Source organism: Thamnophis elegans, chromosome 7 (assembly GCF_009769535.1).
Source record: "Thamnophis elegans isolate rThaEle1 chromosome 7, rThaEle1.pri, whole genome shotgun sequence".
Taxonomy (NCBI): Eukaryota; Metazoa; Chordata; class Lepidosauria; order Squamata; family Colubridae; genus Thamnophis; species Thamnophis elegans.
The window spans coordinates 38,453,333-38,597,511 of NC_045547.1; the positions used below are offsets into that span (position 1 = coordinate 38,453,333).

The 144,179-nt window shown below is 37.2% G+C and overlaps 2 protein-coding genes across 2 annotated transcripts; one reads left to right on the forward strand and one right to left on the reverse strand.

Annotated features, from left to right (window-relative positions):
• The first annotated feature begins 51,225 nt into the window (after nt 1-51,225).
• On the forward strand, nt 51,226-117,036 carry EEA1 (early endosome antigen 1). The gene is made up of 29 exons (XM_032220646.1): nt 51,226-51,508; nt 56,903-56,995; nt 67,534-67,661; nt 68,111-68,165; nt 68,268-68,333; nt 69,381-69,420; nt 70,509-70,622; nt 70,716-70,837; nt 72,575-72,730; nt 77,847-77,963; nt 78,962-79,300; nt 80,795-80,944; nt 81,580-81,699; nt 82,590-82,793; nt 86,486-86,686; nt 88,795-88,908; nt 89,619-89,774; nt 97,202-97,341; nt 97,873-98,203; nt 98,638-98,739; nt 99,442-99,636; nt 100,287-100,469; nt 102,379-102,564; nt 105,639-105,770; nt 106,766-106,951; nt 107,730-107,968; nt 109,344-109,464; nt 109,768-109,866; nt 115,326-117,036. Exons 1-29 carry the CDS (start codon nt 51,485-51,487, stop codon nt 115,446-115,448), a joined length of 4,236 nt encoding a protein of 1,411 aa, XP_032076537.1. The 5' UTR covers nt 51,226-51,484; the 3' UTR covers nt 115,449-117,036.
• Nucleotides 117,037-123,028: 5,992 nt separating this feature from the next.
• PLEKHG7 (pleckstrin homology and RhoGEF domain containing G7) lies at nt 123,029-138,906 on the reverse strand. Its single transcript, XM_032220761.1, has 12 exons — nt 138,868-138,906; nt 138,462-138,611; nt 134,573-134,668; nt 132,981-133,076; nt 131,902-132,015; nt 130,851-131,022; nt 129,927-130,042; nt 129,151-129,244; nt 128,116-128,195; nt 126,116-126,266; nt 124,261-124,358; nt 123,029-123,136 (listed from the first exon to the last, which is right to left on the reverse strand). The coding sequence occupies exons 1-12, from the start codon at nt 138,904-138,906 to the stop codon at nt 123,029-123,031; spliced, it is 1,314 nt and encodes a 437-aa protein (XP_032076652.1).
• Between the last annotated feature and the right edge of the window lie 5,273 nt (nt 138,907-144,179).

Here is a 144,179-nt window from a genome sequence, read left to right on the forward strand (position 1 = left end):
CAGCTGATAACGGATCAGAGCCTGTGGCTTAGTGGTTAAAACATCTGCCTAATATGCAATACAGCCCAGGTTCGAATCCCAGTAAGGGTATGGCTAGCTGATGAGAGCTAAATAGCTTGAAATAGATCTATACTAGCCTCCCTTTATTTATTTATCAGCACAAATACTACACAAATGTAACAAGGGCAACAGTAAATATTGGGCTTTCTGTCTGGATGGTCTCTTGTGACGAGCCGATGGACAGAGAATGGAAGCAGTAGCTTCCTCCCATAATTGGGGCATACCAGGGGTTTGTGACATACATACATACATACATACACACACACACACACACACACACACACACTCTCTCTCTCTCTCTCTCTCTCTCTCTCTCTCTCTCTCTCTCACACACACACACACACATATACATGCTGGTCTTATTGTATTTGGGTCTTTTCCCGTGTATGATTGAGATTGTCTTGGCAACGTTTCGGCGAGGTCTCACTCGCCATCCTTAAACACCAGCCTGAGGATGGCAAGTGAGACCTCAGTAAAACATTGCCAAGACAATCTCAATCTTACATGGGAAAAGACCCAAATACAACAAGACCAGCATACCTACACCCGTGAAAATCTACAGAAACACACACACAGACACACACACAGACACACACACACACTTATGCCCATGTATCAATTGTTACAGGGATCCAATCAGTTGTAAAGAAATGTGAAGTTTTTATATTGGGAGAGTTGGAAAGGAAGTTTAGAAAATATTACCTGGAGGCTGGAGGGCATGAAAGCCCATACAAGTTATGTCTCACCTATGGAAAGTAAAAGAAAACCTTCCTCTAGTGGTAGGATCTTTTTATTGGGTTGCAAAATGTGGTGCTTTCTGAAATAGAAAAGTCAAAGCCAACTGTGTAGATAAACTGGCTCTAAACATACTGCTTTTATTCTTCTCCTTCCCACATGTTGCTCAATGTCCAGGCAGAATGAATTTTAGAATACAGTGAACTTGCTTATTGTAGCTGTAAGCTGTAGAACAGTGGTCTCCAACCTTGGCAACTTGATATATGAGTCTAAGTGCTCTTCCTTGGGGAGGGAGGAATGGAAATGAGAAGGAAGCTGTAATGGCGCAGTGCCTAGAATACAGCATTGCAGGCTGACTCTGCCCACTGCCAGGAGTTTGATCCTGACTGGCTCAAGGTTGACTCAGCCTTCCGTCCTTCCAAGGTGGGTAAAATGAGGACCCAGATTGTTGGGAGGGGGAAGAGGCTGACTCTGTGAACCCCTTAGAGACTGATTGAAAGACCTAGGAAGAGCTATATAAGGGCTCCAATTGACTTGCCACCTGTCTCATTGTGGGGAGGAGGGCTACTCTAGACCGGGACTTCTGGGACTGGGGTCTCCTGGGAAAGCCAGGCCCAGCCCTAAGGAGAACAACAACAGTTGGAAGGGACTGTGGAGGTCTTCTAGTCCACCCCCTGCTCAAGCAGGAGACTGTAGGGCAGGAGGTCTCCAACCTTGGAGACTTTATGGACCCCCAACTCCCAGGAGACCCCAGTCTCGGCAGCGTTTGAAGACTTCTGGACTTTGGGAGTTGAAATCCATAAAGCTTAAAAGATTTGTTGGAGACCTCTTTGTGCTGTAGGGTGAATCTTGGGAGGCGTTTTCAGAAAGCACAAGGAGAAATATCTGAAGAGAAGATGCAACAATCACAAAAACAGGGAAAAAGGAAAAGAAGAAGTTAGGGGACAAAAGGGGGGGGGAAGAATTAAAAGTGGGATTTTTGAGAGCCCAAGAGAAAAATGGCCAGAGGAAGAAGAAAGGGGAAAAAAGTAAAGAGAATAGTAGTAAGAGTGTTGTGGTTATGTAACTAATTAAGGAATAAAGAAATGGTGATATATTGTTAAATGTAGAAGAAGGTTCCACCACAAAACCGTGGTAGATTAAAGCGCGCTCGACGAAAGCGCGTACGTGACGTCATCACAGCGCGACGAAAACAGCACGCTGTGAGCGGTAAACTTAAAATTAACGCGTAAATCTAAACCTAACCCCCCCAAACCTAACCCTAAACCTAACCCTAAGCCTAACCCTTAACCTAACCCTAACCCTAACCCTAAACCTAACCCTTAACCTAACGCTAAACCTAACGCTAACCCTTAACCTAACCCTAAACCTAACCCTAACGCTTAAGGTAACCCTAAACCTAACCCTAACCCTTAACCTAACCCTAACCCTAACCCTAAACCTAACCCTTACCTTTATGTGAATCGACTTGCTTTAATTTTATTTTTATTTTAATTTAATTTATTTTTAATTTTATTTGTTGCGCTGCTGATGACGTCAGGTACGTGCTTTAATCGGGCGCGCTTTAGTGAACCGCGGTTTTGACGGGTCATGGTAGAAGAAAACTGAAATGCTCTCTGAGGTTTAAATGGCATTAGAGGATATACACAGTTTGTACCAAATATACCAATGGAGAAAATAAGAAATGGAGATTTTGGTGTAACTTTGAAGAGGCAACGGAAGATATTGTTTATGTAGTAAGAAAAAATGAAAAATAATGGAGGAGAATAACTTGCCTTGAAAGTGAAAACTGTACTTGAGAGACCGCCTGCGTACTTGAGGGACCGCCTGCTGCCAATTACCTCCACTAGACCGATTAGATCCCACAGATTAGGCCTCCTCCGAATTCCATCCGCCGGTCAGTGTCGACTGGTGACTACCTGGAGGAGAGCCTTCTCTGTGGCTGCTCCGACCCTCTGGAACGAGCTCCCCGTGGAGATTCGAACCCTCACCACCCTCCAGGCCTTCCGCATAGCCCTTAAAACCTGGCTGTTCCGACAGGCCTGGGGCTAAAGAGCTGTTGCCCCCGTCTCGAATGGTATGACTGTCGTGTTTTAAATTATGCATTGTTATGTGTCGTTTTTAATCTTTGTCTGTATCCCCCTTCCCTGGTTTGAGTTGTGAGCCGCCCTGAGTCCCCATCGGGGGAAAAGGGCAGCATATAAATATAATAAACAATAAACAAACAAATATAATAAACAAACTTTAAGACCTGTGGACTTCAATTCCCAGAGTTCCTCAGCCAGATTTGCTGGCTGAGGAACTCTGGGAGTTGAAGTCCACAGGTCTTAAAGTTGCCAAGGTTGGAGACCACTGCTGTAGAGGACTGCCAAGGGTGTTCTGTTTCTCTATTTCTGAGGTCTGTCTTTTAATAGATCCGCTCTGTGAATTGATCTGACTCTACTGCTCTGCCTGTTGAGTGTTGGGTAGGTAATTCATCTCCTGAATGTCTGGTTTAATTTCATCATTTGAGCATTTCTTTCAAGTGGGTCAGAATAAGTGCCAAATCAAACTATTTAAACACATTATTAAAAAGTCGCAGCCCTTACTGGATAAGGACATTGCACTTTCCCAAGTCCTAGGTGGCAGGCTCATACAGGCATACAGACAGCCACCCCAGCAGATTCTCATAGGCTGTAACAAACAATGAACAATGATGCCAACATGGGACCAAATCCTGCACCAGCCCAGATGTTTATTTTGTTTCCATATCTACAGTAATAGCACCATCACAGGCTCCAACAAGTGCACATACAAGGCTAGAGGTGGCTTCACATGCTTTTCCTCCAAAGGGACGGACGGACGGATGGACGGACACACACGAAAGACAAATGGGCCATTAATAGACACAAATTTGACATCAGGATTTAAAACAAGGACAAAGTAATATCAGAGCACTACAACTTCTCAGGACACATTCTGGCAGGTGTTAAAGTCTAATGTTAATCTTGGTTTTAATCTCTGCTCATCTGGATGTTGTTTGCTGGTAAGGAGGTGTTGTAGTCTTTTTGTTGCTATTACTGCTCTCTTACTTACCAGTAGGTTTTGCAAGCAGCTCTTTTTAATGAAATTAAAGGAAGAAGTTTGCAAATGAAATCACTATAGGCACAATGAGGTGGTTAGCTTCTAAACATTACTATTTCTGTTTCTAAAAGTTCCCCAAGCATCTGCTTTGACTGCTTATTTTGGATTACTGCAACACACTCTAGAGGGACATGCCCTTGAGAAGAATTTGAAATCTTCACCTGGTTCAAAATGTGGCATTGGCAGTCATAGGTGCCTATTGTTTAGCACATGTAGCACCTCTGCTCTGTAAAATGCATTGTCTATTGGTATGCTTCTGGGTACAATTCAAGGTACTGGTGTTAATTTAAAAACCATTCATGGATTGAGGCTGGGTTACTTACAAGACCATCTTGTCTTGTCAGATCTGGCAGGCAAGATATGTTCTGGGTCCTATGGAAAAGCAAGTGCCAACTGGCAGGACTCAGGAAGAGAGCCTTTTCTGTCATGGAATCTGCCTTCTGGAACTTTATTTCCCTAGAGATCAGACTCACTCCGGCCTGCTGGGTTTTTGCAAGATCTTAAAGATGGAATTGTGTTGAGCCTGGAGTCCTGTTAGTGAGCACATTTCTTTGCTGTTCTGATTGATGACTATTAGTGTTGTTACTTGGCTGCTATTTTTATGTTGTTTGTAATTTGTTGATATTTTATCTTTAATTGTTAGTCACCCAGACTTATGAATATGAGAGGGGCAGCCATAAGAATTTAATAAACACAATAAAATAAGAATGAGCAGCAAAATACCAAGCGCAACATATGAGGGGAGACCCAGCATACTATTCTACAGAATCATTTTCTCTATCCAGTTCTATCTTAATGTTCAAAGCAGAGAGAAGACAATTTATGGAAACCTTTTTTCACATGGGAAATGCCAGTATATGAAGGTAATTCTTTTTTTCTTTTACACTAATCATGTGTGGGTATTTTACAAGGGATATAATTTTTTTCTGTTTATATAAGTAGGTTTACCCAAGCAACAGATTTAGATTATTTTAGCAGATTCCTATGAGAGCCATAACCGATTCTAAATGAATTGATAATTACAGTACTTGAAGAAGTCACCCTAACTGAACATCTCCTGGAGTAGTAATTTTCCATGTCCATTATGTTTTGCATTTCGATGAAGTCAACAAAGCAAGTTGCTAGTTTAAGAAATATCTAATTTACTTTGTTAATGAGTAAGGGAACAGCTGGAAAAATAATTATGTATTGTAAAAACAGACTTGTTTGGAGTTTAATATAGAGCATAACTTCTTCTCAATGTTAACAAAATACTCATTTTATGTAACACTGTAATTAAACTTCTTCCCAAAGGAAAACAAAGACAACATACATTTTTAGTTGAGGACACAAATCATTCTGAATACATGTTTTTATTGAAAGATGTCCATAGCTATATTTAGAAGGGGAAAAAAGGTCATGCATTCAAATATTAAGAAACTTTTACTGAAACAGATCTAATCAGTAGTATGTCAGGAAAGACTTATGCAAGCATATATAACCTTTCTGATATTTATTTGAATTTTCCTTATCTGGTTCTCCTATTGACTGAAAAGGGTGAAAAGAATGGATTTAATTATAACTACAGGAGTTGTTCTCTCAGGCATGAAAGTGTGGAGATAGAAGTATGATATTGGAATTCATCAAAATGGCTTAGCCAACTATCTAATCCTCATCCGTTGTTACTGTAGGTAGTACGAGTCCCCTAGGCAGCTGTTACTTATGGCATTTATAAGAACTCTTGGGAGTTTACAAAATTCAAACCAGTCAAACAATTTAAATCAAAAATAACTCTCCCGATATAATTCCTCCATGTCCAATTCCAAAAATCATCAATACCTAAATTTGTGGAAAAAGTTGTTTTAACTGTATTTTTGAATATCACCAGGGAAGATGACATCTAGATATCCAAAGGTTCAAACTGTTCCTTAGGGCAGGCATAGAAATGGAGAAACACCAAGATTTTCCTCCCTTCCCTAATTTCACATGTGGGACTTTTTAACATCTTAGCTTATAATGAATGTATCTTATGAGTTAATTCTATCTGGAGGTAAATATCCTACAAATATTCAAATGTCAAACCATAAATGGCTTTACAGATTAAAATCAATGTATTGATTTAAACTCAGAAGCCCATTCAATTACCACAAAACCAGAGTTATGTAATTCTGGTGGCTGTTATCTGCTGGTAGTTGGATGCAGAATTCTGCATTAACAGCAGCTTTCAGCAATCATAGGTGATACATCAGTAGCACCGTAAGTTCCAGAGACAATAAGGTTGGATAACCAGAACCTCAGGAAAGGAGGCAAATGGTGCATCAGCTGAAGATGTGTACAAGCCTCCCTAGCTATGGCCTTCACCTGCAGTATGTCTGTAGTAATGATTATGAGACTAGGAGGACCCCAAGACATGTGGTTTCTATCCCAAGCTCAGTTATGACTGAAGGAATCCAAATAATCGATTTCCTGTAGGTCACCGGGTATCCTAATCCTTAATACTATTATTTTAACCAGAACTAGATGGAAAAGTAGCAGGATTTTTGCTTTGCTGATATGGCATCAGAAATAATAAAGTTTTGTAATAACTGACATTTTGCCATTAATATTTGATTAGGAACATTTATCCATTTAACTTAGATAGGACTCACCTACCAATGCAGCTTGTAGAATTTTTCTGCTTTTTTCCAAGCCACTTACATGTCAGATATGTAATAAGATTTTTCAGACATTGAGACTTAAATGGTGAGATCCAAACCATTTTGCAGTTTGTGCTTTATTTTTGAATGTGCTTCTTGCCTTTGGGATAAATAGTAGTAGCCTAGGTGATTTTGTGTAGCTGCTTACAAGTTAACAGGGGCATCAGATAAGTATTGAAGGTCAAAATATAGAAACTTGTTAGGTTCCAGCCCAGACTGCTGAAAACAACTTTGCTGCACCGAGACTCAAATTCAACTCGAGTTGATCACATTTGAAATTTGTAGGAAATGAATGCAGGACTCTTCAGGGGTGTTTTCATTAATTCTTGTGCCCTGAAGTAAACAGGATATTGCAGAAACCTTTTGGGGAAAAAAGACCGGGTGGGGCAGACCTGGCTGAAACGTTGAGGCTTGCTACTATGAAGGGCATCTTGTATTAAACATCTGGCAGGGATTTCTGCCTGAGGTTGAAGATACTTTGGTAGAACAGAGTATAATTGAATATTGTATGTAATTTCCTCAAACTTAATTGGGATTGCATTACTTGGCACCTGTGTAGCCTAAAGAACACTACTTCTGGGCATGTTCAGCAGCATGTATTTATTTATTTGAACCATTTTTATCTACTCTTAGGGCAAAAAAACCCCATGATGACCTCACTTAAATCAATAACAAACAAGACTGTACCTGTTTTGGGGCTTAAACACAAAGTACACAACATATCTTTGATACTAAAGGAAAAACAAGTTAGAAGGAAAAAAATAGGAACAAACTTTCAAAATATAAGGGATAATGATAACAGTCAAAGGAAGGGACAGCCAGATGGAACACTCTCATTGGGTACAGCTAACATCAATTATATAGTATCAATATAATCTAGATTTATTCAGATATTTCTGCCCATATTTTTGATCCTTCCTGGTGTCACCTCTCAGCCACCATCATTAAAATATTCTCACCATCATTACAAGTGGGTGTGGGGAATGTTTACCATCTGTATTTATATATTTAGTTTGAAGTCACGAAGCAGCTTGTGATAGCTTACTGACTAGCTTTGAATTCTGGGTGTTGAAGTCCACACATCTTAAAGTTGCTAAAGTGGAGCAGACTGGCCTACACTCTATTATTTCTGCCACCATTGATCTAATGCTTTTAGGTGTATTAGATTGCTTCCCGCCCACCTCAAACTACCATACAATGTGACTTAGTGGCTGAAAATTATGCTGTAGTTTAACAGTTTTGCAGAGTGTCCAATTTGTGAAAACTGTACTACAGTAAATATTTTAGTATTTAAGATTCCACAATACTGTTTACTATTGTTTTTCTGCAATTAAAACCATACGAATTTTCAAAAATATTATTTTAAAATTGTTTTGTATTGTTTTCTATCATTTGTCTATGAAGGTTCTCAGTTATCCAGGTCATGGTTGTCCCAAAAGATGTTTCCCTGCCCAAAAAACAACTGGACTTTCTTGATTTTTCTTGAAGAGGTTAAACTTCTCATCCAAAAAGTTTCTTCAATTCGAACTAAGTGGTGTGGAATGGAAAGGATTTAGACTTTTTGCAATCAGCCAATCATTAATACCCTGATACAAGCAGGCTGCAAAGAGTATAAAACCTTTGTATTCCCCACCAGTTAGTTCCAACTGAAGAAGCTTCTTGGAATTAAAAGTGAAATATCTTCAAGAAAAAGATCACGAAAGTCCAGTTGTGATTGAAAACAGCATCTTTTGGGACATGCAGCTGCATCATTGTAAATGGGTTAGGGACAGTTTGGATTATTACAGCGCTTAATGCTATCAGTTTGTATTGTTGTCACCACTTTCTTTTTTTCTTCATATTCAGAGCTATAGGGCAAAAGAAAGAAAGTGCCTTTCTTTTCTGTATTTTGTGGAGCAAAAGAGCAACTCAAGCCAAATATTTGATAGTCAATCTGGAATTCTTCCAAAATGTGGTCTTTCCTAAGCTATAAATATGCAAACTTGCCAACTATCCCTTATTATTTTCTTTTTTGTTCTTCTTGTCTTGGTCTTCTCAGGACATTGTTCAGTTTGTCCTTCCTTAAAAATTCAGGACTCAGAACTGGGTGCAGCATTTGAGATGTGGATTGACCAACATAGACTAGACTGTCAAACTGGTGCCTTTCCCCCCTTCGCTAAATCGGGCATGGATGTGGGCAGCGTGTGACGCATCTGGCTGTGGGCTGCAAATTTGACAGCCCTGGACCAGAGGGAAAATAGCTTTTCATGTTTGGGCATTTGATATCTATTGATGCATCTGGGGTGCATTTTTTTGGGGCAAATATTGGCTCCTATTTAACCTGAGATCCAGATCCTTTTCCATTTACTGCTGCTTAATATGGTATGTCTCATCCTGTATTCATGCTTTTGAGTCTCTTCTACTCTAAGGTGGGGAATTGCATTTATCTCTGTTGAAATTGATCTCACTTGATACAGTATGAAAACTGTATTTTCTAACTGGTCATGCAAGTCATTGTTTTTTTAAAAAAGCTCACAGCTCAGAGCCTAGAATTAAGCCAGGTGGTATACCATTCAATTCTTCTTGCTTGATGCATAACCATTGAGGTATGCATTTATGTACAATTTCAGCCTGCCATATCAGTCTAAAATAGGAAACTGAAGCCAATGCTTTGCTACCTTTTTTAACCAAGATAGGAGACTTTATTAAATATTTTTCTGAAGTCAGATTATATTATACCTATTCCATTCTCATGATCCAACCAAAATTTTGTGAGAATCATTGTGTTGATGCTTTTGACATATTTTTTTAAAAATAGTGGCAGCTGATTATTTATTGTGATGTTATTATATTGTATTTTTACTGTTGCTAGCATCCAAAGTATGTTGAGATGAGCATGCCTTATAAATTTAAACATACATATAAATACGTTAGCCAAACAGGAGATCAAGTTTGTTTGATATGACTTATTCTTGATAAATTAATATTTGCTCCTGCCAATTAGCCTTAAGTTAATAGTTATAAAGGAAGTAGAAGGGATTAGTCTATAAATCAACTGATTTCTGATCTAATAGGAATTTCTAGAAGTGACTTTATTATAAGTGCCAATTGCATTAATAACACTTGGATTTAAGCCGGTGATAGAAGGGGGAAGAAATCACATTATTTCATTTTGGCTTACCCTTTAAATCAGTTAAGGATTTAGAAAAATTGCCAAAAGTAATTATCTCTTTACCAAAAGAGATATTTGTCAAGCCAGCCTCTTAGACAGCCGGATATTACAGTATTGTGAAATATCAGCAAATTGTTTTATAAATTGTTATTGCACATTGTTGTATTATCAGACATGAAGAAATAAGTGTGTTGGTTTCTTATGTGTCCAGAATAATTTACTTTGATTTGTGCAATTTGATTTGTGCTAAATGAAAGAGTGGAAATAGAGAATTAGTGAAAAATAGACACCTTTTTGGTTGTTAATAACTTCTCAGGCTATATTGTTTGAGCATGTAAGATACCAAATGACACAAACTTTTCTTCTTGGACAAGTGGCATGTGGCAACAGGCAGATGAGTTAGAAAGCAGATACTGAGTGTGATGAATAAGATGAAATTGGGGAAACATCCACTTCAGTAAGCTTAACAAACAAAACATGAGGAATATTCCACATGTAAGTTGTTATCCAACCCAGTTTAGATATCAACTGTTAGCTTCACAACTGCTTCAGTCTAAATACCAAATGAACAGGTGTGGGAATCTGATGACATGAGTTGCTGCAAACTTCTGCTTGTTTTTCTGGCTTTTTAAATGTTGGTTGTTTGAAACAGAATATAAAGTGAACACAAGGACATAGTCTGGATTATGTTGAGGAATTTTGTTATGCAGCAGCTTTCTGAACTGAAGGGAAAATATTATTGAAAATGTGATGCAATTGTGATAGTAATTCTAAAAAAGGAGGCATATTGAAATAAACTGAAATGTAATTTCCATCTGGATGGTGGGTAGATTGGGGAAGCCTTCTTATGCCTTAACATCTGCTAGATCTAAAGAGATGAGAAACAATGATCACAGTCTAAAAACAATCATAAACACTTGCTAATATCTATCTTAGATGAAGCAGATAAAACCTATTGTTAAAGACATGAGATGGGCTGGCAGTTCTGCAGCCATGTAGCTTATGCTTCTGCAAGCTGGTGTCATACAATCATCCAGCTTAAGTGCAGTTAGACAGTATATAAATTGAGTGACATCAGGTAGACTCCTCCTCCTTAGGTATGCCTTAAAATATCAATTTCCTAAGAGCAAAAGTTGAAGAGAAATTACTCTTCCTGTAGCTTCCAAGTTGATGTAAAGTAGGGTGTCAAACTCCTGGCCCACAGGCCAAATGCGTCATGTGCTGGCCACGTCTACATCCATTTTAGCAAAGGGGGGAAAAAGTCCCAATACATCATGTGAGTTGATGACGACGTGAGTTTGACACGCCTGATGTAGAGAGTCAATATGTAACATAGGATACTGGACTAGCTGTGTGATTGGCATGTTCCAATTATTTGATTCTTACATTCCTAATGTATTCCCTCCATCTTGCAGGTATAGTGGGATTGGTCATTTAAGAAGAGAGAAAAATCTAATGGTGAAATGCTCAATTGTGATTGTGATTTGGGAGAAAGCAAGATGAACAACAAATTAATTGAAAGAAGCTGTGGTTGACAGGATAGCATCACACTTGCCAATAAAGTTGCTAAGAGTCAGACATGACAACAACAACCTAGTGATGAGAAAGAGAACTGGGACACCCAATGGCATGCAGTCAAATTTTTTCTTCTGCTCCTGTATAAAATTCCTTTCACTGGAGAAATACAAAATCCTCCAGAATCATTGACATACAATGTATTATATTTACATCAGAGGTGGGTTCCTCCTGGTATGGTATGGTACGCCAGAAGAGGTAGTGAAAATCTGGCGTACCGGACTGGACCCGTAGTGGCCTGGCCAGGCCTCCGTACTGGTGAAAGAAAGAAACAGCTGAGGAAGGAAGAGGAGCAGAGGTCTCGGCTGTTGGAAGAAGCACCCGTGCTTTGTTCTCCTTGAGAGCTGCTTTGCTTGTCATCACCATGGGGGGAAATCAGGGTGAGAGAGTGAGGAGAAAGCCGAGCTTCTGCTAGGGATGGCTTTCTCCTCCTTCTCTACTCCTGATTTCTTCCTGGCTGTGCTCGATGGGGAAGGAGGCAGGGATGATGGCCGGTGCTTGCTTCCCTTACTGCACGCCACCACCACCCCTGCAGCCTGGGCCCTGCCTGCCCTGCTTAGCTGGGCAGCTGTCCAGGAAAGTGGCAAGGGGGTGAGCGGCAGTGAGCGGTAAGGGAAGTGAGCACTGGCCAGCATCCCTGCCTCCTTCCTCCGAGAGCCACGGCAGCAGGGGAAACCGAGGCTTCTTTGCCAGCTTCCCAGCTGATACAGCCCCCCTTACACATGCGCCTCACGCCGCAGCAAGCTTGGTGTGTGTGTGTGTGTGTGTGTGTGTGTGTGTATGTGTGTGTGACATGCGTACCTTCTGTGGCATGCCCAACACCTTCGGACACCCACCAGGTCATCCTCCAAGCGGCAGAGAAATCAGGCTTTGGCAAAAGGAAAAAAAGCTGCTCTGTTAAAAAGGCGGGAACCATGGCCAGGAGATAACAGGATGACTAACTATATTCATTTAAACCCCAGAGTGGGAAGAGGCTGAATTTGGGGCTCTGTGAGTTGGTTTGAAGGAGACAGATGGCTGTGATCATAGGATTTGTTGGCATTGGTTTTAGTTCATAGAATATATCTACAAATATAACTAGAAGGTGTGTGTGTGTGTGTGTGTGTGTGAGAGAGAGAAAGAGAGAGAGAGAGAGAGAGAGAGAAGGGGTAGAAAAGATTTTATAGATTTTATAGATTTTAATAGCATTTATAGGCCGCCCTTTTCCCTGAGGGGACTCAGGGCGGCTTACAATAATAAAGGAAGGGGAGTGAAGACAAAACATAAAAAGAAATGTGCAATAACTGAAAAATACTAAAAACACAACATTCTCTCAGCATTCGGGAGGGGCGGAAGAGTTTATCCCCAGGCCTGACGGGCTAGCCAGATCTTGAGGGCTGTACGGAAGGCCTGGACTGTGGTCAGGGTACGAATCTCCACGGGGAGATTGTTCCATAGCGTCGTAGCAGCAACTGAGAAGGCTCTCCTCCGGGTAGTCGCCAGTCGGCACTGACTGGCGGATGGAATACGGAGGAGGCCCGCTCTATGCGATCTGATGGGAAAAGAGAAAGAAGGAAAGAGAAAGAAAGAAAGAAAGAAAGAGAAAAAGTGGAAGAGACACAAGAAAGAAAGAAAGAAAGAAAGAAAGAAAGAAAGAAAGAAAAAAAAGAAAAAAAGAAAGAGAACCTATGACCACAATTGAGTGGTTGCTAAGCAAGAGCATTGTTAAGTGAGTTTCACCACAGTTTATGTTAGTCACACACACCTAGTCACATGACCGCCAAGCCATGCCCACAAAATAGGCCACACCCACAGAATAGGTAGTAAAACATTTTGAAACCCACTCCTGGTTTGCATGTATTACTGAATCAAAATATAAATAAAAGGAAGATAAATCCATACTTTTCTAAATTAATTGTGGGGGAATGAAGGAAAGGATACTATTTTCACTCAAAAATGGATGATTTCCTATTCACACATTAAAGATTCCATCTTTCTACTGTATTTGTAGTCTTCTACTTCACTTGCTGGGAAGGAGAATTTACTTATTCAGTACAGACAGTCCTCAACTTATAACCACAATTGAGCCCCTAATATCTAGTTATTAAGCAAGACATTTGTTAAGTGAGTTTTGCCTCATGTTACAAACTTTCTTGCCACAGTTGTTAAGTGAATCACTTCAGCTGATAAGTTAGTAACCTGGTTGTTAAGTGAATCTGGCTTCTCCATTGACTTTACCTGTCAAAAGATTGCAAAAGGAGATCACATGACCCCAGGACACTGCAAAGGTAATAATACGAACCATTTGTTAAGCGTCTGAATTTTGATCATATGATCATGCTGCAAAGATCTAACCAAGCAGTCATAAATCATATTTTTCAGTGCTGTAACTTTGAACAGTCACTAAATGAACTGTTGTAAGTTGAGGATGACCTTATTACTAAGATTGTAGAACAAACCCTGGTATCAGCGGAACGTATAAAGTTTCATAAGTTTCACTGAGGGAGCAAAGCTTGTTTAATTACCCTGTTTCCCCGAAAATAAGACCTCCCCGGATAATAAGCCCAATTGGGCTTTTGAACGCCTGCGCTAAAATAAGCCCTCCCCCAAAAATAAGCCTTACTCGAAAATATTGCAACACAGCAGCAGCCATGAGATGATCACACTTGCCGCTTCCTGCACCTCAAAAATAATATGACCTCCCCGAAAATAAGGCCAAGCGCTTATTTTGGGGGGGTCAAAAGAAAATAAGACCCTGTCTTATTTTCGGGGAAACACGATAGTTCAAGCTGAAATCCTTGAGATGTCAATGGGCTTAATTTTGCTTGGATCCTTTCTTGCGATTTCTCTTTCCTTTAGCTAAAATTCTTCGCTATTTGCTAAAAATAATGCTATGCCTCTCATGAAATAATCTAGTTAAAGCTTTCATGTCCATTTTATTTGAAATTGAATTCATCTAACCCATGTATGATAAATTTTACTTTTATTCTGGCTGATTAAACTGATTAAGCATTCTAGCTGGAATGAAATTGCGCTGACTACTGAAATGTTCCAAAATGGAAACATCAACTGTTTTGAAACAAGCAAACAGCACAGCCCGTTCAGTGCTTCACCAGCCCAACTGATGGGAATGGAGTTGTACACGCTTGCAAATGCCTAGCCGTATTATATGTCATATTGCAAGTACAAACAGAGAAGAGGGCTGGGAGAGTAACATTTCTGTTTTGTAAATATGAAGCTGGAAAGGAATGCTTTGTATCTTGCCAGCTCCAGTCTGAAAACTGAGGAAGGAAAGCTGGCCATGAAACAATATTTCATCCTTCCTGAAGCTACTGTGCCCTTTATATGCTGTCCTATATGTTCTCCTTCAAAGGGTACAAACCTATTTTGGTCTTTAGCACTGTAAATTGCATTCCTATTTGTGAGGTATAGTATACTTAATAAAATTAATAACCTCTCTAGCCAGATTTCCACTGGTTAAGAATTAAGGAATGACATTCATACAACTGGAGCTTTTCATGTTTGCTCTATTGATTCTAATTGTTCTGACCCAGGCTTCCCAAGGGCATGAAACAAACTCTTTGTCCCGGTAAAAAACCCTTTTCTTAATTTACAGTGAATTCTGCTCATTCACAGCAGGCAAAGTCTTTCAGAGGAGGATTTATGGTCACATACCTTATCTGGCTTGGAAAGCTGACAGGCCGATATCTGCAGAACTTGGCAAGGAGTCTCGGAACCAATTAGAGAAGTAATTGTCTCCTGCAAACTCCACTCCCCTTTCAGTCATCTTTTATTTCCTCTTGGAGGGGCCATTCATCATCTGGCCTTACTCCCAACTTGACCCCTGCTCTTTAGTTGTTTCCTTCATCTGGCAACTCTGCTCATGCGCATACTGGGAACAGGCTCCAGCTCTTCACCTGCCTCACTCCTGTCTGACTCTGACAACAGCTGATAACTGACATACGGCTCTGCCCCCCTCTCTGCCTCCGACACAGAGCCCTCATCAGAGCCTTCTCAGACTCCAGGATTGGCCCATGTTCCTCCCCAACCTCCTCACTGTCCGAATCTGATGCCAGCTCTGCTGGCAGCTGGCGGGCCAGAACACTAATATATATGCATAAAGAGGCCCGTGAATGTCAAACTAACAAAATACAGTATCTGCCCATGGTAAACACCTAGAATTTAGATATTTATAAATAGACACCTGTTGATATTATTATCAGCCTGTAGGGGGTATGTGAAATCCTACAATAATACCTGCCATTTGGAAAACATCCCTGATAAAGAACTTTACCCAGTGGCTGAATGAAATGGCTTCCTTCTTCATCTAAGAAAGTCCCTTGCCTGACTGCATTTTGGATTCATGTAAGAAGGGCAAGGGTAGTTCATTTTATTATGCTGAAGGCTAGAATATTCCTTGGGACAAAAGCATGTAAAACCTGGGCAACAACCAAATTGCTATTGAACATTGATGAGGAGAGGGGAGGTGGCAGGGGACAGAGGGGCAGAACTTAATGGCACAGGAGTAGACAAGAGTCCTGAACCGAAGTGAAGTTAGGGACATTTCTGGATAACCTGCCTTTTAGTTTCATAGCTTTCCATATGCAGTACAAAATGCATGTGAGACTTTCTGTCTTCCCTGTCTTAAAAGCTTTCTTGTATATAGCAATACACACAAAGCGCACAGGCATGAAATTTGCCGCTGTTAATCAGCAATAGGTAGCTTTGTATTTTAGTCAAGAACTCTGTTTTAGAGAGTGAGCAAATGCCTAGGATGAAACTTCTCTGTAGAAACAATAGTCCGATATTGAAATTCTGTCCAATTGCAAAGGACCCAGGATCATCTCACATCAACACCAGGACTGCTCCATAGTCAGCACCACATAGTCTTATCCTGATATTTTCACCTTGGATTAGGGTGAAGCTGTAACAGGAAATAAAGTGATTTTCAACAAAATTGTTTTATTCCAAAAGATAATGATGAGCTGTTTAATGTAAAAGCAACTTTCATTACTCATTTCATTCTTTGTTCTCTTAGAGACTGTTTGTGTATCCCTCCAGACAAAGGACTCCTAATGCTATTACTGGAATCCATTGTGCAGTTAATCTGTCTTTTCCTTATTAACTCTATGGAAGGAAGGCAAAGTAGTGATGACTGACCTCTCTGGAAAGACAAATTGTGTAAGAAATTGGGAGAAACGATAGAAGGGCAAGATTTTGTGAAACATTCAAGTGAATCATTCTCTGGATACATATATTTATTGAATTTATTTGCTGCCCAGCCTTTCTCATAACAAAACAACTCTGGGCGGCTTACAGCATTAAAACATTAAAATCCTAACAAATGAATATCTCTAAAGCAATAAAATGGAAACCCCAATCAATCATATATCCCATTGCGTTATTGCTTCAAATGTAGTTTGTAAAAAACAAAACAAAAACATAGCAATCTAACTGTTATACTATAAACCACACCTTGTAATCCACAATGGCCAAGTTCAAATCTTTGAATAAATGACATAGTAGCTTAATGCAGTATGTGAGCCCAGTCACCACTTTTAAACCTGATGGGTGGCATAGTTAAGAGCTTAGGAGCCAAAAATGAATCTACCATTTGGAAGAAAATGCAAATCCATTTTTAATTAAAATTATATGTGAATTTTAATATTTTTCATATGTGCCTAATTTGAAATGGATTCTACTGCAGTTTCCAGAAAATAAAGGCCAAGCTCATAAATACTTATAAATCTGTTTATGCATTGGGGCATTATAAGATTAAACCAAAGTTTACTTCAACTGGTTTAAAAAGAAGTATGAAGTTGAAGAGTGATGTGACAATTGTGTATTTTCTAATACTGAATAATGGTAGGAGAATGTATCATAATACAAGTGCCAGTGAGTTTTGTACTATACATATCCTTTTGTCAAGTTCAGTGGCAAGACTTCAACAGAATGTCCTGGAAACCATGGCTTGGTTTGATTAGACTGTGACTTGAAACTTGATTTAAGGTTCTTAGCCACACAACATGATATGTATAGATAATGATTTATTATACTTTTTGCTATGTTCTTATGAGCTTTTAAGCTAGGCGATTGTTGCCTATTGGCATATCTAACATCTCTGCATGGAGAAATTTTGTTTCTAAACTTATCTCAAAGACTTTTTGCATATTAGGTTACAACATCTCTTCTAAAGAATTATCAGTTTTTGTTTGGGCACCTAACATTAAAAATGGAAGAGAAAAGTGTCCTCTCTATAATAATGCTTTCCTTTTTATACAAAGTCAGTGGCATAACATGTGATCTTAGTGGTATCTCCTAAATGCAATAATATCCTCCAGTACTTGAAGAACCTGTGTATTGCATTGACATTTTCCTGTAGTTCAGCTATACTAGATCATGTTTTAGTGTGGTGGAATGTTGGGACCTGATTCTCCATGTCTAAATGATCATTTGCCTGGTGGTAGAAGATTAGGTAGGTGACAACATTCTTCACATTGTAATACCTGTCTTGAAGAGGTCATTGTTGCCTTCACTAGTCAGTTAAGGAATTTGGTCAACACGAACCCAGATTTTCCAGAACTAAGTCTAATGACCTGCTCATGTAGAAAAAGGATTTTCCTTTGTTAATTTTGATATATTCTGATTCTTTGGGGCCTAATGCTGACTAACTGGGTTACTGAAGCCACTGGAATTAATAATAGACATTACTGTATATGACAAACACAGGCATTTATAATGGAATAAAAGGCCACATAGCTTTCCCTTTAAGAACACTATCAGTCTTAAAAGTTGTCAGTGATGATAGTAGATGCCAGGATAAAAGAGACCAGAATGCCAACATCTGCACATGTTTAAAAATGATCAGTTTATACCAACACTTTAGTAAGATAAAGTATGGTGGTCACTGAATATCACTTTTAACAATTCTGTGACTGTTGCTGGAACTGCTTTCTGAATAACAATAAGATGTAAATGGGATTGTCATATTAAGTATGTAGGTCCGTTGAATGGCTTAATAGACTAATCTAAAGGAGTTAAATGGGTGGTGACTAGTATTTTATCTTGCTCATGGTTGACTACACTTCCTTCCCTTCCCTTTAATTGTCCGTATCTTCTCTAGGATTAACACAAGAGACAGATTGGGAAGTTGTGAAATGACAGATCACTGAATGTAAATGTACCAATTTCAAATGGCTGACTACACCCTGCAGCTTAATTAACCCTGCTGTAAATTCTATAAATACCTTTCAACATAAAGCCAGTGGAATCTTTTGTGAGGTTAAAAATCTGTAAATGATCAACTTACTCTTTCAAGATTATCTGGAGGTTAAGTTCTTTAACACCACCTTGGTTGAGATGTAGAGAAAACTGTTAGGACTGTAGCAGGATTTTGCCGGAAAATACTAGTATGGGGCAGTTCTTGCAGAGGAAGAAAGCATTTGACTGATGCAAGTTAGAAGTTAAAAATTTACCGGGCAGCATCCATAGCTTTGCAACATTCAAAATATAGCTCTCTTGTTGTAATAAACTATCTGAAAAACTTCACACTAGGCAAGGTTTCCATGAAACCATATCATGTCATTGTTTGGTTCTGCCAATTTGATTGGGATCTGCAGATATTCCACCCCCACCCCACAATTCCTAATGGATTTTTATGGCAAGAAAAAATGCAAGAAACATCAGAAACTGTATCAGAAAATACAGCCTGGTCATAATACACCAGAAATCTCTTGTGGAAGGCAAAGTCTTATTGCTCATGCTTCACTTGCTATAAAGCAAATTAGATTCAATTACAAACTTGTCTAGGATGGTTTGAAAAAATCCTGTTTGAAAACCTGGACAATTGCTGCCAATTAGTATTGTCATCCTTGGCTTTAGGCTGGCCGGGCATATTAACACTCAATATTGCACCAAACCATTATGTAGCTGGTTTGATTTGTCTGAGTATCTGTTGTGGTGTGTAAACCATAACTTATGGTATAATATTAGATTGAGTCATGACTATATCCACTCAAAATGAATGAATAAATAAAAAAAGTTTATAAATAAAATAAAAGTGTCTTGTGTGTCTGTGTATGTCTATATATAATTTATATATCATATCTCTAGTTCCCTCTCTCTCTCTCTCTCTCTCTCTCTCTCTCTCTCTCTCTCTCCCTATACCTATACCTCTGTCTGTCTGTCTGTCTGTTTGTCTGTCTATATATCTATCTATCTAACTATCTAACTATCTAATCTATAGTATCTAGAGATAGAGAAGATGCTGTAAAATCTATTTGGGAGGAGAGCAGATATTAATTGGGTGGAATGCATATTTAATTTCTAAATGCCTCTGTAGATTTGTACATTGTACAAAGAGATATTGGGCTTAATATTTTGGGCTAAATTAGAGAGAAGAGAGCCACTTCCTCTCTGAATGTTTTGGAGAATCTTGTGGTGCAAACTAATAGCACTTTTGCGTCTGACAAAATCCAATTTGTATGTCTGGAGACTCACGTGGTAATCTCGGAATACAATTTGCTGCAGGCCTGTGCTATTGCCACCTTATTTCAGTTCCTGCCTGCCCCATCCTTGTTAAGTTATTATTGTCTTTAAAAAAATATTTCTTGGGCCAATTGAAAGTTTACAAAATAATTGCATGTGTTTGTTTATTTGTTTTAAAATCAGCCAAGATGCTTATAAGGCTGAAAAGACAATTTGGAGGGGGGGAATTATGGTTGATCCTCCAGACATGTTAGCACCCCATTATATTCTTACACTTAGACTGAGTCATAATAAGTGTGGAGTAATGTTAAATTACAGTACAAGTAGTCCTTGTGATCCATTAGAATCACAATTGAGCCCAAAATTTCTATTGCTAAGTGAGACATTTGCTAAGTGACCATTTTGCAATCTTTTTTTTGCCACAGTTGTTAAGTGAAACACTATAGTTGTTAAATTAGTAACTGTGAATCTGGCTTCTCCGTTAACTTTGCTTATCAGAAAGTCGCAAAAAAAGATCACATGATCCCAGGGCACTGCAACCATCATATATATGAGACAGTTACCAAGCCTCCGAATTTTGATCACATGGCCATGGGGATGCTGCAATGGTCATAAATCACTTTTTCAATGCCATTGGTCACTAAATGAACTGTTGCATGTCAGAGACTATTGTATCTTCCGAAGCTTTCTGTGAAGGAAAATGAATATCCCAGTTTTATAAATAGAAATCTCAGTAGTAAAATGAAATGTGTTTTCATCCTGTGCAAGAGGCAAAGATCTCTTTGTTTTAGTCTGATTGTAGTAATGAATCTGAATGAAAATCACCTTTTTTACTGTATCCATCCCTAATAATTGTAATCATTTTTAAAAAACACATGGAAAGTTAGAAAGATATTGCTATATCACATCATGAAAGGTTTTGTTTTTTTTGAAATCTGAGCTCCAAAGTTAGGAAAAAGAAAATGGATAAACTTAGAACAGAGGATGCAAGGAATTCTGACACTTGAGTTTCCCAGCTTTATTTATTTTTCTATTTCAAGATCTTTTGTTTTTGTAGTTTTTGGACATATTCCAGAATGGAAATACTAGAATACCAATGAATCTTACACAGGTTGTGTATTTGGCCAGCTAATAAAACAGGAAACAGAAGGTAATGTGAACAGTATTTTGCATATTTCCCCAGGAATTCCATTCAGAACCTTGACCATGTTTGCCTATTAAATATATGATTTTTCAGGTTAAATGGTACAATTTTAAAAAATCTACATTGAAAGATAGCAATACAGTTCTGTACATATTTCTACTCAGAAGTAAATCTTGTTGATTCAGCGGGACCTATTCTTGCATAAATACTTTTTGTTGTTCTGAATAATCAATCTAATAATCTTTCCAGTTGGGTCGTGCAAGATTAAATGGATGTCCAAGTTGATCGTAGAGTACCTGGTAGCCATTCTAATTATTTCTTTTTATTGAGACTTAAATCCATAAACTCAGTGGGATTTTCTCTTGCGTAGCTGTGCTGTAAAGTGCTATGTTATTAGAGTCATTAGGAAACTCCCTTTCATATTAAATATTCTCAGTGATATTCTTGAGAAGAAAATGTCATATTGAATAACCATTTTAGAAGGGAAGTGATTACATATGAATAACCTTTTCTACAATTATAGGCCTAAAAATAGCTTCTAGCTAAAGGTCAGGTACAGGGGGCATGTAAAAGAAATCAAGATGGCAGCTACAATCATATAATCCAAGCTCTTTTCCCTTTTTAAATCTGTGTTACACATACAATGCATGTAAAAGGGCTTGGGGCTTTGACTGTGTAGCTGTAGCCACTGTCTTGAATACCCCCCACCCCACATCCTAGATAGGCTCTGGTTTTGCTACAGATCTTGAGGTACCTGATCAAAACTGAGATTCAATAGAAGATATTTTATGATTCAGTGTTAACACCAGTATACAAACATGTTTACCAGAACTATGGACCACCATGTTTGGTTTTCTGCTAAGAGCATGACCTGCAACTTTAATGGTTTTAATCAGGGAAATGATCTGATATGCACAAATATACTGTACACTTTCTTTCTCTACTTCTTTTTCTGCTTACCTCATTTATGGAAGATTGATTCAGAATAACTTTGCCAGTGAACATTTTGTCATATGTACTTATCCACAAGGATCAACACTGGAAAACAGATATAAATATCCGGATTTATATTTTACCTCAACCTAGTGAGAATATAATCCTTCAAGACTTCAAATTGAATAAATAAGAACAGAACAAATAAGAAGAAAAATGTGTGGAGAAAGAAAATAAATCAGTATATTTTTTAAGTTTTCCATAGTAAGAAATTTATAATTACCATGTCTTGTTGTTATATCCTGTAATCCAGACATGATTGTTGAAATTATAGTATTCTTGCAGTTTTGTACACTTCAGTAGGAAACAGCTAGTATTATCTTCTTGGAAACCTCAAACAATATAATTTTAGGGTTAGCAACTTTGTTGCAATGCCAGCTACTTTAAAACCACAAGGTCATTGAGTTCAGAATTAAAATTTATTTAGGTAGAGTTTTATAATATCTCAACCCATGTTTATCTGTTAAATCACTATGTAGATGGATCATGAGAATGATCATAAATAAATAATCTATGTCATTCCACTTTTGGTATCAAAATATTCTGCATGTTCAAGCTCAAATCTGATATGTATAAAATATTTTGAACTGTATCTTCCACCTTAAATTGCATTTATGAGATATAAATCTCATAAATAAATAAAAATAAAATGTAACAAAATATTATTAAAATTAGGAATGCAGAATGATTTTCCTGTGAAATATCAGCTCAGCAACAACTTATTTAGAATGAATGAGATAAATATTCATACCTTTGTGTATAATTCAGATGATGAAGAAGAATTTATACTGATTCAATTGGCTGAATTTCTTATTTCATTTCATTTTTTATGCCTGAAAGAAATAGGTTGTTCCCTGTATAGTATTCATTTGCAATGCATTATGCAGTCTTCTCCAGAATGTGTTGTTAAGTTCTGAGATACAATCCCCAGATTTTTCAATATTTGGTATACCACTGTATGTATGTATGTATGTATGTATGTATGTATGTATGTATGTATGTATGTATCTAAACTATCTATCTATCATCTATCTATCATCTATCACAACATTTCAATTTCACTGTACTTTTCATGACTCAAGGCAATTTATATAATCACAAAATACAATATTAATTGTAACAGCAATTCGGGTCTACCATGCATCCTAAAAATACATAATTGTGTTTGTGGCTTTTATGACTTTGGGAAGTACATGTAAACTGTTTTTCTATAAAATAACACTTAGCCTTATATACTGCTTCATAGTGTTTTAAAGCCCTCTCTAAGTAGTTTACAGAGACCGCATATTGCCCCCAACAGTATGGGACCTCATTTTATCGACCTATTTCTACTCTTCAGAAAATGTGCACTACTTCTACGCTAGGCAATACCTTATCCTCTCTCAAAGAAGGCATAAGTCCTCCTTACAGGAGACAGAGTTCATGCCACAGAACAGCCTATTCTCAATGTTTATAACACAAAAAGAATCCCAGTGGATTTTGCAAGACTGCAGTCAATTTGGGATCTTGTGAGGGATTTTGTCACCAAAGAACTTTGTACAAATGTCACAGTGATCTGTGCGGAGTTATTCTTCCACCTCTTATGTGTTATATTGCATATTCAGCCAATGTGATGAAGAAAACAATGGCATTGTAGCTTCATGAACTCCTGGATTAAACAGATTATCTGGTTTCTTTTTGTTCTTGGTTTACATCTGGATTTAGCAGAAAGATAAAGCAGCTTGAGAGATGAGTTATACCAGGAAGAGCAAGAGAAATACATCCTGATCTCTTGGCAGTTACAGTTGACCCTAGTATCCCCTAAAATATTTGGGGAAAACATGGTTGGGCAGTGTGGTTTACTCTGGTCTTTGTGAATACTTATATATCACTTGCTTGTTCTCTACAGAATTAGCTGGGGATCTGAAAAAGCTTCAATTGAGTGTGTGAGTGTGTGTGTGTGTGTGTGTGTGTGATTATTAAATTTCTAGGCCAGCCACTTCACTGATACTGTAACTAGGCATACATACATACACACACATGAAACTGTTGAAGATTATTTTCAAGCTTGGAGCTACTTTTCATCAATAAACTGATGCATTTAGTTTAGTTCCTATAAACTTAGAAGTGGGCTGTTCTAAGGGGTGTCAGTGTTTTGAAACTGTAAAGAATGATATGTGGGAGAACAAGCTAAAAATAAACCTGAGCAAGATGAGTTGTTTCTGATTTTACAGCCTGGATTCAGGATTTAGAAATATGCCTCTTCTGCATAAGCTTGTACTCCTGTGCAAGGAATTTAGGTTTACATCTTGAAGTTATTACCGGTAGTAAATTTATTATTATCACTGGACATCATAAGTGTGGTGTCAAGGAGGTTTTGATTGATAAAGTAGATGTATCTCTACATGGAGGACAGAGACCTAATTTGATAACTCAATCTATTGGTAACATAAGAGGGATTATTGTACATTGCTGTTTATGGAGTAACTCTTGAAATTACTGCTGGCACAGAATGTGACAACATAAATGGTGAATGGTGGATTGCACAAGGTTTCATGTAACTCCAATGCTGAGAGAGCTTGACTGTTTGAGGGCTGCTTTCTAAGCCTGATTCAGAGTTCTCACAGTGGTATAGTATATAAAACTTACATGGTAAGGTCCAAAATTCTTAAACCTAAACTTCTCGTTTATAGTCTGCCCCATTCTGATGCATTTATTATCAGAGATTGATTAAGCTTTTTGCATGGCAAAAATAATTAGAAAAATTGCCAGTCATGTTTAAACAAGCCACTTACTATTGTTTAGCTGGAGGCCAAAAATATATTTATTCATCCAGTTTTTTTCTGTAGTTTTTAAAAAGTGAAATACCTATAATTTAGTCCTTAGTGTTTTATATTTTTTGTTTTCAATTTTGCTTTTATGATTTTTAATTGAGTTTGGTGGCCTAGCCAGAGTCAGTAAAGAAGGGGTTTTTCTGAAATAAATATTTCATTTAAAAAAAAAACTTGCAACTGCAATATTTTGTTAAAACATGCTTACATTTTATTAACAAGGGGATATATGAGTAGGAATGTCAACAGCCAATAGAAAGTACTGGTTACAATCTTAAAGTGTGTTCTTATTGCCATCACTTGCTCCCTAGGCTGCTGTGAGGGAAGACTGATCTATGTATGTTACATAATTTTCATCTTCTGAGGAGAATTCCTTTGGGGTTACAGATATCAAAGCTGACACCTAACTATGCAGTTCCATCATGTAACCTGCACTAAATTGTCATGAGACCAATTTGTAAAAAATAGAATCACCGGTGTTAGTTTACACTTCTGGATGCTGCTCCTCAGATATAGCATGTCATGCTCTGAAGTCACGTATTATTTTCAGAACTTAATTTCTCTTTGGCCTCAGTGAACTTTTGAAAATAAGTACAGAGTATTTCAATGCCTGCCATTTTTTCCCCAGGCTGTGATTTCGAGAGATGAAGGTCCTGCATCTGGAGCTAATGCCTGCTGGGAATGTGTTCTTTGATTTCATTCAGGTGGTGTGCCTACCAGCTTTTCACACCCCTAAAATGACAAATTTCATTTCTATTGTTTTTGTGTTTTTACCCTGACATAAAGAGGTTTTTGGATACCCGATACTTGACTGCAGTCTAGCTGCTTCCTTCTCCTTGTGCAGTGTAGAATAGGTTAGAAATGGGAAAAAAGAAAATTAAAGTCTATTAGTATGATTCTGAAGTCATTTGCCCATAATGGTAGAACGTCTCCTGCTTGAGCAAAAGGTTGCACAAGATGACTTCCAAAGTCCCTTCCAAGTCTGCTGTTCCGTAATTCTGTAAAGTTTACTCTTTCAGTCAACTTGTGCATTTTGTGGATCCTCTTATAATAGTAAAGGGAATGCCTTTGCTGATTTACACATCGCATGTTGCCATATCTGATCATTTGGACTGTTACTAAGTAAATGAAAGCATCTTCACCCAAGTTAGATCCTTGCCTACAATATGTCCTTTTTTGCTAGCATAGAATGAGAATATAAGCCTCCACATCGATCCAATACAGTTATAGTAATTTGTCTGCAAGTCGTTTTGCACAACATTTCAGATAGAGACATCTAGTGGCTTGAATGCAGAAGATATAAAAAAGCCTGAAAATAAAGTGGCAGACAATAGTAGCTCTTTGAGCTTAGGTTTAAAAAGGTGAGACCTCCTCCCATCCCTATGTTGTGCTTTTAAATTTTAACCAGTCTTTTGAACATAATTTCATAATACAGCAACAGAATCTTTTCCCGATTTTCTTTCAGGCCCTGGAATTTTAAATAAACTCTAAGGGCATCTTACTCAACAGCCTCACACACGTGAGCTTATTTTATTCCTACCTAGTACTTCTATACAGTGACCTTTGAAAATGCAAACAGTCTGCAATTCTCCAGAAAGAAAAGTCTACAAATATGACTTCAGCAAACTGAAATACATGAAAAATGTCAACAAAGCATTTAATTATAAATTGTCGAATCATACAAATATCCCTATATGTTTTAGGTGAATGAACTACAATGATTAACAGGCATGAAAATCTACATACTACTAAAATTATTGTTTATTTTGATACTTGATAACCTTCAATTGGGCAAAACACTATATGCAGAGTTGCATCTAATTGCCAGATGAGCAGCAAATAAATTTAATCACAATCATAGTGTTGGAAGAAAAATCCGGTCTAGTACTAAGCTGGGAGAAAGACCCTGGAAATAAAATGGAGGCTGCTGCAAAGGAAAAAAAAAGTCTTTGTTTATTTGAATGCCAGAAACTTTAGTGACAGCAGCATGTTTCTGGGGTGGCTGACAAAGTGGGGTTGAAATAGGTGGGCTTTTATACCTTCTTTGGGGCCTTGTGATTGAGATGCCTGTTCCTCTGCAAGAACATGTCCTATAATATTGCCAGATTCCTATGGGGCGATGAAGGGGTCATGGCTAGTTCTACAGGCAAAAGGGGAAATGCAAATTCTAGGTGTTTGTCTGAGCTAATCTTGTCAACATTTGACTTGCCCAATTGTGTTGCTTATTCTGAGTCTCTGTTTGCTCTTTGCTTATGAACAGACTGGTCTAATCTTTCTGAATGGAAACAAAATTTCCTAAAGATCGGCCTCTTCATGCTTGAGGCTGTTTTCCTATAGCAGGAAGACTGCGGCTGCTTTCTGCCTTTGTTAAGATTTTTCTCCATTTCTCCTTTAGGGGAAATATTCTATCCTGCTTCTTTTTAATATTAAGACTAAAGAATATTTTAATCTGGGGAGGGGAGGGGCTTCCTACAATAGGGCAAAACACCACCAACAAAGATACTTAAACTAGGATAATTTACAGATTCCTGGGATCCATTCCCAAAGAAATGACATTTTGGATTTTTTTTTTTTTGCCATTGTTGTTCAGCACCACTGCCATGCTTCTGCGGTGAGCCATAATTACGTTACCCTCATTTCCAAGGTTTCCTGGCAACTTCCTACAATTTTTATGAGGAACCTGGAAGGAACTGACTCCTACACTTCTTGCTATCTTCCTACTAGCAAAGTCTTTCCTTGTGGGAAGCTTGTAGGGAAGAAGTCAGTGCAAAAATGGCCCAGTCTCTCTGCACTTGCACTGCAGCATGCTAGCCATTTGCACATTCTCTCTCTCTCTCTCTCTCTCTCTCTCTCTCTCTCTCTCTGCCCCCTCTCCCTTCCTCCCCATCTCTCTCATCTGGCCAAGGCCATTTACCTGCCTGTTGAAAAGGGAAGGAGAGGAGAGGGGGAATAGGAAGGGAGGGAGGAGCAAAGACACTGTGCAAAGTCAGGGGAACCTTGAAGCTTTCTTTGAGAAATTTCCCTTCTATAAACAATTTTGTGTCAGCTGTGTGAACCAAAGCTTTGGATATCTGAAAATATCCAAAAGAAAGGCAAATAACTCTGCTTCCCATGGAAGTTGCATTCAGTTCCTTGCTAGAGTGTGTTTACGGGAGCAATGCTTATTTCTACCAAAATTAATCATAAATCCTTAACATCCAAAGCAAACTTTCTCTTACTTAGGGCTATGCAAAAACAATGAAGAACGGGATAAAAAAAATAAAGGAACATGCTTTCAGTAGCCCAAAACTTCAATACAGTAGTGACTTAGATCTGTAATAGGTAGCATATATTTCTGAGCAACATAAAAAGCTTCCTACTTAGCATTTGAAAAAGGCGAGCATGAAATTATCATCAGTGGCACACACCAGACTCCCCCCTCCACTTCTGTCACCCTTGTACTCAAGAACTATTTCATCTTAATTTAAACTCTCTAGTAACACTGCTCAAGTGCTAAAAATCTTGTCCTGTCATTAATCCATTGACAAGAGCAAAATTTGGCTTGTCAGAAATGTTTCAGGATCTCTGTTATTGGCAAAGACCTAGTGACATACTTTGGAAAGTTTCTATTTCCCCCTACAGGCTCCAAAGTTAGAATTGGCACTTTTTCCTGTGGTGTAGCAGCTTTGATGTCACTGCCTTTCTTGTGCTGTCCTTACAAAGTCATAATGGACAGGCAGTCCTTAAGGCCACTTCTGTGGTTGTCATGGTCAAAGCTAGATAGGCTTACAGGAAATGCAGTGTGCTTGGGGATAAGGTGATGTTTGCCAGTCCAAATCCTTGTGTAAAAGTCACTACATGATGTAGTATGTTTTGAGGAAAAGTTAGATAATGAAAGGAAATATCCCACAGCACCTCTAATAGCATAATATGAACAGCTGAAAGACTGAGTAATTGGATTGATATAAAACATGCATAGACAAAGCTTTTGGTTGTCAGAGCTGCAGTCATCCCAGATAATAGGTTGCCTCATTATTGCCCCCACCTTCATATGCAGTAAACAGAAAGACAGTTATGCAGGTTTATTATTATTTTTTTTGAATGTATGATTACAGAATCTGGACTGATTCCTGTTTTATAAGAAGCAACAGAACATACAATAAAACCAAGGAGAAAAACAATAAAGCAATATAATAATATTGCTGAATATAATAAACCATGAATACTACTCACTAGAGTCACTAATACTCTTCAGGCTCTCTGTGGGGTAGTTCTAGCCCAAGGTCTTCCTGATGATGCCAGGGTAGATCTTTTGCAAACCCCCCAGGGAAGGTTGGTCTTCTCTGGGGGTTCTAAAGGCTCTCTGTGAGATCATATACCCAGCCCAGCTTTATATTAGTCTCATTCTAACATCTCTTTTATGCAAGAGAACCTATAGATCTAGAAATCCTGGGGATCTCATAGGGGGTGTGCATAAGCGCACAAGTGTGCCTACCTACCATCCCTGTTCTTTGTCCCCATTTATTCTTACCCATTTCCTGTGTTCAGGTCCATGTTTATACTTATACCTGTTATCTCATACATGTTTGACAAACTAAATAAATACATAAATAGATAAACTCCAGGCTGCATTTTAACTGTTTCTTCACAGTCTCTTTTTACCAATTTGTCCCTTTCTGTGACTCTATTTCCTCCATTCCTATTCCTAGTTTCCATTTGCAACTGTACTTGCTTTCTGCTTAGATCAGAAAAACAGGAAGATTGGATTAGCTGTCATGTGACCATCAGTATTTTGACAAGGACATTGCATTTCTAATTTCAAAGGGCTAGGAATCCTTTTGGGAAGTAGAGCTGGTATTTACTTGGCTAGCAGGATCCAAAAATTCACCACATTATCTAAAACTATGTCATACTTAAGCCCCCTACAGCACTGCAAAAAATAGGAATGATAACATCTACCTGCTTTGCAATACTAAGGCTGGCTAGGATATTGTTTATGAGTTCAGTTCTCTATGCATACTACTCAGAACTAAGATTCATTCAGATGAATGTGCAGCTAATTACAGAGTTACTTATCATTTTAGTCTTTGTGTGCTTATGTGTATATACTCTGCAATATTCTTGGACTGAATTTAACTCTTTAACTGAGTTAATTTTTTTCTGTACTATTTCAACAAATTCATCCGGGTGAGAAAAAAGCAATTAAGTGTTGAATCAGGTTAGATTTAGCTTTGTGCTTCCCTTTTCTGTACAGTGTTCTGATTCAATACTAAACTAACATGCTATTATCTAATTATAGAGTGGGACATTAACTGTTAACAACACAATTACCCATTTAGCACATCAGCAGTCATGATCTCTGTAAGAATAAAAGAAAGCACGTCCCAGTTTTGCTCAGAGAATAACAGAAACATTCCAGAATCATCAGTTTTTGGTCTTCAATAACTGCCAATCTGCTTTGGCAATGTTTTTTGAGACAATAGCAAAATGTGGGTTCTGCAGGGTATATAATTTTTAAGACTGGAGGGGAAAATAGGGCAAGCCAAAGACTTATTGTAGTACAGTACAGTAAGGACACATGACATATGAAAGATGCAACCTTGGCTAGATAAGGGGAAGAGTTAGTACTACATCTGTTTGTAAGACTTGGCAGGGAAAGTGTATGATCTCTGCCAGAAAGGTCTAATGAAAGAGTTCAACTGGCACTTTTCCCCTGGCAATGGGAAGTTCTCAATCAAGTCCTTAGTTTGAAGCTCAGGAAATGGAATTGTTTTACAAAATACATTTCAGATATTTATTTCTGGGACTTGGAAATGAGAATAGGTGGTGTCTGTCTCTGTCTAGCAATCTATCTTAACTAAGACGCCACTAAGTATGCATGTAGCTCATTAGCTAATATATATGTGTTCTTTGCAGGGGTTTTTTTTAAATGGAAGAAGACAATTGCTTGAGGTTCCAAATATGGAGAAGGAACCATTCAAAGGATGGTTCAGCATTTGCAATAATCAGATTTTGTTCAAAGCAGCAAAATTAATTAATTAAAATTATCATTGTGGCATTTCTTCATAGACTTTCATTTACAGGACCATTAAGTCTAAAAAAAACATAAAAAGGAAAAAAAAGGACATAGAATGCATTGAGAAGATCAGTTGCAGTTGTTAAGTTAGTAGCAAGGTTACTAAGTGAATCTGGTTTCCCCATTGATTTTGCTCGTCAGAAGGTTACAAAAGATAATCACATGAACCTGTGACACTGCAACCATCATAAATATGAGTCAGTTGCCAAGCATCTGACTTTTGATCACATGACCCTGGGGTTGCTGCAATGGTTGTAAGCAGGGGTGGGCTACTACAGGTTCGCCTGGGTTTTGGAGAACCTTTAGCTGACCTTATGGCCAGTTTGGAGAACTGCCTTGCCTTGCCCACCCCTCCTCTCCCAGGAGTTTCCATGCAGGCCATCTTGGATGCAAGGTAAGTGCAGGGCCTGTGCAGAGGCTCAGGGAGGGGAAAATGTGTCTCCTGGAAGTTCCTGGAAACCTCTGGAGGGCCTCTGGAGCATGGGGGAGGCAGTTTTCACCCTCCCAGAGGCTCGAGGAAAGCCTCCAGATCCTGGGGAAGGCAAAAACTCCCCCCCCCTGCCATGATGCAGGAGGCTGACTAAGCTACACTGGTTGTGAGTGTAAAAATGGTCATAAGTTTTTTCAGTGCCTGTGTAACTTTGAATGGACACTAAATGAACTGTTGTAAGTCGAGGACTACCTCTAGAACTCATGGTTTTCCCAATTTCTATCACAATGTCTTTAAGTACTATATACTGTACTGGCTCCCCAGAAGGGTTATATCTTTGCATAATGTGTTCAGGAGAGCTAGATCTTCATATAATGTGTCCAAAATATGATAATTTGAGCTTTGTAATTTGTATTCAAATGAAAAATTTACGTTGTCAAAAACCTATTCATTTGTTTTCTTAGCTATCTATGATCTTCTCAACAGTAGTCTCAATACCAAAGTTCAAAAGCATAATTATTCTTTAAATCCTGCTTCTTCAAAATCCACACAAAAGTAACTGGAGCTGGTTTCATTAAATGCAAATTTTAGCAAGTCTGACTCTCTGCATGGTGTTAAAATTTCCAGAAGAGCATATTTGCAATGTATATTAGGGGAAATCTGCATTTTGCATGTGGGAAGTATATGCATTGTCACTCTATTGCAACTACTTTAATTAGCTAATTACTAATAGTATCCTGAGAAGTGCTGTTGTTGAAAAGTGATACAGAAAAATCTCTTCATTAAGCAAAGGGAAGCCAATTCTCAGACAGGATGTCCTAACGAGAAGATGGTGAGGTGTTGAAGGACAAAGTGATTAGTTTTTCATAGGATACCCTATATTACTTATCTTGTCCTCAGCTCTAGCAGAGATACTGTCCTGTGGCAGTGTTGAAATACAATTAACCTATTTCATGTTTTTCCTTTCAGCAAGGCGTCTTTAGCCAGTCTTCTAAATTAAAATATGGGCAATCATTTTCACTGTGACTTTCTACCCTCTCTGATGGTAACGAGGACATGTTTTGAATGGATTGAGTTTCCTAGCATAGTGTGGGAGGGGATTGTTTTGCTCCTTACTTTCCTGCGGTCGGTCAAAAAAGTAAGGTATAATTTGCTATGATGGTGTTCTAAAGTAGCTATCTACATGGCCTATGAACCAGGCATGCTGAAAGACCCTATCCAGAGCTATTATCTCATGTCTTTTATACAAGAAGTCATAGATTATCATTTAGGTATACTGTAGGCATGTATACGTATATTCATTCCATGGGTTAATGGGAATGCCTTTAACTAAAGACCATAATTAAAGACTATAGACTCAGATAATATAGAATTAAGATATATTAGAAAGACTTCTTCTAATTACATTTGCCTATGTAATTGTTTTACCACATGATCAATTACAAGCTTTTGATCTAAGCCAGCCTAAGAACTCTGAGCTCAGTTTGAAAGCGTGAAGAAGTTCACGTTATGTATGCCCTATCAAAGAAGTTAGAATGGACTCAGAAGCTTGGTAGACAAAGATGAGGTTTTGTTGTGCTGCAACTAACATTGTGATACCATCCCTTCGTGTGATACCAGGACTGTCTTTTGCATTTCTCTTCATACGACAACACTGCTAGCCTCATTGGATTGACACTAGATATCTGGTCTGTCCTTTTTGGTAACTTATATTTACCTTGAAAACTATATCTATTTTTAGTTATTGAATTGTCAGCAAAGCAATAGCAATAGCAATAGCAGTAGACTTATATACCGCTTCATAGGGCTTTCAGCCCTCTCTAAGCGGTTTACAGAGAGTCAGCATATTGCCCCCAACAATCTGGGTCCTCATTTTACCCACCTCGGAAGGATGGAAGGCTGAGTCAACCCTGAGCCGGTGAGATTTGAACCGCTGAACTGCTGATCTAGCAGTAGCCTGCAGTGCTGCATTTAACCACTGCGCCACCTCGGCTCTTTCAAAGGATTTATTCACTCCTCTCTCTCTCCCCCTTCTCTCGCTATCCCTCCCTCCCTCTTTCCTCTGCAAGCTTTCTGGCAAACTTGGGAGGGTACTTTTTCACATTAGGTTATGCTTTTTCCTTGGCCTTTGCCAGATGAGTGCCATATCAAGGTTTTTTCCTTGACATTTTATGATACAGTGTAATAAATACAGCCCTGCAGCTAATTTATTATCCTCACCATAGTTTAAAGATTAACCTGTATTTTTTGTTGAAGCTATTTGTAGCCTCTTGTGTCTAGGTCAATGATTCTCAACCTCAGCTACCTTAAAGTGTGTGTGGACTTCAACTTCCAGAATCCCCTAGTCAAAATTCCCACCAAGAAACTACTGCTGTTTGGAAAAGTAAATAGGACAGGAATTGAAGATGACTTGATTGAATTAATCATTTCATTGGAAATAAATGGTAGTCTGGAAGTTGAAGTGTGGGGCAGGAACAAGAATCAAGATAAGATCAAAGCAGGCTATTTATGATCATATATAGATCTCTTTTATGTATCTGAAAATATCCAGTTGATACAACTTTTGCATTGATTGTAGATGTTTCTACTGTAAAACCTCTGGGGTATTGTGAGATAGCAACACTGTGTACATATGCTTCTGATCAAGAACTGAGACTCTAGATAAAATGGCTTGTTTAAATAATAGGAAGCTTTATGTGACCCTTAGGATGAGTTTGGAAATGAGTCTTCATAACAATTTTTATTAAACTGGAGATCTATTGACATGCACTTTCTGTTTTCATGAATAAAAAATACATATATATGAATGAATACTAGAATAAAAGGCTTTGATATTAGATTTATGCACTCTACTTTAATCAAGTGGGGAAATGGCTATTTCTAATGTGATAACTAATTAGCCAAAGTGCTATTCAGGTCCCAAATTATGAATCTTATTTATAATATACACAAATGGCCTCCCAGACTGCTGGACTTGATGTGAAAGTAGTGGATTGTGATGTGATGATGGCGAAGCTACTCCATTGCTTAGCTTGTATAACTCTATATAAATATATTGCAAAAAAGGCTCTCTGACCTTCTTTAAAGAATACTACATAATTAAATCAAGATAAACTATCTCTGGAAATTCTTCTCATTTTTCATGATTTGGATGTAAACTCCACAGAGCAATCAAAAACTTTATTGCCAACTGGTTGATTTTATAATTTATTTAGCAAATTTATATGACTGCCCATCTCATATAAATGGAATTCTAGATGTAATACAATAAAATAATAAAACAATAATAGATAGTTCTCTATTTTAAGGGCTGAAAATTGCAAGTAAGGACCAATGAGTCTCAGGCAAGACAGAACTATTATGTAAATGTAGAACAGATGAGTTCAATTTAAAAGAACAGCCAAAAGTTTGTTCTAGAAGAGGTGGAGGTAAAGGGCATAGCATTCAAACTATAGAGCTCATGTGCCTGTCTGTTTTGATTCCTGTGTGTTGTAATTCTTGTCTACAAGGAAGTAACTTGTTTCAGCAGTCTGAATTGGTATTATTGAATGCTGCAACTACTGAATGCAAGGTTTAGCTTCTTGAGAGTCAGTGTTTGTTACCATGAAGCTGAATGTGGTTAAAGGGAGATGGTGAGATGTCTCCTCAGGTTGGAAAAATTAGGCGCATTTTGAATAAATGAGTGAGTGAGTGAATGAATGAATAAAGACAATATTTATTAAGGATTACAGAATATTCTTTGAGTGGCAGGTGTGTTTGGCATTTTAAATACACAAAAACAAAAGCTTCAAAAGAAATATACATACAAATATCCAAGAATATAAACAATATATTTTAAATGCCTTCATAATGACAGACAAACATTATTGCCATTTTTTTTCATACTGCCACATTTTTCAAAATGTGATTGAGCAGAAAATCCTACTTTGGGAAAATACCCGGGATGCAACAAATTGAAATTAATTTTCACCTGAAGTGATTCATATTCCTTCTCCTAGGAACTCTATGTTTTTCTTTCTTTTTCTTCCCTTGAAGATATTTCTGGGAATAGTCATTTGATGCCTATTTTATCATGGAGAATTTGTCTTCTTCCAGACACTGCAGGAAGCCTAATCTTTCTGCAGTCCATAAATGCCAAAGGCAATCTGATAATGATAAAAATAGTAAATTAACAACCCGAGTCAATTGCATCCTATCTGCACTTTAGAATTGACATTAGGGTTGTGCAATGATCTAGATTTGAAGGGTAAAAATGTGATTCCGAACACACATGTGCACATCTGTGGTACCTGTTGTCACCTTCTTAAATTTCTTGGATTGAGCTGCAGGGCCCTCGAAATGACACTCGTTCTTTAAGGACTTGTCAACAGCAATGATATGCATGCCCATGTATACTTCAAATCAGGGTCCAGTGCAGAGGTTCACTGACTATTCTTTTTTGTGCCCATGACCTCAGAAAGTCATTATTTTCTTTATTGATGACTACCAGAATATTAAAAAGATTCGTGAATGACATGCATTAGCCCCAGTACTATTCCAATACTAATGCATGAAGCTTGGGATACAAATTATGTGTGTGCTTTTCCTAATATTGGTAGTATTCTATTCTATTATACGAGAAATTCAGATTTATGGGAAGAAGGTGACAGAAGATTTGATGCTGCAAAGTTGCCCATTGCAACTGTCTTTTTCTACTTGTGTTACTTCTGTTTAAGAAGGCCACGATCCTTCTATTCTTTTACCTGGGCTATTTTAACCTCATTTTGTACTGGTTATGGTCTTTAATAAAGATCTCTGTCTCTCCGTCTCTCTCTGTCTCTCTGTCTGTCTGTCTGTCTGTCTGTCTGTCTGTCTCTCTCACACACACACACATACACACACACACTCCTATCTATCCTCTATCAACCTTTTAAGCCTCACTGAACTCAATGGGATTAATCTCTAAATAGGCCTGCATATGAACACAAAGTGTAAATAATACAAAAATATCCACAGGATTCAATGAATATATCAAAGTAGCATAAATAAACAGGGTACTCTTGAGATTAAAAAACCCTGTTGTACATGTGATGTGATGCAGCACAAATAAAACTGGAAGAGCCTATGACACAATGGTACAAAACTGTTTTTTTTTCATTTATCCTCTTCATTGATGCCTTGATTACCCCAGATAACAATATCTCTGAACCAGTGATGTGCGGTGAGGTTTATGGCTGGTGAGGCAAAAAGAAAGAAAGTGTCAAAAGCCGCCCTGCCGCTATGTCTGACATAGAGGCGTCCCGCCTCTATGTCAGACATAGTGCCGGGGCGTCCAAAAGCCCTACCGCTATATCCAAAAGCCCTGCCGCTATGTCCGACATAAAAAAAGTGCCAGCCAGCGTGCCAGCAGAGGCGGGTAAAACACACACACACAAACACACACACACACACACACACACAAATTACTTACAATAATACAATTACTTACAAATTACATTAATTTTGAATTCCTCCCCCTCCCTCTGACCCACATACCTTTTCCAGCTGTTTCACAGAGAATTTCAACTCTGCTCTTGTCTGCCATGATGAAAATGTAAAAAATATAAAAGGAAAAAGGCAAGAGCTGTTGAGGTCAGGCTGGGTTAGCTGCTGCCAGAATCCCCAATGGATGACTCTGCTTAACTGTTTAAAAAAGCCTCTAAAAAAACGCCCTCCACAGGAGGAGGCAAGAGAACCATGTGCCTCATCTACATAAGGAATTTTTTGGTTTTTAACCCTTGCTTAACTCTGCTCGAGTGATCATAAAGATAGACTAAATGAGGCACGTGGTTCTCCCGCCTTCTCCTGTAGAGGGCACTTTTTAGAGGCTTTTTTAAACAGTTAAGCACTAAGCAGAGTCATCCACTGTGACTCTGGCAGCAACTACCTCAGCCTTTTTTCTTTTACATTTTTTTTCTTTTCATTATGACAGTGGTGAGGCCCTGCCTCCCCTGACTGCATGTCACTGCTCTGAACATTGTTCAGAAATTAAGTGTTGGTTTCATACTAATGAGGAAATAAAGGGGCTGAGTAGAAAAAAAGGGTGGTGGAAACATGTAAATGCTATATGTGTGTGGTGAGTTTATTTAATCCTGTTTAAGGAAGCTGCTTACCTGGGAACAAAATTAAAAAACCAAGTTTCTTTCTGAATGTAGTGACATTTATTTTTGAGTAAGCATGAAAAAGAACAGCCTTTTCAAATGATTCCCTGCTGTTTTCTGAATAGGCATCCAACAGAAAGGTGAATCCGTCTTTAATTTTCAAAGCTAAAGGAAAAGAGCTGTATTGATTTATGATATAAATTGGGAGACTGATAGCACCTTTTCTGGCTCACAAATGTGAGGGGCTCACAGATGTCAGCCTCTGTTTTGCTGCTCACTTTTCGGCTGCCATTGAAATGGGGAGGGGGGGCATGGTATTTGGGTGAGGGAATTATTCTGTGCAGGAGTGATTGTAATAAGGGAGTTGTTCTCACCATCTACTGCACATGCTGCAAAGAGAGGAGTTGCCGCCAAGGCCAACTGTCCGGCATACCAACCTGATGATGATTTTTGAAGATGTCTCCCACATGACACCTGTGAGGTGTTTGGATTGGACTATGGGATGGGGTTACCAAGGGGAGGGGGTGGGGGGTCACATATTGATATCTATGATTATGTGCGCTTTTGCCTCAGATCTTGCTTTGTTTAGCTACTATCTACTCATAACCAGTAAAAGTACTCTTAATTCTGAAAAATGGAGTTGAGTGGTTTCTTTCTTGGTTATTGAGGGAAGCAGCCCTGACATTCTATTAAAAATCATCAGCTACAGCTCACTTCACCAGATGCCTAGAGAGTGGCTGGAAGGGATCAAAGTTCCCTATTTCTACACCCACTGCATAAATATTATGAATTAAATATTAAAAATGCAAATGTTTTGTTTTCTTGAACTTACATGAAGACTACATGTTCAAGTCCTGGGAGATAGACATGGAAAGTGAAATATTTCTACCTTTTGCTGTGTGAGAAACAGCTAATAATAATACCTTTATTTTTGATTTTGTAATGTTGGCATCATGCTTTTTATTTTTCATACTGGTGCTCAATGGAGCTAGTCCATTTCCATTTGTTAAGGAAATTTATAACTTGACAATTAGTTTATGATATGCAATGTAGTGTATATTTTCTTAGAAGTGAGATCTGTAAAACACAGTGCAAAAATGTTCCCTGTTCACCCAGTCTCCATTCAATAATAATTGCTAGATTAATTAAAATGTGTCTTAAGGTGAACTTTCATAAAGGAAACTTTCTGGTACTTGTTGATACATAGTTTTATATATTTTTTTAATATGATAAAAGCAGGGAAGACTTACACAAATATGGGCAATACTTTGGTGTCTCTGTAGGAAATGTTGCATTCAGTATAATAGCATCCAAATAATTAGACCGCATTTTTACACTAAAGTCAACCAGAAATAGGATAGCTGGAGGAAGTGAAAAGAGAGAAATTTCTTTTATTCAAATAACTCAAAAGTAACCACAGTACTTCACAAGCTTGCTGCCCTGAATAGCAGGAAAACCGGTATGGGACACTATCAAGAATAGTCATTCTGCAGAAATTATTTTCAGCAAACAAGGACTGGAAGTGATGGGAGTTGCATTTATAGAAATATATTCAGGAGAAAAGCAAGGGGTGGGGTGGGGAGAAATTGGCAATGTAAGCATTGCTCTGTCTATTTTCTGCATGCAAAATTGAATAATTAAATAACTTTTAGCCAGATTAGTATTGTGGCAGTTTCAATGTTTTTCTTGCATTCAACCTTGTAAATTTTCAGGGTAGAATGCATATGTTATGATAAATATATCATCAGTCCATCAATTAATGATATTTTACTTCTTGAGACTACATAAACTTCTATAATTTACTTGTCTAGACAGTTTTACATTAGTCTGCTGTCTCCTAAGGAATGCTCAACATCCAGTTGTCTGTCATTTCCCCAGGCATGCATTTCTCCTTGTTTTGCATATTGTATATGTTCAACATTGTTTTTATATGGATTCATATGTATTTCTGTCTGGACCTTATGCTTATTTATCTACAATGAGTTGCATTTTTAAATTTCTTCCTAATTCAATCTTAAACTTCTGTTGTTTCACATCTTACATTTGGATGGGGAATCGCAATAAATAAATGAAGGATATGCTGATGTAGGAGACTTCCTTGCTGAAAACACTTTGTCCCTACTTGTACTTTGTTACTCAACCAGCAATCAGGATTCTGCTTTCTGAATCCTGCTGAGTTTCCTTTTCTACTTTAATCTGCATGTAGACAAGAATACTTTTACTGTTTTGTAAGAAAGGCCATCATCAATATTGCACATTCATTGCATGTTCTTCCAAGCTAGAGCTATGTCTCTTTTTCAATAAATCAAACTTTTTTGAAATCATTTATTTTGTACACTCTTCTTTTCCTATCCTATATGATCCCCCCCCTAATTTTAATATTAAAATATTCTCATTATGGTTGAGTTCTTTAAAGAGCCTAGTGAAGGATTTTTTTTGGGAAAGGGAGAATTGTGGCTGCAAGCTGAAGCTTTCTATAGAACAGAAACTCCAAGAAAAAAAAAACACTGGTAAATTAGTATGTTGTAAAGGATGGAGGAGTCAGTCCAAGTAGAATTCTAGTAGAATTTCCACTAGGCTACATGATTTTGAGGAAGGAACCCAAAGCATGTTCACTCTGCTAAAACTCATGAAATGAGCAGAGATAATTGGAGAAGTGCCATGAAGGGCTTTATAGGTGAGAATCAGCACTTTGAATTACCTATAGCGAATGTCAGCGTTCCAAGTATCATGTAGAATTAAATCAGAGTCCAAGGCAAAAATGATCCATAAAGTTCCAATTTAATAAAGCAAACATCTTAGCACATCTGTGTTAATCCCAATTCTGGAAATGACATCAGAATTCCACCCAGTTAAAAGTTCATGATCTTGTCCCCACACCCAGAATCCATCACATGGTCCAATCTTCTTCTTCCACGCTGGCGTCTCCACCCAGCTGCTTCCGGTCAGGTGTAAAAGTGCGGAGATAAAAGATGACCTTGGCTTCTAGAAAAGAATGAAAACAATACATTCCACAATCCTACTCCTGTCTATTCCCCCCTCCCATCAACTATACTAATGAAACAGCATAATGAAGTAAGATAAAGTGTGGCAGGCCAAAATTCTAAAAGGAATATAATTGCAGGCCTGACAGCGAACCAGTGCAGCTCACAAAATAATGATATTACATGACCATTTTGAAGTGCACATATAACTACTAAAGCCTCTATGTCCATCATGATGAACCCATGGCATGCGTGCCAGAGATGGCACATAGAGCTTTCTCTATTGGCACGCGTGCCATCACCCCAGGTCAGATCTCTGTGATGTTTCTTTCGTGAGCCTCTGTTTCCCTGCAAATGATGAAACAGAAACTCATGAAAGAAAAAGATCTTACCTCTTCCTGCGCTGCCAATGATGGGATGCCCCGCCTCCTGCTGGCCAGCTGGTTTTCAGGTCTCTGCTGTGCATGCGCACATGTCCGTGTTCATGCATGTGTGAACCTTTCAGCTTGGGTATGTGCGCGTGCAGTTTGGGCACATGGTACCTAAAAGGTTCACCATCACTGTTCTACATTATGGACCAATTAAAGCTTCTGGATGCTTTTCAAGGAAAACCTTGTGTAGAGTGCATTGTGTAGTCCAAACATAGGTCACTAGGGGCTGGATAACTATGAGTAGAGCATCCTGTTCAGGAAAGGAAACAATAAATACACAATGTGGATTAGCACAAAGATGGTCTTGGCAATGACTATTACCTGCTTTTCTAGCAGGAGCTACAAGACCAAGTGTGCATCACTTTTCTCTGGAGGTGCATAAGTTCAGCCACATATAAATTAGAGAGTCCTTATAGTCAGTGGATCCCAAAACCACAATTCATTCTTGTTAGCGTTAAACTGAAGCCTTTCTTCCCCAATCAAGACCTTCAGTGCCTCCTGTTACTGGGAAAGGACCTTGAGGTCATCACTTGGTTGACCTAGAGTGGAAATATTTAATTGGCAATCATCAGCTTATCGATGTTACTTATTCTATACTGATGGGGAATTTCACCTAGTGGTGACATGTTGTAGAAGCTAATAAGAGTGGAGAGAGAGAGAGAGACAAGTACCCTGAAATGTCTAAAGGTTGGGAGAGACAATTGGAATATATATGGGGTCTGGGGGAAAAGCGAGAATCTTGGGAGGAGTAGAGAAAATGCAAAGAAGGTAATTTGCCTATTTTTCCCCCTAAGAAGGAATTATTGTATGCACATAAAGGGTCAAAGTGAAAATGGGATGATTTTATTGGTTTGGATGGAGCGGAGGGCGGGGGGATCCTTATGGATACCCCTTTCTCTCAATGAAAGAGCTGGATTTGTATTTTTTTGCTTCCAGCATCAAAGAATATAATAATAAATAATATAATAATTTTGAGCAGAATGTTATAGCTCTGTTTTTGGGGGCTCCTTCATTTTTCTAAACAAAAAGCCTGGGGAAAAGGATTAAGCTGTCTTGTTGGTACTTTATATTTATAGTAGAACCAAATAATAACTGATGGATACCTGAATGACACTGTACCTATTTTATGTAGGGGAGGTTTATTTCTGAAACAGGAACATATTTATACAGATATGCAAATGATTTTATTTTGAGCTGTTTTGAGCATGTAGCTTTATAAATCATCCTAATTTTAGTATGAAACTAGAACTTCGGATACAAAATGGACTCTTTTAAGTACTTTATTCTAGAAATGTTTCAAAGTTGAAACAGAATTATTCTAAATGTTTTGTTTCAAGTCTGAAACATTTCTCAAATGCTGAAAATAGCTGTTCTGTATTCTAAAGAAAACTCTTAATTTTTTTTTGCTTAGAATGTTTCAAAACTGTACATATTACACATCCCTAATACTTTAATAAATATTAGAACCTTTCCTAAGTCTTAATTGCTTCCAAAAATTTTTTAAAAATTCTATCCATTTGCAAAGTTATCCTTTAGGGATTAGGATGAGGTTGACATGATATCATATGTTAAATAAAAATGATATTAATGGCTGTATTTTTGGTCCAAATCCAACAGGATGGTATTCAATTGTGGTATGTGAAATATCCTACATCTGGGTAGGACAAAGCAAATAGGAGATACATCTTTTGACAAAGTGTTTGAGAAAAAGTACTAATGGATCGCCAGCCAAACCTGAGTACATAGCTGATCATGTGTGCACAGCAGCTAAATAAGCCCATGTAGTCTTGGGTTATTATTGCCATGGTTAACAAAGGATGCATTCAGCAATAGTTTTTTAATTGCATTTGAAACTCATTTAGCTTCATTAGTCCTATTATTAGTCCTGGGCACAACATTTTAAAGGGGACAAGGAGAAGCTGTAGACATTTCAGAAAAAAACGGCCAAAATGATAAAATTCTGAAAACCAAGCCAGATGTCAAATCATGGCCATCTTAATCTGTGCTTTAACAAGCATGATTTACCCAAAGCACAGGATCTGGGTCTGCATAACATATTAAATAAAAACAACAAACCCTATTATGATTTATGAACAGGAAGAAAATAGGTATTATATTCTTAGAGAAAATTATTCACAAGTACATTGCTTTAGGTACAATTTTATTTAGTCATTTAAATCCTACCTATTTTCTTCCATAAGTCTGTAAGAAAACACGGGATTCTTAATCTGCAGTCTAGGAACTGACCAATTCAGTATTGCTTTGGTAAGGTGGTTCCATCAAATGAGTGATCCACCCTGATTATAAAATGAAGTTTAAATCTCATACGTTGTTTGAGAGTACTTATGACTGGCAAGCATTGTGGCCGAGTAAAGTACAGTCACCATTTGATTATCTTTCCTTTCTTAATTTAAAAGCATGTTTTTCTTCTATAATTGAAGCATAGGGGGAAATCCCTCTGGATTGAGGTTTGCCGAAAAGTGCTCTGGGGAGGGCAATGTGGTTGCCATTGAAGGCTCTTTAAGGGAGTTAAAATGGAAGCTGCTGTTTGAGGTTCGGTGGGCCCTCCTGTGGTTGAGGAAAGTTCCTGCATTGTGTCCTGAACTAGTCCCAGGAAGATACAGTGGTGATCTCCGCAATGGATAGAAATAGCACTATAAAGTTATTTTTATTGTATTGCATATGCTAGTATATACATAACTAAACTGTTTAGCTTTCTCCAACATTCTGCTCTTCTCCATTCCTATTCCAGTATATCCATTGGCAACATCACCACAAATTAAAGCCTTTAATTTTAATTCTTCGATTTCCTTTGCTTGGATAACATCAGTTGTCAATTTTTATGCTTCTCTCTAGAAAATGTGTGCCACAATCTCTCTCTTTCAACTTTATATTTAAATTGCAAACTTTGAGTGCCTCTACACAGATGAATGATTTATAATTATTTTAAAATGAGATCCTGTATTTTGTCACAATACAGCTACTACAGAACTGCAGCTGAAGATAATCTCTCTGAATTCAACAGTATAGATCTTTTACATTGTCAGCATGATGAATGAGATACCCAGTAAGATGATCACCATGCTGGAATGAGTTCAGAGAACAACAGTGATAATCAGGAGGCTAGAAACTAGAGACTTTTGGCATTAAGAAGATTGAATAAAAGTATGATAAAGCTCTATAGCCACTTGGAGAAATATCCCATAAAATAGGATCAAAATCAGTTCTATATCATCTCAAAGGACCATTTTAAATTACTGGTAGATAAAATTACATTGAAGAAAAAGACAGATTCTTAGTTAAACATTAAAGAGTCTTAGAGGGTACCCAAACAGAGGTGGTATTCAGCAGGTTCTGACCAGTTCTGGAGTACCAGTAGCAAAAATTTTGAGTAGTCTGGCTGGCCCCTCCCCCATCTATACTTTGCCTCCCGAGTTCCACCTGATCGGGAGGAAATGGGGATTTTGCAGTAGCCTTCCCCTGGAGTGGGGTGGGAATGGAAATTTTAGTATCCTTCCCCTGCCATGCCTACCAAGCCACGCCCACCAAACCATGCCATGCCCACCAAACCATGCCCATAGAACTGGTAGTAAAAAAATTTTGAATTCCTGTACCCCAAGCTTCCCTTTTTTCTAGAGGTCCCACCCTCAACCCCGCTTTAACTTGGCCCGGGAATGCCATGAAGCCACAATGAGCGGAGGGCGCCCTCTGAGTGCCGAAGCGCCGAACGGTCTGGAGCCTCCCCTGCCCGGCGCTCGGGGTTCCTCCAGCCAAGTCCTCCAGCTGGACAGCAACTTGTCACCAATAATTTAGTTTGGATTCTTGCACAAATCAAGAGGTTGAACTTGACCTGAATGACCTTCCAACTTTCTAATTCTATGATGATAGGCCTGTACAAACTTAAAGAGTTCACTTTATGGTGAATAACCTAAAATAAAAAATGCCATCAAGAAATTTTCAGACAGACAGTTATTGTATCATATGATAACACTATTTCAGGCTAGACAGAATTAATTACTGTGAAATTATAAAATAAACAAATCAGCTTTTATACTTAGCATTTTTTAAAATCATGTAAAAATTTCCTTCTTAAGTGACTAAAATTATCGTGATCTCACTTTGTCTCTCTCCTTGCAAGTTGTCCTGAAACTGATATTTTAAAAAATCTAATATTTTCTGTATTTTAAAAAAATGTTTACACTTGAGCTTTCAACCTAATTATGAAAAGATAAGCACTTCTTGAATAGAGAACAAGTCAGTTCCATGAAAATGTGATTAGCATTTCACTGTAGACAAGAATTCTATCCAAAGCCTTAAAAATGATTCTATAAAATAAATTCATAATTTCATTTATTTATTGCAAGTAAATTAGTTCTATTGAAATTTCCTAGCTCCCCTGCTTTTGTAAAATTTAGATCCGTAAATTAATTATATTGTTTGAAACTGCATTCTTGTTTTTCTCCTTCTCTTTTTTTTTAGTTTTGGAACTAATATAAATATACATTTGGATTATTCAGTGCTTTTATAACCACATGCAATTGGGTGGGTGTGGGGCGTGGCCAGGGTGGGCATGGCCAGCTCGATGCACTCATGTTGGGGCGCCTGGGGCCGAGCTTCGTTTTTGTCTGGGACAGCCTCCTGCAATCCTCTGCCAGCAAAAATGAAGCTCCCAATCTCTGTTTTCGCTGGCAGAGACACCGTGGGCTGATCCTTTGCTGTTTCCACGGCGACCCTATGGGACAGTTCTAAGCACCCTGCAGGCTGGATCCTGCCCCTGGGCCTTGAGTTTGACACCCTTGCTTTAAAACAACTTTTTCACAAAGTCTAGCGAAGTTGGTTCCTGAAGGAGAAAATCCACATGGTGCCCCCTTGTGGAAAGAAAGAAATAAAACTGAATAACTGGCAACTTTGCTGATGTTTCTAGGAATTTCAAAATCACTTTTCTGAATGATAATATTTACTTGCCATTTCATTCAATTGTCCAACAGTATAAGCAAAATTCTTATGTTTTGCAAATATAAAATGTCTTTGAAACAAAGAAAACTTATAGCGATGGTTTAACATACAGTAGCAGAATAGAAACATTGTTTCTCTTCTATTTTTTACAATATCTAAAACGCAAAAGGTTTTTTTTTACATTTTTGTGTTCATTTGGTTGTTTATAATAAAGGTTTGGCTAATCAAAGTGGCACCTCTATCCAATTTTGATAAGCTAAATGGATTCAATCCCGAGCAGAACTTGTATGGGAGACCACCAGGAAAATCCCAGGAATATCCGCTGGATTTTGAAGTTAAAATATATACCATGAAGAAACACAATTACAAAACACAAGAATGGATATGTCATGATCAGGAAATGAGTTGAATTTTAATAAAATTATCACTTAGACATGGATTTTGAAATTTTCCCTACAGACTCATATGATGACAATTGCTCTTTGTTTTATACTATCAGACTTTAAGAAGCAATGGAAACTGGTGAAAAAGGGATTATCTTTAAAACGTAATCCAATGGCAAGATAAAAAAAAGAGAATGACAAGAAATGTAGAATAAAGGCCTGATAGGCAATAATCTACACTCAGTGATAGAAAGGTTGAGATGAGATCATGGAATAGATTATTTAGTGGTGAAGACAAACATACTGAACAAGCATGTGAGAAGTTGACTGATGCAGGCGTTAGTCGATGTAGTGGTTTGTGGATAAGGGCATTGTGTCTATTATTAAATACGGGGGTACTGGATGTCTTCAGAAGGAAGCCAGAAATCTGCCATATGTGTCAATCACAGGAATTGCTGCCAAATTGTCAGCACAGGATGTTCAGGAGGGATTTACCATATAATACTGGAGTGCAAAATTGGTGCAAACACAAATCTTTTTATCCTTCTTTGAGGAGATAGTTTTCCCTTTACTAGCAGGAGCTATCCAGGCAACTTCTCTTGAACCAGGTAATGCCATATGACATAGGATTTTCATACATAACCCTAAACCCACAGATACACACAACACAATACACACACACACACACACACACACAATTAGAGCATTATAAAAAATGAGATGGTTTCCTTCTTGCTTTCTAGTTTCAATGCCATTTCAGTTTTGTCTGTGTATAGAAAGGTAAAGATTCCCCTTGGACATATGTGCTAGTCGTTCCCGACTCTAGGGGGCGGTGCTCATATCCATTTCAAAGCCGAAGAGCCAGAGCTGTCTGAAGACCTCTCCCTGGTCATGTGGCCATCATGACTAAATGCCAAGAGTGCACAGAACACTGTTACATTCCCACCAAAGTTGGTTCCTATTTTTTCTACTTGCATTCTTACATGCTTTTGAACTGCTGGGTTGGCAGAAGCTGGGACAAGTAACGGGAGCTCAGTCCATTACGCGGCACTAGGGATTCGACCGCTGAACTGCCAACCTTTCTGAGTTCAGTGTCATGGCCACTGAGCCACTGCGTCCCACCTGTGTGTGTATGTGAATATGAGAAGAAGACTAATGTATTGGATAATGTAACACAGGAATATTTTTAGATAGGTACTATAGAGTGATAAATAAAAGCAGGAGAAATCAGATTTACAACAAACTTGTACAAAAGAAGAAGGAACATTTTTATCATTTATATTGGATTGGGTTCAAACCCTCTGTATGCCATTGCAATTATTAATCCTTCCTTCAAGGCATCCAGATGCTAAACTAATAAAATATTCCCATAAATATCTCTACTATTTCTAGATTTGCATCTTTGGAAAGAACAATGCACTAAACAGCTCAAGACATCATGGTTATCAAGCTATTGCAAACTCTTGAAAATATTAAGAAAACATGAGACTGAGAAAAACATATGATAACCTTTATTTGGCCTCTGTTCAAGATTTTGATTAAACACATCCCTGAAAAAACTTAAAAGAAAACACATATGGAAAATTAAAGTCTAAGATGATTGAATATATATATATATATATATATATATATATATATATGTGTGTGTGTGTGTGTGTGTGTGTGTGTGTGTGTGTGTGTGTGTGTGTTTTTATTTGTGCTGATAAATAAATAAAGCACAAATAAAAAAACACAAATATAACAAAGGCAACAGTAAAAATATTGGGTTTCTGTCGTGATGGATTCTTGTGACGAGCCGAATGACAGATGATGGAAGCAGTTAGCTTCCTCCCATAATTGGGGCTTACCAGGGGTTGTAAAAATTATATATATATATATATATATATATATATATATATATATATAAAGAATTTGTGGGTTTATAATACTCAGGCAGAAGATTCAGATGCTGAACAGACATTTTACTAATGTCTAATTATATAGACAACTACCAAATGATGGTGAGATAATGATGACTATATTGCTAAGTTTAAAAAAAGAGGAAATAGTCAAGCCAAGGTAATAGTAGCTTGGGAAATTGTGGGATGATTACTTCTTCCCAAATCTGTGGGAGGAAATTGAACCAATAAAAAAAAAATTCTCACTAAGAAATTTCTTATTTACAGTATAAAAGCTACCATGTCAGGTCCACCATCTTCAGCTTGGTGTCTTGCTGGAGTCCTACCATCAAAAGACTGGGGGGGGGAGGGATGGTGAGGGGGACAACAAAAGGGCAATAAACCAGCATGCATTTTTTGTGGGAATTTGAGAGGGAATTCATTGATAGGTGAAGAAAAGCAGATCCACATGGAACCAGTTCATGCCAGGCATCTTCAAGGTCGTTTGCCCTGAGTGTGGAAAATTACCAGCCCAAACACCTTAGCGTTCCCAAAACATTCTGGGGTTGGACTGGTCTTGGCGGGGGGGGAGGGGGAGGGATGGGAATGAAGAAAATAGTTTTGTATTGATGTGCGGGAAACTCAGATTCCGCCTGACTTTACTGCAATCAGCCCCTCTTAGTAAAAGTAGCTTTCACTTCAACCAAATGGAGTCAAGGGTTTTTCTTCACTAAGGGATCAGAGTGGGACAGGTCAGACACACCATCTCCTATACACTTTATCATACATTATAATAGAAAAAAGTAATCAATAGATAAAACTTTAGGTATTAGCTGCAGATTTTTCAAGATGACTCACAAGAGACAATAATATTTTTAGGTTGTATATATTTTTATTATTCTTTTAGTTTTGTTATACTTTTTTATTCTTTCTTATTGTTTTTCCAAAAACATTGCTGGCTTGTGCTGTTTTTTATTTTATTTTCAAATTGTATTTTATGGCTTTATTTTTTTTTAACTTGTAAACCATCCAGTGAACATTTGTTATTGTATGGTACAATGAATAACTCTACTTTTAATAACACTAATTTCAATTAATTATATCTATTGAAGGCAATACAAATGTGACGATTATCTATTGAGTAGCTCATAAAAAACTTAATTTTATTCTCTCTTCCAAATGAATTGAATCATTAAACATTGTGACACAATTGAATTTGAGATAGGCCTATATAGCAGCTTTAAGGAAATACAGTATACTACCAGTAACAATAGCACTTAGACTTATATACCACCCCATAGTGCTTTACAACATTCTCTGAGCGGTTTACAAATGTCAGCATATTACCCCCAATATCGACCCTGGAAGGATGGAAGGCTGAATCAGATTGAACTCCTGGCTGTGGGCAGGGTTGGCTTGCAATACTGCATTCTAACCACTGTAGCATCATGGCTCCTAATCAGTTTTCTACAATCTTTCAGTTAGAAATAAAATGAATTTAAAGGTTAAATCTTAAAAAATATTTATATAAGTTCATCTATTCTATTTACTAAATGTAACATGAACCAAATTAATTGCAAAATACTTTCCTTTCTCTTTGTATTTGTATGAACAGGTTATAATTGTTCTGAATCATCTGTGAAATATTCCAATATTTTGAACTTGATTACACTGCATGGTGTCTAATTATTGCTTTTGAAAATTTCAGCTATTTAATCAGAGCTAAAGCAAATTAATAATGATCCATTGTGCATTTTTCTCCAGTTCTTTCATAGTAACCTTCTGCCTTTCATTGATGTCACTCTAATCCTCCATATGTAAGTCATCATGCGATTAAAAAGAAGTAAGCCTGTGTTCCTAATGATTTACTCTAAAGAAAGTATTTCATTGCAATGCTATGTCAATGTTTTTTTGGAGAAAGTAGTTTAGCCATAGTGCTTAAGGCACCAGGCTAGAAACCAGGAGCCTGTGAATTCAAATGTTCCCTTAGCTATGAAAGCCAGCTGGGTGACTTTGGGCCAGTCATTTTCCATCAGCCCACCCAACCTCACAGAATTGTTGTTGTGGAGAAAATAGGAGGAAAAAGTTGTGTTGGATATTTGTAAAAATAGTAAATATGGGATACAATTAAATAAATAAATCATCAGACAACAATTTATTATCAATGTATAAGAAATCAAGAAGACATCATGTATCTTTGTCTTATTCCCTGCTATTGAATCTTTTGCTATGCATTCCATGCAGCATGCTTACTTTAATAATATATCACTTTTGTAGCATTCAGTATTTCGTTTTCACATTAATGGAAAACATTATATAATTTCAGACAGTTTATTTTATCACGATTGCTTTAAGTTTGCAAATGTACTATTAAACTTTATCATATTCATGTATTTCTCAATGATCTTTTGAAAAAAAAAATACTTTAGACTCCCTGCCCAGAATAAAGTTGCATTATAGACCTTAAAAGTTGCTCACTATCACTTCTCAGTGTTTCAGTTTGAATAGTGCTGTATAATTTTTGAATGTATTCTTATGTTTTTCCTGTTTTAGTGAATAATCAGCAACACCCATAGAAACTCATTGCTTTGATCAGAGTGATGAAAGCAGCATTGCAATATAGTGCTGCAAATTCTATCCCTTTGTGGGTGGGGTGTAGCGTCAGTTCTGCTCTGGACATCAGCCTGAGTTTCTAAACGTTAAAATAATATTTAGTTCTCCGAGACAATGTAACATGCCAGCCCTTGTATTTTGGAGTTAAGGATGAAGCTCATTCTGGGGTGGTTGGAGATGTTGGAAAAAAAGGTTCAGCTTGATTTCGACAAGGTTATTTCAGCACCCGTATCAGTGTGCGAGCTTGGAAAATCACGAGGGCAGCGGAATGGTTTCCTTTAGAGTGCCGTATTTTTAGAATCCGTTCTCCAAGGACCCAGAAGAGCGAAACGTCAAGTACCGTCTGTGGGGATGGGGCGGCCGTCATGCCTGGAAAGATGCATCTGACACGTGGCCAGAGTCACTTGGGGAAACTCCGCAACTGACAAGCGAAGAGAAGCTGAGATGAGGCGCTGCCGCCTTGCCTTGCGGAAGGGGAGAGAGGGGGAGAAGGAAGACGGGGGCGATTCTCGCCGTCAGCGCGGACTGAGGGTCACCATCACCCGCTCTCCCACCCGTCCGCTCGCCTCCACCCTCCTCGGACCAGACTCAAACGCGGCCCGACGACAGCTCCGCCCCTCCGCCAGACAGCGCGGAGCCCCACCTCCGCCAGCCTAAAGCGGAGGAGAGGAGGCCGGGCGGCGCGCCTTCCTTTCGCGGCTTAGGCCGCCCCCTTCTTTCCTTCCCTGTCTCCCCGCCCTACTCCTGGCGGCGCCTTTCCCTGCTTGTCAAGGAGCGGCGGAACGAGTCGGGCCGGAGCCAGAGGGAGGCAGGGCGGGGGTAGCCCGTGATTTGGAGATGGCTCAGGGGAGGCCGCGCTGAGGCTGGAGTCGTCGCTCCCTGGAGGGACGTGACCTCTGCTGCGATGCTGAGGAGGATTTTACAGAGGGTGAGAAGGGGGCAGCGGTGGCGGCGCGCCGGTCTCCCTGTTGCAGCGCCTGGGTTGGCTGCCTGAGGCGCCGCGGCACTTCCTGCGGCCGGCCCAGCACCCGAGTGGGCGCTTTGACACCCAGCTGCCTGCCTGACTTTCCTCAGGCCTCTGGGGCTGGCCGCTCCCTCCCTTCCCAGCGAGCAGCAGCTCTTGCGACTACCCGGCTTTCTGGCCCCGGGTGCCTTCTCCGTTAGGCCCCCTTTCCCCCTGAATCTTCGTGGCCGAGGGTGGGAGAGAAGCCTGGGAGCAATGGGATCTTTCGGGGAGGGGAAGGCTAGACTAGTGCCGAAGGAGAAGCGTGGAGCTGCGGAGGGAGGGCGGGCGACCTTAGGCTTCGCGTGGGATCGTCCCTGAGTTGGAGCTGGAGAGGCGGGAGAAGTTGTGGGACTCCATCTTGGATAGGGGAAAACGGGGAGAGGGAAATGAAGATGGGAACGGACAGACTTTTTTGCCTGTCGAGGATGCGGACTCTGAACGTTGCTCCAAGGCCTGGCAGAGTTAACTGCGGTTGGGCTGTTTCTGTTGAGGGTGTTGGCCTTTCCCGCATTTTTAGATTCACTTGTTTGATGAGAGTGGTGGCTATATAAATTAGACAGACAAGACTTCATTCAACACAGCAGCGGATCAGAGCTCTGCACAATTGTAGGCGCTGTTGGACATTTGATTCACATAACTTCTGGTATTGCACCTCTTCCCTGAGATGTTCTTTTTCAGATACACATTGACACTAATGACAAAACAGAAGTACCTTTAACAACAGATGGATTTTGTTTAAAGTCCTTTTGCTGCTGTATTGAACTATGCATTGGGGAAGGCAAAAAGAGGGGGGCAAATAAAAGATAAGGAATGCTGTAAATTTTCATACAGAATGGAAGGTGGAGTGGATGGAAGTTGTGAAATTGTATATGTAAACAATGCCTAGGAGCTGTATTGTTATAGTTGGACTTCTGGGAATATAGAAGAACTCAGATGTGTGGATACTCATGGTCTCTGTCTTGTCCCTTAAAAAGTTACACAGCTGAAACGCTTCCTTACCAAATAATTAGAACATCAGTTTTTGAAATTCTGTAAGTATGTACTCTATTCAATAGGGAACATTTATAGGCATCCTTAGAAAGCCATGTGGATGGAGTGCAAGTTGTAACTTCACAACACAAACCCTAATTTACATGAGTTTCAATGTCTGATGCAAGTATATAAATATAAAATTTGCTTGTTAAGTCATAATGCAAGTTTTGTCGGTTACACCCTTTCTCCTTTTAACTTTCTCTACTTATGGATCCCTATGTGAAGATTCTTCGATAATCCAGTGAGAAAGAAGTTACTTCTGTTGTGTAACTATTCTCCTTCTTTTTCTGAGAACTGCCAATGCAGATGGCATGATTCATATTGCTGTGTATTTCCAGAATATGAGCTTGTACTAGGATTCTTTAACTCGGATTATATGCACTTTGCATCTTATTATCATTTGTCATCTACTGTCTTACCATCATTGATAAACATTGACAGGCAAGAAATGTCACAGAAGAATGTGCATGTAAGATCTTATAATTTGACTTTTTGGTCATCTGTAGATTCATAAATCCAAGCAGAAGAATATATATTGTATTTCTATGCTGTCAAATATCTTCCTGGTGAATCATATTTGCACCTGTAATGTAACTGTTCTTGGTGCTTATACTTGTCTTATTTTTCCACATCTTGATAACTGTTTCATTTGAATATATATATATATATCAGCACAAATAAAAAAACATATATATATATATATATATATATATATATATATATATATATATATATATATATAAATATGTTTTTTTATTTGTGCTGATAAATAAATAAAGGGAGACTAGTATAGATCTATTTCAGGCTATTTAGCTCTCATCAGCTAGCCATACCCTTACTGGGATTCGAAGGGTATGGCTAGCTGATGAGAGCTAAATAGCTTGAAATAGATCGAAATAGAAATAGCTTGAAATAGATCTATACTAGTCTCCCTTTATTTATTTATCAGCACAAATAAAAAACACAAATATAACAAAGGCAACAGTAAAAATATTGGGTTTCTGTTGTGATGGACTCTTGTGACGAGCCGATTGACAGATGATGGAAGCAGTTAGCTTCCTCCCATAATTGGGGCTTACCAGGGGTTGTGACTCTACATATACATATACACTATTCCATATATAGTAATTGGTGAGTTTACTCACTCTCTTAATAAGTCTGGTAACCTACGGTACTAATAAAATCACTCATGCAATACAGATAGTCCTCACTACCATTTTCTGTGACCATTCGAAGTTACAGTGGTGCTGAATGAGGAAACTAATGGACAGTCCTTGAAGTTGTAGCCTACAGAGTCCCTGTAGTAATCTGATCGCAATTCAGGCATTTGGCAATCAGCCTGCAATTATGATAGTTACAGTATCTCATGGTCATCCCATGTGCAACCTTTGCTGACGGCTTCTGACAAGCAAAGTCAATGGGAAACTGGCAGAAGATCACAAATAGTGATTACATGATGTCATGTCTAATGGCTGTGACAATTCGCCTAATGACTGCAACTGGAACTGCTGTCATAAGTCAATGAGGTCACAGGATATCGCACTTAGCAGCAGAGTTCCTGATCCCATCTTTATCCAAGGATTACCTATAACATAAAAAAAAGTTTCTATCATAAAATTTAATGCAATGTGTACTTATACTACCTAGATATTTTAATGTACATTTCCTGGCTGCCTGTACTAAAGATAAGGTTCCAATGGCAATTTCTTTCATAATGGTATTTTTAGTTAAAGAATCTTTGATAGTAGAGCTAGAAAAGTTCTGTACTAGTGACATTGAAGAATTGTTATTACAAAATAATATTCAGGAGAAGGTCCTATTGCATATTCATACTCTGTTTGGGTATTGAATTTAAGATTAAGAAAGGATTATTTCTCTTCTGATAGTGTAAAAACAAGACACAGTCAACAAAGGAACAAAATTACTTTTTGTAATTCAGAACGTATTTTAATATTGTTGTCTAAAATGAGATTTTCCACTTTTGCAGCCACTTTGTGACTAATAAGTCATGGTGGCACAGAATTGCAGGCTAACTCTTCCCACAGCCAGGAGTTCAATCCTGATCTGCTCAAGGTTGACTCAGCCTTTCATCCTTCCAAGGTTGGTAAAATGAGGACCCAGATTGTTGAGAGCAATATGCTGAAATTGAGAGAGTGCTGTAAAAGACTATGAGTAGTATATACACCTACGTTCTACTACTTGATTGGCAATACAGATATTGCATTCCCATAAGTATTAATAATGTAAATTTATTAAAAATGGGATGAAGTTATTTTGACAAGACCTGCTTATTCATTCATTTAATTATCAAGTAATTTATGAAGCCAACCTACTCCATGGCAAATCTAGGTGGCATACAATATTTAAGAATAAATTAAATTAGAAGATTAAAAAGAAAAAACAACAAGAGAAAACAAAGAGACTATATGGAGGTTCAAAACAATACATTCTGTTACACAAAGCATTTCTCCAGTCTGGGTGTCAGCCACCCTATTCCATGTCATGGGGGAAAAGTGGTTTAAAGGTTTTTTTTTAAAAAAATATAGGTCAGATTAGAAGCTTTGAGAGGTTATTCCATAGGGCAAATAGAGTGATAGAGAAGGCCTACTTGTTGAGTCCAGTCAGATAGCAGTAGACTTATATACCGCTTCATAGGCCTTTCAGGCCTCTCTAAGCGGTTTACAGAGAGTCAGCATATTGCCCCCAACAATCTGGGTCCTCATTTTACCCACCTCGGAAGGATGGAAGGCTGAGTCAACCCTGAGCCGGTGAGATTTGAACCGCTGACCTGCTGATCTAGCAGTAGCCTGCAGTGCTGCATTTAACCACTGCGCCACCTTGGATCTTGACATAGTTTAATCAATGGGACCTAAAGTATATGAACAGTCTGAACAAGAGGGGCAGAACGTACAAGAGATGATTCCTCTTAGCAGTCTGAACAAAAAATGTTCTTGACAAATCTGTGCTGATTTTAGTAATTACTGCATTGTTTTCAAGGGGCTTACAAATTAATCTTGTTGTGATCTGTTCTAAATTTCCCAGATGGTGTTTTGACAGATCTTCTTGAATCCCCTCTTCCCACCTTTTGAAGTTAGGGGCAATATTTTCTTTTATTTAGTCATCTGGCAAATCAACTATTCTCCAGGATTTCTAGAAGATAATACATAAAAGTTGAAACCATCAGCAAATTCATTTGAGTCTGAAGATGTAAATCTTTTGAAACTAAATATGCATTCCTTGACATATTTCTATGACTCAAGCTTCAATCCTGAGCTTTCATCTTTTTCTTCATATTTACATGGTAAAATATAATCTTGTTGAGGGAGGCTTGGTCTTCACATCTTCATAGGACTTTATTGGTGATTTCTGCTGACCTCCATTTTCTCGTTAGACTTCTTTATAATTGTACTTTTAGTTTTTTCTTTTAAAAGTAGTCGTTTTCTTATTCATTAAAATAAAACTTTCTTGAAGATTCAGATACACATTTTATCTTATAGATATTCCTCTACTTACAGATAGGGTACGCTCTGAAAGGCTATTCAAAGTCCAGTTTGTTTATAAGACCAAACAAGCGTAAAAAATATGAATAGTGGAGTTCTTACCTTACATAAGTGACAGTGAGCGGTATATGTGCAGATCAGCAAACAGTGAACAGAAGGCAGGGGAAAATCCCATACATATATAGTGCACAGTAAACTACCCCTTTCCTACCTTCTCCCCCAACTTCTGGGACCTAGTTGGGAGTTGTGAACATTTGTTTATATTGATGAAAGTTCATAAGAGTAATTTTAAAGTTTGTAGGTCAGCTTTATTTTCTGTTGATTGCTAAAATATAGACTGTATTGTATCCGAGAATGTATCACAAATTGAGTGGATAGGTGGAAGATTTGAAGGTTGATTTTTTTTAAAGTTCAGTTTTTAATATATGCAACTTGGAATATTTAGATAAGCAGTAGTCAAAGAAAGTTGTTGTCTTAAACCTATGATTCACACTGCATAGTATATCTGTACATTCACATCACATATAGAATTATTCTGTAGGGAAAATATATATGAAGAGAAGCAGTTATTGGTAATGATTATTTTTGTTTTTTGCTTTCTTTAAATAAAATTTTAGCAACTCTACCTCAAGAAAGTTATTTTATTTGGCTTCTTCTATAAGAATTATCTGTTGCTACATTCCTAATCATAGAATAAATTTGGGAATAATTTTATTGCTGACAGTAGTGCCCAGAGCAAGGCAATTTGACAGTAATAATATATTACATTTTCTCTTTTTTTCAGACTCCAGGCAGGGTTGGATCTCAGAGCTCTGAGTCGGATTCATCTGCAGCCCCTGGAAATGCAGTGGATATCAACAATGAGAGTACTTCAGAGGTACTATATTGCAAGAATATATGAATTTATTTCAGAATGTAATTCAAATAGTTTTGTAATCTTACAATATTGCATAAATATTGATTTGTATGGCATTTAATTCTGCATTTGACATACTTCCTTTGTAATTAGTTTTTGGCAGATTAAGTGTGAAAGCTAGAAGTAGAAGAAACCAAAATGAAATACCATTTTACATAACAGATATCAGAAATTTTGTATGTTTTCACCATAAAATGTATCTGTCTTCTGGTCTGAATTAATGCAAAATGTCTGGAAACTATATAGATTTGCTAGAATAAATAAAATTAAATAAATCTGAGCCCGATTGCCGAGGTTAATGGCATATATAGCAAAAAATAGAGATACCCATTATGATACATGGGATGATATTCTAGAAGAAAATAATTGCTCTTTGAAATAAATAATCTGACCATTGATAACAATGTTGCCAAAAACACATCTGCTTTTCCCGTCTGCTTATAACAGTAGTGAAAAAAATAATATTTTAATTAATTTGCTTCACAAAAGCAATCACCTGAGAAACATCTCACCTTGAAGTATTAGTGTAACCATGGCTCTGAAAGACTCAGCTTCTTCAGAAACTATCTCTGAAGGTATATTTGTGTTTGCCTCCATAGCCATTTCACTAGTAGACTTCATTTTTATATTACCTACTGTACTTTCAGAGTATAAGATGCACCTCCCCCCCCTAAAAAGCGTGAAAGTGTGGGCATGTCTTATACACTGAATGTAGCCTCACCCACCCACCAGCCCCAATCCTTTGGCCTCTGCCTCCCAGCAATTTACCTCCTTGCAGCAAACGGGCTTGGGAGGCTGCAATAAGATATAATAATCCCTACAGCCTGAAACAGCTGATGATCTGGAGAAATTGAAAGTGAAACTTGCTGTTTGCTCCACATGGCAAATTGCTGGGAGGCAGATTTTTTTTTTCTTGTGCTAATCAGGCTGTTTGCTGCAAGGAGGTCAGTCAATAACTATAAATGCCTATAGAATGCTCAAGTTATTAGACTTATTTTTTAAAGACTGCTTTATTATTGTTCTAGATAGCTTAACAAAATGAAGGAGCTTTTTAAAATAAATGCTTGATCTGAAGAGGCCCAGTGCTATTGTATCTTGTTTTAAATAGCAGAGAATAACTATACTTCCAGAAAGCACATCAGTTTCAACAGCATCTGTATAAGTATAGTCTGAAATGTAATAGTACAAAGTGCAAATTGTCTGTACTGTTTGCTGTTTGTTGCAAGGAGGCAAATTGCTGGGAGGCAGATATTTTTCCCTTGTTTTCCTTACCAAAAGCTAGGTGTGTCTTATACTTCAGAGCGCCTTATGCTCCGAAAAATACTATTTATTTTACTTATTATTTACTCTAAATTGATTTCAGACGTTGTTGTCCATAGAAAGGAAGGATTTTTCCATTGTATTTTTGTTCCATAATAAGTTGTTTGACAATAATAATAATAATCTTCATCATTGTCATCATTACTACAAGCTAATGCCATGAAAGTTAAGATATCCACTGACAATCCTAACTGCCGACTTTGCAACAACAAAGTCGAAATTGTTTCACATTTAATATGTGAATGAAACAGAATTGCACAAACTGAGTACAAAGCTAGACACAACCGAGTTGCTAAATTAATCCATTGATCATTATGTAAAAAATACGACTTACTTATATCCAAAAAGTCATGGGAGCACAAGGTGGAAAAAGTTACCGAAAATGAGAAGGTCTTGTGGAATTTTTGAATACAGACAGACCATCATTTGGAACACAACACACCAGATATCACGGTTGTAGAGAGCCGAAGTGTACAGTTTATTGATATCGCTGTACCAGGAGATGCCAGAGTCGAAGAAAAAGAACTAGAAAAAAAATGAAATATTGCGACCTGGCCATCAAAACTACATGGCTGTGGATGAAACATGTAACAGTGATACCCATTGTCATCGGGGCACTTGGTACCATTCCAAGAATTTTACAAAACACATCAAGAAATTGCAGCTTCCTGCAATAACACCAGCGGAACTGCAAAAAACTGTGCTACTAGGAACATCATATATTTTATGAAGATATTGGTTGATACCTAGGAAGCTGGCAGCAACCCGTATCAACCATTAGCATCAGTCAGTTGTACTTGTGATGCATTTTTGAAAGTTCAGTTGACTTGAGTTTCATGTTTAATGAATACAGTATTATTATTCTTAATAATAATAATAATAATAATCTTAATCTTTAATCTTTAATCTTTAATCTTTAATCTTTAATCTTTAATCTTTAATCTTTAATCTTTAATCTTTAATCTTTAATCTTTAATCTTTAATCTTTAATCTTTAATCTTTAATCTTTAATCTTTAATCTTTAATCTTTAATCTTTAATCTTTAATCTTTAATCTTTAATCTTTAATCTTTAATCTTTAATCTTTCTTTAATCTTTAATCTTAATCTTAATCTTAATCTTAATCTTAATCTTAATCTTAATCTTAATCTTAATCTTAATCTTAATCTTTAATCTTAATCTTAATCTTTATTACGGTTACAGACCAGCAATAGACAAAATTATCACTTTACAATAGTGTCAAAAGATATTACTACTACTACTACTACTACTACTACTAAATAATTTTAATAGTAATAAAATATATGGTATCAAACAGTATGGCTCTTACCCTTGGCCACGTGATGGGATGGCATGTAAGTATGAGCGTAAATATAGATTCTCTAAAAATTATTATCTACAAGAAATTGGTGCAGTAAACATCTTGAATTTTGTAATCAAATTTTCTTCGTGGCTTTTGCAGCTGCACAGAATTTTACTACTGGACGTGCAATAGCCGGGTTTGAGTCCCAGAGGTTGATAGTCTACATAAAAATTGTCTGTCCCCCCCCCCCCCCCCCGGTAATCTCTCTAATAAGGGGAGAATATATATTGACCTAAAAACTCTGTATAACTCTCAGTGCAATAAAACGTGTGATATCTTTGACTTCTCCTTTACCTCTTATATACATACTAGTTCCGCTAATAGGGTCTTGTTATACCTGCATTGGTGGAATGCTGAGGGGAGGATGTTAAATCTGGCTCTGAAGAATGCTATTCTATATTTCAGGAAAATCAGGTCGTTTAAATCTTGATGGTTCCCACATCCTGTTTAATTCTGTTCCTACTGTGGAGAGGCATCCTATTTATTTCTGAATGGAATTTCATGTCTTTTATTCTATTAATGACTACGTGCTTAACTTGGTCAAACCTAGGGATGTTAAAAATGCCAAGGAGAGCCCATAAGAGCCCAGCTGGTGATCTATCACCTGTTTCCAGGTGGAGGGGAAGTTATCTGTCAATGCTAAAGAGTCCCTCTAGGAAGAAATGAATTTTTAGCCAATAAATAATCATCAACCAATCAAGGAGAGAAGCAACCTGGAACTCTCAGTTGGATTGTCAAACTGTTTTTTTTAAATAATTTTTTTTTAATTTTCAAAACAAACATACAAATCCTCCTTCTTTACATATTGTAGAAAGTGTATCAGTTGGTTACAAAAGGCTTTTGTGCATCTCTTCCACTGTCATCAAATATAATTCATATTAATTCTAATATCTTAACTCAGATATTTATTATATTTATCAGATATTTATTATATTTATTAGATATTTATTATACCTCCAGTTTTTTTTGACTATAATTATTTAAACATCCTTCATCATAAAATATACCAAGATTTAATACATAACCACATGCTGGCATTTCATTTACTTAGTTATAAAATCCTCCATTAACATTAAATCCTCATATCCTGTTTTAGCTAAACATCCATAATATTTAATACCAAAATTTTCTAATCCTCCATGATATAATTTAACATTATCCTTTCTTTATTTAATTATATCCTATATCATAACATTTCCCCCCCTATTAAAACTTAGCTGTGTCTAATTTTGTTCTTTTTTATTGTTATTGTTATTAATAACCTTTATATATAGTCCAAAAATATTTCTAACCTTCCCTTCACGGGTAACATTCAATATTCATATCCAATTTTACTTATCATAACAGCTCAACATTGTATACATTACTATCATTATCAATTTTTATTTAACTATACCTATTATCACTGAATTTAACTAAGTTTAGCTAATTTTAAATTATACTCTTCCATCTATCAACCTGTACCTCTCCAATAGCAAAACAATCTTGTCTTCTGCCATTTGTGGATCCAGTCCTCCAAACATCTTCTTAAACAAATCTGTATGGACTCCTTTTTGCAACTCATTGTTTATAGTATCTCTCATATAATATTGACGCCCTCATTCTGTTTCCTTTTTCAGCTTGTCTTTAATTCTCAGCAGTGTTATCAAATATTTTGTGAATAGTATTTCATAGTCCATAAATTCTTTAATGCTTTCTTCTTCTATGTCCTGTCTTTTGAAATAAATTTTCTCTCCATTTAATTCCTCTTCCAATATTCCACTCTTTCCTCCCTCAGAAATAAACCAATTGCCACGAATATCAACAGGCTCAATCTCTTTATATTTGTCTTCCATTTCAATTGTTTGAATTTCAATCTTCTTATTTTGTGTTTGAAGAACATCCTCAGTTTTTTCATCACATTTCGTTGCCAAATGCACCAAATAATCCAATTTTCTCTTAATTCTTTCCTCTGTATCCAACACTCTCTGCAGAGCTAAGAGTACTTCTCGGAGAGAGGCCATGTTTATACGCAGTTGTATTTTTTCTTAGAAGCTCAACAAGATTGAAACACTCACTCGCAAACTCTCTGCAAGCGAAAACAAACTTCAAAGGGACAGCTGTAAAATCTTATCAGATCTTAAGCCAAACAGCCAAGCAATAAAAGCTTAGAATGTCGAAGTCAAAACAATCCATCTGTAGCTTACAGAGAGTCACAAAGAAATGTTAGAAGGATAATCCATCCATTTGAAAAAGTTTTGCTTAGAATCAATCCATGTAAATAGCATTTAAAAAGTAAGATAACCACTGTCCAGAACCATTACAAAAATCAAATTCGCCGCTAAGTTCTTCTATTCTTTGATTTAAATTAGTTTTTAGATTTTATAGGCAGTTTGTTTTTTTTAAACAATAAAAGTTTCTCACCAGCTAGAAACACTTTCTCTTCCACATCGTTCTGTTCCTTTCTGATGCCGCCCAGACTTTGTCAGTCTTGACAGACTGGAATTTTTATTACCAGCAGAAGACTTTCCCTTGCTTTTTTTAGAGATTTTGCAATATCCCCGAGATCAGCAATATGTAATCTTCCGTTCACCATCTCTTCGGGATGATTTAGGTTCGTTGGAACCCCCCAGCAATAAAAGTGTTGACTGTGATCTCAGAGTTTTGAGATCGCACGTCTTCTCGTACGGCTTCGGCCCCTCCTCTCGAACTGTTGTTTTGAGGTTCAATGTATACTTTACTGTTGTGACTCAGCAGACGTCTCCTGTGAGTCTTTTCGGGATACAGGTTTAACAATGCAGCTGGGGCTCGTTAGTGGGTCTTCTGGTGATAAAAGGACGGATGGTGCCACGCCCTGGTTGCAAGAGTCAACGTTCATTCGTGTGTTTCAACATTCATTGATCATCGGTCGTGGTTTATTTGAAAGACACTTGGAGAAGTGATTGGCTTTCTGTAACCCTGATTCAAGGAGACACTTGGAGAAGTGCATTGCTTTGTAAGAGTTTTTGTTTGGTATTCTGTTATCTCGTCAGAGACTTTATTTATGTTTATTTTTGGGCTCGCAGCCAGTCTGAGCCGAGAACTGATAAAGTGAATTCCTTTTAAGTTTGTCTGCCTGTTGTCTGTTAACGAGCGGAGAAGGAGGGGACAGAACACTTTACCATCTTATAAAATTTATAAGATTGTAAGTTTACCTTCTAAACAATATAGATACAAATAATTGTAAAATTATCCAGAAATTTATTTTTAATAATTTGATGAAGAATAGCTAACATCATTTTTTCTTGTTTTGCATGTCTCTTGGCATCTGTCTTAAATAGTTTTTAGATTAATTAAGAAAATTTAAAAATATTCAAAACATTAGGAAACATTAATATTATTTGAAATGGTGGTATTCATTATACTGTATATCTACTATATTTAGTTTACTTACCATTTTACATTATTACCTAAAGCAACTTTTTCAAGAAGGTGTTTCCTATCCAATGTGTATAAAAAGAGAAACAGCATTTATAATGTGTGAATAGTACCATAATGAAAATATTGGGATAGAAAAAAAAAGAAGACAGATGCTTCATAAACTGCCTTGTTTGGTTCTGGGATGCTGCTACTTTCTGGTTGCTTGTGGCAGGCATGAACGATCAAATCCAGAAGTGCAGAGTTCAAACTAGTACCAATTCCATAGGCATCTTCCCATTTTGGCCTGGGAAAGACTAGATAAAGGCTTAAAGATACTTCATTTTTCAGATAAAATTGGTCTCCAAGAGCTTGATTTTAATTTTAGCTTTTCTGAAAAGTATCTATGATAGGAACATACAGTATAAGGTGATAGTTGTATAAAAGTTACATATGGAAACATTTCCTTTAAGCATTAAAATGAAGTATAATTAATGAATATAAATATTATGGTTTACATTGGTTGCCTTTATGTATTGAGGGTTTTAATTTGTTTTGAATTCTATTTTAAGGTACAAATCTCCAAAATTAAATAATATGTTTAGTTTAGTTTAGTTTAGTTTAGTTTATTTGGATTTATAGGCCGCCCTTTTCCCTGAGGGGACTCAGGGCGGCTTACAATCATTAGGGGGGGGGGGGGTGAAATTCAAAACAAACAATATGTGCACAAAATAAATAAGGTAATAAAAAACACAACTTGCATTCAACATTCACACTCGGGTGGGGCAAATCGAAGACATCCCCAGGCCTGTTGGGATAGCCAGGTCTTAAGGGCTGCGCGGAAGGCCTGGACGGTGGTGAGGGTGCGTATCTCGACGGGGAGATCGTTCCACAGGGTCGGAAATAAACTTTAGTGAAGGGAGAGGAACTTAATTCTGTATTACTTTTTAATCATACTACAGAAACAAAAACCCTCTCACTATATTTGAGCCGATTATCCCTCTTGAAGATTGGTTTATTTCTCCATCTTTGTAGTCTTCTGTTTATGTTAATAAAAATACATTGATGGGAGACCAATTAAACATTTTCATATTTCAAATGTAATTATGATTTATCTTATAAAATTATTTACTTGTGCCAAATTGACTTGCAATCTTTATAAAAAATAAAATGGTAAAAATCCAGTATTTAGCATTATATATCTTATTTGATTACTTCTGTCTCATTTTTTAATAAATACATTGGAAAAAAAGAGACTAGTAGAGTTGCTATATTAGTCATTCATTACTTTACTATGGAATGTAAAGTTTGATACTGTTTAGTTCATTATTCCCTATAAGTGCATATAGGATTATAGCTTTAATTGTGATTTTCAGTTGTCAGAGTGTAGAGCAGTGATGGCGAGCCTTTTAGAGACCGAGTGCCAAACTGCAACCCAAACCCCAGTTATTTATCGCAAAGTGCCAACATGGCAATTTAAACTGAATAATGAGGTTTTACTACCCAAAATAAACAAGTTTAGTTAGTTGTTCTAAGAATGTGATAAATGCACTTTTATGGCCCTTCTTTCTTTTTACTTTTGAAATATTATGTTTGTAAAAAAGAAAAACTTTTGTAATATCATTTCTCTCTTTCTCTCCCTTTCTTTCTTTCCCCCTCTCTCTTTCCCTCCCCCCTTTCTTTTCCTCCCTTTCCCTCTCTTTCTCTCTCTCTCTGCTGGTTTCACTTTCCCTCTCTTTTTCCCTCTCTTTCTCCCCCATGTCTTTCCCCTCTCTTTCTCCTTCCCTCCCTCTCTCTTTCCCTTCCTCTGTCTCTTACTGTCCCTCTCTCTGCCTCTGTTTCTCTCTCTCTATTCCCCCTCTCTCTTTTTCCTTCCTTTTCTCTCTCTGTTTCTCTCTTTACCTCCTTCCCCCTCTCTCTTTCTCCCCCCCTCTCTTCGTCTCTCTGTGTGTCTCTCTCTCTCACCCCAATAAAGCCAGTGAACTCTTCTTAGAAGGCTCTACTCAGGCAATTGGAGAACAAACTGAGCTTTTGAGAGCGACTGCAAACTTAGGAGAAGGAAAGCAAGCTGAGTCTCTCTCTCTGTCTCTCTCATATATATACACACACACACACACACACATGCACACACCAGTGGTGGGATTCAAACAACCCAGCTGGTCATTAAGTCATTAGGTCATCAGTGGTCATGTGACTGGGTGGGGGCTGAAAATTTGCAGGGGTTGATTTGAAAGGCACTCTGCACATAATCCGAGACAATCCTGCCACCAGAAAGGAACACACCAAGGGGAGCAAGCACAGGGCGAGAAAGTGGGCAGCAAGGGATACGTTATTGCTGCAGAGATAGAGAGTGGTGTGCAAGATCCCTCTAGTCTCAGTCTCTCTCTCTCTCTCTCTCTCTCTCTCTCTCTCTCTCTCTCTCTCTCTCACACACACACACACACACACACACACACACACACAAACACACACATCTTTGCAATTAGATCTCGTCAATGCACAGGTTATTTGATTGTGTATCTGTAATTTTTGAAAGAAGGCAAGCAAATTACAACTACCAGAGGTAATTGGGGGTGAAAAAAGAGAAAGGCCAGGGAGGGTTTTTCTAAATAGAAGGAAAGGAGCGGGGACCATTCACAAACAGGCCCCTGGTATCAACTTAAATGTGAGGCGCGAAATGAAACTGCATCCACCAATCAGAGCCCTGTTCTGCCCATCGCTTGTTTTGGTGCATGTCTGGCAGCGTTTTGTCTGTGCTGGGGTGATGGTGTGTGTGCCCACACACAGGGCTCTGCGTGCCATCTGTGGCCCACGTGCCATAGGTTCGCCACCATGGGTGCAGAGCATCATTTCTATGAACTGGCTTAACCTCCAAGGAGAGAATAATTTTATTTTTGTGGCATTCCGCAAACTTGTAAAGCAGGGTCTCCAACCCTCTACCATTTGTATGAAACTCTCCCCTCTTCCTCCCCCTGACCGGGCTGCCAAGCCAGAAAGGTTCTGTTGTAAAGGCTTTTTTTGGAGACCCTTTCACAATTTCATTCAGAGTCAATAATGTAAGGCTGATACTTATTTTAATGCTATATTATACTATTATGTACACATAAATGTGAAATCACATTTGACAGTTCTTTAGCTGGTGTTTGTCTTTGTATACATCGAGTTATTTCCACGAACTTAGGATAATATAATGAATCAGCATAGTTTTTGTGTAGATCTAATCAGCGGGCCCATTTGATAATGACAGATAAAAATTTTGCCATTCTAAGTGCTGTACAAGATTTTTGGTATGACATCCAGTGTACCGATAATCACTGGGAGCCATTACGACTGGTTTATGCTATAATCTTTCCATTTTTATTTTCAAATCTTGATACTTTGTGATTTTTCTCAATTTTATTTACCTGTTATTCTATTATCTCCTAGTATTGGATCAATTATCCACATTCTTTTCAGCCACAGTTAAATCTGTGCTTTGTGCCAAGACTATATTAATTTTATTATAATTTTTATTTTATTTTGTTTTATTTTATGTAGTGAAAATAGCCTACAGTTTTACTGGTTTGAAGCAACACACTAGTACATCTTTTTTAGTACATTACAGTTACTCATATCATTCATTAATGCATAACTTTTACCATTTATTTCTTTTACATTAATTGCAATCTTCTGTATGCCAAGCAATACCAAATAGTAATATATATTGGCATCTGCTAATCATTCATTTTGGTAAGACTTTTATATAATGGTGGTTAATAAGATAGAAATGTGTATACTAGGTTACTAGCCTTTATTACCTGTACATGCTTTACCTGTACAGCCTTTATTACCTGTACATGCTTTACCTGCAGCATCCTCTGATAATGGTAAGGACAATATTGATCAGTTTGAAATATTTTGGCTGGTATGAAGTGAGTCACTTCCACTTGATGGAGGGAATGACAAGGTATCCTAGAAATTGTTTAATATTATGTACAATGATTAATATTTTATTTACTTTGTCTCCAAGCTAAAGTTGTAAATGAAATTCAAAATCTAAATCTAAATTATAATTCTGGTTTAAGACAGCACTTTTGTATGTAATATTAACTAAATGATCAGGCAATGTACCTCAGAAAGTTTTCTCATTTTGACAGAATGTGTTAGAATTCTCTATTATTGTACATGTAGATCAAGCAATTTTGTTAGTAACTTTGCTGAGTAGTTCAAATCCAATGCTGGCATTTGTTGTTGTAATTAATTACATTAGAAAATGAAATAGCATTTAAGGCTTCTCTAAAGAAAATTTAATCACAACTCCTTCTATACAATTAATATGGTAGCATTCATTTTCATTCCACTAAATTAGATTGATATATAGTTTTCTAATTACCTGTTAATATATAAAAGAGCCAACAGTTAAATATGATTATTGTTACATTTTTTTGTGCTTCATTTTTCAGGGATTTATTTGTCCTCTTTGTATGAAATCTCATGGATCAGCTGAAGAACTTTTTAAGCACTATGAAGCAGTTCATGATTCTGGTATTGATACAAGTCATGCAGGAGAATCTAACATGACCCTCAAAAGGTACTTATAAATACTGGTTTATTTCTTTTTATTATATATTGAATAATAATTGATTTGTAACTGCATTTTAATCACTAATTAATCTGAATATTAGATGATATTGTGAAATATATTACTTTATAGCAGAAAAATACATTCAATGAAAACAAAGTCACTAATAGTAAAAACTTTTATTTTTAAACTATATCGATTGAACAGTATCTTGGTTTAGATTTACCTTAGATTTGTTTCATGAAGACAGTTAAATCTTTTTTGTTTTGCTAGGCCCCAGAATTGTTTTAATTTATAGAAATAAAAATGCATTAATGTTTTGATATTACCAAAATATTAATTTCATTAAATTATTTAAATATATTATTATTTACAGAAATAAGTTGAATTTCATGGCAGTGATTTTTAAGACATTTAAATACATATATTTCCTTCTTTTTAATATGGATTATATTCAGTGATGACATAACTTTATTGAGGCAAGAAGTTCAAGACCTGCAAGCTTCGCTTAAGGTTGGGAAAATGTATTCAGCTTTTTATTTCAATTTACAAAGAACATCATGATTGTTAGCAAAGTCCCAAGTTCACACCATTCTTTTAACTGACTTTCTACAGGAAGAACGATGGTATTCTGAAGAGTTGAAGAAAGAATTAGAAAAAGTTCATGGGCAGAAGCAGCAAGTAATTATTTTAAAATATTTGAAGCAAGCTTTCCACAAGCCATTTTTAATCAACCGTGAAATGAAGATTATTACCTATTTTGTAAGGCACGTGGCCTGACTTAGTTCTAATTGTGCTAATCTTCTTTGTAAGGGAGCGTGATGGCTCAGTGGTTGAAGATGCTGAGCTTGTCAGCTGAAAAGCTGACAGCCCAGGTTTGAGACCTGAGTGCTGTGTGACGGGGTGAGCTCCCGTTACTTGCACCAGCTCCTGCCCACCTGGCAGTTCAAAAGCATACAAATGTGAGTAGATAAATGGGTACCCCTTCAGTGGGAATGTAATAGCATTCTGTGCGCCTTGGCATATATCATGCTGGCCATATGATCACAGAAATGTCTTTGAACAACGTTGGCTCCCTTGGCTAAAAACAGAGATGAGCGCCCTGTAGAGTCAGATGCAAGTGGACAGGGGAAACCTTTATCTTTACTTTTTAGCTTCTTTGTATTAATTGCTAATACAGTGAAATGATTTTTTTTTAAAAAAAATTAACTTTAAAAACAGATTTGTTAATGTAAACTCCTATTGGGATGTCATAATGAAAATTGTTTGGTGAGGAAAACACATGCAATTCATTCCTAGGTGTGATTTATTACATATTTTCATTTATTTTAATGGATTTAGTCTGAAATAGCAGCATTGTGAATTATAGCTTCAAACACATGATGGATCCTTATTTAAAGCTAGTTAATAGAGGATCTATCACTCTTGATAATGTGCTCAAGTACAGGAATTCTCAATCATAAAACTTGGTTTAAGATCCTTATATATTTTCTATTATAATTATGCAAATGGTTATAAAATGGTAACACAAAGTGCAGACTCATAATTTCTTCCTTCCTTCCTTCCTTCCTTCCTTCCTTCCTTCCTTCCTTCCCTCCCTCCCTCCCTCCCTCCCTCCCTCCCTCTTTCTTTCTTTCTTTCTTTCTTTCTTTCTTTTTCCTCCCTCCCTTCTTCCCTCTCTCCCTCTTTCTGTCTTTCTGTTTCTTCCTGCCTTCCTAATTTCCTTAGGAATCCAAACCTGATGGTCTGGCAACTGCTGCCTCTACAGGTGACAAACTTAAAAAAAAATAGTTTCATGAAACATAATTATCCAGACAAGTGATCAGTATCTCTCATTAAATTTCTGTTTATCCATAAAATAATTTATTGATTGATTGTAAATACTTCAATTTAAAATGCAGTCTTTAAATAATTTAAAATGTTGAAGATTCTTTTTCATGTAGTAATTCATGAAGCAATTCTATTTTATAGAAGAAAAATAATCTTTTTATTGAACAAATTTGATCTTACTGTTTATCTGTTGTAGAAGTTATTTCTGTTTTAATTGAGGTTGTTAAAATTTTCAGTGTCCCGTTTACTGAGTACTAGAATCACAATTGCTATTTTATTAGATTAAATAATTGTAAAGCAGTTGCTGCATCATAATTTATATATAGTTGTTTTTCTTAGTGTTTATTCTGTTTGGCTGCAGGATCCAGTTGCTTTTGTGTTGTGCTAGTTCATACAGCAAAGCTTTCAGTGCATGATGTAACAAGGCTTTTATTTCTTTCTCAGTTGCTGCAGAGCTTGATACTGATTATGGCTGAGAAAGAATGATTGACCCAAGGTCGCACAATTCTGGTCATTCCCTTTAGAGCCCTACAAAAAGATATAACAGCTAATATCTTACCAAATTGCCTGGTTTACAGAAGGCTTCTTGAGACTCTCCCACCTCATGAGAGATATGAGGTGTGGATGAGATGATAGGTCTTCTATATATTCCCCATTTTGCGGAATAATCTCCCCTCAAAAGTACCTTATGTGCAATCTTCATTTTGCTGTCATCCTGGAAATTAGTTAAACCTGTTTTATTTCAGCGAAGTTTTGACCTCAATTGATTAGGGAAACCAATTTTGGCTGTGATTATTATCATTTGATTGTTTTGCTAATGTGTTTCCTTTTCCTTACTATATACTATCAAAATTAGGATGAGCTCTAAGTAGTGATAAATAAAGCAGGCAGGACAGAATTCAGGAAATCGTGGTTAAAAAAGAGAAATTTTCATCTATCTTTGTTTTTATAAAATACTTTTGTCTGTATTTGTTTTTATAAAATATTATTTTAGTTTCATTTTGTAATCATACTTTTTTATTTTAGAATTGGAATCTTTAGAACAGCAATTAGAAGACAGTCAAGTAGAAAAATTTAATATCAAACAAATGAAAGACTTATTTGAACAAAAAGCAGCACAACTGGCCACTGAGATTGTGGGTAAGTTGTCCATACTTATTGCACAATACAGTGTCGTTGTCTTGTTTAAATTGAAGGAACGCCTTTTTAAAAGAACGCCTTTCTCTACAACAGAACTTAAAGCCAAATATGATGAAGAAACAAGCCTTCGAGAACTTGCAGAACAAAAAGTGACTAATTTGACACAAGAGTTACAGAAGCAAAAAGGTGTATGTGAAGATTTAAACACAGAGCTGGTAATTCTTGTGGTCATGTTTTATCATGCCTTGTCTAATTGGAAAGGGATTATTCCTACAGCTTGATCATTTTAATTACAGATCTTTAAAAAACAAGTTATTTATTTTTATAGTGATCTATTTCTGGTACAAAATAAAAAACCATCTTCTATGCTACAATAATGGATGTTTTTTTCTAAGCTAAAAATAAATACTTTAATTTGAAATATCCTTGGTTTTCCATTCATTGTCATTTTTTTCCTGGTTATCATGGCAATAGTAGCTTGCCGTCACTTGACAATTATTTATCCATTCTCATTCTTAATTATTGCTGTTCTTTTAGAGTTAATTTGAAATATTTGCTTTTATAAATTTATAAACTTCTGCACATTTTATAAATTTCAAAGAGCATTCCTACTAATGAAAATATTTTAAAATACAGAAATTAAATATAAGGACTGTATAGAGATTTACATTCTAAGATTCTTGGCAGGATTACAAATATATATTAAATACCCAGAATAAAAAATAAAATGTCTACAGTATATAATATATGTAATTGCTAAGAGTCAACATCAACTTAAAGATACATAATCAAACATGGATTATACATAAAAAACAATCAAAATCATACCGACATGTAAGATAAAAATGGAGGAAAAAAAATGAAGTTAAAAAAGCCCTCCAGAAGAGGGCAACCTTCAGTTGCTTCCACTGGGGCAAACATACAGGAGAAGTATATGTTCCATAACATACAGTCGATGCTGTAGAGTAATAGAACAAATATTTTCTCCCATCTTCAGTGCTTCTAATTTCATAAGAGTAAGTGATTAACTATAACTTTTCTTTGATTGTAACTTTTGGACAGGTTAATTCTAATTGCAAGATATCTTAACCCACATAAGACTTTCTAGATCAAATCAGCACTTTAAATTGAACCGGAAACCTGTTAGTAACCAATCTAGGTTTGCAGCACAGTTATAAAGTGGACTACTGTTTTGCATCAATGGGAATTTTTGAATAGTCCTGAAAGGAAAGTCTATGTAAAGTTCCTTTACAGTTCTCCAGTTTGTCTTGCAATAATCCATGTGACCTGGATTATTTATGACCTTTGCTCTATGTAAGACTTTCATTAGTGCACCAGTCAAAGCTGGACAAGGAGCCCTTTGATTCCATAATGTGTTTTTGAGTGCTCATGGGCAAATTGAATAGCTATTCAGGACACTTTTAAGTCTAATGTCTCTTTTCACTAGTTTGTGTAGCAGCTATGGAATTCTAGGAAAAGACGCAACTATTTCAAGGATTTTTCAATGTGGTTTATGCATAGTCTTATGGTTTTCAAAAGTTATTGTGCCTTCAATGTCTGTTAACCCTATGATTAATTAATCATTAATTATTAATTAATCAATAGTTGAAAATATTGATGTTGAATGTCTCTAAGTAGTTAAAGTGTATTTAGCTGCATAGTATTTTAACAAAATAAGTTCAAGATTTTTTTAAAAAATAGCAGAAAGCTAAGAAAAATATACTGGAACTGCAACATAGAGGTATTTCAGTTATATTTGAGTATACTGTAACATTTTTTATGAAATTAAGTAGCTTTAAGACTGGAGTATGGAATATGGAAAATATATTCACACGCACACAGGCACACACACAAACAAATTGGTTTTACACTGTAATTTTATAAACCATATTGAAAATATAATTTCATTCTAAACTTTGTAATACTGATTTTTATATTGCTGTTTTCTAAAGCTTCAAAGACCCGGGGTAGAAGATGTTGCAGTTCTAAAGAAGGAATTAGTCCAAGTTCAAACATTGATGGATAAGATGACTTTGGAATGTGAGAAAGAATCTGAGAAACTGAAAGATGAATGCAATCATTTGAGAGCAGAATATACAAATGCAGAGGTAATTAATCTAGTCAAAACATTTGAATATGAACCATACTTTTATAATTTAATGTGATTGTATTAGTAGAAAGCTGTATGATGAAAATGTGTCATTTATTGGTGGTGCAATGCAACTCTTTTTGCTGCAAGTTAACTCTCTTTCCCATTTGGAAATTCTCTAGTTACATAATTATAAAAGAAATTATCTTAGATGTTCTCTAGACAGTTTCAGTTCAGTTTAGTTCTTGTTCACTTTTTTATTCGTTAATCAAACCTCTACCAGTTAGAAGATGGGCATGTCATGCTTATAAAAATTTGTCTTAGAACTCACTTATCTTACTCAATTAATATTTTGTTTTGAAGTTCTGAAGCCATGTCAAAATTCACATAAAATAGTTTTGCATATTAAAATTCATTTTTGTGTTATGTCAGACAGTTCTGTAATGATAAAATAATTGATAAAATAATTGTAAGGTGATATTTTATAGCTCTATATAGCTATATATATATAAAAATAATATTACATTAAGTAAAATTAGATATTTTTAGTTACTTCTCTCAAACATTTATTTCCTGGAAACATCGCATATAAGCTCTAATAAGAAGTCCTTGTGTATAATTTTGTGATAGGAAATTAATATGAAAATATTGCATATTAATTATGCCACTGTCTTTGAAATATATTTAATCAAGTTTTCCAAACATGATATTCTATTCATTAAGACAGATTTGTAGATTTTTGAAAATGATAAATAACTGTGGGATATATTTTCTTACTACTTTATCATTTATAAATAAAAGTAAAATATATTTCAGAGATATATTACAATTGTGTAATTCAATTGTAATATATCTTCTTATTTGTAAATCCTACAAGTAGTCCTTGACTTATGACCATTCATACAGTGACCAAAATTATGATGACATTCAAAAATATCACTTAGAATTGGTTCTCACGACTGTCACAGTATCCCCTTGCCATGTGATCAAAATTTGGGTGCTTGCTGGTGGTTGCAGCATGCTGGGTCACACGTGTACCATTTGCAACTTTCGCAGCTGCTTTCTGACAAGTAAACTCAGTGGGGAAAACCAAATTTGCTTAATGACTGTGATTCATTTAATGATCATGGTGATTCGCTTAATGACCACAGCAAAAAAGCTTATAAAATCAGGTAAATTGCCTTACATAGCAGTGGATATTCTGGTCCCAGTTGTCATAAGTTGAGAACTATCTGTATTGAGTTCAGCAGTGTTTATTCCAGTAATTACATACTATATTACATTGCATTGTTGTACCCTGATGCAAAGTGTAACTTGATTAAATTATAATCCTGCTTGATATTCTTGATTGGGTTGTTAGGGTACATAAAATCCTTAAATAAGTCAACTTTCTAGATTTTGAGTTCTGCATACATTGTCTTATTTATTCAGTATTTTTAACATATTATTTTTGTTTTTCATGGACACGTCATTAGATTGTGCCTAATTGGCTGCTTCCTTTTGCCTTTTTGTGCAAAACAGAGATTTTCATTAACTGTTATTGCCAAATAAGTCAAAGTGGTTATATTCACTTACTGTAAACTTTAAAAGAAAATCACTGGGCTTACAAAGCATACTAAGTCAGAATCAATCTACATTCTGCTTAAATGCAGCATGTAGACCCAGTCAGTGCAGTATTAATCTCTTTATTTGGCTTAATGGTTCTTAACTACTTCTCAACTCTGTTTAAGATACATTGTGCGTTTCCAAACCTGTGAGGAAATGGAAACATAGAAGTGACAACTCCAGAAGTTCTTGTTGAAAAAATTAAAGGATTGGGTCTCTGATAGCTAATTTTCAGATTCTAAGAAAGAACATTCATCAGAAGAAAGTAACTGTCACTACTGTAAAAAGTGGCAGAAGAAGCAACTCTAGGAACAAGTCCATGGATGAGAATATCTGCAGGAAGCAGTAGAAATTGGATATATTCTGCATCATTGGAACCATTAAGGATTAGTCTCAGATTTAGGAGCTGAAAAAATCTGACCGGACTGAGCCTTAGCTTGCTTCACATGAAAAGAATGATACCTGAGGCAGCCTTCTCTAGGAGATGCTATAATTTGTATTCCTGTGGTAGGCAGAGGATGGGAAAACCTTTCTATCTCTGATTGCAGGTTTAGTCATTTACAAAACAAATATTTTCTGATTGAAAATGCAAAGCAACACTTGTATATTTTTCTTCTTTTGATCATATAACTTTCATGTAGAATCTGCTGAGAATTGTGATTTTGTCTACATTGGCTTTAAAATCACTGACGTCCGTCCCAATTATATGTGCATGTTTTATCAGCATCACGCTACTGATTTAAGTGATCCATGAACATTCTGTCTAATGTTGAAATAACATTTATCATTGTTTTCTTTTTCATTCACCCATCATTTTTTTTGGGCTGCTTTCTGTGGAGGTCTTTAAATTTGAGGTAATACTCTAACCTTTACACCTCTTTTCAAAGGTAACTACAAACAAATAACAAACCAGATAAGAACTAATTTGTGCATGTATTTACAAGCCACCAATCCTTTTTTTGCACTTATTTTACAAACTATTTTCACAATTAAATTAGCCAGATTTCCAGTGACTATATGTGATTGGTATCAGTATCTATATTTTGTCTGTTCTTAATGAATTTGCAACAAAACATTCTGATCTACTCTTTTGGGATTTAATTTTTTTCAAATTTGTTAGGTGGTTTCATGAGTCACATGAGGACTATTTTTAGGGCTGAAAGGAATAGTAAGTAAATTCTGCAAAAATGCTGGATAAATGCAGTTCTAGTAAATCAGAAAAAGAAGACTGATCCAAAAGTGCATATCAGTTTTTTTTTCCAAAATAGTGCTCTCATGGCAATAGATTGTATTTCCCAACTACCTTTACAAAGATTGCAGATGAACATGCCTGAAGGATGTACTTTAGGAAACATAGCCCATGAGAGCAGTTGTAATAGCCTGGCCATTGATGAAGTCCCTTATATTTTATTGTGTGTTTAATGTTTGAAGAAGTATCGTGGTCAGGAGTGAATTTTTGCAGAGTGAAGAAATTCACTTTGCATCTTATAATGAGAACTCTGTCAGATTTAAAGAAAACTCTAAAAAGCCTTTGTTTTTTCTTACTGGTACTTTTTCATTATTGTTCATGGGAGTTTATGTAATTCAAATGAATCTACATACTGATAATATTTCCCTCTCTTTATCTCCTTCTACTACACATTATTTACCCTGAAATCTGTCCTGCAACCAAATCCCAAGTATAGTATTCACTTTTAATATAAAGTTATGTTCATTATGTTCTGACGTACTAGTTTTACTCTAATATATTTATTTTATTTAAGCACTCAGAACAACTATAAGTTGTTGCCTAGTTACCATTAGATTTCTAAAGGATATACACAAGTTCTTTTTTCTGTTTTCATTCACGTATCTTGCAAAACTGAAGTTTTAATAAGTGCTATATTCACCCACATATATCCTTTTCTGCATAAAGTGCAGCTTTAAAAACCCTTATTTGTTTCTCCAAACCTTATTTTCAGAACTCATGAAAAAGTAATATTTAAAGATAAGGTTGGATGGAAAGGAACAGGAAGAGGATACACGTTCTAGTGCTTAGGCCCTAGTGAATTTATTCTATGACAATGAGTATCTAAAGTAATACGATGTACAAAATAATAAGAATAGTTTATACTAAATACATGGAAATCCCCTATTACCATTAAGAAGTACAATTTAATTGTTTTTCACCATGTACAAACATGTATAGACATCCCTGTTTATGTGTTTATAAAACACTCTTTATATTCACAAACATTTCTATTTATGTATTCATTATTAATATCTTCCTTTATTTTTGTGGAACAAAACTAGAATTTTAGCTTTTAATTTTAAAATGAGACTTTTCTCTGTCTAAAACATATAATGTAGAATAATAAGGTTGAAAGGGACAATGGACCCATGGCAGGAGATCCTACATCATTCCAGATGGGATGGATACACATGATCAAAGAAAGAATAACACAACACAATTAACAATAGCTGGAAGAGACCCTGGAAATCGTTTTAAGAGAATAGGAGACTTGCTTTTATAAAGAAAATTCTATTAACAGGAGTCGTGAAGTGTTTTATAAAGAGGTTTAAGAATTACCATATTTTTCAGAGTATAAGATGCACCAGAATATAAGATGCACCAAGATTTTGAAGAGGCAAATTAAAAAAATTTTTTTTGCACTCCATAGACCTCCAAAAATGGCCCATTTTTCATGTAAACGGGCCCTTTTTTTTGACAGAAAAGGGCATGCATAGCTTTTAGGAGGCTGGTAGAGTCCTCCTGTGGGCTGGAGGGGTCAAAAATGAGCAAAAAAGCCTGTTTTTTGTCCAAAAAATGGCATGCATAGTCTTTAGGAGACTTATAGAGTACTCCTGGGGGCTGGAGGGGGGAATGAGCAAAAATTGCCCCATTTTTCCTCATTTTTGTCCTCCCCAGCCCCTAGGAGCACTCTGGAAACCTAAAGGCTATGCATGGCCATTTTTGCAAAGGGGGCGGGGTTTCAGGAGGCCAAAAATGCTGTATTCTGTATAAGACGCACCCAGATTTTCACTCTCTTTTTTGAGGGAAAAAGATGTGCCTTATACTCTGAAAAATACGGTACATTTTACTAGGATCAGGAAAATTACTAGTACATATTGTCTGATGGCATCCACTATATTTTTCCTGCCAATCTGAGTTGAAATAGAGAAAAGGGAACCCTTCACTTCAGATCTGGATTTGGCAAGAATATAAGTAACTGATCCTTAGCCATTATGTTGAAATTGCTTTATTTATGTAGTAGCTTTTCTTGCTGATAGCAGAAACCAAGCAGGAATCATGCTTTTGTGATACAATTGTGACATTCTTTCCTCTTTTTTACTAGTAATATTTGAAGAATGTATATAGAACAATGTTTCCATATATACTTTGTATAGTATATATTTAAATAACTTTATTTTTTGATGACATAAACTTTTGTTATGGATTCCGTAATTATTTTATGGGAATCTATTCTTGTTGAATTAAAAATATATTTTTTTATTCCCTCCCTCCTTCCCTCCCTCCCTCCCTCCCATAGGCTACCATTAATAAGTTAAATACAGAACTTGCTAAAGGACCACAAGAAGTTGCTACATATGTACAAGAGATCCAGAAACTTCAAACTTCAGTTAATGAATTTGCACAGAAAAATCGGGTAAAAATATTGTTATTTGTGTTTTGAAAGCTACAGATTGATGATCTTGTTCAATTCTAAAGATAAAGTCTTATCAGTTATACAAATCATGAAGCCTCTGATATTACTTTTTGAGGTCATTGATGAATTCCTCTTCTAACTTGACAAAATTAAGCCAAGATCTGTTCTTGGATTACAGACTCATGTATTTTGAAAAACAAGTCAGAGATGCTAGCCCTTTAGGAACCATGGATTGATATCAAATACCATTATAATCATGCAGTATTTTTCTGTTGATCCTAATGCAGCAAGTATACTTTCTATTCTTACAGCATTTATATAGCTATAAGGTAAAGGTTTCCTTTGCACATATGTGCTACTCGTTACCGACTCTAGGGGGCGGTGCTCATCTCCATTTCAAAGCCAAAGAGCCAGCTTTGTCTGAAAACGTCTCCGTGGTCATGTGGCCGGCATGACTAAATGCCGAAGGCGCACGGAATGATGTTACCTTCCCACCAAAGTTGGTTCCTAATTTTTCTACTTGCATTTTTACATGCTTTCGAACTGCTAGGTTAGCAGAAGTTGGGACAAGTAATTGGAACTCACTTCGTTATGTGGTGCTAGGCATTTGAACTGCCAACTTTTCTGATCGAAAAGTTCAGCGCGTTAGCCACTGAGCCACCGCATCCCCTTTTACATACTTGCAAAAACATTATCTTTGGTTCTGAAGCTCACATGGTTATGGTTGCAACTGCTTGCAAGCAACAGGAAAAGTAAAATTGCATCTTCTCAGTTTAGGGTCCTTCTTGATAGTATAGTGGAATAATAAAAATCCAAACTCAGAATATTGTCTTATTACAAGAAAAATAACATAAACCTTCATTTTGGGACTCTCAATGGTATATGTAGTCATGCATGTTTTTATATTAAAATACTAATTTTGCATTTTTGATCCATCTGCTTATTTTATTTAAAATTAATGAAATACAATCTTAATATTATCCACAATTCAATTTTAGAAACTACTGGAAAAATTAAAAAAGAAAGAATTGGAATATACTCAGTTAGAAGAGAGACAAAATGAAGAATCATTGGGTAAAAGGAATCTGCAAGCAACTCTTAATCAAAAGGAATTGGACTGTCAACAACTTCAGGCAAGACTGTCTGCATTGGAGGACTCATTACAGAGATTGCAGAAAGAATTGTGTGAAAAGAGAGAAGCAAGCCAAAAACTTAAGGAAGAATTGTCAGAAGCTGAAGCCAAGAACCAGCATCTTAAAGCAGAATACAAGCAGCTACAACAACAAAGGGAAGAACAAGAACAGCGAAGCCTGCTGCTTCAAAATGAGCTCAATCAGGTAAAATTAAGTTTATCCATTTTTAAGCAAATAAATTATAAAGCCTGATTTCACATATTGACCAAGAATTCCTATACCTTTTGCATATTTAGACAGAAATAAAACTTTTTTAAAAAAGAAAATAGCCAACTACAGCATGCAAATATCTTCTGTAAATTATTGTTTTAAATTAATGATATCTCAAATAAAGCAGTCTTAGAATCTTAGCATCATACAAATTAATCCTGAAAGTACCATTTAGCTTAAGCAGTTTAAGCAACAATGTTTCTCCCTCCTGCCTCTACATTTGATTTCAAAGACACCTTACCTACAATAAACCAGAACATTATTGTGCCAATTAGCAATTAACCTTTTCTCTGCCTCTGGAGCTTTCTGCTTTGTTAGTTTTTGCCTGACTTAAACTATATTTAAGTGTGCATAGATATTAGTAGGTTCCCCTTAGAGTTAATCAAGAACATTAATCACTATTAGCTGGTAAGATCTTGTGGCCACCAGAATCAACTTAGGTTTTTCCCACTTCTCCCTCTGGTATGTTAGACACGATCCCTTGAACTCTGGTCCTTTTCCATCATCACTTTAGAACTCATAGTGATCTTCATTTCATCTTGGAAATTGCAAATCTTTCAGAAGCCAAAACTGTGTAAATCCAGCAGTTAGTTTTCAGTTAACCAGCTGCTTCCCCTCCTCTCCAAAACCCATAATCTTTTCCTGCTAGTCTTTCAGATAATTTTCATCTCTTCTCTTCCATCACCTGTGATAGCTCTACATGAATACCCTTTATCAACTCCAGTTTAGTACTTTTCAAGCTAAATCAATCAACCTCCGCATACAGTTCATATGTTTTGGTTAATCTCATGATACAATAACAAGACTGTGTTTACTTGCTCCCCGCTTCCCAGTGCAGTTTAGACACAGGTTTAACTTGTCTGAAGAAAAAAAAAATCCTGTAGATTATTCTGTGGTTTAAGTCAGTTAAGGCAATCTAGTCATATAAATGTATTTTACTAAATATACATTATTGGTTTTATACAAATAAAGTAGAGCCAATGTATAGTGGTTAAGGTACTGGACCATCCAGGTTTAAGTTCACTCTTAGGCATGAAAGCTAGCAGTGTGACATCTGTCCAGCTATTTGGACTAGACCAATAGACTTTATCTACTCTAGTAAATAAAGTTCTGCATTTATTTATTTAGCATATTATTTAGCATATACATGGACTTACAGTAGTTCAAAATCTGCAGTCATTAGTGAAGAAACTTTTATCTTGCAGTGGATTGATTTGGGAAAACAAAATATAAAGCTGCTCTCATTATTTGAGCTGCAGTCTATTTGTGATTGGAAGAGAAGCATGAACTGAGTTGGGCCAGATGTATGGCTGTCCACAACTTACTAGGACTGAATGTGTTGATAGCATTTGTATGCAAGCACAGTAGATTAAAAAAGCAAACAAAGTATGCCTTGTTCATTAAAATGAAGCTTGTTTTCATTTCCAGTTACACAATAAACTTCTGGAAACAGAACATCAACTTGGAGAAGCACAGGGGCGACTAAAAGAACAGAGACAGCTATCTAGTGAAAAGCTGATGGAAAAGGAACAGCAAGTGGCTGACATTCAGTTAAAACTTTCACGTGCTGAAGAGGAGGTAAGAATTACATTCAGAATATAATTTTGGTTGAGTTGAATTTGTGTTTTGAGATTAGTAACCAGAAAACTTTGTCTTGCATGTCTCTTCCCTTTGCTTGCTTTAATTAAATATATCTTCCAAAATTCCTTAATCCTTCATTAAACATAATGGATCAGGGTATTAATTCTTCATCATTAGGCAGGGAGTTCTTGATGTCTGCTTCTCAAGATATTTTCAGGGTTAGGTCCAACCTTTTAACTGAGTATGTGTAAGAATTATAAAGATTATTGCTTTTGCTGCCTAATTAATGAGTGGTATCTAAAATTACAATTTTCTCAGAGTAGTTGATAATGAGAAAAAACAGAACTTTATTTTTCTGTGCATCTTTCTTAATGAAGAATGCCGAATGTAATATAGGAATCAATCACCTACTGTTATAATGTTGTTATAACCTTTTGATTTTGTTGGAAAAGTTGTTGAAGTGACTGATTTTTATTAAAAAAAACTTTTAGGACAAATATTACACGACTTCTAATTCTAATAAAAAGGCATCTGATATAAAATACTTCAGTATTAGAGTAAATTATAAACTATTAAACTACTAAATTGTGCTTGTCAGTTTTCAGTCAACAGTCTGTGACTATTTTTCTAAGCTAAAGGAAAAAGCGGCAAATACAACTGAATTGCAACATCAATTAGACAAAACGAAGCAGCAGCATCAAGAGCAGCAGAATCTTCAGCAAAGTACGACAGCAAAACTTCGAGAAGCCCAGGTAAGAGAATTTTGCTGCTAAGAAAAAAGCCCAACATATTTCTCGTGTGCTAGAACAGAGTTCCCCAACCTTTTTGGCTTTGCGGACCAGTGGGGAGGGGAGAGGGGATGGTTCCACATGCGTAGTGGACAAGTGTACATGTGCATGCAGCTCCATTTGAGTGAGCAATGGGCATGCACGGACACTGCTTGCGCAGTTGGAAAGCATGCACATGCACGAGTAGGGATGCGTGCACTCCCATGGCCCAGTTCCAAAAGGCTCAAGGCCTGATAGTGCTACAAGAAGAAATATTTTTGTTAAAATGCAGGTTATAGTTACTACTACAAGATAAGGAGCTTGATAGAATTAAGTTTTGATGATTTATAAATGGACTGTTATGCTATTTAATGGAACTCTCATTAGGCATGACATATCAAGGGGTTCAGAATTTGACATATTTTTGTTTTGAAGCATTGTTATAGGCAACTGCATTTCTGAAGCTCAATTCAAAGTAGGAAATTTACCTTCAAATCTATATATTTCATTAATACGTAGCACTTTATCATTATTTGTGGCAGAATTTGTGGCAGATACCATTAATTCATTTGCATAGGCTTTAGAGATGTATCATGTCTTTTTCTCTTTCTTCTTCCTGTTTTTTTTTCTGAAAAATGAATAAAAACTTTTATGTTTTAAACAAAGTCATTTTCTCTTGTATGTTCCTCATTACAAACATTTTATTTTGATTGTACTTTTTAACGTTCATGGTTAAACTTTTATTTAATTACATAAAGAAGAAAAATGGCTTCAAGTTGTTTTTGTTAAAAAGGGGGCCATGAGCTCTCTGTAAATTTAGTATGCAGAAATTATGTTCCTAGATATATTTAGCAATTGTATTCCCCCTTTCCAAGAATGATTTAGAGCAAGTTCTACGTCAGATTGGTGATAAAGATCAAAAAATCCAAAACCTTGAAGCCCTGCTACAAAAGAGTAAGGAGAATATTTCTCTGCTAGAAAAAGAAAGGGAAGACTTGTATGCAAAAATTCAAGCTGGTGAAGGAGAAACAGCAGTTCTAAATCAGTTACAAGAGAAGAATCATGCTTTGCAGGAACAGGTAAGAAGTTTTCAAAGTAAAAATTCCAAATTTGTTAGACGACAGTATTTTAAAAGTGACATATTTTGTTACTTCATGGGTCACTTCTTGTTGCCTAAAGTCCCTGTTGCAGTTAGTCCTCAACTTACAACCACAATTGAGCTCAGAATTTATTAAATTTAGTAACTACTTCACTGTTCAGTAAATTCTTAATGTGTTGTTTGTTGTTGTTTGTTGTTTATTAGTTTTGTATGCCGCCCACTCCCGAAGGACTCCGGGTGGCTCACAATAAACAGGGAAAGGGAAATAAATAAGACAATACAAAGAATTTAAAAATGCACAACATTCACAATTGAGGCGGGGCTGGATATTTCAACAGCCCCCAGCCTGTCGGTCGCTTTACGGAAGGCCGGGAGGATAGTAAGGGTCTGGATCTCCACGGGGAGCTCATTCCAGAGGGCTGGCGCAGCAACAGAGAAGGCTCTCCCCCGGGAGGTTGCCAGCCGACATTGGCTGGCCGATGGAACCCGGAGAAGGCTAAGCCTGTGAGATCGAATCGGTCTTTGGGAGGTAATTGGCAGGAGGCAGTCTCTCAGGTACCCAGGTCCGATGCCATGCAGGGCTTTATAAGTAACGACTAGCACCTTGAAGCGTGTCCGGAGACCAATGGGTAGCCAGTGCAGGTGATGGATGGGCTTGATGAAGTGATACCAGTTTCCCAATGTCTGGTTTTAAGTCACTTAGCAGGAGTCTTAAATCACCACGTTCAGTAATCTGGAGTCGATTTCTTTGCTTGGAGAGAAGTTGGATGACCACACTGAAGCCACGTTCTACCAAATATGATTTTGGAAATGCAACAAGGAACTTCTTAACAACTGTCCATAGTGCAAGATAGCAATCAGAAATTTCTTTCTGTAACCAAAACTCTTGGTACGATTTTTTAAACTTTGGCTTCAGTTCAATGTCATTTTACAGCTCTATGAGTTGTTCCTCCTCTATCCCATCTTCTCTCGGTATCTGAAAATGGATTTATCACCCAATCTGGAATTTCCATCAAAAGAAGATCCTGATATCGCTCAGACATATCTTTATGCAGCATGTCCAAATGGTCACAAAAAACCTGAAGGTCATCATCTTGTATCCCACCTTTCTCTTCTAGCTCAGAGAAGCTTGGAAATTGGTATAGCTTGCAATGGCCTATATTGTGCTTGAATAGAGTTAACTTTGAAATAAATGTAGAGATGACAGATTTTGCCTTAATAAGAATTGACTTAATTTCCTTGCAACTGCAAATTCACTTCATTGAACTTTGCAAATAGTTCTGATAAATAAGCAATATCATGCCTGATCTCTTTGAGTTCACCACTGAGCAAGGCATTCTTGTCTTCACAAAACTCCACAACAGTGTCAAAAAGATTGTAAAAGCGTCTCTTTTGATAGCCAACAAACTTCTGTATGAAGCAGCAAATGATCAAAATCTTCATCATTGAAAAGGTATTGAAAAAGTGACTTATGACCATTTTGACAGTTATAGCAATAGCAATAGCAGTTAGACTTATATACCGCTTCATAGGGCTTTCAGCCCCCTCTAAGCGGTTTACAGAGTCAGCATATCACCCCCACATTCTGGGTCCTCATTTTACCCACCTCGGAAGGATGGAAGGCTGAGTCAACCCTGAGCCGGTGAGATTTGAACAGCTGAACTGCAGATAACAGTCAGCTGAAGTGGCTGCAGTACAGCACTCTAACCACTGCGCCACCTCGGCTCTTCCACTGTGCCACCTCGGCTCTTATGACCATTGTAGCATCCCCATGGTCATAAGATCAAAATTTGGATGCTTGGCAACTGACTCATACTGTATTTATGATGGTTGCAGTGTCCTGAGGTCATATGATCATCTTTTGCAACCTTCTGACAAGGCAAAGTCGATGGAGAAGCCAGATTCACTTAACAACATTAGTAACAAGTGCAGTGATCCATTTAACAAGTGGCAAGAAAGATAATAAAACAGGGCAAAATTCACTTAACAAAAGAAATTTGGGGCTCAATTATAGTCATAATCTGAGGACTACCTGTAGTCTGCAGCAGGAGGAAAAAGGCTTTTCAGAGAGCAAAGAGATAGCAGAGTTTGGAATGTAGGCAGGAAGAGAGCAAGTTTGTATCTTCCCTAGCAAATTGTGAAATACAAGTGGTCCTTATCTTACAACTGTTAGTTCAGTGACAGTATGAAGTTACAATGGCACTGAAAGAATTGAGTTATGACTATTTTTTACACTTATAACCATTGCACCATTCCCATGCCCATGTGATGAAAATTCAGACACTTGGCAACATAGTCATATTTATGATGGTTGCAGTGTCCTGGGGTCATGTTGATCACTTTTGTGACCTTCTGACAAGCAAAGTCAATAGGAAAGGAGGAAAAATGCCACTTTATAGCTAGTACAACTAATGATTAAAGATATTTCACTCATTACTGGGAATGAGATCAGGGCAATGACAATTCATTTTGGGGGGAAACACAAGGATGTAGTCAGGACATGAAGTTAAACTGCACTGTAAGCTACTTTTATTAGGTGTGTCAATGCTTGAGAACCACTTGTCTCAATTTCACAAACTATTCTGAACAAAACGTGCCTCCCTCTTTCAGCAGATCAGCCAGCCAGCTAATGCTATAAAAATTATTACTAACTTAAAACACATTTTCTGGAGTATTTCCAGCAGTGGGCAAGATTAAGATTGTTTATTAATCCAGATGATTTTTAAAAGAATCCTATTAACAATACTAATACTATAGAAAAAAAACGTGCATCTATGAAGTAGTTGCAAAATCACGCCCTGCCCCAGCATGAAAGGATTACAATCCACAACCTCTTTTGTACGCTTTTCAATCCTTATTTACATGAGAAAGTAGTTTAAGCGGAGTAGACGTTCTTCCTCTTAGGATCACATCCCAAAATTTCAGCTTCCCCTTGCAATTTTTTACGGAGGCAGCAGCTCAGTTTCTACACAGCAGAAATGGTCTCCGTGCACTCATGTCGGGTGGGACAGGACCTTGGGCTCTTGTGAAGCTGTTCACCCACATGCCCATTCGTTAAATAACAGGGGGGCGTGGAGAAGGAAGGTGGGAAAGCCAGCGAGAAGCAGGGAAGACAATTCCATTGCTACGTTTATGGGTTCATGGCCGCTGCCCCACGGAGCTGGAGGAGCAGTTTTAACTGCCAGTCTCGCACGACGAAGAACCCAGCCCTTCTACCCATTGAAGGCGTGCGCGAGACCCAAGCCTTCCCAAAGGTGCGGCGTCGCCGGTTCCTGGTGAGGCGAGACAGAGCCGCCACCTTCACACAAGCTGCGCAGGGACTCTCGCTTACAGTCCCATCGCATTTCCTTCTGCGCCTGCGTGCTGAGTTAGGCGAGTCGGGAGTACAGTACAGCAGAACACCTCCAGCACTCCTCTGCCACCTCCCTTGCCTCTTAGCGCCCCCCTGCCCCGCCTTGCCTCTTAGCACCCCCCTAAATCATCCCACCCCCCAGGGGGCAGTACCACCCACTTTGGGAACCACTGTTCTAGATCTTTAACAGACATGCAAAAGCCACTTGAAGAAGAAATTGCAAAGGATACCCAGGTCTCGAGACATAAAACATCAGGACTGGTTCACAGCCAGTTTTAATCTCAATATTTTATCATTGTTTTTCTTTATTTTTCATATAGGTAACACAGCTGGCAGAAAAATTGAAGAATCAATCAGAAAGTCATAAACAGGCCCTAGAAAATTTGCATGAGCAAGTGCAGGAACAGAAATCCCATTTAAGAGCATCTCAAGATCATGTTCTTTCATTGGAAACAACTATCAGTGAGCTACATAATCAGCTAAGTGAAAGTAAAGAAAAAGTAATGCAACTTGATTTGCAGGTGATCTAACTTTGCATTTTTACTTATGTAAAATATAAGGGATAGGAATACTAATTTAATTTTCACAAACCCAGTAACACCTCTCTATTAAGCTAAGCTCCAGAAAGTTTTAAATTTGTAAGCATTGTATACACTGGCTGCATTCGGATATTATGTCACTATTTTATTGTGATGAAACTGCTCTGAGTGAACTTTGGGCTTACATGTTTTTCTCTTGTCTCTATGGCACAGATGTGAGAAGATTATTGAAACCTTTGCTTCCGTAGATTTTTATCTAATAGCTCATTGTGGTGGGGAATAAGCAATGATAAATCTTGGTCTTGAGTATCCCCTTTATTATGACTGCAGTTTTTTCATCTCCGTGAGAGTACTGAGAAAATAGTGTATTGAAGATGTTACTTTGCATTATAGTTTTTAAAAGGTATACATAGATATTAGGTTAGAAAAAAATCAGATGGTGGTGTATTCCTGTGGTCTTCTGGAAGGCCAATAGACAAACCTATCAAAGCTTTGGACAGGTGTTCAACAAGCTGTTGGAGGGAAGGGGAAATGCCTGTATATGTAACATCTGTCAACGTCCAAGACAGCGCGCCATTCAAAGTTGCCGCAACGTGCTGTTTCGGAGTTGCCACACACACTCGGGGGAGGGGGTTGCATAGGGACAAAGATGGGTGTTGGGTGATGGGACTCACGCTGGGAGAGAAGCCAGGAAGGCAAGCCAGCTGCTGTCAGTTCAGAAGCCATCCAGGCCTGAAGAGTACTTGCTGGAGCCAGCCAGGGAGCCAGCCGGGAACAACCGGGAACAGGAGGGCGGGGTGTGCTGAGTCCGTATAGCCAGCTGGCTAGCAGAAGCTGGTAATGCTGGCTAGAAACCCTTTTACTTGTATTGTTCACCACGTGCCAAGCTGTGACTCCAGTAAAGAGGCCTGTTCTGCTCACAGTGTGGATTCTTCTTTTGCTGGTTTGGTTTGTAACCGTGATATCATCCCTGCAGAAACGTGGACTTTTAGAAGCGGATCAGACCATTTTGTTACTGGGATAACTTATATCAAAAACATATGCTTCGCATCCTTTTTTGTCCATCTTCTTCCATTGTCCATTGGGGGAGACACAGAGAAGAGTGACTCCTCTGTTCTGTTACTGGTTCTTTGATCTATAGAAATTGCAGAACTGATAGGAAAAGACCCATTTCTTCCCTTTCTCTTTTCTGTCAAGTGGGTCTTTTTGCTTTTGGGGGAACTGGTACCCCAAAAACGGCTTTCCCTCCTTCTCTCCTTGCTTTGAGTGACAAGGCATAGAAGAGAAATGGGAAAAGAGTTTTTTGTGCACATTGGAAACTTTTTGACTCTCCTGCTGCTAAAAGGTAAATGGCACTGAAAAGCAGTGGCCAAAGACTTGGGGCACATAAAACATGTCCAATAGTTTCAGATGGCCAACTCACCCCTTTAAATTGCTCAGCAAAGTCTGTGCAAGCAAAAGACAGACAGTGGGCCAAGATAGGTTGAATTGTCCATATTCTCAATAAATAGTTAATAGGTCTTCTCCATGCCAGGGCGAGCAGGATATACAGATGTGCCATTCAAAAAAGTTTCATAGCTTGATTTAACTATTGGATTACATAGCCTCTTAATCCCTTACAGGTTTCTACTGCAATTGACATCTTTGCTTAGATTTTGGTGGTTTATAAATATGCCTTTGTAAAAATCAATTTAATTCTGTTTGAATTGAGTTTAGAATCAAATATCTGGATGAAATTTTATAGCAATTTAATATACTATGATCAAACAGTAAAGTCAAGCATTTCACAGTCTTTTGCTAAATTATTCATAATTGGTAACACATTTTAGAATATAAATGAATAGTGGTTTTTCAGTCATGTACAATGTTTAATTTTTCTGATTAATTTTGGTTCAATTTTTATAATTTAGTAAGTGTATCACAGCATTGTCTGTCCCGCTGTCTATATATCTTATCTGTTTATCTGTCTTATCCATTGATAATGCTGTGGTACACTTAGTAAATTGTTCACTCTTGGAAAATTTGAGGTTTTATAAGCTAACTGTGTAATATTATAAATATTAAGTGATTATATTTTAATTCTGTGTCAGGTAAAAGCAAAGACTGAATTGCTTCTGTCAGCGGAGGCAGCAAAAGCTGCTCAGAGAGCAGACCTTCAGAATCATTTGGATACTGCCCAGAATGCATTACAAGACAAACAGCAGGTGAGAGAAATAGAAAGGACCTATGGCTTCACAATTAAGAAATATTTATTTAAAATAAGGTCAATCTTATGTATCATCATCTAAAATATGTAACTTTGTAATGCTATTTTTATATTTACCTCAAATAGTCCAAGTGATACATTTAAAATTATAATTTCTAAATAAAATATAAAATGTTGGGGGGGGGATGTTTTTTGGATCTGTAAAAATCTGAATAATGGACATGGTAGTACATGGACACCAGAATAGAAGAGAATAGAAGAGAAAAAAATGAAGAAAAGCACAAAATAAAAATTCCACATATAGAAGTAGAACAAGTAGTGGCAAAATACTGTCAATAGTTATAGATGTATCACTAAACTAAACTAAACACCAAAACTTTGGCAGTATCACTTGAACACCATCGGCATTGAAAAGATCCCCATTAGTCAATTACAAAATTACACTTGGAACAGCTTTCATCCTGCACCAATGCCTTTAAAACCCACTATGCATTCACACCTGCCTATAACAGGTCCTTTGGGAGGACTGAATTAGTGAATAAAAATGCCAAATGAAGTCTAAACTTCTGGCTGACTATGTGACGAGCCATATTAATTTTGTTTTATATATTGGATGTTTTCAGATGTAAAGTGTTTCTTTTATACTTAAACTAATGTCACTGTATTAGATTGTCTAAAAATGTTTTTTTTTTAAATTATTGCTAATAGGAATTAACAAAAGTCAGCACTCAATTGGATCAAGTTGCTTCCAAGCTGCATGACAAAGAGGAATATTGTATACAGCTGGACTCCAGTCTTAAAGAGTACAAAGAAAAACACCTTAATTTAGAGCAAAAAACAGAAGAGCTGGAAGATCAGCATAAGGTTTGTATTTATTTCTTTTAGTTCATATTTCAAATTATGGCTGGTGTCCATATGGAGAAGCAACGAGAAAGATAGAACAGCTGATGCAAAGTATAGTCATTATTAAATATGAAATGAACGGCTCAAACAGTAACTCATTTCACATAGAAGCAGATAGGAAAATCTTAAGGACAGTCAAGAAAAGTCAAATCATTTTTAACTGTGGAAAGTGTGAAAGAAAGATGTAAAGATTCGTGTTTTTCTTATCCTTGCTATAACACAAAAGCACCAGTTATGTTTTTTGGCCCATAGCAGCAATCTTTGGAGCATAGAAATCACACAGAATTTTTGCTACACTCTGCTGGTTTCTTTTTGTATGCCTTTTTTCATTTGTCATTTAGAATATGACTAACACAAATTTTTAGAATTATAAAAATTGATGCTTCTCTGCCTAACTTTCTCCATAGAAAAAATTATGATCATCTAAATCTGTGATGGCGAACCTTTGGCATGCCAGAGGTGTCACACATAGCCCTCTCTACTTGCAATCTCACCGTCGCCCCAGGTCAGATCTCCTCAGCGTTTCTTTCATAAGCTTCTGTTTCCCTGCAAACAATGAAACAAAAATTCATGAAAGAAAAAGATCTTACCTCTTGCCGTGATGCCAGTGTTGGGATGCCCCGCCTCCCGCCGGCTACGCCTGTGTACATGTCTGGGTTCGTGTGCATGTGCATCAGAGGTGGTTTTTTTGCTTTTGCACATGCGCAGAAGCATTTTTTCAGAACTGTGCATGGCTGTGTAGTGCACATCAATTCACGGCAGCAGCCGCCGGAACCCACCCCTGGTGCGCATGTCCGTGTTTGCACTCGCACGGACCTTTCAGTTTGAGCATGTGCACATGCACAGTTTGGGCAATTGATGCCTAAAAGGTTTGCCATCACTAATCTAAATCCTTACCAATATGAACCTTAGAGCAATGTGAGATTTTTACCTCACTTTCAACTGCACTGTAGAAACAACAGAATGGCAAGAATGTCTTGAGAAATAGAAGAAATAGGATGAAATGGCAAACCTGAGAATGTATAGGACAGCAATGGCGATCCTTTTTTGGCTCGCAAGCCATAAGTGAGGGGAGAGCAGTGGGGTCGTGTGCAGGTGTGCTGCACCCATAATGCAATGCGTGCCCCCCCCAGTGTGCAGGCGCGCGCTACAGGTGTGACCCCCCCATTTGTGCATGCTTTTTTCACCCTCCCCAGGCTCCAGAGGCTTTATAGGAGCCTGGGGAGGGCAAAAACAGCCTCCCCTGCCCCCCAGGAAGCTCTCCAGAGACTTCAGGGACCTTCAGGAGGTTTCCCTGAAACCTCCAAAGCTGTGAAAACGACCCTCCGAGCAAACCGGAAGTCACTTCCAGTTTGCTCGGAGGGTCGTTTTAAGCGCTCCGAAGGCTTCAGGGACCTTCAGGAGGCTTCCCTGAAGCCTCCGGAGCAGTCAAAACGACCCTCTGAGCAAACATTCCCGAACTTCTGGTTTGCCCGTAGGGATGGGTTTTTTTGCGTTCCGGAGGCTGCAGGGAGCTCATGAAGCCTCCAGAGGGCCTCCGGGGGGGGGGGGAGGCTCTTTTCGCTCTCCCCAGGCTCCTATAAAGCCTCTGGAGCCTGGGGAGGGCCAAAAATGGCTTTAAAAAAGGGTGAACTCAGCTGGCCAGTGGGCGCATGCACGCTGACAGGCCAATGCCTCACGTGCCCTGACAAATGGTTCCGCGTGCCACCTGTAACATGCGTGCCATAGGTTCGCCATCACTGGTATAGGAGAAGAAAGATGAGAAGTATTGTTAAAATAAAGACAAGAAAAAAGGATAATAATGTATTTTAGGCATTGAGAAATAAAGATACATGTACTAAAACAAACAAAGGAAAGTTAATTCAACAATGAATATTGGCAACCATATTTTCTTTGCTTCCTTCCACACTGAGGGTGACTCATCAGGCAGACTCTGTCAACAGAATTGGTGGAGGTTATATTTCTAACAGTCCACTGATCAACAAAAGACTATATTTATTTTTGTCTGCCTGGATAATCCAACTCAAAACAAACCACAAGGGAGAATATTTGCTTCTAATCCCTTTACCAAAGCAGTTTAAATTGTTCTTTATTAGTTTTAAGTTTTAAAATTTTCTGGTGCTAATGATAGGGAAAATATGTGTAGTCTCCGAAGTGAAGTGTGGGTGGAGTCACAGCTGGGTATTGTCATGGCCCATCTGCCTGGAGACTGAGGTAAATCTTGAGGCCACACCTCTATCCCTCCACTGACTCTCCAGATTAACCTCAGTCTTCGGTCCAGAAGGAGCTAAATACCTGGCTCTCCTTGGCGCAAAATATTTTCCCCTTTTTCCCTTGTTCTTTCCATTTTGGCATTTTCCTTTGGAGTTTTTACCTGAAGAAGTTTTCTTTTTTTGGCTTCGGACGATCCTCCTCTTGTGCGCTCCGTGAGGCCTGGCACAGGAGCGGTAGCACTTCTGAAAGGCCCAAGCAGTGGCCCGGCGAAGAAGCTGGGGATCCCAGGCCCGGCGCACACAGCACGGCTTGAGCACAGGCTGCTCCAGAGGATCTACAAGCAAGCAGGAAGAGAGTGGAGCATGTGATCGGACTGCGTGGTCGATGGTCGCCATCTTGAAGCGAGAGAGTGCATGCGCAGAGTGTAGTTCTGGTCTCTGGTCACAGAGATCGCAAGTGCCCGTGAACATCGCCAGTCCAAGAGGGAATTGGGCCTGAGCTTCTTCAGCAATTGGGGAGGGCCCCAGCATCTGGTGGTGGGCCGGTCCTGACTCGAGCTGCGGATCGGCGGCATCGGAGAGCAGAGCGAGAGGGAAGAGAGCCTTCGGAAAGCCTGCGGACCGGCTTCTTTGGAGAACGAGAGGGGGGGGGGGATCGTCTAACAGTGAGTAAACGCGATGGTGGACAACTTGAGAAGCGCAGGGCTGGGCAGAGCTTCCCCAAGGGGTACAGACTCAGAGGAAGGGACTCCAGAGGGTCCTACTCTGCGGAGAGGGGCAGAGCTGCGGCAGGAAAGTGCACCTCCAAATCGAGGAGAAAGCACTCGAAGAAGGAAATAAGGGTAACCAGAGCGGCAGGCAGGAGAAATAGGGACACGATCAGTCCTTCCTTGGCCAGATCCCGATCCCCAGTCAGGGCCTCCTTCCCAAGGGATCCTCCCGGTCTAATGACCTCGCCACATGGTTCCCAAAGAGGGGGTAGCTCCCTATTCCCCCTCTATCTCCAGCTCATCCCTCCAGAGCACGAGGAGACCCCTTCGGCCACCGTCATAGCAGCTTGCTGAGACAGCGCTTGGCTCCGCAAAGCTCTGATCACAGCATGGATCCAGAGCCTCCAAAGCTATCTCCAGCCTACCCAGAGCTGTCTCAGGGCTTCCAGGAGATCTTAGCTAGAGCCATTGCCCAGGGCATCTCCTCGGGCATGCAACACCAGTTTCAAGGGCCTAGGAACAAGGCAGTCCATAGGACACCTCGAGGTCATCTAGACTAACCCAGTCCTTCCACCTCCAGAGACCTTAGAGAGGAATCCCCCTCCATGCCTAGTGAGGAGTCGGAGTCAGAAGAGGGGGAGATTAAGGAGGTGGGTTTCTCTAATGAAGAGGAGGCCCAAGACCTAGAGGCCCCATCTATCTTGGGCCTATTCCCACCATAAAGCGTAAAGCTAAGGCCACAGCAGACCTGGATGTCCCAGTAACCAATCAGGACACTGCCAAGGCTGGAAAGAGTGGGGGAGCCAAGAATGGTCCTTTCCACAGACACCAGGTGGAGAAGGAGGAAATCCCTACCCAGACCTGTTTCTAGAGGTGCTCAAATCACAATGGGCCCAACCAGAAACCTTTTCAACACCTGGGAGCAATGATCTCAGGTTTTATAACATTAACGCGAACTTTGATCAAGCCTTGCAGGTTCCACCAGTAGACACTCCAGTGGTAAGCCTGGCATCCTCCTCACTGGTAGTGACAGGAGACATTTCCAACTGCCTGAAACCAGAGGACAGGAAGGCGGAAATAATCATGCACAGGACGTTCCAGGTGGTATCGTGGGCAATCAGGGCTGCCACAGCAGCCTCCTTTTTTTAATAGGTCTACCTTAATGTGGCTGGAACAGCTCCGTGACAGAAGCCTGGCTTTGGATGTCAGACTCTTGCGGGACATCACAAAGGTGATGGCGGCCACCCAGTTCTCAGCGGACGCCACACTGGATGCGGTCCAGAGCTCTCTGGACTGGTTCTTCCAGAGCTCTCTGTGGTCTACCGTCTCCCTGCTGAGCCAGTCCGCCTGGTGACCACAGAGAGTGGCAACTTCATCCCAGCATCTTCAGCCAAATCTGCCAGAGGTTCGGAAGACCATCGGTGGATCTCTTCACCTCCCCGACGAATGGCCAACTCCCAAGGTTCATAGCGCAGTTCCAGACACGATGGACAACGACTCCCTGCAATGCCCGTGGCCGTCAGGTCTTCTGTAAAGACACTATAGCCTTTCCCCCCTCCCTCTCCTACCCAGGGTGCTCAGGAAGCTGGTATTAGAGAGGGCAGAGGTGATTCTGGTGGCTTCATACTGGCCCCGACGCCCCTGGTTCACAGATCTGATAGAGCTGTCTATTGTCCCCCATTGAAGGATCCCTCAGGGGGAGGTAGCCCTTACCCAGGGGAGTCTGCTTCACCCAGACCCAGACTGGCTCCAATTGACTGTCTGGAGATTGAGCGGACACAGTTAAGAGAGACCCAGATTTCCACCAAGGTCATAGGAACCATAGAGGTGGCCAGAAGGAGATCCACCACTCGCATCTATGATGTGATCTGGGTCTCCTTTGCGGCCTGGTGCCGCTCGGCTCAGATAGATCTGACAGCGGCCACGGTTCCGCAGGTCCTGGACTTCCTCCAGGATGGCCTGGAGAAGGGCCTGGCCCCTAGCACCCTCAGAAGGCAGGTCTCAGCCCTGGCCACCATCCTAGGGGGAGTGGGCACACAGTCATTGTCCCAACTTTCCATCATCAAACGGTTCTTCAGGGGTGCAACCAACCTCAGACCCCTGGTGATTCACCGTTTCCCCTCGTGGGACCTGCCTACAGTGCTCCAGGCTCTCCTGAAAGCACACTTCGAGTCTCTAAGGGAGGTGAATCTTCACTGCTCACGCTCAAGGTGGTGTTCCTTGTGGCTATTACCTCAGCCAGGAGGGTGTCAGAGATTAACGCAGGGCGGATTTCTGCATATTCCACAGTAACAGGGTGGTCCTGAGACTTGACCCAGCTTTCATGCCAAAAATTAATTCTCCCTTTCATAGGGCTCAGGAGATTATTCTCCCGAATTTTTGTCCAGTTCCCGCCAGCGGAAGGGAGAGGTCCTGGCATCACCTGGATGTCCGGAGGGCACTGCGTATCTACCTGAAGCGCATATCGCCCATCAGGCGGTCAGAGGGCCCTTTTCGTCTCTTACCACCTGGGAACCAGGGGAGCTAAAGTCTCCCAAGCCACCATCAGTAGATGGATCAGGCTAGCCATCTCCAAGGCCTACGAGGCACGGGGATTGCAGGTGCCTGAGGGCATCACCGCACACTCCAGCAGGACTGCAGCTATTTCGGCGGCCTGGGCCACTCAGGCCCCCATTGAAGACATTTGCAGGGCGGCAGTGTGGGCTTCGCCCTCGTCGTTCATCAGACACTATAGACTGGATGCCTTTGCCTCCGTGGACGCGTCCTTTGGGAGGAGAGTCCTCCAGAGAGTGCTGGATACTTGGGGGGACTCAGGCCCCATGGACCCTCCCAGGGACCCCTAGCTTTGGTAGGTGCCAGATGTGACTCCTCCCACGCCCCACTTCGGAGACTGTCAGTTGGTCTTACCTGAACTGCATGTCTCGAAGGATGGCATGGGAGCAGTCACTTTCCACCCGTAGTGCGCCTTGCGCAGGGTGAGCCTGAGAGAGAGCTACCGATCAGTCAGGGACCAGGAGGGGAGGGGGGGGATTACCCTGTCCCCTTCCTTCTAGAGATGCCTTGACTGGATCATCGGTTAATCTGGAGAGTCAGAGGAGGGGTAGAGGTATGGCGTCAAGATTTACCTCAGTCTCTGGGCAGATGGGCCGTGACAGTACCCAGCTGTGACTGCTCCCACACCATCCTTTGAGACATGCAGTTCAGGTAAGACCAACTGACAGTTTGTAAGCATAGTAATAATTGATACTACTATTACTATTGTAACTGTTAGTGGGTGAGGAAAACTAGAAAACAGATTTATATACATAATCATACATTGATCAACTTTATAGAGAAACTTTACAATCAGGAAAAAAGTTTTTACAGACATTGAAGTTAAAACATTGGAAAAACAATTAAATTATGAGATTTGAAATTGCAAAAAAGTATCAGCAACTACTTGGACAAAAAAATTGAAGTGCAAGAAAGCAAAGATTGCTTTGTTTGAAATTTGTACATTTAAATGATATTTCTGTGATGCAAACAAGCATGCATGCATGCACAATCCAGTAATGACAAAAACAATAAAAAAGCAATGAATGCAAGTACAGCTCTGCAAAATAGAGAATAACAATAAATAAATGAAACTAATAATAGAGCTAAGTTATAAAATTAGATTAGAAATGAAATAAATAAAATGTTAAAGGATATTAGTAATCTACAATAATTAAAATAAAAAAAATGTAAAGATTAGATTTGGGGCTAAAAAAATTAGTCTTCAGAATTATCCACTGCAAATGAAATCAGTCTCAGAAGAAAGGAAAATGATTGCTGCTAGCACATTCAGTTTTGAGGTTCTTCAAAAGTTTACAGGAGATAAGCATATAACAATTGTGGTCAGCCTTGATCCTGTCCATTAAGTACATTCTTCATTTGGATTTTGTTTCAAATTCAAAGATCAAACTTGCCAATATGTTGTAGCATATTAATAAATAAGTAGGCAGTATTAGCAGTCAAAGCTGTGTTTCTATAATTACAGTTAACTGCAGAAATTAGTTTCAGTGAACCTGTTGTAGTTTTCTTCATGAACTAAAGGACTGATTGGTGAAATGACTTTTTTTAACTTAATAATTTTATGCAAAATGTTTTATTTTAATACTGTGCAATTTGAGCGTTTGGTCATATTTTGTAGTCATTGTCAACAGGTGTTGCTTTTGACATGTCTATAATTAAATGTTTACCCAGAAGAGATGACTAGATATAAGGATAGCACTCTGAAAATTTGGAGGAGGATAGGATAAGAATTCTTATTGCTTTAGACTTTACTGAGGCCAGTTTGACCCATGCAGAACGAAATGTTTTGACAGTCCATATTCATATTTGTTGAGAGAAGATAAGTAAAGCCAAAGAGGGTTAAGGTTTCCGTTATCATTATATAATTAACATTTTGTTGTGATTATTTGCTTTCTAAAAATTATCATTACAGAAACTTGAAACTGATCTTTATGAAGTTTTGGGGCAAAAAGAAAAGGCTGTTCAAGAACTAGAGCAGCAAAGAAAACAGTACACAGAGTTGAACCTCAAAGCTACAGAACTGAGCAAACAACTAGAGGAAGAGAGAGAAATGTATGTTAAATTATTTGAATGTGCCACTTTTAGTTGTAGCCACATTTTAAAACTTGTCAGAGTTTCTAATTTTCTAGCATCTTTTTTTTTTGTACTCTGTTGCCTTGTTGGAGTTAAAACTAATAACTTTTATTTTGAATTATACATTTTGCTTAAATCTGCGTGGAATTATACATGTTTAGATATATCTACATCTATCTATCTATCTATCTATCTATCTATCTATCTATCTATCTATCTATCTATCTATCTATCTATCTATCTAAATGTTTTTGTTTTATTAGTATATAATAATTTATTATTTTTATTTTACTACATTTTTAGGCCACTCCTCTCCCCTACAGGGTGACTCTGGGCAGCTCCAGTGATAAAATTCAGTATTCGGTAATATTACTGAAACAGTGGCATTAATTTTACCAAGCAAAGTATAGGAAGTTTGTTGAATATTTGAAAATTTATATAAAAGTCAATGGTCAATTATGTAATTTTGAACTTGAAATAATTTCATTTTTATACATTGTATTTATATAGGCTATCTAGAGCCCAATTAGACTTACAGAAAAAAAATGATACATTAGAAGAAGTAAGCCAACAAAAATTAAAGCAGGAAGAAGAAAATGAAAAACTGAAGTTAGAAATTGAGAAATTAAATCATGAAATATTGAAGTATCACAGGGAATTAGAAGAAAAGCTGCAAATATTAACAGATGATTTGAAGAAAATGAAGCTGGAAAAAGATACTCTATTAAAAGAACTTGAAATCCTCAAAGGTAAATTGTCAAATAGCAACGAATCTTTGGAAGAAGCAAGGGATGCATTGGAGAAAGAGAAACAGAGAGGAAAGACAGCTGTAGCAGAAATTGTGAGTGCTGAATTTTAAATAAAAGTATTTTCTATGTAACCAATTTCACAGTTTACAGTCTACATGTGAAAATTCAAAGCAATATCTTAGTGGTGATGGCACTGACTATGGAAAGTAGTGAACAAATATTTAATTGACCATTTTACTTATTATATGCAAATCTTGGTGCCTAAATTCATAGCCTATTTTGAAAAGAAAATATTATTGCTTGGCAAAACATCATGTCCTTTACATAACAACTTTTGCTCCATTCGCTCATATATTTTCCTTTTAAATTCATAGTGTTTACAATTTGTATTTAGATCTAGGTTGTTTCAACAGTGGTGTGAGTTCTTGAAACTAATTTGAAAGGATATTAGAGTTCATTAGTAATATTTGTAATGTGTTTTAGTAATTTAACAAACAATTCTTATTAAATATTGATTTTTATACAGGAAAAATCTTGTCAAGAAGCTAAGCATCAACTTCAGTTACAGTCAGAATCTATAGCTAAAGAACAGAATGAACTGAAAAACTTACTGGAGAAACAAGATGGGGTAATGTTAATTATTGACTATAAGCATGACTCCTATGGCATTCAGATACAGGTAGTCCTTGACACAATGGCCACAATTGAGCCCAAAATTTCTGTTGCTAAGTAAGGCATTTGTTAAATGAGTTTTGCCTCATTTTACAACCTTTGTAGCACAGTTGTTAAGTAAATCATTGTAGTTGTTAAATTAGTAACACTTTTATTAAGTGAATCTGACTTTCTCATTGACTGTTTGTCAGAAGGTCGCAAAAGGTGATCACAAGATCTCAGGACACTGTACCAACCTAAGTTTGAGCCAGTTGCCATGCATCTGAATTTTGATCACGTGACCATAGGGATGCTGCAGTGGTTTTAAGTGTGAAAAATGGTTTAAATATTTTTTCATGAATCACTTCAAATGGTCATTAAAAGAACTACCTGTAGCATTGTTGTATTAATAACTCTGTGGAAAGGAAGAATTAATTTTCTCTTAATTCTATGTACAGTTTTTTCCTCAAATGAATTATGAATTATTGCTGTGGGATTCAATTATTTGCTAAGGGTATATGAAATATGTGGAGTTTCATTATAATTGGATTTTTGAAAAATATGTAATTATTATGAAAAATGAAGTAGTAACATGAGAAAAAAAATGAGATTTTCTATCAAAGAATAATAATTGCCATAATAGAATGGTGTTGAAGTAATACCACATTTCAATATTTAGATTTCCAAACAGCTAGCAACAGAGCTTGATTCGGCACGTGTGCAAATTCTGCAGCTTCAGGGTATTCTTAAAGACAAAGATAAAAATGAACAACAGCTTCAATTGAAGGTAAAAGAATTGAAGGAATCTTTCGACCAGAAGAAAAAACAAAATGAGATACAACAAGCTGAATTAAAGACAGCCCTATTAGAAAAGGTAAATTCATATAATCTCTCAGTAACATTATATGCCATATTATGTCTGATGCAAGATATTTTGTTGCTTCATAATAATTTTATGTATATAATAATAATAACTTATGTTTCATAATAATTTTTGGCTGTGGCATCATATCAAAAGCATAATCTGTGGAGGCGTTTTTCCCTGCATATATAATTTATAGGCATGTGGAATAATTCTTCAGAGCAAGATATCCTAAGGAAGATCTGTTAACATGTTTAGTGCGTTGTTATACTTGGAAAATAATTTGCTGCTCAGTGGCAAATGTGAATTTAAATGAAATACTAATAAATTATGGAAACTAAGGATTCTTTAAGCCAATCTTTTATTACTATCTCACACTGGAATGATAAAAAATAGATTTTGACTTTCCTCTTTAGTAATTGAATATAAATAGTAAGTGTTCATTCTAATTTGCAGACAAATTAGACAAAATACATGTTTAGCATTCTAGCATGTAAAGTTTCTGTCTGCTTTTGTTCACCCATAGATTCATTAGATGATACAATTAGTCAGGGCTTCCCAAATGTTTGAATGCAATAGCATTTATATATGACCTTATTATCTGTTTTCTCAATTATCTTCCTGTGTATAAGAGAAATATATCTTATGAATGTATGTATTAGGCAGAACTGGAAAATAAATTGCAACAACAAATAACATTATCAGAACAAGTCCTTGCTGGGCAGAAGGAAAAAATAACAGAATTGCAGAAATGCCATAAAAAAGCTCAAGAAAATGTGGAAAAACTTCAACTAGATATTTATGGTAAAGAATCTGAAATCTTGGCTATCCGGCAAGACCTTAAGGTATATGACTATGTTTTGAGACTGTACATGTTTCTCTCAGTATGTATGCATTGTGTAAGTTAAAAGATTCTTTTGGTTAGGACTTAAGTGAAAAGTTGAAGCTAACAACATATTTCAAAGAAGAATCCTTGTACTTGCCCCAAATCCCTGTGTTTCATTTTTTTCTATTCAGTTGTAACTATTGCTCCATGTATTTTATTTTATGTATTCTATTTTATGTATCTATGTTATGTATTCTGTTCTGTTCTGTTCTGCTCTGCTCTACTCTCTATGTATTTTATTTTATGTATTCTCCATGTATTCTATTTTATTTTTCCTTGTCCCAAGTTTTCTAATTTTTTTTCTGTAAAAAAATGTTCAGGCCTTGTTAAAATATTTTAGCTTTGGACAACATGTCTCAGCCAATCACTGTGACCAACTCACCATGGTCAACTTGCCATGACCACTTAATGTCATGCTTACTTAGAAAAAGCAGCACATGGGGGAATATAACTTTAAAACAAACAGATTAAATGCAATGAGGATGGGAATGACTATATGAAGTGTTTAATTTTTATGTGTGAAAATAAGTGCTAGTGATAGTTTATGAGGCATTAATTGACATGGACATAGTAAGAGGTTTTTTTTTAGGTAAACACACAAACATGTATACTCACCCACAGCCAAGATTATATTGTGATGAAGCACCCATTGAATTGAAGAAGTAATGTAAAAAATAATAAATTTAGAATAGTAGGATTAACAGTATTGGCTAATGGCACCATCTGCTGGAAGATAGGTGAAAATAATAATTTTGATACAAGCTTTTCCATTACTTTCCTAGTAAAGTTGTAATATAGTTAAGACGATTGTTGAAGAAAGCTTGGAATTTGGAGTGTAATGTACATTTAAGCATTACAGGATATAATTAAAAAGTCCAGCAAGTAGCAATAGGGTTCATTCATTTGTAGCTTCTTTATGTATAAAGTGTCTCGATTAGTAGTTAAATGTAATTTAAAACCTTTGTTAAACTATTGTTTGTTATGTAAAATAAGGATCTGGTAGGAATTAAATTGTTGGGGCAAAGAGTATAAAGTTTTCTGTTCCTCACATCTCTTGACATATTTTTTCTTATTTCAGTTATAAACTCTCATCCTGAATCAGTTCTCCCATCACTCTTTTTCTGTCTAGGGCATGGGTGTCTAATATTTTCGCTTACCTGGGCTTCATGGAATGGAGAGGCATTGTCTTAGACTGCACATAAAATACATAGTTAATGTATATATAAATCACACAATAATTTTAAAAGTTTATGACTTTGTGAGGCCGCATTACGAGCTGTCCAGGGCTGGATGCAGCCATGAGTTGGAAAGGCCTAGTGTAGGAGAGAAGTATGCTGCGACAGTATACTTGCTGTTTGCTGTGCATGGTGAATTAATACAAGAATAAATATTTTATTGTGTAACCCAATTTCACTGATCAGAATTATAAAGACCTGGACTGAGAAAGAGTGAGTGACCCAAAGGTTTTTGATTTCTAAGGTGGGACTAGAACTTAACAGTCTCCTGGTTTCTAGGCCAACACCTTAACTACTACATCAAACTGGCCTCATTTTCAAAAGTTTAATTGTATTTTACTGATGGCAGATGGTCTAGGAACCTGTGAATGCAGGGAGGGTTTTCAAAAGTCTCAAATGAATGAATAAGAAAACATACCATTAGTACAGCATTTTTTTTCTTCCATTGCTGGTAGTTGTATTTTTGCGGACCATTTTTGTCAGCTGAAGTGATATATTCTTGTGATACTTTGCTAGCAGACCTTTAATGTAATTCATATAGGTGTTTTGTTCATCTTTCACCTAAAAGAACATTGTCAGTTGTAACTCATGAAGTAGCTCTGGAGTGTTAGTGATTCTTTGCTTTCAATTTAGGTTACAGAAGAGAAGCTGACTTTGGGTGAAGAAGAATTGATTTCTAATAGAAATCAAATTAGTAATCAAAATCAATTGATCAAAGAACTTAAGACAATAAGATCTGCACTGGAACAGGATGTATCCAAAAAAGAGAAGCAACTAAAAGAGCAAGAGAAGTTGTTACAGGAAATACAGAAAGATAAGGTAGTGTGTTTTTTAATCCTTTGAATAATATATAGAATAAATAGGATAGTATACATATCTATATCTACAATATAAGCGAAAAAATTATCTTTCATTTGAATTCCTTTGTTGAATTTGGAAGTAATGGTCATGTTTCAATACTAACTGTATTATGTTCATGTAATATAGAGTACTCAACTATTAATTGTATCTTGAAAGATGATTTTCTTGGCTATTAAGAATAGAATACTTTATTGGCCAAGTGTGATTAAACACACAAGGAATTTGTCTATGGTGCATAAGCTCTCAATGTACATGCAAAACAACAGTGGTGGTGATGATACTACTACTACTACTACTACTACTACTACTACTAATAATAATAATAATAATAATATAATGAAGGCAAAAATTCAACATGTTACCACCAACAGCAAATGTCGCCTCTGTAATGAGAAAGATGAGACAGTCGACCACTTGATCAGTGGGTGAAGCAAAATTTCACAAACTGACCACCTACAACGCCATGACCGCGTTGCTAAGATCATTCACTGGAAATTGTGCCAAAAGTTTGGATTTGAGTACAGCAAAAAAGCACTGGGAACATCAGGTTCAGAAGGGTTTAGCGAATGAGAAAGTCAAGATCTTGTGGGACTTCAGAATTCAGACTGACAGGCACTTGGTCCACAACACACCTGACATAACAATAGTTGAAATGAAAAAAAGTATGGTTCATTGACATTGCAATACCTGGAGATGCACAAATTGAAGATAAACAGCAAGAAAAAAATTACAAAGTACCGGGACTTGCAAATTGAAGTTGAGCGACTGTGGAAGAAGAAATTGTGTGTTGTCCCGATTGTAATTGGAGCCCTTGGAGCAATACCTAAAGCGCTACCTCGCTATTTGGAAATTTTAAATTTATCAGACTTGAACATTCTGATTCTACAAAAAACTACCCTACTTGGAACAGCCTATATCCTCCGATGTCACCTTAACAGTTCCTAGGTCCTTGGTTAGGACTTGAGCTGTTGAGCTACCAACCAGCCCCCAAGGCTGTGAATAATAATAATTAATAAATAATAATAATAATAATAATAATAATAATAATAATAATGGCCAATTAATTAAATGCAAAGAAAATGAAGCCTACAAATACTTAGGCATTCTGCAGTTGGATAACATCAAGCATGGAGAAGTAAAAACTATTGTCAGGCGAGAGTACACCAACAGAGGAAAATTTTAAAATCTAAATTGAATGGTGGAAATACAATCAAGGCCATAAATACCTGTGCAATACCAGTTATAAGATACACAGCTGGTATAGTTAACTGGACACAAGCTGATTTGGACCTTTTGGACCGAAAAACCAGGAAACTAATGACAATGCACTACAGTTTACATCCACGTGGTGATACTGAAAGATTATATCTGCCCCGAAAATCAGGTGGCAGAGGATTATTACAAGTGAAGCAAACAGTTGAAGAAGAAAAACATGCACTGGCTGATTATTTAAAAGAAAGTCAAGAACATCTATTAATCGAAGTAAAGAACAAAAATCTATTGAAGGTCCAACAGATGAAACAAGAATACAGAAAAGATGTGATAAAATCAAGAATGGAGAGTTGGCAGAACAAAGCACTGCATGGCCAATTTCTGGAAAAAATAAAAGATAAAGTGGACAGTGAACAAATTTGGTTATGGTTAACAGCAGGTACATTAAAGAAAGAAACAGAGTCACTAATCCTGGCTGCGGAAGAAGAAGCTATCCGCACAAATGCCATTAAGGCCAAAATCAAAAAATCCTCTGATGATGCCAAACGCAGACTTTGCAAAGAAGCTGATGAAATTGTTGATCACATACTCAGCTGCTGTAAAAAAATTGTGCAGACTGATTATAAATTGCGGCACAATTCAGTAGCACAAATGATCCATTGGAATTTGTGCAAAAATTATAATATTAAAACAGCAACAAACTGGTGGGAACATCAGCCTGAAAAAGTCACCGAAAATCAGATGGTCAAGATCTTGAAGGATTTCCGTATACAAACGGACAAAATACTGGCGCATAATATACCAGACATCACACTGGTTGAGAAAAATAAGGTCACAATCATAGACATCGCAATACCAGGTGATAGCAGGGTCGCCGAGAAGGAACATGAAAAAATTGCAAAATACCAGGACTTAAAAATCGAAATTCAATGACTATGGCACAAACCAGTAGTGGTAATTCCAGTGGTAATTGGCACACTGGGTGCTATTCCAAAAGCACTGGAATTACATTTAAAACAGTTAAATTGACAAAATCACCATCAGTCAAATGCAAAAAGCCACACTGCTTGGATCTGCACGCATATTATGAAAATACGTTACGACCTCCTAGGCCCCTGGGTGGGGCCCGACTAGTAACCAATGTCAAATCCGGTGAAACAACTGGCCGCTGTGATACAATTGTATAATAATAATAATATCAAAATTCAAAAGGTACTTGGTTGATACCTAGGATGCTGGCAGCAAACCGTATCAACCATTAGCACCAGTAGTGGTATTTGTAATGCATTTTTGAATGTTCAGTTGGCTGAGTTTCATGTTTAATGAATAAAATATATATCAACATAATAATAAGAGAAAGTAATGGAACAAACGAGAAGGATAAAAGCAATACAGCCATACTACTTAGCATCAATTCAGCAAGTGCTTCTTTAGCCTCCAGTCGCCAGTTGTATCAATTGTATAATTGTCTTTCTTTGAGTCAAGAGATTTATTTTTCTAATCTCAAAGCAGCAAATAGTAACATAATATCTTTGAAATTCAATTCAATAAATTATATAACATAAATAGCTAGGTTTATACAACATAAATAGCTAGCTAGTCCACGAAATAATCATATTTACCTCTTGGAAGAAGAAGTATAGTGTCTCCATTAAAAGAAAAAATTAAGAGATAACATTGGGATTAGTGGAAAATATAAATACAGTTATCCATTGATTTTATTGAATGCTGTTATTGAAAGTAGTACCTTATTTTTGAATAAATATGCATATTTATTAAGGAAGGAATATTTTAAATATACTTGTTGACTTTTTCTGAAGGATTTAAAAGAAAAAGATTTGTTTAATGAAAAATCGAAAACCTCAGAGCTCTATGACATAAATTGCAAGCAGGAAGAAGAAAATGTGAAACTAAAGGATGAAATTAGACTTGGCAAACAAGAGTTTGAGAAGGTATGTAAAGTCATAAACATTCCAAGTTTATCAGGATTATATTGCATAAGGCTTTGGAAAGTGCACATTAACATTGTTCCAGAACTGTGCTATAAGGCAGCCTAAATGCACTGAAGTGTGAACTTGGCTTTGAAATGAGCTTCTTTAACCTGCTGTTTTGATAAGTATTTTTTCAGCTCAGATGAATTCTTTCCTGCCTAAGTTTACAGATTTCCTAGTTGTTCATTTGTTTGTTTATTTAAAGCATTTATAGGCTGCCCTACTCAAAACTAATTGACTATGAATAGCACAATAAACCAGTAAAAAGATAATTAAAACAAAATAACACCAACTAAAATAAATATTACACCAACTATGTAAATATTAACAATTAATTGGCAATTAGGTATGATGTTCATTACACTCTTCCAAACTGTAGCTCTAATCATATTAACCACAAAACCTAAGCGTTTTCTTAGGTTTTCACTCCGTCTCTCGAGGGGTGTGCAAGATTGGGCCAACTGTATGCCATGGGAAAGAGGGAAGACATCATTTCAGAAGGTAGACACCACCACAGAAAAGGCACACTGCCTTGATCTCAAAAGGTGACATTGTTTCAGGGAGAAAATCAATGGCATGCCCACCGTTGAAAAAGGCATTTCTGCTAGTAACTCAGTCCTGTGTCATCTAGGGAGTTTTTTGGTGATAAGCAGTCCCTTGAAAAACTATAAGAAGCCAGTGTATCTCAAATCTAATGCTGACCATTTGGCACAAGTGGTAGCTTTCAGTTGATTTTCTAATTGATCTTCAAAGGCAGTATAGAGTATAGCGCATTGCAATATCCAACTGAGAGATGAATAAATTCAAGGAGGGCCTCACAATCTAGGAATCTAGCTGCAATAAGTGTAAAGAAGAAATTCTGCAAAGGGAAAGGCCTTACATTTTCAAGTATTGTTCATTAACATAACTCATTCATACATTCGTTTAATTGAATTATTTTTGTTTTGTTTTAATAGGAGATATCAAATCAAAAAGATGCCAAACAGCTGTTGATTAAACAGAAACTAGAACTACAGGAAAAGGTTGATAATTTTAGTACAGCTATGGAGCAAGAGAAGAAAAACCAGGAAGTCATGAAAGATCAGTGGAAGAAGAAAGAAGGGGAATTGAAGAAGAAATGTGCTGAGATTGAAACAAAACTGGTCAGTATGTTTTAGGAACAAATCCAGAGGTGTATCTCCATAATGAGTAAAGTGATTTGTGGAATGATTTGCAGAGCCAGAATGCATAATTTCATTATAAATGGAGAGATTCCAATATTCCCTTTTCTTCTTACTTTTTATATTATAGCCCGTGAGTAAAAGGCAAAATTGCTTATGGAATAGATAAAATACTGACGTACAATCAGTACTTTATCTATTTTATAGATACTTTGATTTAAGTATATGGAATCCTTGATATGTTACGGACTCAAAAATAAATTCTGGTAGGCTTTTCTAGGGAGCACTTGGTTTAAAGCAATATTTCTGCTACAAAGTTCATTTCATTGTGATACTGAATAATTGTGCATGAATTGAAGCAATAATGAATTCCAAGAAATAACTAATATTCTCCTTTAATTTCCTTGATTAATTATTCTTTCCACAGTGTACTGGCTTTTAAAAAGCCCTGCTCTCTAGTTTGGAAACTCTCTGAAACATTGTGGGAACTGTTAGTTACGGGTTAGTGAGTTAGAGGAAAAGCAATAAAATCAAACTTTTAATCTTCAGCTAGTTAATATTTTTGTTGGACAAAATCCCTTCTGTTTGGCAACTGAGGTTCCAAGCCAGTTATTTGCCCTATTAATTCATTTTTCTCCACAGAAAGGAACATGCATTTTTTAGGCTTTTCTTCAAAAATGTTACTTTCTTCGTAAAATGATACCCAAGCAGTCATTTGAGGTGTTTGAAGCATTATATTGAAATGTTTCTCTTCTTTTAGCAAGCTTTGATCAAGAAAAAAGATGAGCAGTGTAAAAGTCACGAAGAGGCTGAGTGTAAGCTAAATATGCAGATCACAGCACTGAATGAAAATCTAGGGACAGTGAAGAAAGAGTGGCAAAGTAGCCAAAGAAGGGCTAGTGAACTAGAAAAACAAATAGATGATCTGCGTGGAGAAATTGCAGTTCTCGAAGCTACTGTCCAGAACAATCAGGATGAGAGAAGAGTATTGCTGGAAAGGTAAGTTGATAAATATGTTTTCAAGTGGTTTATTTTAAATTAGGAAAGACATTCTTTCCATTCTTTATTATAAGTTGAACTTAGTGCTAAATCATATTTTTTCCACTTAAAAAAAATCCTATTAATTCCTATTAAGCTAAGCAAAACAGTAATAGCTAAATGCCAGCTAAAATTCATAATCTTAGGTTCAGCTTGATGATCGCATGACATTCTAAACTTTCTATATTGCACGTGATGTTTTTTATCTGTTGGTGTAGTTATATTTGCTGTGGCCCCGCTGCCGCCACCACCGCCATGCTCCGAGCATAACCAGCTTCCAAACTCTGGAGATCCGCTGCCGAGTCTTCTGGCAGCGGCCGCTCTGGGACTACGTTCAATGGTTGTGGGCTGGCTGCGGGAAGACTCTGTCCTACCAGACTCTTTCAACAGCCAGTCCACAACCATAGAGCGTAGTCCAAGAGCAGCGGCTGTCGGAAGATTCGGCAGTGGATCTCTGGAGTTTGGAAGCCGGTTATGCTCGGAGCATGGCGGCGGTGGTGGCAGTAGGGCTGCGGTGGTGGTAGTGGGGCCATAGTGGCGGCAGCGGCCTGGCCTGGCCCTGCAGGGAGAGCTGGGCATGGTGAGGCTGGGAGACATGCGAGCTGGAGGCAGAACAAGTGCTCGTGCCACCTCTCTTTCCAGCCGGGCAGAGTGCCATGCAGCTTAGTGCCTTTGAGAATATTACTGTGTCGGTGAGTAGCGCTCTGCCCAGCTGGAAAGAGGTGTTGCCGGGTGGCTGCTCGTGAGAGCAGCCTCCCACTCCAGCTGGGCACAGCATCACCGACCAACATAGCGGTATCCCAAAGGCGTCAAGCATTGTGAGTGCCTTGCTCACCCCCGGCTCCTGCGGCTTTGTGGCTTTGTGATATCGCTAGATTGGTGAGTGGCACTCTGCCTGGCTGGAGGGGAGGTTGTCCAGGGAGCTTATTATTGGGGGAGGGCGTATATTTTTGCCCTCAGGAAAAATATGGCATGGCCTTATTATCAGGACATGTCGTAATTTCGGGGAAACATGGTAGAAAGAATATAGAGTGGTTTGTTGGTTTATTGCATTCCACCTCTGCATTTGTTTCATTATAAAGAGAATAGATGATAGATACCTGAGACTGTGTTAAAATATTTCATCTCTGTGGAAATTTCTGCATTTTTTGCTGCAGTCAACCATTTTTGTATAATTACAATTAACAAATGGGACAGTGTTCTTATAACAGCTCAATGCTATTTATTTATTCATGACATAATTATCAGGATAATCTTATTATACCCAGTTGATGAATATGGTTTCCCTCCTTTAGTGTTTAAAATATTATTCACTTATGTACTATCCTCTTCACAGGTGCCTTAAAAGCGAAGGAGAAATTGAAAAACTTCAAAGCAAAGTCATGGATGCACGAAGAAAACTTGATGATACAACTGCAGCCATGCAGGAGCTGGGGAGAGAGAACCAGTCACTGCAGGTATTTCATTTTATGCTGAAAGGTAGTAATTGGTAATTTAAAGTTAGTATTATTGTTCAAATTACCTAGATAAATAAGTAAGCAACATACCTGATCAAGATAAGATGATCTGGTTGGGTTGGCTTCTACTGGTCTAACAATCACTGGCCTTGGATGTAGAATAATCTGAGTATATGGAGTGGCAGGGGGAAAGGGAATAATTCTCAAGTTTTAACAGTCTGAATTTTGATTACATAGTTTTCATATAATTTGAAGTTTTGATTTAATATTTACATGATATTTATTTCTTAAATTTTTGCATAGATCAAACATACGCAAGCATTAAATAGGAAATGGGCTGAAGACAATGAAGTTCAGAATTGCATGGCTTGTGGAAAAGGTTTTTCTGTAACAATAAGAAGGGTATGTATGTATGGGGATATATCATGAAGCTTATTTTCATAAAGTGAAATGATATGTGTTAATAAAGTTAAATTAAGAAATAATCTCATATATCCTATTTCTTTGATAGTATGGGAAAATGTATTCAAAATACTGTATATATTTTCTTTTGGACCCAGTTATGTGAGAGGTTTGTTAACAATGCCAAGTTTTCACTTGCTTTCATTTAAACTTGATGAGAGCACCTGCTTAGCCTGGATAGTAATATATTTCTCTCTTGTTAATATAATATATTTCTCTCTTGTTAATATAATAATTACTGCATGTAATATAACTGGAAATGGATGATTGTGATCTTAGAAATAGGAACATTTTATGAAAATACAAACATTTTAAATATATTTCATGTGTATTTTAACAAAATTAGCATAATATTTTTTTCAGAAATGTTTGCTACTTCCAATGCTACATAGGAAAGATAAAATATTTCTTATTACTGGTTAAACTTTAAATACTGTTGCTTGGTTGTTTTTGAACTATGTCTGTTCACTGAAATATACAACAATATATGTGTATATAGATACCGTATTTTTTGGAGTTTAAGACGCACCTTTCCCCCCCTAAAAGAGGGTGAAAATTTGGGTGCGTCTTATACACTGAATATAACCCCAACCACCCACCGGTCCCCACCCTTTGGCCTCTGCCTTCCAGCAATTTACCTCTTTGCAGCAAACAGAAAATGGAGGCTGGTGCTGAAATTGAAAGTGAAACTTGCTGTTTGCTACAACAAGGCAAATTGCTGGGAGGCAGAGGCAGATTTTTTTCTTCTTCTAATCAGGCTAAACTGAAATAGGCTGTTTGCTGTTTGCTGCAAGGAGGTACTTTAAGTCAATAACTATAAATGCCTATTGAATATTCAAATTATTAGACATATTTTTTAAAGACTGCTATATTATTATTCTAGGCAACTTAACAAAGAAGCTTTTTAAAATAAATGCTTGATCTGAAGCGGCCCAGTGCTATTGTATCTTCTTTTAAATAGCAGAAAATAATGTATACTTCCAGAAAGCCACATCAATTTTAACAGCATCTGTACAAGTATAGTCTGAAATGTAACACCATAAGCAGTGTATATCTTCTGTACTGTTTGCTGTTTGGTGCAAAAAGGCAAATTGCTGGGAGGCAGAGGTAGATTTTCCCCTCCGTCCCTTGTTTTCCTCCCCAAAAGCTAGGTGCATCTTCTACTTCGGAGCATCTAATACTCTGAAAAATATGGTAACTTATGCAGTCCAGTGTCGTCCTAATGAAGAAATACATTTTAGTAGAAAACCCGGAATATACTGACTGTAACGTTTTAAATTTATCCCATGCAATACAGCCACTTCTCTTTTTCTGACTAATTAGGTTAGTGATCATTCTCAAATACAGTTGTAATAAATGGTAATAAACAATCATTTTCTGAGCAATGTGTGCATCTGTGATTAAATTTTGTATGCTTGATAGCAAAACTCTTGGTATAAAACTGATTTAAGATCTGATCAGTTTCACGCAGTAGTGGTGGGAAGGTTCTAACAGACTAATTAAGATTACAGAACTATCACTTGCACTTACTTTTAGGGAATTGCTGCACTGCAGAAAAAAGGCAGGCTAGGAAGAGGAAGTTTGTTTAAGCAATCTCTTCACCTTGCAAGGGAGTTAAAAAAAAGGCAGAGGAGGAATCTGAATGACACAGTAGCAATCAGTGATTTTCTTTTTTTTTTTAAAATATATTTTATTCATTTTTCACATTCCATTTGCAATCACTTATATACAGGGTATTTACTATAAAAAAGGGGAAAAAAAGGAGATAAAACGAACAAAAAAAGGAAACACAACTCATCATTCGCAACCCCACCTAACCCTTCCATCCTCCATACACCCCATCTACCCCCTCCAACTTTCCTTTCTCCCTCTAACACTCCCCTCCTACTTCCCTTTCCCCTCAAGCCTTCCTTCTCCCCTTACTCCCCACACACCCTCCTTACATTCCCCTTACTCCTTCCTTACTCCTCCCTCTTCTTTCCCTCTACCTCCCTCCTTGGTGTATGCCTTTATTCGAGTGTTGTTTGATCTGATAAAAGTAAAATGAACCAAGGAAAAAAAAATAAAAGAAAAAAAAAGAACCACCGTATATAAATACATTCTTGTTCTTATTAAGACTATGTTAACACCCCCCCACCCCCCCCCCACAAATCCCCATCCCTAATCCTCCCGACTTCCCAGGGCCCACACCTGGCACTACCTTCTATCTAAAATATCTTGTATACATATGGATTAAAAAATAAAAGTAATATGTCAAAAGAAAGAAAAACAGAAAAAAAGAAGAGAGAAAAGAAAAAAGAAAAGAAAAAAAGAAAAAAAAAGAAACCACTCTTTGTGTTGATCTCAGCCCCCCATCTTTATCTATGCTTAAATAGTATAAATCATTCTATCTATATTTTATTCTCGTCTCTTACTTCTTTGCTATTTACCCCAACCTTCTGTAGACTCTCCCGTTCCTCTTCCTAAACCTTATGATCCCTTCCGATAAAATTTAAACAACGTGGTTCATGCCACATATTCAAATTACTTTGCAGAAGAGTAATCAAGCATTCCCTTCTAGTAAAATTTAAGCAGCGTAAATGATCTTTCCTAACCTCCTTTTCAAACAGTAATTCAAAATAATCTAGCCAAGCTTCCCCTTCTTAGTAAAGTTAAGCAGCGTAGATCAAATATTACTTTACACAGAAATCAACTTCTATCTTAAGATAATTCCAACCGACTTTCTCTTCTAATAGGATTTAAATAACGTAGTTCATTCCACATGCATTTTACCCTCATCCCTTACTTGTCTGATATTTACCACTATCAAGTTTATGCTAACATTTGTTTAAAATCTAACTCAAAGCAATTTCAACCAACTTTCCCTTCTAATAAAAATTAAATAGCATGGATCATTCCACATATTCAAATAATACTTTCAGCAAGAGTCAGTTAACCTTCTGTTTTAAAATAGTCCCTTCTAACAAAGTTTAAACAACATAAATCATTCCGCATTCTTTTTACACCTATCTTAAGATAATCCCAACCGGCTTTCTGTTCTAATAAGCTTTAAACAACATAAATCATTCCACATATATTTTACCCTCATCCCTTGCTTGTCTAATGTTTACCACTATCAAATTTATGCTAACGTTAATTTAAAATCTAGCTCAAAGTAGTTTCACCCAGCTTTCCCTTCTGATAAGAATTAGTCCGCTTTTTCTACCGGAGAGAGGTCTCAAACCCCCATTCAGTCCTTAACTTTGGCGAATATTTTGAAATGTCTAAATTCTCGATCTCCGTTTTTCTGCTTCTCCGAGGGAGGAAAGGCTACCCCCTCCATCTTGCAGCCACATGGCCTGCCGCTTGCCTTCTTCCGCTTGTCTCTCCTCTCTTCCAAGTGAGTCAGGAAGTCCCGCCTTCAAAGTCCTACAGTAGAAATCTTGAGCCTCCGAAACAGAGTTAAGACGAAATCTTTGATTCTCAAATGTAACCGTGATGCCGGCAGGGGCCTCCCATCTGTATCGAATCTGTTGACTCCTAAGCTCTTTAGTTAAAAAGGTGTAGTCCCTTCTTGCTTTCAACATCTGGAAAGGTATATCTTTGAAGACAATCAGGTCCTGGTCATCAACTCGGAGACTGTTGTTATGAAACTTTTGCACAATCGCGTTTCTAGATTCTTTTGTAGAGAAATGTATAATTATATCCCTCGGGAGCTGTCGCTGTTCCGCTATCAATGAGTTCTGGCGATAGATTTTCCGAATCTGCCAATCAAAATTAAGTCCCGGGCTTCCCACCGCATGGCTGAAGGCTTCAGCAAAGGTCTGTTTCAGATTCTCTTGCTCCTTTTCACGGAATCCTCTGACTCTTATTGCAAATGCCTTCCTATTAAAATTTATCATCATAAGCTGTTGTTCAGTGTCTCTAATTTTTTGTTGTAAAATTTGAATATTGGTAGTCAAATTAAAATTAGCCTTCTCCAAACTTTCCAATTTGTTCTCTATTTCAGCAGAATAATCTGACAGGGCAGACACGGCTGCAAACGTATTCGCCTTCATTTGATTAACTTTAGACTTTAAATCATCATATAGTTCCAATACAAATTCCTTAATTTCTTGTTTAAAATCATTAAACATTTTAAAGAAATATTCCTGTGTTAAAAGTTCTCCAGTAGAAGGCATAGGAGACAAAGGCTGTGGTTCCAGTAAAAATTCTTTAAATTCTTTAGACACATTTGTAGCAAGGCGCTTCTTTGACCTGGGTGCCATAATAAATAAACAAGTAAGCAGCGCTTTGCTCCCCTCTGTTTCCAAAGAAGAAGAGTTTATCTTGTTAAGGAGCGGTCTGCAGGAAGGTAAAACCGGCTAAGTATATCCACTATCAATCATCCACGGAGAGAAATCGCCATTTTGAAATCCATTTAGACAAAGAAGTCTCTAAGACAAATGGTGCTGGTATTTAAGATAGTAATAAAAACATAAATCTCACAGGGGTGGGACCCGCCCGTATCAATTCTAGCTTGAAAAAAACTTTGTTTTGTCCTGGGGGGGGCTAGCCTGTCTGGGGCTGCCAAAAAAAAAAGGCAGCTGAGAAGAACTGGCTGGAGATAAAAGCTCCGCTCCGGCTGGATCTAATCTCTATCCACAGCCAAAAAAAGAAAAAGGCTGTGGCTTACGAATAGACCCTAGCCTACAGAGCTACTCCCTGCCCCTTTCTTAGCCAAAAAGGGGTGCTATCTATGATCTTATTTAGATATACAGACCAGATCTCTGAGGAGCTCGGTGGAGCCCTCCTCGGCAACAGGCCACGCCCCCAGGAAGTCCAGCAATCAGTGATTTTCATAGCAGCTCTTTTGCTGTCTCACACATTTCCGTAGAAACCATTTTGTTTCATTACCAAGTCATTGGAGTGGACTAAGGTTGCTGAATGAGGAGACATGTTCTTCTAAAAATAGTATACATACTTGGTTATTTAATCTGCTCCACTAGTAATTCAGTGTTTTAAAATATTGTAGATCGGGTTGTACAATATTAAATCATGGTTAGCAAGTTTAGACTTGCATGCTCACCTTTACTTTCCTTGCAAACTATATTTAATTATTATTTATTCTAAACCAAAGCTAATTGTTGCATCAAAAATATCCCTGTATGGTTTTATGCTTGATGTTTAGTCCTGATTTGAAAGGCAAGCATTCAAGCCTTAATGTAATGTGATTTAACTAATTTTGGTTTAATGTGTTTTTTGAATATAGTTATTGAGGCTTAATAAAGCATGGCTCATGTCTTAGTTTAGGAATAGATGCTCTTTGATAGTGAGATTGGCAAACATACATATTTAGTAAATAATAATACTGGCTTCTATTTTAGCAATGAAGTTTATATATGCCCTTTGTTCATAACTTTTCTTTTTTTGTTTTTCAGCACCATTGCAGACAGTGTGGAAATATTTTCTGTGCTGAGTGTTCCACAAAGAATGCCTTAACTCCTTCTTCTAAGAAACCTGTTCGTGTCTGTGATACTTGTTTCAATGATCTACAAGGATAATTACTCACAACTCTTACATGTTATGCTAGAGTAAAATTTCTGTTATGCACTTCGTATAATACTCAGACTACTACTTTGGGTGGGCACCGATTGTAACAATTGACAAAATTATAGTATAGTGTTTAACTGCTAAAGTCAAACAATTGTACTTCTTGTGAAGTTGAAATTATCTGTGACTTATTTGGTTTTGGTCAGAGAGCTTCTGTGTCAAGTTTATAAGTCTCCAATGACTTGTAAATAAAATTGAAATAGAGGAATTATAATGTATTTTTAATCCTAATTTGTTGGTTCAGAAACAACTCCTTTAAAACAGTTTTGCAGGGATTTTGTGTTTCAATTATTGCTGCATAAGTATAACTTAATGATTGTTTAGAAATGCATAAGGTATTAATAGCCTCAAACAAGCAGCTTTTCATTTCTATTCTTTTTTCCTCTTTATTCTTCTTAATTTTTTACTGTGAGTTCCTTTTTATGTTTATGTCTAGTTGAGTGGAAGTTGCCTTGAACTCTCAAGATTGTCAAGCTGTTTTTCTATAGTATCACTGTACAATATATGTCAAAGAAAATGAAAAGCAATCCCAATACTTTAGTGTAGATCTGATATTTCTTCTCTAAGAATATGCTGCATCCTGTTGGGCTACATCATCTTTGATATGCAAATCCTATGCTCCTTTACATTTTTTTGTACTATTTAAATATGTTTGCACTGTTCTCTCTATCTTATTCACAAGAAATATTGCCTGGAAGATCCAAGCATAGCAAATTCTGGTACTGAAAAATACATACCGTATTTTTCGGAGTATAAGACGCACATTTTTACTCCAAAAAAGAGGGTGAAAATCTGGGTGTGTCTTATACTCCGAATGTAGCGGCTGAGTCATCTGAAAAAGGGGCAAGTGAAGCGGGTGCTGCAGAGATTGTGATGGTTGGAAAGGAGAGACATTTTGCTTTTGGGGCTCCCGCTCTGCTCTGCTCCCGGGAGGACCCAGGTGGTGGTGGTGGTAGCAGCGGCTCCTCACATTGCTGGGGAGTGAAATCATTGTGGCCATTGTCTCCCCTGAGCTACCCGCCGAATCTCTGAGGCACCTTTCACTTGCAGGAGGAGGAGGGTGAGGGCGGAGTAACTGGAAAAGAAAGCCGAGCTTGGAACCTGCCGAAAACTGCTGCCTGAAAAGCACGCCTTTCTTTCCCAGTTACTCAAAGGCTTTGGTTTAAGGAGGTGCTGCTTTAAGCCGCCCTCCTCCTTCTCCTGCAAACAAAAGATGCCTCAGAGATGCTAGATTTCTCAGAACGCTAGATTTGGAAGTTAAAAACCTGGAATGGGGTACCATCAACCTTGATTCAAAGACTTTGGTTCCTGAGATCTCTGAGTTGCCACCCAAAACCTGGTACCGCGATCTCTGCAGCACCCGCTTTACCTGCTCCTTTGCGGTTCCAGGCGTCAGAGATTGTGGGATGGAAAGGAAACTTCGGAATGCGGCAGCTGCCAGGCTCCAGGAATATGGCACTCCTGTATTCCGACGTTCCCTTTTCATCCCATGCTTCTTCCATTAGCCAAAATCCCGACAATGCAAATAGCAATTTTCCGGAGAGAAAGTGGAGATCGAGGATCCTGAGAAAAGTCTTCGTGCAGAGGAGATTGGTTCTCTTCCCTTGCTCCACCTTCCCACCCCAATCTCTCCAGATCTGTCATGCCGTGCTTATTGCTACTGCTGCTATTGAGCCTAGCTACCATATCTTTTGCTGACAGATTCGGGTGGATCTGGTGTATGTGTGCGTGAGACGAGGCAGCCCAGTTTCCTTTATGCTTCCCTTTTGCCGCTGAGGTGCCGCCACGAGGAACCTTTAATCCAAATGGAATCTATCCCCACCCTTCTCATCCAATGGGCCATTCCCAGCCAAGCACAGCAGCAGCCATTCAGCAGCCCCCGCATGTCTTTCCCTCCTAGCTGAAGAGAAGAAGCGAGCCGACTACTGCTCCTTGGGCCAAGCGGCTTACTGTCACCACCAGTCCGAGGGAAGGGGAAAAACAATAAAGCGCGGAGAGAGCTGTTTAGTCCTGCCCTGCCGTGGGAGGGGGTAGAGAAAAGTGGTTTTGAGATAGATAAAAGCCTTACTCTTTAAGAAGATCAAGTCCCACATGTCACATTTTTGCCCTCCTCAGGAGCACTTTGCAGGCCTCCCAAACTCTCTGCATGCCCCATTTTTCATGCCTCTGGGAGCTGGGGAGGGCAAAAACTTTTTTAAAAAATTTACCTCTTCAAAATCTTGGTGCGTCTTATACTCCGAAAAATACGGTAGTTATGATAATTATTAATTATTTTACAATTCCAATGAAAGGAATTGCAGGGGGAACATTCAAGGTGCATGTTTCCCATTTTAATTATTATAAATCTTTGTCCTCTTTAAAATTTGGAATGAAACTCAGCACTGCTGAAGATTGAAGAGAAACCTAAATTCTCGTAGTTTCTCTTGTTTTATCTAATGGAGTTTATTAGAAAGTAATTTTATTCATCTGAAAGTTAGTTAAAATTACTGTTTTTAAACTAATAGGTGGATAACAATGTTTGTTTCAGTTGAAATTGGGATATACATACACTTCTATGCACACTGGTGATATAAAATAATGCACTGGTAAAATCTAGTTTAGTAAAATATGGTTATTAGTAAAATATAAGGTTATATTTAAAATCAACTTTTCTTTGGTTTTATAACCTGTTTGCATGGGAGATGAGTGCAGTGGTAGACATGGAAATGAATATGGAAGTAGAAAAAAATTTAACACAAATAATTTAATAAAGATATATTGATAGAGGGGCTTTCCATGTAGAAGATTCTAGTTCTACTACTTGTATCTCCAAATCATAAATTCACAGATAGCGGTACTAGGGTTTACACACCATTTTTTTCTTGTCTGAAATCCTGGAGAAAAATTAGTTGTGAACTATACTATTTTGTATCAATAGATTGAAAGTCTTAAAGATTATGAATCAGCATGTGGTAAAAATGTCCAAATGGTGAAATATGAATATAACTTAAGAGTGGTCAAATCTTCTACATCAGCTATTCATACAATAGACATACAATTCAGATACTATCCAGCTGTTTTATTCACTTTCACTTTAATCTAATTTGGAAAAAGATAAAATATGAAGCATTCATGCTAGGAACTGAAGCTTATTGGAGCTGTCTTCTGATTTATCTTAGTTGATTAATTATGTATAGAACTCTTCATCTCATAAATTAGCATATAAAGAAACTAATTCACAAGGGAGAAGTAATATTTTTTTAAGATGATGCTTGTATGTGTTGTAGCAGGTGTCATTTTGGAAATGGCTTCCTATGTATAAGATAAGGAGAAATTCTTTTCCAAGGTTGTATCTGTTACTTGCATTTTTTCTAAGTATTTTTAAAAGGATATTAAAAACAAGCAAACTACCTGCTCCTCATTTAAATGGGGATTTGCCTTCATTGCAGTCCCTAGATGTTTTACGCTCATTCACACGCACATGGATAAAAGTTCAGCTTGTCCAGAGAAAGGAAATGAGGATGATATGATAGTTTAAACATTGAAAACTCAGGAAGAGCAAGGTATAGCATTGTCACTTGCACTATGCACTTTTTAGTGTAACCAACACTATATGCAAGAGAAGGAACATATGTTTTCAAGAAGTGATGCAGTAATTGGTCTACAAAATTGTACATTCTTAATTAAGTGCTCATTCAATTCCCTAGTAATTTCATATGGTGTTTAGGAATATTATGTTCATAATTTTATGTACTCCAGAGGATACATAGTTTAGTATACATAGTGTATACTAAAGAGGTTTGCATGTTCTTTAGCAGCACTGCTTGATTTTAAGAATAGAAAAAGTGGACTTGGCAATTTTGCACATTTCATGTTCTCAGTGGTTTTCATTGTTCCTATGTAAACATTTGTTTTCTTATTAAATTACATTAAAATATATTTAGATGATCTATTTCCAGATCGTAGCAATAAACAGAAAAGGAAGTTCCCTACTTAAGAACAGAAATATTAGTATTTCTTTAAAGCTTAGAAGTGGTTTATTTTAAGTTCCATTTAGGAGTTAAAAATGAATAAGTCTGTCCATATTTAACATTAACTTCTCACCTCAGTATGTAATCATTTGATAGCAGGCACATAGGAAACATGAGAAAAATAGTTTGTGTGGTAGGCAACACTATTCAGCAGAGATTTGTTTTTCTCCTGTGATCTCTTTAAAACCCATATGAATAAAGTTTGTTATTGGCGTTCTGAATTTATAAATTTCAAATACAGTATATGTTGTTGATTAGTGTGGCAGATTTGAATGGCTTTTATGCCACCTACATTGTACTATGTGGTTAAATCCAAACTCTTTGCACCAAAGAGAAAGAAAAAATATTGTTACATCAGGTTAATAAACAAAGAAACATTTTGTAATAGAAATCTATCCAAAATGCTGCTTGTATAGGATTTATCACTTTTGTAATAAAATTATTTTAAAAACACACACAAAAAGCCCAGTCTAAGAATGCCACTATGTAAGATTTCATTTTAACTACCTCTTGATAAAAAACAACAACTCAACTTGAGCCCGTTTTAACATGGTTCCCTCACTACGAAGTTTGATTTGTGATTACTGCCAAATTTTAAAATATTTTGATTCACCAAAAATGTAATATTTCGGTATGTTTGCTTATGTAACTTACGGTTAATAAGTCTTTGGTTTCCTTTAATGCTACAAACCTGTAGGTGTTGGAGAAGAATTAAATTATACAACGGTTCCTAATTATGTTTGATCTATATCAGCTGTATGTGTCACATTGGCTGCTGTTAATATTTACATGTCATTAAGTTAGCCTCTATTTCCAGTGCTCATGACAAGAAATTGACAAATGCTATTATGCTATAATGGAAGTGTGCCACAAATTGTATTGTCCTATTGGCCTCTTTTTAACTATTGGTTTATTATGGTCGCAGATGTGAATATTGTGCATAATGTTTATTGGGGTGGGATCTGTATATTGTATAAATTAGACTTGAAGAATTTCTGTGCTTAAATTTACAGATGTATTAAGGTAGCTTTATCTACATAAGATTGCACTTCTTTTTCAAGTGGATCCTTACAGTCACATTATCTTTAGATAGTCTTGCATGGCAATTTTTATCAGGTGGATTCTCTTAAGTCATTTGAGTGGTGTGTTTATGACTTGTAGTCATGTAGTCGTGCCTTATAATGTTAAAGAGTTTAGTTCAGTATACACTGTAATTTCTAAACTCTGCATTTGGAAAGTGATGGAAGCTGAGTTGTGAGAAAAATGACACCACACAATCACTAATTCTGTATGAAACCCATGGGTGGATACTTATGGAAATATTACTTTTGTATTCTATTATTGGGCTGAAAATAAAATTAGAAATTTCTAATAGACCATTTGCAATTACTGTTTTGGTGCACTTTTGCTGCTATGGAAAGCTATCTGCTGTAAATGTCAAACCTATTCATCTCCAATTCACATATTAGTGGAATGTTTCAACTATTTCATATTTTGGCTGTGGCAAGATTGAATTTCCTGCTTTATTCCGTAATATGAAATTGCTGTTTTAAGTGATTATCATTTTCACTGACTTCTTTGGGTTTAATAGTTTGTATAAAAATTTCAATCTGTGTATTACTAAAACTTTTGTGTCTTGTAGTCTTTAACTGGATGCAACAATGCATTATAGGGCAACATTTTTTAAACCAAGGCATCTCAAACTTATTTGAGGTAACTTATTTATTTATCATTATTTATCAAATTTATTTGTTGCCCATCTTGGGGTTCAGATGACTTTTAGAATGCATTCAAAGCCTGGGACCCATGACTTCTCTGGAACTGAAATTTGGCAAATTTATGGCCACTTCAGTCCTGCTTGGAGTTTCAGAACATCAGTTCTGCCCTAGCTTTCTGCAGGTCATTTAGACCAGTCCCATCATCAGCTGCCAAAGAGCAGTCAGCTGCATTCAAGCTGGCAGAAAATTAGAAATTGTTTTCTCATCTACTCTTTTTTTACCCTTGGTCATTTGTTTTTCAGTAAGGAAATACCTCTGAAACAATGTTCCAAAAGGTAGAGCCAATAAGGGAAGTTAATTAGTTCAGCAACTTGTCCAAGTGATATGAAAGTATTTTTAATAGTGGTCTCACCAAAACATCTCAATTTTTTGACTAGCATCCCATAGCATCCTTTATTAATTGCTAAGGGGAATGAATTGACACAATGAGTGATGCATCATATTTAAAAAAGGGAAAAAAAACTTCTCATAATGGAAGATTTATAATGGATTTTGCATATTTAAGTAATAGTTTGTATGCTGTATTGCCAACCAATCTTAAACAAACTCATGCTCATTCCTTAACATCATTTTGGATATACTATATTTGTGTGGCTTTTCATTCTGCCTGAAATGATGGGTGGGTTGTTAAGAGTTTTGGTTACCTAAGTGATTTCCCATTGCCTTCATTCAAGATCCCCCCCCCACCTTTTCCGTTTCCCCTAATGTTGATATTTCCCAATGGTCTTCCATCCAAAAGAACAGATTGTTTGGATCTTGCTTAGCTTCTCAAAATGAGCCATTTACCTAGGTGCTACCAAGTAGATCACTTACTCATAAATAATATCTGATGAGCTCTTTAATAAAACATTTTAATTCATAAATAAAAAGTGATTAACTGCCATTGTATTTAAGATTATTTCTACCTGTGGCTTTGAAGTAATTTTCAACTTGAGAAATTCCAGTTAACTTGGTTGTCAAATATATGTCAGGTTCTTTTTACTCATGGTAATAATTTTTTTACTAAACACATAAATCATATACTGTGGCATTTCTGTTCCATTTTCTATTAGCAAGGTTGCTTCAGAAAAACCTTCCAGCCATAAAGCCCTGTTAATTCATTACAACAGAACACTTCTGTTTTGCAATCATCAAAATGGCAAATGAATTCTAGCAAATGATCTGTTCTTCCAATGTCTGATAACCAAGATACAAACATTTCAAAGCCTTATCATGAATCCACCTGCTAATAGTTCAATCCAAAAAAACCTGAGCAAATGATATATGATCAAATTTATCTCTACATCATATGAATTCCAATGATTTGTCTTTTTAGTTTTTATAGTCACATTAGCTTTGATTATTATAATTTTTTTCTTTTTCACTAGTTCTTCATCTCTCTTGTCATCATCACTATTATCTTCAGGTTTTTTTTAATTGTCACTGATTTTAGGCAGATCATATTATGCACTTAGGGACCATTCTCTCTGACAAGCAGTATTGTAGTTAGTTTGATGAAAAATTAAGCGTGAAGGTAAGTTAAAAAATTTAGTTTAATGGTAATGTTCTGATTTTTCCCCATTTATGTTTATTAATAAATGCAGGTGAATGAAAGGTTGATGTTTGCATATGTTCATACCAGTTATTCCCTGAACTCTGTTCTAATTAAAGAATACTCCCATTTCAGAAAGGTTTCAAAACATTTCAACAATTTTCTTTAAATATTAAAAAACATTAAAAAAGTCAAAACATTACAAGTTACAGCTAAATTTCAGCAGATTCAGCAAGTGTATTGAAAAATGAAGGTTTTGAAATGTTATTTCTTCTTATATAGTTTGTGATTGTTGTTTCCATCTGGGATATCCATGTTTTCTGAGGAAAAAAAAGCAAATGCTTTACATTATTTTTTATAATTTATTTATTGAATTTGTATGCCACCTAACTAACTCCCAATGACCCTGGGTAGCTCACAAATAAAAACATCCAAAAGCGGGGGGGGGGGGGGGAGGACAAAAAAGTAGCAAGAATAGAAAAAACTGACAGAAATAAAAGAAACAACCTGCACAATCCAAAGAAAGCTTCCTCACTTGTTAAAGGCTGGGGTGAAGAGCCATGTTTTTAAGATTCTTCAAAACAACATAAACAGTGGGGGCTAACTGGTGGGGGGAAGTCACTACATATTGCAAGTGCTATTACAGGGAAAGAATGCTTCTAGAGTTCCAATCAATAGCATTATGTAATCATAAGCACTTTTGTGCCAACTTTGCAGGATTGAATTGGCTGAGCAAATGCTGCAGGAGATAGGTAGCCCCTCAAATAATTAGGATACCATAAAGGGCTTTATAGGAATAGCAACTCCTTGAGTTGCACAGGAACAAAACAGGCAGCTAGTGCAGTTCATAAAGCAGAGGTGCTACATGGCACACTGAGGCCAGCCCAGGGTCAAGAGATATAATTACATATTATCCATGTATTGATAATGGTACTGAACTTAGCAGTTTTATGTGAATGTTGAAAAAAAGGATGGCATCCTACCAAAGGGGGTCAAGAGTGAAATGATGTCACCATCCCTAGCCCAGGGAAGCATGTCAGAAGAATACCATGGTCAACAGTATCAAAAAACCATTGAGAGTTCAAAAAGCACATGGATGGATGCACTACCGCCACCCTTTCTCTGAATGTTATCTACACGGACAAGCCAAGCTGTCTCAATACTAAATCATGGTTCAAACCTGACTACAATGGGTCTATAATGTGTTTCTTCAAGAGTTCCCATCAACTACAGATCAACTATTTTCTCAACAATCTTTTCCAGAAAGAAGAAAGGAGACTGGATGATAGTTATTGAAAACTGTTGGATCCGATTATGGTCCATCTCTAAGGAGAGAAGCACCAGCACTGTTTCAAGGAAGGAAGTACCACTTTATCCATCAAAGAGGCCAATACGCATGGATATATATTATGCTTTCAAGAAACTTCCAAAGTAAATTCCCTACCTTGGATACCTCTGTTTGTGCTTGAAGTAAATAGGCTCCTATGCACTGTTGATATCTATTTTCATGCTGTATTAGAAAAGCATTTCGTAGTCCCAAAGCTAAGGAAATAGAGGAACATGATATAGCTTCATTCCAGATCTTTATAAACAACAACTGACTTTCAGTTTGTAACAGGAATATGTAATTGCTGCTATACAGCACATACAGCACATGATGTACAGTACATGCAGATAATTCCGTGAATAACTTCAATGGAATTGTCAGCTAACTTTCTTTTATTTAGAAGAAGGCAATAGTGGCTTTTGGGTTAATTTAATGGAACCATTTTGGAATTTTAATTATTAAATCCATTGAGATCACTTAACTAATTCATTTTCTTTAAAGTCTGTTACTGGAGTAAACAGATAAAGATGCCAGGATGCAATACATACATACATAAAAATAGATCTCATCAAAGAGAATGGGTGTTTCTACTCTCTAATGTTGATTTCTCCCATTTCTTGTTTTGCCTCTGTCTTATTCCTATAACGGAAGTTTCTAAACAAAGATAGCTCAGGTTTAGATGTAAATGCAGTCTAAAAAGTGGTCCTAAGTAAGAAACAACAATTACTACTAGCCGCCCTGAGTCCCCTCAGGGAAAAGGGCGGCCTATAAATAAACTCAACTACTACTACAACTAAACAAAGTTTCCAAAAATATCCATGAAAATCAGTATTGAGTACTAAGCACAAAGTTCTCCAAGAAAATTAAAGTGCAATATCACACATACTTTGGACATCCCATTTTCTCATAACTGGTTCTTGTTCATGTAATGTCACTTCTGCTACTAATGCCTACTCTTGTTTCATCACCACAGGAATCCCTTTCAATTGCTGTGAAGAGGATAGTAAAATAATGGGATAGCATTTTCATCAATATTAAGAAAAGGCTACTTTTATAAGTGATGATATTTAATTTCAGAGCTGTCTGAGTTACTATTTCCAAATATAATAGATTGTATTAATAGAATAGATTGTATTAAGTCTAAATTTGAATGTGAAAGCCAGCTTTTCCATTTCCATTTTAATTATCTGCATACTTATTGTTATTCTAAGGAAAGGGCAAAATAGTACCTCATTTTTTCTCTGCTGGTCATATATTTGACCCTAAATATCTCTGCCTCCATATACCAGGCAGAAATAGATTACAATTTTAACAGTTGAAGTTGGTTTTAGACATATATGATTTATTGTGATAGAAGTATCACTATAATACCGGTAGTATTTAATTAATCAAATTAATAGTATTTAATTCATCAAATGTTGAGATATAATAATCATATCACAATCAGATGCCCTGTATGTAAAGGTATCAAACCTCTACCAGGTGTGAATTATAGCTTCATACTAGTATATGTTGGGGACATAGAAAGTGGAGAACTCAAATATACTAGATTTATTTGAAAGTAGATAAGATTTATTTTGCAAAAGTTCATTTTCACATGAAAAGAGTGTAGTAAGAATAGAGGGTATATATTTAACAATGAGTACAAATGCAATGCTAAATTGTGGGTTTGTCTCATCACTTTGGCTTCTTCCCCAGCACACTATAAAAATCAAATCCACAATACAATACAGCCAACTGTATTTCAGCATTGTACGATTTCTACTCATTACTTACAAGCTATTGCATACAAGCAATGACTGTTTAGAGGTTTTGCAATGAAAGTAGGCATTTTTGGAAAAGCTTCACACCCCTGTTCATTGTTTAAGTTTTCTTAATATATTAAAGAGATGTAGATGACTAGGCCCTCAAAACATATTGTATATATGACATGAACAAATTTTAAAATCTCCGGCAAAGAGATTTAACATACCTGTAATATGGAATGAATCAATATTTTTTACCATCATTCTATCTAATGGGATAGGCTGGCCAAGTACTATGCAGTTACCACCTTCTTCAAGCAAAGATTTCAACTCCAGACTGAAGAAAGAAGAAGCAGGTGTTAAACTCAAGTCAAATCTCTGAAATGAAATGAAAAACATATTTACAATCCATGGTTTTGGGGAAAACAGGAAAGATTCAAATTAAGGTAAGTAGCAGCTAAATTGTAGGACATAGGTAAAGGATCTTCTGAGATAAATACATAGAAATAAACAGTAGTGTGAGGGTGGGAGTAGGGCTGGTATCAAAAATGGCAAGTTGGCAGATACAGTGTTGCGATGCAAGGCCTGGCATTTATGTGCACATACTTCAAAAGATCTAGGGGCTTTATAATGATGTTCTTGTCAATTTTGATATCCCTGCCTACAATTGCCACTGAAATAGAAACTTTAGGAAGAGCTAGCAAGCTCATCTTAAATCCGCTACTATATGTTGTAGTTTAATTAACCTTTATAGTTCAATTAATGGGAGGCAGATGGAATGGAGGAAAAGGAAACCAACTAATTTGGAAGAAGACAGGAAACTAGCTCAGAAACACATACTGACACAAGTTTGGGCATGCTCAAAGAGAAGAAGGAGGAAGGAAAAGAAAAGACAAAATTATTTGAAATGTGAAGTTGATGTATAAATCTAGCTACTAATATGAATAAGTAGGGCCATTTCCTGCTTTTATCAAAAGCTCTACTACAAGTATCTAGCATGCTAAAACCTAATACGGTATCTTTATTTTTGGCTTAATGAGAAATGTGAATGATCATGCTCAAGAAATCATAGCATAGGAATATCAAACTCATATCGTCATGGCGGCGTCACATGACATATTGGGACTTTCCCTCTCTTTGCTAAACTGGGTGTGAGTGTGGGCAGCACATGATGCATCTGGCCTGAAGGCTGGGAGTTTGACAGTCCTGTCATAGCATTATGCTTGAACAAGGCCAATATACATTGTTCAACAAACCATGATTGCAGCTAGCCCCATCTTAGTGTTTTTTCTGAAGCAAGTCACACTTTGTACAGCTTTTGACAGAAGCCAGAAACATTCTCTGGTTATTAATATTAACTGTATTTTCTATCTATTATGAAGAGACTCAAGGGGAGCTCCTATCCAATATCCTTCAGCCAAGCTGTAATAACTATTATGCACAATGAAATAGAAGATATTGAAAGTATGGAACCAAATCCTAAAAACAAACATGGCTGACATAAGCAGGTATTACAGGTCCTCCAAAGACTTGGCTTCTATCATGGCAACCCTTAAAGCCCTTCTGTTCTGGGAGACTAACTCTCACCAAAGAATAAACTAATGGCTTTAGTGTATGCTTTACAAGAGTGTTTTTTGTTCCTTTAAAGTTGATCTTCAAGGATAAGCTTCTTCCCTCCCTGTAAGCCCAGCTAAGCTTAGTCTTTGCATTTCAGTAGGTCTATTTCCCCCCAATTTCTAGGGATTTCTGTATACCAAGACATGTTTAGACTGCTGCAAATTCCTTATTTCCATCTGCCATCTCTTTCATCTATATTTTTCCATCTTCTTAAGATTGGTTCCTGCTGATTCGAAAGTTGTTGTTCAGGATGGCACTAAGGTGAACAATAGAAGTTGTGGGCCATTCCAAAAAGTGATTCCTCCATGTAAACAAACAATGGGCTTGTTTGGTAAGGTATGTCTTTCTAAATGTGCTCTCTATCAGAAACTGTCTCAGGAAGAAGAAAAAACGGGAGACAATTCCAAGTGTTGAATGAAACAGTTCTGAAAATAAGTCAGGTAGCTTTTTGCAAAAGTTTAATTCCTTAGTCCTCTTCTGAATTCTTTGATAATTAAATAGTTGCTTTGCCAGTTATCTACAACTCCTGTTGCCAACAAGTCAAAATGTATATAAATACAACAGCAGTTGATTATTATTTTTCTCTTTCTTTTCTTTTTTATTTTGTTACCTTTTTATATCTGTTAGGTTTTGTAATCATTAGCAAATCATCAAACAGAAACAGATAGACATCGGTAAATCTCATCGATTCTGCAAAGCAAATAAAAGGTGAACCATGATACAGATATATTAAAAACAAAACTATTTTCTGAGCTCCTCACTACCTCTTGATTTTGGCAGGTCTAACAGAAAAATTTGGAAGAAGTTGAAAAGTATGTTACCTATGTTTTCTAACCAATAGGTCTGATTTTATAATATCCTTTTATATATGAGGTAATTAGAAGAAAGCAGCTCCTTCCTATTAATACTCTACAACTTTAAAATTATAAAGAGATTAAATTTTTATTTGAATTATTAAACATTGATATCAATCACAGTGCTACTGTATGGACTACAGTGTAAAAACAGATCTTCATATAAAAATTCTAGCAATCATATCTACAAGACTGAATTAATTAAATGCTTGCAAAGCACTGGTAGCAGAAGATTTAACTTTAGGGCACACTATGGATTTCAAGTCTGGAGTTCTACATTCATCAGGGAAAAAACCCAGTCTCATAATATAAGAGAACTGCTAAGAGAAAGGAGTTGCACCCATAACTGCCTGAACAAAAGAATTCCTCAAGAATTCATACTTTAGTAGACTGCTGAACCAATCCTGGGAATACCTGTATGTAAGCAAGGGAATACCTGTTGGAGATTCACTTGGTCATGTCTAAGTAATAGACTTTGACTTTGCAAACCATGGAGAGGGATACTATTTTGATTTTATGAAATCTCTGAATAGTTAACATTTATGGCATTTATGGAAGCCCTAGTTTTCTATGATTAATGCTCTGATTTCAAACTATACTCATGTACTTTTACTTATTAAATAGTATATATCCAGAATTGGACACAAAAATGAGCTAGAAATTCTGCCTGGATAACATGTATTGCCTCATTTTGTTAAGACTTTGTTTCTGTTCTTTCATGAGGTTTGGAAGCTATTTCATCCTGTGTACTGTCTAATATGCCTGCCAAATATGAAATATTGTATATTTACCTGCAAGTGTCAATCGACCTTCAAAAATAAGTGATCTCTTTGTAGGTGACAAGATGTTTTCATGTGAATTATCTCTTAGCATGTACTTGAGAGACTTAAGATGGGGGAAAAGGAAGCCAGAAAAGGCCACTTAGTAGATAAGTCAATTTTATTTGAAAATGTAAAGAAAATAAGTAACAAGTAGATGTCAATAAAAAACAAACTGACACACCATGATAATGTTAAGGGCTACAAGAATCAAATCTCATATACAAACTTCACAACAAAAAGTTCTTAAGCACTAATCATTAGCCTTGCTTTGTTAATGAGATCAGGGATTCTGACTTCAGCAATGTACAAACATATTTGTTTCTGGTCATACTTTCTTCTCTTGGAGGCTGACCAAAGAAATGAAAGTGCTGAGTATAACTATGATATACCATATTCAAACATTAAACAAATGTTATAAAAGAGCAACTAGAAGGACAGGGTAGGGACTGAAGGGGTGAAAATACAAAATTTTCATTTTAGAGTTTCCAAGGCCATACTTGCCTGGGGACCCTTCAATCTTCATAGTTCATACTGTGATGCATCATTTGAAATAAATAATCAACAGATAGTAAACATTTATATTCAATATTGTGACTGAATATTGTGATCTACTTGCCACAAAGATGGAATATTCCACACTATGTGATAATGGTTAGAATCTTTTACTTCATTTGTATGACAATTCATAGGTGAGGAAAATTAAAGACTACTATAAAATTTTCTGTGATAATCAAGAAATTGCATACCTCAGGAACAAAATGTCTCTTTTCTTGATCCCAAAGTGAAGGCCAAATTATAATTTCTTGAAGCTGTTTAAATTTCTGAAAATTATCCAGCCATTTCACTTTACCTTCCAAATCCCCTAAAAAATATGCCACAGAAAGTCAAGAATTGATGACTGATAACAATATCTCTATAAACATTTATGGTGGCAAATTATGATGATCATTAGCAATCTTCACACAAAGTAGTGAATGTTTATACACATCCAAGAACCGAATTGTCTGATTTTTAGTTTCTTGTGTTTATTCTAATTGGAATAGGTTGATTTTTTTCAGTACAATACTGATAGTAGTATTAAATAATGTGTACATTAATTTTCAGAACAAAAAGGTTCCCCAAGCAGCTTACAGTAAAACTCAGAAGTATTTCTAGTAACAACAGCAAACATAAAAAATATAAGACCTGTAGCATAAAATTTAAAAAAAAATGAGATACAATGATAAAATACTTAAAATAATTGCTAGAGTTGGAACTAAAAATAGAAACAAAATTGATTAAAATTGATTAAAAACCCCACAGAGAATAAAAAAAAAGAAAGGGACAAAAGGAACAAGAAAGCTTTCCAAAACAAAAATAATAAAACAAGAGCCATATCAGTGTTATGGGATGAACATGGAGAAGGCTAATCCTAACCCTAACCCTGGCCACATCTCAGTCTGCAAACTCCCTAGGCCTTCAGAGGTAATTTAAGGCTTGTGTAGAGGGAAAAAAAACCAAACTGAAAGATATTAGAGTCTTTGAAATGACACAGTGGAAATATAACACTGTAACATCAACCTTGCATTGCTATTTTATTTCTTAGAATTACAAAACAACTTCTTGCACATTTCTTTGAGAAACTCGGAATAGAACAAATCTCAAAGCAGCGTTGATGTTTCTTTACTCACTTATTGATGTTTCCACCTTTTCCTTAAGTGAATTAATGATAACTTTCTCTGCTGCCTCTGTATTTTTCCAAATGTTCTTTAACAGAAGGGGATAGCAGGTCAACTTGTGTAAAGGTGCAACTAACATTTCAGCTAGATGGAGTCGCTTACATTCTTTATTCTGCTCACACCACTGTTAAATTCGATGGAAAACACACATTAGGGAACAATTTCAATGGGATTTCTTAACAGAATGGATATTAGTGATACCATAAACGATTTATTTCTTGAGTTTATACTGAATATGACATTATTTATTGGATAACTTACATCTTTGCAAATAATTCTATTTTTAAGTGAAACTTTTTAATAGTACTTTTATACTATTACTTTTAAACATTACACATAAAAAGAAAAACTAAAGCAATAAAAGAATAAAAAATATGACATGCAAAAAAGAAAAATAGAAATAAGAATAGGAATAGAAAAAATAAGTACATAGTAAAAAAAGAAATATATAAAGAAATGACTTTCTTCTTGACTGAACAAAAATAGATTATTTTAGCTATCAACTATACAAAATAACTAAAACACTTTTAGTTACAATACAGAAATAGAAAGTGTTCAACATTTAAAAATGTGGCTTCAAAAATGTGTGTTAAAGCTTTTTTTGTGTTGTCTGACTTGCTAATTTTTGTTTTCATAAACATATGTATTTTCTTTTCCTTGGCAGCAATTTTGAGATGACTTCCCACGTCTACTTTCTGTAAATATTTATGTTTTCTTCCAGACTTTCTTGCCTCCCTATTGGTCATTTCTCATTCATCTATCAACCAGATATGACCCTGTTTAGCTTCTGAGATCAGCCAAAGTCATTTGACAGAACTTAACACATTGATCAGCAACAAAATTCTGTCAATATTAAATTAAAAGCAGATTGAATCTCTTTCTCTTTTTCTCCTCTTTCCTCTCCCCTCTCTCTCTTTCTCTTCCCCTTAGTCATTTATTCTGGACATAGTGAAATCAGTTTAAACACTGTAAAAGATATCAAAGACAAAATTAATAACTTTACTTTCAAATAAGTCCCAAAATCTTCTCTTTTTTTCAATTTTTCCAAGTAAAAAATAGCAGAAGTGTAAGTCAGACAGTATATCTGGTGGCTCTGACACAGGTTACCTTGGAAATACTGGAAAATAAACAAAATATTATGCACTTACAGAGTACAAAGCATACTAAATGTGTTGCTTTAAAAAATTGCCTTGAAATTTTTATCTAGCCATGATGCTGAACCTTCTATGTATTAATATTAGTTCTTTGATCATGATTCTTACAAAAACAAAAATACACTGGGTATGATCCAGCCTTATTTGCAAGGTTTAACATAGTAAGTGCATTAGTTTAGGCTGTTTCATTGATTTTAGTGAAACTAAAAATATAAATTTAATAAATAGAAATAGAATAGAATAGAAATAGAATTTACTGTATTTCTCAGGAAATAGGGATAGGATCATGGAACCTATTGGTTTTCTTTGGCTTACAAAAGGAAACTATCCCCCAAACCTCAATTTACCAGACTTAATGCAAGGGACGTTGGATATGAAAGACCAAATTTCTGCTGTGATTTGTATATTTTGGATAATCAGAGAATTACTCAACTAGCATAGTGTGCATGATGTACATCACAATTTAATCATTCAAATCATATAAAACTGCCGTGCCCTATTCTTCCATTCAATGGACCATTCTCAACAACAGAGACCTTTCCTCCCAATTAGTCTGCTAAAGCAAAATTTCACTGCTGTGATGGTGTTGCATTGTATGTAGTTGTCCAAACAAATATATCCAAAGGCCAGATTTCCATATCCCTCATCCTAGCCACAATGACCAAAGACTTGGAGCCTGCAAAATTAAAAGCACCAAAATATTCTAGATACCCAGAAGTTAACTGATTTGGGAAAGACACATTATCATAGCTAGAGGAAAGGAAGCCACTTTGAACGCTTGTGGCTAAAATACCTTTTTATGTGGCATCGTAGTGATTTGAGACTAAAATGACAGAATTGTGGGTTTCTTTGGGAAATTGAAACTTCTGCTTTCCAACATTTCTTACCAGGTTCATAACGGAATGTACCGTATTCAGTAACTTATTACCTTTGTGAGTACACTGATGAAATCAAGGGAGGGGGTTCGCCCAAAAAGATGATCCTCCATGGTGCTAAATAAACTGGTTGCAAAACTTAGAGTCACCTAAGCAAAGAATATATTTATTTAAAATTAATTTTGGATCAAATACTAAACTTTAAGATATGCACGGTATGAGGATCTGTAAGGTTTGCAAGCCATCCAGAGTCACCTTATCACTAAGGGGGTGGCATATAAATTTAATAAATAAAATGAGCCACATTCCTTTCCACTGAAGCTTCTGACTCCTCTAGGCTGGAAGTGGACAGTTTCTGCAAATAAAAGTGGATAGGATTACAAACTGAAGAGGGCTCTTTTTGTGCAGCAGGGAAAGACCACCTCATCTGCTGCAACTGGGGCTTGAAAATCCTTTGGGAAATGTCACTCTGTAATTGGCAGAAAGGCACCCCAACCACATAGAAAAAAGGCTATTTTTCCTGTTAATCTTCCCAAACATTACTTACTGTACTTCTCTTCCACTTCAGTTCTCAAGCCTAGTTGTTTCACTGCAAGAGAATTTGTCCAAGTGACTGACCATTTTCCCAGATCCTTCCTTGGGCAGCCAAGTTAGGCTTGGCCAAAAAACTTTTCACTGTTTTCAATGGAACGTTTTCTTAAATCTTATTACTGAAGATGAACCATTCTAGATGGGTCCAGGTTTTGTGGGGAGATGGGAGACTGATCTGTTGAATTTGCGTAACACAGACTATGAACGTTCCTTTGAAATTAAATTAAAATATATTTCTGGACCTTATGTATCATTCCAAGACAGGGAGCCAAAGACATTCTTTTATAATGCTGGTATTAAGATGTCAGGATCTTTTTTCTTTCTCCAGCTTAAAATAAGGACATGTCTATGAATTATTAACAGACACTAAAATGAGTTTTGGATGATTATTAAAAAAGTATGTCAGATTTGGTGAGCACACAGTTTTTAGCCACTTAGACCAGGAGTCCAAATTCTGTTCAATGTAGGATTATATAACATACTTTATAATTAAACCACAACTTTGGGAAAAATGCTTTGGAAAAATTAATATTTTGTATTTTCTATTTCAATTTTCTAGAGATTTACATTTTAAAAAAAACAAGCAGTATTTGGATTATTTTGATACCAATAATATTTTTCTTTAATTATTACTGTGCCACAGTGGCGCAGTGGTTAGAGTGCAGTGCTGCAGGCCAGTGATGGGTTCCTAACCGGTTTACTACCGGTTCACTGAGAAGGTGTTTTCGGCTGAGCCAGTCTGAACTGGTAGAAACCCACCATTGCTGCAGACTACTTCTGCTGACTACCTGTTCCCTGCAATTTGACAGTTCAAATCTCACCAGGCTCAAGGTTGACTTATCCTTCCATCCTTCTGAGGTGGGTAAAATGAGGACCCAGATTGTTGGGGGCAATAGGCTGAATCTGTAAACCGCTTAGAGAGGGCTGTAAAGCACTGTAAAGTGGTATATAAGTTTAAGAGCTATTGCTATTGCTATTACCCATTATATTAATTTGGTGGCATGAATAATTCTGGTATGGTCACATTTTTATTATCACTAAAGTTCCTTGTCACCTGATTTAATTCTTCCAGGTTTGCAAATAATAACTCAGGATCCACATCTGGTAGGAGCTCTTTGGTCTGCAAGTACTTTAGTGTATCCATAAAGATCTTTGAAAAACAAAGAAACAAACAACAGTTTCTGGATAATAATTTATTTTCCAAATTCTTTAATCCTTGCTACTAGTTCTTCTTTTGAGAAAGCTAATTCATTACAATTCTAAAACAGAGGTCAGATTTCACTCAAAGACTACTTTATTTTTAAACTAGAATTTCAGAATTATTATAATTATGAAATTATAATTATTATAAATAAACTTATTTATTTATAGGGGAAACAAAGAGAGTCAGACCAAAATAATTTTAAAGTCAAGAATTACGGTAGTTATGGCTATTAGAACTGAAATAAACTTAATTCCTGTCAGAGAACAGTATTATAATTTAAGAAAGTGGGTCATTTTGTTGTTGCCATTATTAAAGGACTGGGAATATCTTATCCCTGCCAAAACTATTTCCGATAATCTGGGGAGCTATTATTAAATTACAAACTGTGTTCTGTCCATCTCCCAAATAACCAAAAGATCTCAAGAATAGCACTACATTTCAAGGACCTGCAATAAAGACTTGTATATTAGAGAATGCATCTCAATTCCCTTCAGTTCCCCCCAAATCCCCTGTAATAACACAAGACAGATGTGCTCATAACTGCTTGGAAATCTTGTGTATATTGCTGCCAAATTGAAATGACAATTATTTCACAATTCAGCTAAAGATTAAACCTTCCAAATGGCTTAATTTGAAGTAGGCATGTATAAAATTGAGCCATGTGTTTTCCCTGTGTTCTTTGTTTTATGATGTTTTATTAAAACATTTTCTTTGAAATAGCAAGCATTGGTATAATGAAACTATCTCCATTGCTTTTGATTATCACATATAGTAAGTCATGATGATGATTATCTACTGCACATCTTTATAAGAGATGCTGAGAGAACCAAGCCTTGTATGCAAAGTATTGGATCAGAAACCATCAAGAAAAATAAGACTGTAACCTGTTAGAAAGTGGAAATGCCATTCCTTTACTTCAAATGCCATTGAGCTAATGACAAACCATTCCAGTACTATGCCAAGGAAATCTGAAATATGTCCATAAATTTGAGTTTGACTGGAGAAAAATTTCTCTTTGGAAAGACTCATTACTAGAACATATTCCTCTTAAATTTGAGGAAGCTATTTCTAGTAAGTATAGTTCCCCATTTAACTAAATGCAAGTAGTCTTTTTTTCCACAAATGTATTTGTATAACTAGGTTTCAGTTCTCATGTAGTAAGGAAGCTTGTAAATGGAGAAGTAAAAAACAAAAGCATTGTAGTGTTGAAGAAACCAGGAAGTGTCATAAAAAATAGCCTCTGTTTTATGAATGTTATTTGTACATAATACTGAGCCAAGATTTTTTTTCCCAAACTATGTATATTGAACAACAACTTATGGTCTGGTTCACATTTAACTCTGAGCTATACAGAATGAACTTACATATCACTTGTATAAACCAAAAATACGCAAATCACTTTATTGATGGTATATAAGTATCTGATTGTTAATTGAGTTTCTCTGTTCCTAAAATAGCATTACCCTAACCTTCCTTAATCCACTATGCTGAGTTATACTTTCCACTTATCTAACACATTTTTCTTAAACCAGTGTCAGAAATTCCATCCTGTACTACAGCAGGTTGGTAATGGAACTGGGCTTGTATTAGTACTAGGACAATTGCAAGGTTTGCTTGGTCATTCCCTCCCAAAGATTGGCCAAGTATTCCATCTCTCAGGCTGGGGGGTGAAATTATATGCCCCTCAGAGAGGGTTCGCAATTTGGGAGTCCTCCTGGATCCCCAGCTGACTTTAGAACACCATTTGTCAGCTGTGACCAGGGGGACCTTTGCCCAGGTTCGCCTGGTGCACCAATTGCGCCCCTACCTGGATCGGGAGGCCCTTCAGACAGTCACTCATGCCCTTGTGACCTCAAGACTGGATTACTGTAACACGATCTACATGGGGCTGCCCTTGAAGAGTGTTCGAAGACTTCAGCTGGTCCAGAACGCAGCCGCGCGAGCGATTGTGGGTGCACCCAGATACACCCACGTCACACCTATCCTCCACGAGCTGCACTGGCTACCCATTAGTATCCGGACCCGCTTCAAGGTGCTGGTCATTACCTATAAAGCCCTACATGGCATCGGACCTGGGTACCTGAGAGACCGCCTCCTGCCGATTACCTCCCATAGACCGATTAGATCTCACAGGTTAGGTCTTCTCCGGATCCCATTTGCCAGCCAATGTCGGCTGGCGACTCCCTGGGGGAGAGCCTTTTTTTTTTTATAGCAATAGCAGTAGACTTATATACCGCTTCATAGGGCTTTCAGCCCTCTCTAAGCGGTTTACAGAGAGTCAGCATATTGCCCCCAACAATCTGGGTCCTCATTTTACCCACCTCGGAAGGATGGAAGGCTGAGTCAACCCTGAGCCGGTGAGATTTGAACCGCTGAACTGCTGATCTAGCAGTAGCCTGCAGTGCTGCATTTAACCACTGCGCCACCTCAGCTCTTAGCCTTCTCTGTCGCAGCTCCAGCCCTCTGGAACGACCTCCCCGTGGAGATCCGGACCCTTACTACCCTCCCGGCCTTCCGCAAAGCCGTTAAGTCCTGGCTGCTCCAGCAGGCCGGGGGGCTTTCGAAATATCCAGCCCCACGGAAACTGTGACTGTTGTGTATTTTATAGTGTTGTTTTGTTTATTTATCCCCTTCCCTTGTTTATTGTAAGCCGCCCGGAGTCCTTCGGGAGTGGGCGGCATACAAGACCAATAAACATCAACATTCTCCTACTTCTCACCTTTTTTATTCATGCATGGAAAATAACCCTTGCCAGCCAGATCAGTGTGGACCAATCTGCCAATGTTTTCCTTTACTTTCATGGATTGTTCAGTTCTTACTAGTTTCTATGATTCTCCTTGTTTGTCTAAATGTTTGCACCCTTTCCCCCACATTAGCTCCTTTGACCCTAAAAGAGGTTACTTGACCTCTTTTCCCCACATTATGTTCTTGCATTATGTTAAACAGAGCATTGGTTATTCTTGTTTCCTCTGTAGTGCCAATGGAAACTCTTTAGCAAGAAAAGACTGATTTCAGCTTTATAGAAACCAAATAGCCATGTCTCTCCATTGCAATTTAAAGCTTTTTGATTTTGTTTTTTAAGGAAGGATAGCTTTGCAGAACTGTGCAGCTTGGATGGAGCATAAGCTTCTGGGGTTGAAGATGAGTCATTGACGTAATGGATCATTAACATTAATGTCAAGATTATTTTAAAAATAGCGACTACCCACCAGCAGAGAACACAGAAGCCTAGCAATCCAGGATGAAATGGTTGCAAGGGAGGCATCCAGGAGTGGGAGGGCAGGGGCATGCAAGGAATGACATCTTATTGAACATGGGCTGCTACTAGAATGGACCACCGGAGACCATCTGTGCTGAAGCGCTTTAGATAGGCCCCATCACAAAACCACAGTTTTGAGTTGATTCTGGAAAACACAGATTTAGGATGTGTGGTTGGAATGAGAGGAGGACATTGTCATCCATTCCTTACCTCAGATGGCAGAGAGCAGCCCTCAGTGCTGATAGGCCAAGCAGAAAGTCTGGATCTGCTCTTACATTAGATATATCCTTTTCCAATTCAATTCATTCCAGTTGAAATTGGTTTGTAAAAACTGCCAGAGTCTTGTTGAGCAATCCCTGCTATGGCTGTTATCTTAGCTTACAGAATACCATCCTCAATGGAGCAAATGGTTGCACAAGATCCCTGTCAGGTGAATGGGTAAGCTACAAGCAGTAAAATAGTTGAAAAATTTAAGCATACCATTTTGAGCACCAACAGATGATCAAGAAAATAATTGCATTCTGTTGTAAATAGCTCCCACACAGCTTCCTTCTTCTTTGTGTCTAACTGATCACCAGTGGCTTGTGGCTCCAGTTGATACATCTTCAACATCTCATGCCATGTTTTATCCTGTAATTGTGAATACAAATATACAGCATACTTCTTTATACATATACATTCTCAAATTGATCTTTGCTGTTTTAACACCAGAATGATTGTTGATGGTCATGTGTTGAATATTTATTATAGGATTAAAGTTTAAAACTCATACAAAATAACATTAATAGTATTTATACATTGCACTGAGAAAAATAACCAGTTAAGAGAAATCAAAGTACAAAGTTAAAACAAATGTAGCTAAAATTATATGATAAAAATATTATACCTTTACATTGTGAAATTTGTAGCCATCACACTCTGACATTTTAATGGTTAGAGTAGAGAGACAATATTCCAGCTCAGCCATTTGTTTTTGTTTGTCTTTATTCTATTTAAAGAGAAAATTCACATGTTAATTTGAAAAAGTTAAAATCATATTTTTAAACGGGGGGGGAGGGGGGAGAGGGAAGGCAGTCCAGAAGATACATGAATTGTAATATAATGTGATTGCCAACCATTATGGAATATACACCAAATATTAAAGAAGATCGATCTACTAGATTAGTCAGCATGGCATAGGAAAATAAACATGGAAATATTCTACATGTTTTTATTATAAATGAATATTTTCAGAATGTATTGAATGCAGATGAGTTAAATTATTTATTCATCCTCCTTAAATTATGAGGGTATCTCTTTCTCTCTTCCAACAAAGTGAAAGAAAACTAAGACTTGCTTAGCATGGCTTGTGTTTTTATATAGCTTACTGAAATACTGTATGAGTTGAATATCAGTGCAAAATACAGGGCTGCTATAATGATAAACAACTACCCTTCCCTGCTATTTTATAATATGTTACAGATAATATGTTGACTAACTCTTGATCTGAATCTAAAATTCAAATTGTATTGATGAACACTAGGTAGGTGCCTGTTTGAATGTTATATTTCCCTCCCTCCCTCCCTCCCTCCCTCCCTCCCTCCTTCCTTCCTTCCTTCCTTCCTTCCTTCCTTCCTTCCTTCCTTCCTTCCTTCCTTCCTTCCTTCCTTCCTTCCCATTAAAAAGTCAGTGGAGTCAGGAAAACATGAACCTCTCGGAATAGTATTCCAGAGGGCAGATATTGTGACAGTGAGTTTCAGAATTTCATCAGGTTTTCAGTGTATAGAATATCAACTGAGAGTGAGGGGGGAAATCTGCAAAATTTGCAAATACTCACAATTCCTTTTTTAGCAAATGGCCACCATGTCCTTTTGGATTCTATTGCATGGAAGAAAAAGAAGAGCATTGTTAAAGTAACAAAAATATATATTGTAGAAAATACGATCGTGTGATCCTATTTACATGACATAGTTACCTCAGTTGATCCAGGGCCTTGGGCAAAGACCAGGTCTTAATGGCCCATTTAAAGGACAGCAGAATCAGAGAAATTTGAACCTTTTGGGAGGACGTTATTCCAGAGGGCTAATCAGCTCAAATCAACTTAAAATGTTCTAGAAGCACATAGCTAACTTTATCAAAAGTTGCCATTTTGAGAATACTGAGTCATTCCCTCCTCAGCTCCAATCCTCCAGGAATCATGTCTGATATCCTACGAAATGTTACACCAAGAAAATCCTAATAGAGAGGTCTTGTATCACCAGGTTCTTCTCCACTAATTAGCCAGCCAACAGTGTTCAGGAAAAGAAGGAAAAAGAGTAGGAAAAGGGAACAAAACTGGCAATGTATTGGTTGAGGGAGAAACATTGCTTCCTAGGCCACTCACATGTGAGGTGTTGCAGGATAGTACTCTCTATTATCCCCTTTTCAACATCAACTTGAAATTTCTGGGTGAGGTCATCCATCAGTTTGCGGTTTGGCATCATCAATATATTGATGATAGTTAAATCTTTTGATTCTAATCCAACCAAGAGAGCCTATACAGGTTTGAATCAAGATAAACCTTTTCTGCCTCAATCCTATCATGACCAAATGGCTGTGGTTGTTTAGACCACCCAGTTATGGGGATGTTCCAACTTTAACTTCAGGTAAGGTGGCACTTTTTCATTCAAGGGTCGTGTGTCAGGAAAGCCTTTGCACAGCTTCATCTGGTGTGCACGTTTTTCCTGCCAGCAATATGTGGCTCATCTTGAAGACCATATGGAAGCTTCAAATAGTCCAGAATGCAGCAACAATAAGCACTGATGGGCCTGCCACAGTACACCCATGTAACACCTCTACTTTGCAAGCTGGACTGGTTGTCTATTTGCTTCTGGTGCAATTCAAGATGCTGGCTCTTACCTACAAAGACCTTCATGGCATAAGGCCTAATTACTTGAGGGGCTGGCTGTCCCATAGTATCTGATCTGGCAGGGTTGGTGTGTTCTGAGTCCCTTCAATTTAGCAATGCCATCTATTAGTACTCCAGAAGGACCTTTCTCTGTTGCAGAGCCTGCCCTCTGGAATGAAGTTCCCCAGAGATCCCACCCTGCTGTTTTTCCTCCCTGACCTTCAAAGGGGCCTGAAAGTCTGGCTCTTCATCTGGCCTTTGATGAAGATGATTGAAACATCCTTTTAACTTGGATTGTTTTCTTTTCTTTCCACATGGTTTGTTATTATGTCACCTCAACTCTTCTTTTGTTTCGTGTTGATTTTATTGTGCTGTTTTTTGTGTTTAAAATCATTTGCAATTGTCTTACTTTTGACTGGATCATACTGTTCACATAATGAATTTAACCGCAAAGAGCACTTTAATAAAACAAGGGACTGTTTTTACCTTCCTAACTACATAGGTGACTGGACTTAAGTGTTGTGGGGTAACCTAACTCCATTCATACCTTAATTTGTTGGGATAACTAACCTTGATTGGTCTAAGAGCTGAGGTGGTGCAGTGGTTAGGGTGCAGTACTGCAGGCCACTTCAGCTGACTGTTATCTGCAGTTCAGCGGTTCTAATCTCACCGGCTCAAGGTTGACTCAGCCTTCCATCCTTCCGAGGTGGGTGAAATGAGGACCCAGACTGTGGGGGCGATATGCTGACTCTGTAAACCGCTTAGAGAGGGCTGAATGCCCTATGAAGCGGTATATAAGTCTAACTGCTATTGCTATAATGTATTAAACAAACAATGTTTGTTGTGATTTAGGATCTTTTTAGAAACAAAACCATTGTCCTAGCATGCTGAACAAACCAGGTCTTCAGTTTGAACGATTATGTTGGGGTTTTGTGTGGGCATTGTCTGGGCATAATATTTATATATGAACATGAAATCGTGGTTTGTTATCCACATTTAGAGTTTATCATGTTCTTTCCCACCAAGGTCTGGGGCACAGAGCATTTTGATGGGGACTGGTGCTGTTTTCATAGCCAATGGTATAAAACTGCTGTTGCAGTGCTACATTTAACAGTATAAAAACCCCAGAAGTTATTTTGAATTAAAACCCCAATTCACATTTTTCCCTCCCTGACCTGAGTTTTGGAGTGATGCTGATTGGTATAGGAATTGTGCTGCACTGTCTGATATCAACAAGTCTCCAGGGAACATCTCAAGTCCAGGCAAACTCACTACCACTGAGCTGTGCCTGCGAACAGCTGACCTGTATAGTTTACAAGAAAAACAAAAACTGGATGTTTAATTACTTCCAAGAAAGTTGTTATTAAAGAAGGGAGAAAATGCACTCCTTGACTTCATGTTTACCCAAGGCTCCCAACATTCATAGTTTGAAACAAACAAGCAATCTCATACAACAATATATAGACATTTATCCAATCAACATTGTGGGGTAACTGACCTAGATGAACCTTTGCAGAGAAAATAATGCTGGTCAAACAATTTCATCTTAGCCATTATACAGCAGCCATGTCATCTCAGTTCTACTATATCTCAGTTCATTATAAAGCTGACTAGCATTGATTTTCATCTTGTATTTTACCAACACAAATATATCAACTTTTTAACCGAGTAAATACTGGTACCATTAATATTGTATTCAATACATGCATTTTGTTCCTATTGTTGTGCAGTCTCCTTGCAAGTTAAGAAATAATGGCTTATGGCAATGTATCATGTCAATATGGTTTTCTATTTTCTGGTTGCCTTGTGATATGCTTGAAAGAGTCCGAAAGACCCATATGGCTAACTAATGAATCAGCTTAGATGCAATACTGACACAAACCTTTTGTACTCAAATGCAAAGATTTACTTACATGTATCTTTTAGATTTTGTGCTGTTTCTGAAAATCTGAACCTTATTTTACTATTGCAACAATAAGGATATGAATAATGACCTAAGGAACTATTTAATGAAAATAATTTTAGAACTCAGTAAATTGTCTTATTGCCAATACTGTTCAGGGAAACAAGAATATGTTATATTTCACTTTAGCCATATGGAAATATTACAATCCCTGTTATATAATGGTGTTTTTTAATTTGCAAAGAGGTTATGATAAACTCAAAATTGAGAAGCTACATAACATGTTTTATTATAGTTCTCCCTTCTAGGTTTTACCAGAAATCATTGAATCAATCAAAGAGTTTCATAAATTTAGAACAACAGGATTGGCATAGCCACTATAGTTTGCATATTTTAATTTATTCTGCACAAAATATGAGAAAGTTATCATGTCCGTCAATTGCAGAGAACATGGTTATGTTTATCTCTGCAAGATCAGGCCAAAGAATTAATCACCCAAATCATATTAGTCAATGAAAACTTTTTTCTTGCTCAAATTCAGGGCTGGTTTTATTCAAAGAAGCCAAGTTATATGTTCTCTCTTCAGGAGAAAAGATATATCAAATATTTTGAATATAATAGAACAATCACAAAGGAAAAAGGAAACCTGAATAGTTTGCTGCCATACGCAATCTCATCCTTGTACCAACAACTTCATTCTTCCTAATAGGATGAGCCTGGTTATAATATTTTTATAGAAAAAAAAGCTATAAAATTGAACAATATTATCTACATGTAACAAAAGAGGAAGGGAGGAGAGATTATGGTGTTCTGAAAGTAAGGAATAGATCCTAGCAATGTAAATAGTATTGGTAATTTTATTTTTCAAGACAGTTATACTTGCAAACATCAAATAACAATTGTTGATCTACTTTGAAATATCTATTTGTTCTTCTATCATTAACAGGTAAAATAAGCGAACATGGTTGATTAATCTTTGATGGCCTTTAAGGTTCATTAACATTATCTTACATTTTAGGAATCAATCTATGTTTGATGCATCTGTAACATGGACTTCATGTAATGCCTTGTGCAGAATAGCTATAATAGCCTTTCTCAATATTGACCATCTGTTTAGACCTGAAATCCAATACATCCAAAAGGCATTAGGTTGGAAAAGGTCATCTGAATTAAAGATAGATTTTCAATTTGGTAATTCAAGGGTTAAAAAAACCTTGAAGAAATATATATTGTAGTAGCCTTTTCTGCTTTGGGATGTTTCAACTTTGTTGAATTTCAAGCAGTTGTGCAGCTACTTCTAACAGTACAAAAGGAAAAGACAAATATAGCTGGGCATGTCTGAACTAATATGCAAACATGAAGCACCTGTTGTTAAAAGAGCAAGTTTAAACAACTCAGCAGTGGAACATTTACAATGTGGCCACCTATA

What these genes read in the sequence shown, in the direction of transcription:
- EEA1 (XM_032220646.1), top strand. Translation starts at nt 51,485, where the DNA reads ATGCTGAGGAGGATTTTACAGAGG. An exon ending in TGAGGAGGATTTTACAGAGG is followed by an intron (nt 51,509 to 56,902) that starts GTGAGAAGGGGG and finishes TCTTTTTTTCAG; the next exon opens with ACTCCAGGCAGGGTTGGATC. An exon ending in GGCAACTGCTGCCTCTACAG is followed by an intron (nt 69,421 to 70,508) that starts GTGACAAACTTA and finishes TTTTTATTTTAG; the next exon opens with AATTGGAATCTTTAGAACAG.
- PLEKHG7 (XM_032220761.1), bottom strand. Translation starts at nt 138,906, where the DNA reads ATGTCAGAGTGTGATGGCTACAAATTTCACAATGTAAAG. An exon ending in TCATCAGTGTACTCACAAAG is followed by an intron (nt 132,016 to 132,980) that starts GTAATAAGTTAC and finishes TTTATTTTCCAG; the next exon opens with TATTTCCAAGGTAACCTGTG. An exon ending in AACCTAACAGATATAAAAAG is followed by an intron (nt 126,267 to 128,115) that starts GTAACAAAATAA and finishes ATTTCATTTCAG; the next exon opens with AGATTTGACTTGAGTTTAAC.